Source organism: Vitis vinifera, chromosome 2, assembly GCF_030704535.1.
Source record: "Vitis vinifera cultivar Pinot Noir 40024 chromosome 2, ASM3070453v1".
NCBI classification, from domain to species: domain Eukaryota; kingdom Viridiplantae; phylum Streptophyta; class Magnoliopsida; order Vitales; family Vitaceae; genus Vitis; species Vitis vinifera.
This window is the reverse complement of record NC_081806.1, coordinates 16,729,754-16,873,932: the sequence shown is the minus strand read 5'-3', so window position 1 is coordinate 16,873,932 and position 144,179 is coordinate 16,729,754. Positions and strand designations below refer to the sequence as shown.

Sequence of the window (144,179 nt, the reverse complement as noted above, 5' to 3'; positions counted from 1 at the left end):
ATCAAAGGAATTATCATTAAACAAGGTAGAATATTGGTTCATAAAATAAATTTCAATAAGTATCAAGAAGTGTGTTATCTCATCAAAATAAAATTTAGGTAACACGTCCTTTAACAAATCCAGATTACTGTCCAAAATGCCAAATTAATTAATTATATTCCAACTAATATCAAATTTATTCACTAGTGGGTTGTTTCACATAAAAAATCAGCAAATGATTAGAATAGAGGACTTTACAAAATAATTCTAAAAAAAATATCTAGAAGTCAATTTTTATCACGAAATTTTTCAAAGAACATCTCTTATATGTCTAGTTTATCATTGAAGTGATCAAATTCATTAACTTAATCAAATTAATTAACTAACTTTCATTTAGTACCAGATTTCATAGTGATGATAATAGGTCCAGAACATGACATTTTTTAATTTATTCAACAATTTATTTTTTTAATTAACTTAGAGATGTCCTAAAATCATACAAAAATTCACACAACTATATTAATGTCTTATTCAAATGAAAAATAATCATAGGGAAATATCAGATTCATAACAAATTTAAAAATAAACAAAAATCTCTCTGCTTGAGAAAAGTGCTTGTGCAGTGAGTAGAAAAAATCATATCTCCTTTTTTAGAAATTATTTCTTAATATTTTATGTGTCATAAATTAAATTTGAGAAGTCTAAATTAAGGAAAAAAAAAATTAAAGAGGTCTTTTAGTAATTTATTTTTTACAAAACAAGATTGAGTGTAAAAAACATAGTGAAAACTGAACCTTTTAAGAGATTGATTTATATCTTCTAATTGAGAAATTATTTTTGACTAAATTAAAATTCTAAAATTAAGAGTCTAGAATATCATGGAATAATTAAAAAATTTTTAAAGAGTTTATATAAATGGTCGGATTCTAATTTACAATTTTAAATATACAGTGAGCTATCAATAGTGTTAATAGAAAACTATATCTTGGAAAACTTTGTATGTAGGGATCCATCAAATCCCAATTTAATTTCCATGAATTCATCCATAAAAACTCCATTGATTGGAGTTATGAATTTTAATTTGTGTGTATTCAAAACCAAAATTCATTTTTAAAACTTTTGAAAGTTGTATACTGAATAAAATAGGTAGCATTGTCTTTTTAAAAAATTGAAGTTTCATACTTAAAGGGATCTAAGATGAGTTAGAAACATGAACTTTGAGAATAAATTTTGTTTTAGGAATGATTGAAAATAATTTTAAAATCATTAAAGCACATGGGAATCGAGAACCACTAGAAATCACCTAAATATAAGTGTGTGTGTGTGTGTGTGCGCACGTGCTAGAATTAGGTGGTCAATGTATGGATTATGACTTATTATGTGAACTAAACTTGCAGTGGTTTATTGTGTCCTATTTTGATTTCAAATCCCAATATCAAAAGACTCTAAATAAAGGTTTAAATAAATATAATATAAGATAATCTATTTAAATGTTTGATGTGTATCAAATCATAAATTAGAAGTGTTCAAAACATAAGCTAATTGTAATTTAACACATGGAACAAATTTGTAGTTGTATAGATGATTAATTATGACTGAATTAAACATTAAAATAAATGCCTAAAGAGCCCTAAGTGAGCGCCCATTTAAATCATACAATTTCCTATTTATGTAACATGCATGTATGTGAATTATGAAATGTGGGTTCACAAGAATTAACTAAACAAAAATACCTAAAATCAAATCTTCATAAATCAAAATAAAAATGATGATTTCAAAGCCAATTATGATAGGATTATCAAACGGATTTATTAGGTAAAAACCTAGGTTAAATCAAATCTAAATTCAATTCTAATCCATGAAACAACAATCACACATTGACCTAAACAATGGATTCCATCAACACTCATGTGTGGCCTGGTTTGTCCATGTACACCCAATCCTAATCTACAATAATTAAATCCAAAGAGATTTAATAAAAGAAAAGGAGCAAAACCAGGATTAAAATTTAGCAAACTTACCTTAAACTTCCTCCAAATCTGATAAGGTATTTTCATTAAAATTTCAGCTCTCATCCTCCATTAAAGCCACAGAGTTTAGCCACATTTCCTTTGAATGTTAACCACTCATTCAGCTCTATATTATGCTCTATAAACTTGATTACTTTGATGCATTCCTCCACTCAAACATACACCAACATGCAGTTCACATTATGCTCGATAAATCTTCAGCTTGTTTCTTCATTTGAGTTTCAGAACAATTCAGCCATAATTCTGCCCATGAAAATCTCTCAATTTAGATGCATTTTCTCCATTAATTCTCGGCTACATGACCACCATATATATAGCCACATTTAGCTTGTTTCTTCACTTGAGTTTCAACACAATTCAGCCATGAAAATACCCACAAAACTTCACTTGAATTTCCACCATTCGATCACCATATATGCAGCCACCAAATCTACTAAAATTCAGCCTAATTTCTACTTACATTAAAGAAAATTTCAGCCATAAACAATCCCCGTATATGCAACCATTGATTTCCACCGAAATGCAGCCATGAAACTCAATTACGTGGCTACAATTCAAACATCCAATTCCATTAATTTTCAGCTAGGAACTAACACCTTTTCCACTTGAATTTTATCCACATGCTGCTACCACTAATGCGATTTCCACCAACTGCTGTCACTTATCAATTCTCCTGCCGAAATTCAACAACAAAAAAAAACAAAACAATTCATGACCAGTACCTCAATCTAGCCAAATGTGTTCCTATCTTCGATAGTACAATATTACAATATTCATATCTGCCACTCTCAGATTCTCCTCACATTCACCGAAATTCAAAGTTGTAATCTCAATTAGAAAATCCCAAAACATCTTCCAATCATCCACTGAAATTCATAGTTGTGATCCTCAAAATCTCCCACTGAGATTCATGGCTACAATCTTCTAATCCTCTTGTCGAAATTCATGGTTGCATCCATTTGAAGCGTACCCGTCTTGCAATATGATGACTTCCAAAATCCGGTGATGATCGAGTATGGTGATGGTAAGTTAACCTGCTGCAACTCCTCCATGGAGACACGAACTAGTGGTAATCGGGAGGATAATGAAGATGTTGCTCCTTGTTTTCAATTACAATCGATAGTGGAGAAGATGATGCCCATAACAGTGATTCTTCTTTAGAAGTGATGTAAGTGTCTAATTTAACTTTGTCAATGGAGGTGTATAATGGTCTCCAGTTACAGACAAGGCGAGATGAAGAATGGTGAACACCAATCTGGAACTGTAGAAAAATCCCTTGTGATGTGCATAGAAAACCCGAAAAAGAATAGTGATGCCGACAGAAATCTTGCTTCTACTGGAGACTATGTCGTTGTGTGAATCTCTTCCACTTGGAACTGACCATGATGGTCGATAGCAATGATCTCCTCCAGCTGAATCCGAGATGCAGTTCCCTCAATCCCAGACAAAAACTTCTCTCTCAAGATCAATCCTCCCTTTTGTGTTTCTTTCTTTTCTCGCCAAAGCTTCCCAGAAAAATTGAACTCTAAAACTCCAAAAAGTTCTCTCTCCCATTCTCTAACAGAATTCCATTTTCTGAAAAACCTCTACCCTCCAAAGTCAGTGATAGTTATATATATATCCCTTCTGGAGTCTTCCAGAGGGCTCCACTTTCATCCAAATTGCATTTGATGATCATACTGCCCACATACACCTATGACAGTCATGTGACGGAGCACTTCTCCGTCAAAGTCAGTGATAGCTCCCTAAAGGGGACAATGCCCATGTTCTTGTGATAACGGGCATTGCATTGTGTGTTCATTCTCCCTTGAAGAATGTTCATGAGCTTAATTCATATCACTCAAGAGTACAAATGGATAGGAAACAGTAACGTAAGGGTGTAATTCATACTTATGTGAAAACCAACTTTAACTCATGGTCATATGAGCACAAACTACATTTCGTGTTCATGAGAACACAAGTTAAAATTAGTTCTCACTATGATACAGATATGGGTTCATTATCAAGAGAATTGCTGACCTTTTACATTTGTTAGCTTTTTTACAAATGGGGTATGAGACCCTTGACCTTCAGTCCCCCGGACATGTCCTCACGGGGTTCAATGGTTCCAAAACTGTTTTACATGGTGAAATCGTACTACCAATCTCCGTAGGTCCAACAACTATGTTCGTGTTATTCAGCGTGGTGGACGATCCATCGCCATACAACATTATCGTGGGAAGGGCTTGGCTGCACATGATGAAATCGGTCTGTACATCTATCATCAGAAGGTCAGTTTCTTTACAAATTGTGGGCAGATCGACATGTTTGGCGACCAAAGATCCTCTCAATAATGCTACAACGTGATAGTGTCGAAAGAGGCCGGAGTTGAAGACCAAAGCAAGGATGTAGCCAAATAGCAATTATATAAAGGAACCTATTCTAAGCAACATAATGAGTCTCATGTTACCAAACCACTGAAAGTTCATCTGATATCAGAAACAAATGGGATGAAACAGGTATTTCTCGAAACCAACCTTTCTATATAAGAAGTCGAGTCATTCAAGACTTTTTTGATAGCCAACCTTGATATTTTTTCATGGGAGCACTCCGACATGACTAGTGTTAACCCTTTTATCATGAAAGATCGGTTGAATATAAGGCCTAGTACTAAACCAGTAAAACAGAGAATGAGGCGGCTCCATCTACAACGACAGGAAGCCCTAAAACAAGAAGTAAGAAATTTGCTCAAAGTCGGATTCATCAGTGAGATTCATACCTAGAGTGGTTATCCAATGTGCTCATAGTTCCAAAGAAAAATGGAAATGAAGAGTTTGTATTGACTTCACCGACCTTAACAAAGCTCGCCCTAAGAATTGCTTCCTGTTACTGAAAGTCGACCATATCGTAGATGCTACAATGGGACATAAGTTGCTGACTTTTATGGACGCTTATTCGGGGTATAACCAAATTCCTATGTACCCTTCTGATTATGAGAAAACAATTTTCATTATACATGACAAAATCTTCTGTTATAACGTAATGTCATTCGATTTGAAAAATGTTGGAGCCACATACCAAAGAATGGTGGCAAGAATTTTTGAGCCACTCATTAGTTCAACGATGGAGGTGTAAATTAAAAAAAAGCAAGTTGGTCACCTGCAGTACCTAGATGAAGCCTTCAATATAATAAGACGTCATCAGATCAAACTCAACCCCCTCAAATGTGCCTTTGGTGTTGCCTTAGGGAAATTTCTAGGGTTCCTAGTATCAAAACGGGGAATTGAAGCTTGCCCGTCATAGTTAAAAGTCGTGTTGTGTATGGAATCTCCCGCTAACAAGAAGCAGATACAAGTCTTAATGAGAAGACTCGCAACCCTCAATAGATTCATCTCAAAATATTAAGATTGCTTGCATCTATTCTTCATAGCCCTTAGAAGTGCATCGAAAAATGAGTGGAATGAGGATTGCCAAAAGATGTTTGATGGTATTAAGCAATACTTGACTGAATCCCCTATTCTTAGCCAGTCGTTGTCGGGTGAAGAATTGTTTATGTACCTAATAGCGTCTCATCATGCAGTTAGTACAGTGTTACTCAAAGTTTAAAACAGAACTCAATGGCTTATCTTCTTTGTTAGTAAAGCTTTGGTAACTAGTGAAACAAAGTATGCCCAAATAGAAAAAGTGGCTTTGGCACTCTGTGTTCCAACCAAAAAGTTATGCCCGTACTTTCAAGCACATATGGTCACGGTTTTAACAAACCAGCCTATTCGAGCAAATTCTTCATAGGCCTAATATCTCATGAAGGATGATGAAGTGGGCGATTGAATTGGGCAAGTTTGGAATTGTATACAAGAGCAAGACGTTACTTAAAGGACAGATGTTCGCAGACTTTGTTAATGAATTAAGTAGGGTGTCATAGAATGAAAAATGATCATTCGGGTATTTAGGAACTTCATGTCGATGGATTGTCACGAAAGTCTCATGACGGGGCAAGTATCATGCTCTGATCACTAGACAATACTGAAATTTTGCAAGCGATCCAGTTTTCATCCTTAACCTCAAACAATGAAGCAGAGTACAAAGCTTTACTCGTAGGATTACACTTGACCCTAGATCTCTTCGTGACACATTTTAAAGTATACAGTGATTCATAGTTGGTAGTTTCTTAAATGATCGGTGCATACGAGGTGAAAGATGACAAAATGGCCAAGTACCTTGTGTTAGTTCAAGATATGATGACTCGTTTTGAATTCATAATGTTTGAGCTGGTCCCAAGATCAGAAGACGAGCAAGCAGATGCGCTCGCTAATCTGACCTTCACACTAGCTTGCCTTGCGTGTAGTATCTCTCTAAAGTCACTTGATAGACCATCCATAGATGCAACACCCATCTTCTAGATCAATGCCAAACCAGAACTAACATCTTGGATGACTCTTATCTTAAGGTACCTAAGAACTAAAGAGTTACCTAAGAATGGAAAAAAAATTTCAAACTTTGATCTCAAGCAGAACAATATTGTTTAATTGGGAATGAACTTTACAGAAGGTCCTTCACAGGGCCATATTCGAAATGCTTGTTTGAAAAAGAAGTACAGGAATTCATCTCAGATTTGCATGAAGGCGCTTGTGAAAATCATGTTGGTGGAAGATCTTTGTGTCAATGCCTTGTTACGTAAAGCTTTTACTAGACCACTATGAAAAAAGACTTGAAGCAAATGGTGATGAAGTGTGGAAGATGTCAGAAATTCGGGCATGCGATACATGGCCCTTTAGATGGTCTTAATTCGATAAGCAGTTTGTGGTTGTTCACCCAGTGGGGCATTGATATAGTCGATCCCCTGTCACCAACGCCTCTGTAGAAAAAATTCTTGCTAGTTATGATTGATTACTTCACAAAATGGATAGAAGCCAAGCCTTATGCTCATATTAAGGATATTAATTTAGTCAAGTTTGTGTGGAAAAATATAGTATGCCATTTTGGGACACAACGAACGGTTGTATCAGACAGTGGACCACAATTTGATAGTACGAAGTTCAGGTAGTTTTACTAGAAGCATAGGATTAGGAATGCCTTCTCCACACCCCGTTTTCCTCAAAGTAATGGGCATGCTGAAGCCTCTAACAAAACCTTATTGTCTTACCTGAAGAAAAAGTTGGATACAAGCAAAGAAAAGGATAAAGGAATTGCCAGTCATGCTACAGGGATATAGAACCATGCTCAGGAAACCTACCGAAGAACCCCATTCGCGATGGTGTACAACACCGAAGTAGTCATCCCAAAAGCAGTAGAATGACCCCTCTTAAGGTTAAGTTCATAATAAGGAACAATGAGGCCCTTTCAATCTGCTTGGACCTCCTAGAGGAGAAATGGGCATGTGATACAGAACGATTAGCAGCTTACCAACAATGACCCATTTAATAGAGCAAGAGAGTAAGGCGTTGTATATTCAGACCAGGAGATTTGGTACTTAGAAGAACATTCAACGAGGGGAAACTCTTGCCTAATTGGGAAAGACCCTTCAAAATTATCTCAAAAAGTATAAATGTAGCATATGAGTTACAAACACTAGACGGTCGCAAAATCCCCCAACCTTGGAACGTTTCACATTTGAAGGTATATTACTATTCATGAGTTCATTCAAATTCCACTTTTAAGCACTATTAATGAATATTTGCCCACTATATGGCATTATTTCACCATTGCACCTAATGGCATATTTCATCTAATGACACAATTGCGCTTAACGACATATTTCATCTAACGACATTATTGCGCCTAATGGCACATTTCGTCTAATGACACTATTGCACCTAACGACACATTTCGTCTAACAACACCATTGCGCTTAACAAAATATTTTATCTAACGACACTATTTTACCTAACGACATATTTCGTCTAACCACACCATTGCGCCTAATGACACATTTCGTCTAACGACACCATTGGGCCTAACGACATATTTCGTCTAACTACACCATTGCGTCTAACGATATATTTCGTCTAATGACACCATTGCGACTAATGACATATTTTGTCTAACGACACCATGACATATTTTTTCTAACGACACCATTGCGCCTAATGGCACATTTTGTCTAACGACACCAGTACGCCTTGAAATGGATAATTTCATATAACGACACCATGACATTTAACAACACAGTACGTCCAACGACATCAATACAACTATGTGGCATATTCCATGAAAATGAATACGGCATATTTCATTTAAAAACATAGAGTTGAACATAGCGCCGCACTTAGTAATAATCCAAGCTTCAACTCCCATAGTCTATGCAATTATTATCATACGAAAGCATAATTACTAAGGTGGTGTTTGTTTTTTGGCTGAATAGAAAAAACCAAAACATTTGGTTTTTTCTATTAAGCTAAAAGTAACCTATTGACACCATCTAACATAACTAAAGTGAACTTGTTATCAATAGGTTCACTTTAGTTATATTGGACGATGTCAATAGGTTACTTTTAACTGAATAGAAAAAGCTAAATATTTTGGCTTTTTCTATTCAGTCAAAAAACAAACACCACCTAAGTCTAATAAGCTGAAACACCCAAAACAAAGTAATCTTAGCACGAACAATCAAAACCACCAACATTTCAAGAAAGATAATTTTATCATTCAAATAGGGTCATTAAAATCCAAAGTTACCAAATGTTAAAAATATATGTCTTAGAGGTAGGAAAAAAAGAGAGTAAATATCTAGATTAGGCGAATGTTAAGAAACATTGTAAATTGGACTACTAGGTCAACATCACGACCCACTCCTCCCATGGTATCCCCGCTAACATCTTTAGCTCAAACCTCTTCATCACACTAACCAGGACCGTCATCCTTATGATCACTTAGGGTAATGTTATATTTCTCTAAAGCCTAATCTCAGCCAAGAACATAAGCTTCTTGAATCTGAGACTTCACCTCAAGCATAAACTTGGCTTGTAATTCATCTAGTGCAATATTTTTCACCCATTCAACCTGAGAGAGTTGACACTTGAGGTCTTCCACCACCTTGAGGAGATTTGACTTCTCTAATTTCAGTTTATCCTCATTCATTTTTAGAACATCCACTTGATGAAAAACCGAGTTCAAATTTTCTTCAGCTTACTCTCGAGGATAGGAAGACGAGTTAAGTAGTCTTTTATATTTGTCTTGAAGACCAAGGGAAAGAACATGAAGAGATTCGTGATCCTTTAGCTTATCTATCATCAAACATTAACGATGGTTCAAGTTAGTAGATGCAGCCCAAGTCTTTAAGTAAGAAAGCAAAATGAGAATAAAGATGGAACATAATTCTCCAATATAAAAAAACAAAAAAAACTAAGGTTGTAGATGACATACCAATAGAAGACGGTCATCGACAGAGAAATGGTTGACAGACTCCAGTAAAATAAGAATAAAGATGGAACATAATTCTCCAATAAAAAGAAACTAAGGTTGTATACAACATACCAATGGAAGAAGGTCATCGATAGATAAACAATTGGCATACTCCACTACCCTTTTAGTTTGCTTATTCAAGCCATCAGGAATAAGGACAAAATATGCATCCATAGTATGAGACAATGGGGATGTTGACGGGGACAGAATGGGTAAATTAGAGTAGCAATAAGGAGGAATGTCACCCTCAGAAAACAGGTGCATATGGGCTAGCAACTCTTCCAAAGACTTCTCATGCTTGTTCTAAGAAGTTGTCACCAAAACAGAAAAAGGACCTGGCGCATTTTTGGGCAGGAACTTGAAGATTACTGGACACCTTTTTCATTGGAGGCAAGAGACTTGGATAATGGTAGAAGAGCAAGTCATCTTGAAGAAGTTACCCTTGTTATCTAAGGCTACACGAGGCCACTTTGATGCTTTTTTTTTTCCTCTTGGAGACATCATTGACAAGATTACCCAAGGCATGATCGAAGGTACTCATGCTAACGTCACCACTCCCAACACATATACAAAGTACAAGAAAATTAGCCAAAGTTAGAGAGGAAGTAACATAATCAACCACAGATTGATTAGCTTACGCGATTGCTGCGGCTAGAACCTTTTGATTCTTCGTTTGTCTCAATGTTCCCTCTTGATGCTTACACTCTCTCTTAGCCTTTTCTCTTATATGAGCCTTTATGTCATATTTTTTTCAACTCTTTATAGCCAAGAATATCATTAATGACTCTATGAATACAGACGTTATATCTTTTCAAAGAGGATAATTGTTGGGGAATTTGTTGGACACTGAAAGGCAAGGGATTTCCCATAAGCAGTTTAAGATGGGAAGGGGTCACTAAAGTTTTATACTGTCTCTCATTCTCACTAATATTCAGTATGAAAACAACTTTTTCCAGCCTAGTCAGAGACAGCTACTCAACTCTTTGTTCTCGTTCTAATAACCCTGCATGACAGGATAAGTGTTTAACTCTAAAAAACACATCAAGATAAATAAGAAAATCGATATCATGAGCAACATAAAAATTACATACTAGGAACGCGAAATGAATCGTGGATGGGAAGCCCTTGGTCATAGCCCTAATTACCTAACACAATCACATTGCCACGAACAATGTTTTTGTTCATGTTGGGAAATCCCATCACTAATTGAAGAGAATGAGAGTCCATGCAAAACGAGAATTTCCTTATCACTGATAGCTTAAGGGAATAGATGAATTTCCCTATCACGATTCTTATACGAGCCTTTATGTCAGATTTTTTTCAACTCTTTATAGCCAAGAATATCATTAATGACTCTATGAATACGGACGTTATATCTTTTCAAAGAGGATAATTGTTGGGGAATTTGCTGGACACTAAAAGGCAAGGGATTTCCCATAAGCAGTTTAAGATGGGAAGGGGTCACTAAAGTTTTATACTGTCTCTCATTCTCACTAATATTCAGTATGAAAACAACTTTTTCCAGCCTAGTCAGAGACAACTACTCAACTCTTTGTCCTCGTTCTAATAACCCTGCATGACAGGATAAGTGTTTAACTCTAAAAAACACATCAAGATAAATAAGAAAATCGATATCATGAGCAACATAAAAATTACATACTAGGAACGCGAAATGAATCGTGGATGGGAAGCCCTTGGTCATAGCCCTAATTACCTAACACAATCACATTGCCACGAACAACGTTTTTGTTCATGTTGGGAAATCCCATCACTAATTGAAGAGAACAAGAGTCCATGCAAAACGAGAATTTCCCTATCATTGATAGCTTAAGGGAATAGATGAATAATACATTTTCAAGGCCCAAGTCCATGTCATGAATGAAGTTAAGAATAGAAACCCCCACTAGAACAAGAATAATATTTGGGTGAATACGAATAGGATGGATATGAGCATAATGAAGAAATTGATGCACTAGTGAAGGAAGAGGTAGACGAAGGCCATTATCAAAATGTTGTCGAGGAAAGTATAAGGATGAGCACGACCTCCCTAGGTAGGACGTTTCAACAACTTCCATAGGGTTTGCATGAAAACGAATTTCTACATCCTCTAGAATGGAATATTTATGGTGAAAATCATACTCTTACACTCTGAACATTTCCACCACCTCATCTGACCTATTGGTATCACTCTTGGTATCACTCAAATCATCACTCAATGTTGGAGAATCGACCTGGTTTCCTATTGGCTCCATTGTATTTCCCTCTAACCAAGTGGACTCGAATGAACAATCAGAACAAGACATCCCTAAAAATGTCACCATAAGGCAATCTAAGGGAAACCCTACTAGAGGAATAATGATTACTACTCAAAAAGTGTTATTTTGTAGCTTGTAATTAACTCTTTTAAACACTTTTGAGTAGTAGTTATTACCTTTTAACTCAATTAGCATATTAAGTACCTTTGCAATCATTTCTAATCAAATTATGTTAAGTTTTGGTGTTTTTGATAGTATTTTGATCACCAAAGCAATCCAAGATTGAGGAGAGTTCTATAGAATCCATGGCAAAGCAATTGGAAGCTCATTTTCATGAAGAACCCAAGCTTTGAAGCTTTAAAATCCTTTGCCAAAAGCAAATCATGAATGAAAGTAGGGAAAGCAAAGAGAGAAATCTAACATGAAGAATTCAAGAGGACAGAAATTGTTGGACATCTTTAGAGCACTTCTTGGAGTCCATTTCATGTATACTATATGTCGTTTCAAAGCTTGGGAAGTCAGAAATCTAACGCTTCAAACAGTGTATGAATCGGAGTTGAAATAAAGAAGTTATAGTCATTGGAAGCCAATCACACCAAGCTAAAGGCCAATTTCGCAGCTGCGAAATCAACCTTTGGCTGAGAAATCACAAGGTGTTTGCTGCGAAATCAGCATTTGGCTGCGAAATGGAGACCTTCAGCTTGCGAAATTTCACAACCCCTCTTGCATTCCTGCGAAATCCACCCGAGTGCTTCCAGATATTTGCGACCGACTCTTTTAGATTTTTTCTTCAGATATTTGTTGTTTAAATCCCCATTTTCTCCTTGTAATCCACCAATCATAGGATTCCTTAGTTAATAAGTAAGAACAAAGGGGTGAATAACCTCATATATATAATTTGTAATTTCTTTACATAGACATCTCAGGAGTTTGTTCTCAGAGACAACTTTTTGTATAGTTTTGAAGGAAGTAATATACAGAGCTTTGCTCTGCCTTACCTACTCACTTTGATTGTATTTTTCTTACTAGCCAAACGAGCTCTGAGGATGTTTCCTCAGAGAATGAGTGGCTAGGCTTTTTGTCTCTTGGAGCTAAGGTAGCTGGGTAAGGTGCCGAATGCAAGAAATGGGAGTTTTGTTGTTTCAGCTTTTAATGAAGAGATAGTGCGACCCGTTAATGGTTTCTATGTTTTTAGTTAACTTAAAACTCCTTTAAATCACCTAGGCCAACACTTGGTAAGGTAAGTGATCTCCGTCCATTGAGATGCACTAGTTTATCTCTTGCGAGCCTTTGAGAGGTGATTTGAAGGTAGGATTTTCTAGAATTGCCAACACTTGGTAAGCTTTTGGACTCTAAGGAGACATCCATTAGTTATCTCTTGCGAGCTTGAGAAGGGAAATCCAAGGTTAATGATCACCTTGAATGGTAAATGGTAGGTGAGAGGCACGAGCCATTGCAAGATGAATCAATGAGAGGGATTTAGTGTTTGAATCCATAAAAGGGGAAGCATCTGTACCACACCAGTTAGAGAAATAACTATATGTTAATTCTCTAATGCGAGGAAAAGATTCAAGTGACCGGAACTCTGTTTTTGTATTAGGAGCCTCACTCTAGTGATCCTAAAACTCCAAGAAACATTTTTCTTTATAAGTAATTCCCATTACTTTATTTTTTTTTTAGCTTAAAACTAATCCTTTTTAAACCAAAGTTTATGTTTTCTTTTGAAGCTAACCTTGAATGAAAAAACATCAATTCAACTTTGAATTATTATCAGTTGTAAGTTGAAAACCCTTTCGATCCTAGAACCATTATGCTATACTAGCTGAGGCTATCCTAGTACATGGTGATATAGGTTATAAATTTTGTTGATTATTCCTGTTTGAGGACCAAAAATCAAGTACACCAGCTTGGCACGGGAATCAAATAACTAGCAAAGGTAGAAGAAATGCCCTAAATGTAGACAACCCAAAGACGAAATAAAAGCAAAAAATGACAAAAAGAGACCCAAGAATTAGCAAGACGAAGCCACGATCAAACCAAACCCAAAATAGAATGTAAAAAGTGGTAGAGAAAAAAAAACTTACCAATGATGATGAATCTGAAAAATAAGAAGAAGGTTTGACACGATGATGATAGAAACACTAGAAAAATGGAATAAAAAGGGTATTATTTCACTTAAAAGAAAATGATGTGTGAGGAGACGTTCAAAAATAGGCTAGGGAAACAAAAAGATGCCATCATCACATACGTCGTCTGTTTCTGGAACCCTAAAGGGCGTTTGCCATGTGTCAACTATGTGGGCCCTATGTGTTGAAACAACATCAGACTCGTACAAGGACCTTAATTGCCTTAGTCCTTTTTTTATCTCAAATTTTAAATTTATTTATTTATCAATTCTTCCCATGCCCAAAAAATGGTTTTTGAGTAGAGAGAAAAATAGGGGCAAGTGAAAGAGACAATGCCCATGTTCTTGTGATAATGGGCATTGCACTGTGTGTTCATTCTCTCATGAAGAACGATCATGAGCTTAATTCATACCACTCAAGAGTACGAATGAATGGGAAACAATAATGTAATGGTGGAATTCGTATTTATGTGAAAACTAACTTTAACTCATGGTCATAAGAGCACGAACTACATTTCGTGCTCATGAGAACACAAGTTTAAATTAGTTCTCATTGTAATACAAATTTGGGTTCATTATTAAGAGAACACAAACCATAACTCATCAACATAAGTACAACTCTAGTTCATGTACACGAGAACATGAACCATAGCTCACTATCGCAAGTTGCAAACTTAGATTTGTGTTCTCAAGAACATGAACATAAATTATATCTCATATTCATAAGGACACAAAAAGTAAGTTATCTCCATGTGAATTCAATTACAAAGATACAGAGAATATCTTCTGTTAGAGACAAGTTGTGCTGAAACCACTAAAGAGATGACACATGTAATCTCAAAAAGTATAAAAACTAAGAAAAATTGGTAAAAAGGTAGACAAAAATTTAGTGTGACAACACTTCCTTCACCAAAAAAACATGTTTGGGTGACCTAGTTGCTAAGATGCAGAGCTCATTTTTGCCACTCTAGAGAGCTGTTATTCTCATCGAGATGAGGATGCACTATCATGTGATGATGGGATCGTAGGATGATGGTAATGTTGTCTTAGTGTTGAAGGAAGTGGTGATCCTTAGTGCTGATGTCAAGCTGGTGCACCTAAAGATAAATGCTTAGGTGGTGATCCTCAAGTGATCATATGTGATGATGAGATGGTCAACCACATGCAAAAAATGTAAAACCAAAATTAGTACTCATACCATACAAAAGTTACAAATTTATCTGATGTAGCCTAAAAAAAACTAAAATAAACAAAATCATATAATAAGAGAAAATAATGAAATATCTACGAAGAATAAAAATTCAAACTCATGAAATTAAAAAATCAAAATGCCATCCATATGCAATCAAATATCAAAAATGTCAATCTCATGCAATCAAGAAAAAAAAAAAAAAAAAAAACTAAAACCATGCAATGGGAAAACAAACCTAAACTCAAATGTATTAAAAAAAACAATTAAAATCAAACTAAAGATAAAAAGTCACTAACAAATCACAGTGAAGATCCTTAAAAAGTCCACCCTAAGATATTTCCAAAGAAAGTCTAAAAATAATGACCAAAATAGTAACAATGGACCACTGGTGAGGACTCATAAAGAGCTCACACATGGACCCTAAGATCACAAACAAGTAATAGAGGACGAATGATAGCTAACTTGAGCATCATGTGCCAAGAGGACAAAATAGAGGGTCTACATTTGTAAAGAACAATATTTTAATAAATATTTTTAAAATATGTTGTACTGTTGTAGAAACCCCTTCTTTCGTAGCCATTTTCTCCTTCATATTTATTTATTTATTTCCCATTTTTATTTTTTTTTCCCTCTTCCATAGCCCCACGAGCACATTTCTTTCACCTATCATAACCACCATGCCTCGCCATGGGCAACCTCTCATAAACCCCTTTCTCTCTCTCTTTCTTTATTTCTCTCTCTCTCTTTCTTTTCCCATTCTTCATTTATACCATGGCCACCTTCCCATAGCCGAACAAGCATTACACTTTCACACCTCCATCATCATCATTGTCCATAACCTCCCATCGTGATCCACTATTAGTGTTACTGTCTCACCTCATGCGATACCCACACCACCATCAACCACTTTCTTGTCCATGATAGCCACCCATTGTTCTTTTTCCATGTTCTATAAAATTGGTAAGAAATCCTTATGTTAATCTTTAGAACAATTTTTTGTTAGATTAAGTCTTGTTTGTGAGCTTTTAGTTTTTAATTCATTCTCATGGGTTAGGCTTTTGACTTGGGTTATTGATTAGAGCTTTGAATGTTGCAGTTTAATGGTGTGTTATTGGGTTTGGGTCCTAATTACTTTAGACTTTTCATTTGGGTCATGGGTAATTTGTTTTACTTTAATTGAGCTTAAGTTATGAGCTTGAATATTGTTACTTAGGCTTAACTTATTACTTTGAGATGTGGATCTTTGTTTTGTATGAGCTTCATTGTTGAGATGAGCACACATGGAGGGTTGATTAAATAAATAAATAAATAAAACCTTAGAGAAAGGAAGGGGAAAGACGATTCGTGAGGAGACTTTCTATATTTTCTTTATTTATTTATATATTTTTTATTTTTTGGTGAGAGATTTGGGATGATTGGAGCTTCATCTTGAAAAGTGAGTCATTAGTGTTGGGGATCCCACTATAAAGTTCCTCTGCCCTTTTTATTTTTTTGTTTTACATATTTGTAAATACATTCTTGTTATTATCCTTATTGGGTTATTTATTTATTATTTCTTTGTTTTGTTGGTTGATGAAACATGGAACGTTTCATTTGCTCGTATTAGGTGTATCATTCAGTTTTGTTATTATTTTATTTTATTTTATTTTTGAATATCCTTTTTAAGGAATAAAATTGAAAATATTTTTAAATGGATAATCATTCTTTTTAGAAAAAAATTATTAATAAATTGATTGTTTTTTTTGTTTAAATCAAAATCGAAACCATTGTTTGTTTAGTTTTTCAAAAATAAATTTGAATTTTTTATTTCAAAAATAAATTTGAAAACTTTTTTAAAATTAAAGTGTAAAGTTTTTTTTGATGAAGTTGTAAAATTGTTTTTTTAAATAAAAATATTAAGTTATTCTTTTTAAATAAAGTAATAAAAAAACTTATTTAATAAAAGTCAAAGCAAAAATTCCTTTTTTTAAAATAAACTTATAAACTCTTTTTAAAAGACATTTTTTTTAATAAGGTTGCAAAAATCGTTTTTAAATATATATATATATATATATATATATATATATATATATATATATATATATATATATATATATTAGTTTCAAAAATCATTTTCTTTAAGGTAAAATATAAAATCTTCTTTTTAATAAAATTTTAAAATATTTTTTAATAAATTTGAGAAATCATCTTTTTCTTTATAAAATTGAAAATGTTTTTTATTTTTATTTTTTGAAGTAAACAAAGATAAAATCTACCTTTTTTGTGCTCTTTAAATAAATTCTGAAATCATTTTTACAATATGGAAATAACTTTTTTCAATGTTGCAAATTTATTTCTAATAAAATAAAATAAAAAAGCTTCTTCATAAAAGATAAATTATTTTTAATAAATCTTCCCTAATAAAATCACTTTTCTAACAAAATAAAAATGGAGATGTTTTCTATAAATAAATTTGTGAAGATTTTTTTTTTCTTCTAAATAATTTTTATGGATCATTTGCTTAAATATAATTTGGATTGGAATAATTTTTATAAATAAAATGTAAAAACTATTATATGTTTTCTATAAATAAATTTGTGAAGTTTTTTTTTCTTCTAAATAAATTTTATGGATCATTTCCTTAAATATAATTTGGATTGGAATAATTTTTATAAATAAAATGTAAAATTATTTTTATAACAAAAGTTCAATAAGATCACTTTGTTTAGATAAACTTGTAAAAAAAATTCTTTTAAAAGGTAAAATTCTTTTTTCCAAAATAAAATTGTAAAAGTTTTTGTTTTTTTTTTCTAATAAAAGTTAAATACAATTTTTTTTAGATAAATTTGTAAAAATTATTCCATTTATAAGGCATTTTGAATAAAAATTAAGTAAAATTCCTTATAAAAAACATTTTCTTAAAAAAACAAAATTCTTTTGGTAAGCAAAATTGCAAAATTCTTTTTTTATATATAAAGTAAAAATGAAATCGGAATATTTTTTGTGAGTGAATATGATCTTTTTTTCTTTACAAAGTTGACAAAAATCTTTTGCAATGATTTTTTAAAAATAAATTTGAAATCTTCTTTTTAATAATAAATTTGAAATACATATTTTTTTTTTTTTATAGAATCCAATAATTTGCAAAGTTCTTTTAATAAAATTGAAAAACCACTCTTTATATCACAATTTCTTTTTTTAATAAATCTTTTTCTTAAATCAAATAAAAAATAAAAATAAATATGTGGTAAAATAAAAGAATAAAAAGAAGAAAAGAAGATAGAATAAGTAAAATATTCAAAGAAAAGTATAATAGAATGTAGGAAGAAAACGAGATCGATTTTCATTAAAGGTATCTCCATTTTATAGGGTGTTACAAAGAGATATACATCAATTGGAAAATCATCTACGAGTTCCCACAATCCAATAAATTCTTATATTTTATAACACTCCCCCTTGGATGATCATAAGAATATGTCTCATTAAAACCTTACTAGGAAAAACCCTATGGAAAAGATCCTAGTGAAGGAAAAAGAGTACAATATTTTTTTGGATTACTACAACTGCCTTGTTAAAAGCTTGGTACTTTTGGACCAAGTAGTTTTACATTATCTTTTTTAGGATAGAAAAAGTCATTTTTTCACTTCAAGTGAATGAACTATCATTGGAGAACTTAATGGATGTAATTTATCCATATAAAAGTACTTCAAGACTTTCTTTATATATATTGACTATTAAACTAATATTTTATTTGAAAAGTACTCAATCTACAAGTCAAGACAAAAATTTTGTTTTCCAAGATCTTTCATTTCAAATTTACTTTTCAAATAGTTAACTATTCTTGTAAGCTCTTCAGGAGTTCTAACAAAAATTCCCACATATACTATAACAATTACAAATATTCAACATAATGAATATGCATAGGCAAATAGGGTAATACACATATACTTTTTGTTTCAAATATTCCTTTAAGTGATTGTACCACGTGCCTTTGGACTGCTTAATTGATACAAAGATCTTTGTAGCTTATTTAAGTATATGCTACAATGTTTTGAATTAGTTGTTTCAGGCATTTGAAATCCTTCAGGGATTTTCATACATATGTCATTATCTAAAGATCTATGTAAATATGTAGTAATGACATTCATGAGACTCAAATCTAGCCATTTTAAGAGGCAAATCCATGTAAATATGTAGAACCTATCTTACCACTCTCACTACTAACTTTTCTTTAAATAACATTCTGTGGACCCGCATTTTTCATGTGTGCCCTCACTCGATTGGCGAGACTCACTTTTTATTTGTGAAAAATTAATTTTGGAAAAAGTTAGAGTCGCCACTTATTTTATTTTTATTTTAAAGGGAAAATAAAACAAGAAAGAAAAACCCTAAAATGTGACTCCATAATTTTTTGAAAAAGCATGTCTTTGAAAAACCTAAGTCTAGGTCCGGAGATCAGGTTACTTACTGGGAAGGTATCTCTAGGAGGTAGCACCCCTCTTAGCCCTAAAGAGGTCTCTACTGACTAAGTTGAGGGAAACGTGGCAATTAAATGGTTGATCATGGATACTTAGGTAGGCTAGGTGATTTAAAAAAATAGCATGTCAAATAAGAAAGTCTGATCATAAGAGAGAATCAAAGTGCGTACCTGAATGGCTTCTCAAGCGCTATCATGAAACATAAAAGTTAGTATAGAAATATATCACAACATGTGTTTTTGTCAAAGATAATCAAACAAGCATCAAATATATATCAAGACAATCAAATAGGATAGCAAGCATGGGCATAGTACGCAATGACAATCATGTTCATGGGGTTTAGAAAGTGGGTATTAGGGAACGTACCTGGATAGCATATATAACTCATAGCATGTTTTCGCAGGACAGGGAGAGGTTAGATAATAAATAATAGAGCAAAAAAAAATCCTACATGCACATCTAATTAATATAACAAAAAATGATCAAAGTACACTAAATTACCAATCATCACACATGTCTTGTATAGAATTTTTGTAAAAAAAAAATAAACACGATTTCCAATAAGTAGCAAAGGTGGTAGTAAAGAAAGAATTTTTAAAAAAGATTTTTTTTTTTTTTTTATGTAGGGGTTTCACCAATTCCCTAATTGATATACACAAATCTAACCTATAATTATCCCATTTTTGTGGGACCACAAGCTTGGATTCGTGTCTGATTTAAAACCAAAATTTTTATTAAAAACCAAGAAAGATGCAAACCGATAAAAAAAAATGGTTGCATATTATTTAAGAAAATGAGATCCTGATTCTAAGAACTCTAATGAATTTTATTTTTTTAAAAAAAATAGAATTTCTTAAAGGGGTCTTCGGAGAAAAAGGTTTTGATTTTAAACTAAAAGGAATTAATTTTTAAATTAATGAAACATAGAAAAAAAAATACCAATCAAAATAAAAGAAAGCGAAAATCTCAAAATAAAGATTTAGAAAATCATGTCAATTAAAGTGGTGAGGGTAAGACCAACCTTCATGAGTTTCTAGTGGCCTTCACAAAAAAAAAAAAAAAAAAAAAGAATTTAACTAACAATCACTAAGACATCAAATTTATGGCTTCCTAATCAAACAAACTAACAAAATATTACCCAAGATTAACATTTAGATTTCAAGAAACACATGAATTAAGAAAAATAACCAATCAAAGATTAAAGCCAACAAACTTAGCATATGGAGATAATAATATGGAATCAATTAAGGTAAATTAGCATTTTAACAAAATATGATAAATCAAAGATCAAAGTTCAACAATCTTGAAGGTATGAAAACAATGACATGCAATTAACTGGATTGATTATCTAAAATTCCTAAAGCTCATACTAAATGTCAATAGATCAAAGCCAAAATTACCATACTTAAAACATGAAAATAATTACATGTGATTGACTTGATTAATTAAACAAAATTATAATCAACTGAAAAATTGGATATAAACATATTAAATTCAAAGCTAATGAAATAAAAAACACACAAACACATTCAAGACTAAAAATAATTAATACTAGATTAAATTAAGAACACCATCATCATCTAATAAGATTGGCTAAACTATCAAATTGAAATCACAAATATATTTAAACTAAAGCAAATAAATAAATTAACAAAATAAAATTAAACTAAGATCGAAATTAAAAATATGGAATTTGTCTAAAAGGGTTAATCAAACAATTGAATTAAAATCATGAACGCATTTAGATTACAAAATAAATTAAAATCAAACTAAATTGAAATTAAATTCTACTTAATAAAGTTATTGGAATATTAAAAACTCAAACTTTACTTGATACAATAATTTAAACTAAAGAATTAAGATCCACGAATGCCTTTAAGTTAAAAACGAATTAAAATTAAAGTAATTGGAATTAAAAACACAAACTTTATTTAGCGTGATTATTTAAACTAAAAACGAATTAAAATCAAATTAATTAGGATCACTAACACATTCAAATTAAATTATAAACTAAAACTAAGTTAATCCGAAATTAAAAAAGTAAACTTTATCTCACAAATTATTTAAACTAAGGAATTAAAATCATTAACGCATTCAAATTAAATTATAAACTAAAACTAAATTAATCCGAAAAAAATAAACTTTATCTCTTAAATTATTTAAACTAGGGAATTAAAATCACAAACATATTTAAACTAATAACTAAATTAAAATTTAAACTAATTTGGGATTTTAAAAATATGAACTTTATCTATCAGGAATACTTAAACTAATGAATTAACATCTCAAACACATCTAAACATATAGGATAGATTAAAATCGAACTTAATTGAAATTAAAAATAAGAACTTTTCTAATAGGAATAATTAAACTAACGAATTAAAATCACAAAAACATATAGGATAGATTAAAATCGAACTTAATTGAAATTAAAAATAAGAACTTTTCTAATAGGAATAATTAAACTAATGAATTAAAATCACAAACATATAGGATAGATTAAAATTGAACTAAATTGAAATTAAAAATATGAACTTTTCTAATATGAACAATTAAACTAACGAATTAAAACAACAAACACTAAACATAAAAGGTAGATTAACAATGAACTAAATCAAAATTAAAAACAAAAACTTTTCTAATAAAAATAATTAAACTAATGAATTAATATCACAAACACATCTAAACATAAAAAATATATTAAATCAAAATTAAAAATAGGGACTTTTATAATAGAAACAATTAAATTAAAGAAAACATCAAACACATCTAAACATAAAAGATAAATTAAAACTAAATCGAATTGGAATAAAAAAAAAAAAAGAGAACTTTATCTAATGGGATAAATTAAACTAAAGAATTAAAACCACAAACACATCCAAACTAAAAAAGAAAAAATAAATTAAAACTCAATCGAAATTAAAACAAGAAATTTATTATATAGGATTAATTAAATCAAAGAACTAAAATCATTAAAATACTCAAGACTAAAAGGATGAATCAAAACGAAATCCAAATAAATTTGAAAGCGTACATTTACCTATAAACCGTTATTTTTGGAGATTTTGTGGGTTGCTCCTCTTTTTTTATGGTTATGTGTTGGCTCCTCAAAGTTCTTCACGTGTCCTCTCAAAAGAATTGCTCTTGTGTCCTCTCTGCCCTCCAAAAGAAAAGTCCTCGTGTGAAAATTCTTTCCGCCTGTTCCCCTCTAAAAAAAAAATTCCCTTATGCTTGGATTCTCTCCTTTATTTATAAGGCAACCCACTCCTTATGGAATATCTTATTTCCATTTTTCCTACGTGCACGTGGATATGGGAAGTCCATTATGTGTGGCTCACTTGGAGATTTCCCCAAGGATGCAGCCATATCTTGTTTGGTAAGTGATTAGATCCCCTTTAATCTTCTTTCCATATGATCCCGGATGTGCCTCAACCGTGATCTGCCCACTTTCTATATGTAGCCCAGATTCTTTCTTCAAGCAAATCATATGCAGCCCGGATTCCTTCTCAAAGCAAATCATATGCAACCCGGATTCCTTCTTAAAGCCGTGATTTGCCCACTTTCTATATGCAACCCGGATTCCTTCCAAGTTTCCCTATTTGGTCGTGATCTCCTCTCCTTGATGGCTCCAAGTCTCATGCAAAATAAAAAATAAAGTTGAAATAAGAAATCATGTAATTGGAAATAGAATAAAATAAAATAGAAAATCAAATCACATAGCCATAAAAATCCAAAATGTCAATTCATGGAATTAAAGAATAAATGAATAAGTGAGTAAATAAACAAATAAATTGATAAGGGTATAAAAATAAATATCATACGTATGCAATTAAAAAAAATCAATAAATTAAAGTAATGCAATGGATTATAATAATTTAAATGTCAAACTCAAACCTTCAAAAATAAAATTAAAATAAAAATAAAATAAAGATAGAATAAAAAATTCATTTCATGTAATAAAAAGTTAAGCTAACACTCATCTTATCCTGAAAAATAAGTAACCAAAATTAAGATCATGCCTAAGTGAACTATTCCAAAAGAAGTGTCCAAGTGACCTATTCTGAAAGATTGTCTAAGTAACCTAGGGTGAATGTGTGCAAGCTAGAAGGTGCCAAGTGCATCTAAATGGGCCTAAGGTGATGCCTAATGGGCCAAGTGTATCTAAATGGGTCTAGGGTGCCTAAGTGGGCCTAAGTCGAAATTAGGGCTGCCAAGAGTTACAACGGGGTTAGATAAATCCCTCAACCAAAGTCTCCGAGGTGGCTCAAAAAAGGTAAATAGTATGAGTAGCTATGGGCCACCAAGGAACTACTGTAAAGTATTGAACAAGTATTTAATAGGACATGTAATAGGAGGACAAAATTGAAGGTCTACACATTCTTTGCGCACTTATCATGAAAAAGAACTTGATTTTAATTTCTCAATTTTGCACATCAAATCATGTATTGATTGAATTCCTACCTTCTTATTTTCTTGTGAAGGAACTTAGTACAAGGACAATCCTTTTGAAGGATCGAACTAAGGATGGAGTGTACGAGTGGCTAGTCTCCCCTCCTAAGTCACCACCTTTACTTTTTTTCTCCAATGTCAAGACTATTTGATCCAAGTGGCATTATCGATTAGGTCACTTTGTTTTTCCAATTTTGAAGCACATTGTTTCTAGTTACAAATTAGATTTGTCATCAAGTCCATTATATCATGTTTGCAATTGCATTAAAAGACACAAATGATCTTTCAACACTTTTTACCACTCAAAATTTTTTCTTTGATGTGTGGACTTCTCTTGTTATCTCTTATAATGATTTTAAATATTATGTTATCTTTGTTGATCACTTCACAAAGTATATTTGGTTTTATCCACTTAAGCAAAAATCCTAAGTTGGTGATGTATTCATTCGATTTAAGGCTCTTGTAGAAAAAAATACTTTGATTACAAAATTATCACACATTACTCTAGTAATAGAGGTGAATACCAAGCTCTTGCTTTCTTGTCATCCAAGGTATCTCTCACCCCATTACTCTCCCCATACCCCTTAACACAATGGATATTCTAAAAGACGTCATTACCACATTGTTGAAATTGGCCTCTCCCTTCTTTCTTATGCATCTCTTCTCCTCACCTTTTGGTCTCATGCCTTTACCACTGTTGTCTATCTTATAAACCGCTTGCCCACTCCTACCAATCTCATTCATCTTCAATATTAATTGTCTTTATTCACTTTACTTGCTTTTTAGAAAAAATTTTAAGGCTTAAAAGGGTGCTACCTCATGGTACCTTCCTAATAAATAACCTAACCCTCAAATTTGGACTTGGTTTTTCATAAACACATATTTTCTTTCAAAAATGGGTCATTTTAGGGTTTTATTTCTTTTTTTTTTCCCTTTAAAAATAAACTAACATAAGTAGTGACTCTAACTTTTTTTCACAAATCAATTTTCATAATAAAAATGAGTGTTGGCATTGAGTAGAGATGCACATTAAAAATGTGAGTTCACAAAATAACAACTCCACTAAGGATGTTTAGAGGTTCAAACTTGAATTCGAGTTGAGGGAAATGTGACATTTGATTAATCAATCAATTGGTACCTTTTCATAGTGTCTTTGTTGTATATTTGCATGTTTGTAGGGCACATGAGAGTTTCACTTGGCGATCATTTTGTGTTTATATCTTGTATGTGTCTTGTTGTATATTGTTCCTTGTTATCATGTGTGCTTGTACATTTTCTCAAGTTTGTATATATCTGTTGTGTATGACTATATGCTACATGACTACCCTCTTTTTACATAGTGCATGTTTGCTTGTCTATGTGGGACACACATGCATCTTCATGCTTTGATTCACATAATTTGATTGACATTTTCCTTGTACTCATATTTTTAGATGTATTTGATACTCTTCGTTATATTTTTTTTAATTTCAGTTGTATTTTCCTCATTTGATTGTGTTGTATTACTTGGTAGGGAGCAACCATTTCTTTGTACTATGCTTACTTTTTGACCGAGCTAGTGACTAGGAGTAGGATCTAGATTTAGGCTATATAGGATTTGAAATTTGTTGTGCCACCATCAAACTAGTGTCACATCATCAACACTAGTACCATCTATTTGATACCAAAGCCACCTTATCAGTATTGTTGTGTTCGTCTGATATTTACTTACATCTCATCATCAACATCAATGCTATGTGACCCATAGTTGTGATCATGCCATGCCATCATTACACTTTGATAGTCATGCCATGTCATTAGTATCACATCATTGCCACATGGATCATAATCTTTGAAGACTTGTACAACCCAACACTAGATTAGTATGCATGTGTGACTAGTGTGTTTACTTTTCTACTTTGGTTTGATAGGTTAGACACATGCACCTATATCACCCACTATGTACTTTAGACCATCTTAACCTTTATGAAACCACCTTGGATGCTGAGGTATTGCATATGTGAAGGTGATGACCACCTTGCATGAAAGCACCTCGTCTTTTTGGAGGCATATAGGAGGTTGCATACCCTCAAATGGTATGATCGCTTCTACTATGGACCTTTTACAACCAACCATTTTTAGAATTGCCTTGATCCTGTTAGTTGAGCATTAGATCCTTGAACCTAGGATACCCACCCAATTTTAGTTGCAATTGTGTATAGGATTTTGATAGCAACAATTTTTCATCAACATTAGAGTACCATTAGCATGGATCAATTGTATTATCATCCTCTTCACTCTTTCTTAGTTGGATTCTAAGTCAAGCATTCTTTTAGGTTGTATATTTGTCAATCTTGTATAGTGTTCACCCTTTTAGAGTTTTGTCAGCCTTAGGATGTTGTATAAAGAAAGGATTTTTTTTTTAGATGTATTATGAGTCTTTTAGGTTGTTGTACATTAGGTGTAGCATTCTGGGATATGTTCATTTGACCTTTTTGGACCTAGGTTTAGGGTTTTTGTGGGTCATTGATAGGTTCCTTAGGAGAGTCATGTTAGTTAGAGACTTAGGGACCTAGTTGGCAATAGTAAGACATTTGTCAGAGTTAGTGAGATTGTTCATTTTTGTTGTGCCAAAGTTAGTCGTCTTGGTTGTCAAGTCCACGTTAGTCTTGTGGTGGAGTAAGAGTTTGTATCCCTTGTAGAGTGTTTTGACTTATCAATATATGTTTCTACTCGTGGAAGTACATTGATCATTAGACTTGAATTTTTTTCATTAAGTATATGCTTGTGTCTTGTAGTGCATGTGTTAAACTTTCGATATGAGGTATTTTTCACTTACATATCACAATCATTGGGCTTGACCCATCATGAAGGATATTGAGCTCATTAACTTAAGACTAGATGTTCGATCTAAGGAGTTCGGGACTATGGCCCATTTGTCTTGTGATCAAAGTTGTATCTTATCCACTTTCATTCACACCTTGACTTTTATATCCTATCTATTTTGAGACTTGTATAGCATTTACCCCATGACACTATCACATGACATTTACATCCCTTCTTATCATAACTTACTATTCATCTACCCTGACATCTTTCCAACCTATTTATTTGTTCCTTGTATAGTATTGCATTGTCTAGTGTCATATCTTTCCTTTTTATCCATTTACTTATCCGACCAGGTAAAGTTTGAGGAGATCAAACCTCAGGTTGATTTTATGAGACAAAAGGGGTGGTTTATGATGAGAGAGGGTTGTTACACGATGAGATGTTGACTGTGTTGTGGTTGAGAGGATTATCTTCGAGTTTATATAGAACATTCAAATTGTGGCTTTTCCACATGATTTTAGAGAGTTGGCATGATTTTATTGGATGGATACAAGTCTTTAGTACTATGTGAGATTTTGAGATCATGATGTTTGAGATTGTGGTCAAAAGATGGGTGACCATCATTTCATGAGCCTATTTACCTAATTACCCCTATGTATAAAGTTACCTCTTGCTAGTTAATTGACCCATGTACACTTAGCATTTTCATTCATCACCATGCTTACCTTTTTTCTCATGTCTTGAGTTGGGGCCTTTTACACACTTTGTTTATGGATAAGATCACCTTGATTCTGGACTTCACAGTTTATTCATCTTTTGTATTCATCATGTTCGTTTTGATTCATTTTATTCTCTTCTTGATATTTATTGTATCCATTTGAGTCATCATTCATTATTTCTATCTCCATGAGTTGATATTTGTACATATGGGTTGGCCTTTTTGTTTGTATAAATGAGGACTTGTCACTAGTCTATCTTGGGACCTATGCATATATTTCCCCTAGTTTAATGCTTTGATTATTGTTTCAAGAGAAAAAAAAAAGAAAAAAAAAAGAGAAAAAAAAATTCTTTTGTGATGTCAGTCTACATAGGTAGCTTATGTAACAAATTTGACTCTCATATTATATATATTTATCTCATCTATACATCAAGTTATGATTTAGTTGTAGGTTATATCCCCAACTATGACATTTTGCTTCTCATATACTTGATTGAACTTCTCATTCAGAGTTTATTCTCATTCATCTTGATCATGTTTGTGGTTTTTACTCGTATATTGAGTTATCATCCATCGACATTATTTGTTTTACCTTTTATCATCGTGTTGTTCGTATGATTCCTTTGAACCTATTCTAGAGTTTCATCCTTGTCATTTCCATTTCTTTGACTTGTTCATATGGATGGTTGTGTATACTTGTAGTCCTTATCCTAATTTTGTTTCTCTTTTCATTGATTTCATATCTTCATTCGTTCATCATATATATATATATATATATATATCATAATGTATTCTTCTTATTCATCTAGTCATCTATATCATAGAGCATCTGTGAGGTCCATGATCTTGGAATTTCTTTCTCTATTACATTGTGTATACTAGAGGCATGGGGATTGTATCATTGGGATTATTAAGCGTAGTTTCCCTTCATTTCTTTCACCCTTTTACCTTAGTCTATGTTACGTTTCAAGTCTTAAGACCACCATGAGGTTATGATATCATGCATTATGCTTGATAAATCACATGTGGGCGGTACTTGAGATTAATTAGAGATCATACAATTTATGACAAGATGAGAATTATGGGACGACCCTACACTAAGGCATAGACTTATCATCAGTGATTGGTTTTGAGATGACAACTTATACTGGGGTATAGCCACTTCATTCTCTCTCTTGGAGCATGATGGATCAAGACATTATTTAGATCACATTGGAATATATCCATTTTTGAGGTGTGGGAGTAGAGTTTGATTTTGATATGATGATATATACTAGGGCATACCATTTCTTTGGAGGAGATTAGATACTCCCTACACATTATAGTATAAGGACACTTTGGAGAGTAGAGATTTATTTGTATTAGATAGCTTACATTGGGGTATAACCCTGTCAATGATGATTGATTTAGAGCTAGTACCTTATAGGAGCATAGCCACTTGACAAAGCCTTATTATTAGAGTGTAGCCACTTTGCTCGATTCCTTACACTAGAGCATAGTCATCTTTCGGAGATGATCAGTTTCAATCCCTACACTAAGGCATAGCCATCTTTTGGAGGTGATAAGATTCATTCATTTTATTAGAGCATGGTAAGTGATATGAGGATTTTTGAGCTATTTCATATCGTCATTCTCTTATATTGAAGCATATCTGTTTTTTAGGACATATTCATATTAGGGCATAATCACCTTATTGATCTTCTCTAACATTGGATCTAGTTTCTTGGATTGAGGTTTTTCGAGGAATTATGGAGATGATGACACTTTGGTTCAGTCTCATCAGCATACCTTGTTTGATGAAGATACTCACCTACATTTGTTGTATACCTAGATGCCCTACCTTTGATGCCTTCACACATGCAGGTTTATTGTTTTGAACCCACCGATCTCATGTTCATGACATGTGACCTTATTTTGTGCTTTAGATTAGAAGAAGATGTAGACGAGTCACAAGTTTCCTAGTCAGGATTTCTTGTGCCTTTTAATATTGGGTTCAACATCTCCCATGATTGTAGGGTCATTTAGATTGTTGATAGATTTGTGATGATGCTTTCATTTTGATAGTCAACATGTCGTGACTCAACTTATTTATACTTAGACTTAGAGCTTTGGTTAACATTGTTTTTGTTCATCGTTTGGTTTTGTTCTATTAGCATATTCCCAAAACACATATTTTTGTTGTGTTTTTATTTTTATTTTTTATTATTGAGGTTAGACACTTCCACCTCATTGTCGATGAGCATATCTCGGAGGGAAATAGTTGTTTTATAACATTTTGTATCTTGTGTCTTTTCCCTTTTTAGTCTCATGTTAGTTGTCTTTTGGTTTTTGCAATTGCATCTTTACTATCATATGGGCCGCCACCATTTAGCCTTGAGTCATACCATTACGTATCTTTAGGTTTTATCTCATTTCACTATCTATCTTATCCATCGATTATGTCGAGCTTTATTGTTAGATCATCTTCTTAGCCATCCTTTGGCCCCAAGTCACACCTTAGCATCATCATTCGATTTGGAGTTGTATTTTTAGTATTATCCTAGTTGTCTTTTCTTTTGTAATGATCACGACTTACCATCATAGATCATACTCTTTTACATTTTCGCTTAGTGTTGCACTTTAATTGTTCAACTTTTATATATATATATTTCTTTGAGTGTCATGCTTTGACTTTTCAACCTTTTTATGTTTACTTTAGTGGTGCGCCCCAATTGTCCAACCTTTATATGTTCTTGTTAGTGGCATACCCTAACTATTTGACCATTTTATGTTCATTTTTGTGTTGTGCTCCAATTGTCTGACCTCTTTTTTTGTTTACTTTAGTATTGAACCCCGACTATTCAACTTTTTTATGTTCCTTTTAATGTTGCATCTCGATTGTCTGATCTTTTTACATTTTTTCTAGTGTCATGCCCTAATTGTCTGACCTTTTTTATGTTATTTTTTGTGTTGCGTTCTAATTATGTGACCTTTTTACATTCCTTTTAGTGTTGTACCTTGACTACTTGACCATTTTATGTTTCCCTTAGTATCGCATCCTAACTGTTCAGTTTTTATAAGTTTTTGTTAGTGTTGCACCCTAATTATCCAACATTTTTACATTTTTTAGTGTTGCACCTTGACTATTTAACATTTTTTTATATTTATTTTAAAGTTGCACATCGGCTATCCAACCTTTTTATGTTTCTTTTAGTGTTGTGCTCCCTATTGTCCAACCTTTTTACATTTCTTTTAGTGTTGCGCTCCCTATTGTCAAACCTTTTTACATTTCTTTTAGTGTTGCGCCTTGTTTGTTTGACCTCTTTTATATTCCTTTAAGTATCGCATCCCAATTGTTTGACCTTTTTACGTTTCTTCTAGTGTCGTCTCTTGACTATCCAACATTTTTATGTTTACTTTAGTGTCATGTCTTAAATGTCCAACCTTTTTATATTTCCTTTATGTTGTATCCTGACTATCTAAGCTTTTTATGTTTCATGTAGATATTTCATCTTTCTTCTTGGCAACCTTTGACCGCATTGTTTGATCTTAGAGAGCCTATGTTATACTACGACAAATTTGGTGGTTTTTCTTATTTTTCAATAGAGCCACTTTGTTTCACTTGTATATACACCCATTTTGCTCGTGACCTCTATTGAAGAAGGGTATATTTGTAGACTTTAAAATTTGTTTCATGCTTTTCTCACACTTCTATTTTATTTTTATTTTTATTTGTGTTGTTATTCTTATTATTTTATAATTTTATTATTTATTTATTTTATTTTTTAGCACTTATTTTGTTAGTAATTTTTAAGCTCATTCTATTTAAAATCCACCCTAATTTTTAAGCCCATATTCATCATTTTTAAAGAATTAATTTGTACCCTTTATTTATTTTGTTAAATCCCTACGATCCATTTGAAACCTTAAAAAAACCATTTTTCTTGCTACATCTACTACCCCTTTTCTCTCTTAGTTTTTTCCTTCTTCACATTTTTTTTTCTTTCTTTCGTCTTTTTTCTCATATTTCCCTCTCCTATAGCCCCACAAACATCCTCCTCTCACCGGTCACAACCACCACGTCTCACCATGGGTCCACGACTTCTCTTTGTCACTGTCTTTGTCTCTGTCTCTATCTCTCTCTCGCTCTCTCTCTCTCTTTCTTCCCTTTCTTCCCTTTCTTCCCTTATACCCATGGCCACCTTCCCACAATCGCACATACATTACACCTTCACACCTCCACCACTGTCATTGTTCATAACTTGTCATCGCAATCCATTGCTAGCACTATTGCCTCACCTTATGTGACACCCACACCACCATCAACCACCACTCTCTTGTTCATGGCAACCACCTATTGTTCTTCCTCTATGTTCTATAAAATTTGTAAGAAACCCTCATGTTAATCTTTAGAATAACTATTTGTGAGATCTTGTTTATGAGCTTTAAGTTGTTAATTCATGCTCATGGGTTGGGTTTTTGACTTGGGTTGTTGATTGGAGCTTTGGATATTGCAATTTAATGGTGTGTTATTAGGTTTGGTCCTAATTACTTTGCATTTTTCATTTAGGACATAGGTCATGTGTTTTAATTTAATTGGGCTTAAATTATGGGCTTGCATATTGTTACTTGGGCTTACCCTGTTCCTTTGGGTTGTGGACTGTTGTTTTGCATGAGTTTGATTGTTGAGATGAGCACACATGGAGGGTTGGATCTTAGTTACATGAAGAGCAAGTTAAAGGTGATTAAAAGATAAAAAAAGAAAAAAAAAAAAGGAAAAACCTTAGAGAAAGAGAGGGGGAGGATGATTCAGGAGGAGGGTTCTTTGTAATCTATTTATTTATTATTTTTTTATCTTTCGATGAGAGAGCATGGCGATCCGGGATGGTTGGAGCTTCATATTGAAAAGTTGAGTCATTAGTTTTGGGGATTACATTGTAAAGTTCATCAGTCCTTTTTATTTTATTTTTTGTTGTACATATTTGTAAATACATTTTTGTTATTATTCTTATAGGGTTTTTTTTTTAAATTTTTTTTATTTCTTTGTTTTGTTGGGTGATGAAAAATGCAATGTTATTGAATGAAAGTTTTCATTTGCTCATATTAGGGGTATCATTCAATTTTGTTATTGTTATTATTATTATTATTATTTTTTGAGTATTCCTTTTAAGGAATAAAATCGAAAATATCTTTAATAACAAAGGTATAATCAATCTATTAATAAATTGGTTTTTTTTTTTTTAAAAAAAAAAAAGTTCCAAAACAATTGTTTGTTTAGTTTTCTAAAAATAAATCTGATTTTTTTTTTCAAAAATAAATATGAAACCCTTTTTTAAAAATTAAATTGTAATTTTTTTTTATGAAGTTGCTAAATTGTGTTTTTTTTTAAATAAACATATTAAATCATTCTATCTCTTTTTTTTTCTTTTTCTTTTTTCTAAATAAAGTAATAAAAAACTTTTTAAATAAAAGTTAAAGTAAAAATTCCATTTTTTAGATAAAATTATGAACTTTTTTAAAAGACAATTTTTTTTTTTAATATAATAGGAAAAATTTTCCTAAAATAAAGATGCAAAAATCGTTTTTTTTTTTTTTTTAAGTAAAAATATAAAGATCTGTTTTTAGTTGCAAAAATGGTTTTCTTTAAGTAAAAATATAAACTCTTATTTATAATAAAATTGAAAAATCCTTTTTTTAATAAAATCATTTTCTTTTTTGTTCTTTAAATAAATTCTCAAATCATTTTTACAACATAGAAATAACTTTTTTTAATGCTATAAAAAATTTTTCTAATAAAATAATTTCTTCATAAAAGATAAAATATTTTCAATAAATCTTTCCTAATAAAATCAAATATAATCATTTTTTCATTGAAAGAAAAATTGATATGTTTTCTATAAATAAATTTGTAAAGATTGTTTTTTTCTAAATAATTTTTATAGAACATTTTCCTTAAATATAATTTGGATTGGAATAATTTTTTATAAATAAAATGTAAAAATTATTTTTTAATAGAAGTTAAGTAAAATCTCCTCGTTTAGATAAACTTGTAAAAATCTTGTTTTTAAAAGGTAAAATTCTTTTTCCAAAGTAAAATTGTAAAAAGATCTTCTTTTAATAAAAATTAAACAAAATTATTTGTAGATAAATTTGTAAAAAATCTTCCTTTAAAAGGTAAAAATCTTTTTTCCCATTAAAATCGTAAAAATATTCCTTTTTAAGATAAAAGTTAAGTAAAACCCCTTTATTTAGATTAGCCTATAAAAACATTTTTTAAAAAAGTAAAAATCAAATTAGAATATTTTTTGTAAGTGAATATAAAAATCTTTTTTCTTAACAAAGGTGAATAAAAATCTTTTGTAGTGATTTTTTAAAAATAAATTTGAAAATTTTTTAGTAATAAATTTGAAATAGAGAATCCAAATAATCTGCAAAGATCTTTTAATAAAATTTAAAAACCTCTCTTTAAACCAAACATAGATAATTTATTTTTTTAAATAAATCTTTTTCTTAAATCAAATAAAAAATAAAAATAAATTAACCTTTTTTTGTAAATAAAAAGGATCATACCTTTTCTAAAAAAACATTTTCCTATTAAAAATCATTTTTATTAATAAAATTGAATTGGTTTTTAATACTTTTAAAAAAAATTAAAGGGCTATTAATTGTTTTGTAGAGAATTTTTTAGAAGTAATTAAAACATGTAAATTAAGGTGATGTTTGTTTTTTTACTGAATAGAAAAAGTCAAAATAGATCTATTGATATCAACTGATATAATTAAAATGAACTAATTATTAATATATTCAATTTTGTTATATCGGTTGATATCAACATATCACTTTTTGTATCATACATAAGTTCACCATACATTTAGAGAAAAAAAAAAGGACTTATAAATAACTTTTTATTTTTGAATTCTCAAATAAAATTTTATTCCTAAAAATAATCTAGAATTATTTTTAACAATTATTCTTCAAATCTGATTTTTGAGAAACATTTTCAAAGACAATGACAGGCATGCCCCTAGTCTTCTTTATTTTCCTATGGCAACAAATATGAACACTTTGGGGAAAGACCCGATGCCCACTGTGGTAATTCTCAATTTCCTCAGGACCTAAAGCAAACCAATTACCTCTCTTGCTTTACTTAAGCCCAACATGGCCCAATTTCTTAAAAAGGGCATATTTTCATTTTAAGGCCCAAAGATTCAATCAACTTAGGCCAACCCAGTAAGCTAATTATTAGTCAAATACTTTGGAAGTGTAGAATTCCATTGAAGGCTGCTCAACTTGGATGCATTTAAGAAAATCTATCAAGATTTATTTTATTTTATTTTTAATTCAAGATTGGGAGGACACATTCAATCAATTTCACTTTCTTATAATTAGGCATCCAAGGGGCTATAAGCTATTAGTCAACATTAAAAGTTGATTTTTTTCACACACTAGCACATTTTAGCCCCGTTTCTCTTAAAACTCCTTTTTATTTTTATTTTATGAGAATATTTAGAAGAAAGATAGAATAATGTTCACTCATAAAGATAACATTAGTCCCATATAAAAATTTTTGTAATTTTTTTTAAAAGTGTTTTGACATGAAATGGATATAAATAAAATAGGATTGCAATTTGAACGAATTAATGAGGTTGATGACTAATCCAAACTTAACCCAAATTAAGAAATAATCAATTCAAATTTAATCCAATCCGACCTCTAACCCGAGGTACTCAATCCAAACCAAAATTGATCTCATTTTTCTAAATTTTAGTTGGTTAAGTTAAACTCGAGTTAATTGGGTTAAATTTAAGTTGATCGGGTTAAATTCGAATTGTTTGGATTCATTAGGTTGCAAAATTCAAAATTCATCCATGGGTTTTTTAAAAAAAAAATTAATACATGCATACCAAATTTTGAATAATAAAAAATACAAAATTTCAAGATAACAATAAAAAGGTAAAAATAAACTTATGTCTTTTTTAAAAAAAAAGAAAAAGTATATAATATAATTATAATTTAATATTTTTTTAAATCTAAAAAAAAATGAATATTATCATATAGGATGATAAATATTATAAATATTATAAAATATTAATTCGGGTTTAAGTTAGACTCAGGTTGTTTGAACCTTGGCTTGAAACCATCTCAAATTGAGCTTGAGTTAAAAAAATTTAACCAAAACTCAATCCAAGTAATTAATTCAAACCCGTCCAAATATCATGTTGGGTTTGGGTTAGATTGGGTTAATCAATACAAATTCCACCCCAAAAAAATTGGTGATGAGTTATTTTCACATTTTAAAGAAAATAAAAATTTGTTTTTAAATTTATGAATTATTTTATCACTTTGAATATATATATATATATATATATATATATATATTTTAATAAATCAAGTTCTAGCCTTTAATGTTACACAAATCAAAGCTCGAACTAGTCAAGAATCCTAAACAAAAGTTTGATCTTTGTTCAAACATCAATTAAAGGACAAAAAGGAAGGTAAAGCAAGCATCAAATCAAAGTAGAAAAAGCCAATAGACATCAAAGTTCAGAAGATTGTGCTTAGTTCACCCTTTTGATGGCACTAAAACCAAAGATGAATTTTTCTCCTTTCGAATTGTACATTGTGATTTTTTCTTGACTATTTGCTTGTTTAGTATCCTCCAAACCACTCTTTTAAGGAAAAGGGGACAAAAGAAAGATAAAGTAGGAAAATTAACTTCTTCTCCATAATTCTTGATTCATTCTATCATATGTTTCACTCATTTGATCAACAAGTTGCCCAAATTTTGTTGTTTAGACCAAACCTTAAAGACTAGAGATTGGATTGCCTTGATTTTGTTTGAAATTTTTAGATATTTTAGTATAATTTGGCTTAAGTAAGATATTTTAACTTTTTGTATTCATATTTCAAGAAACTCAAACCTATTCAGACTTCAGATTTCAACAAAAGAAAGAATTCGAGTATCCAGATGATTGCTGCTAATAGAAAATTAGAAATACAACACAAACTAAGTAGTAATTAAGGGGATTTTTGATGAGGTATGGGGATGGAAGTTGAAGTAACACAAGACACAAAAAGTTCCCTTCATGAACATCAATGGAAGCTGCACACCACCCATATGAATGATTCCAATTTCATTTGTCATACCAAAACCTTTGTGTTACAACAGAGAAGAAAAAAACAAACAAACATTTCATATATCAAGCTTTTCAAAATGGTGTCTATAATGACATCCATAAACAAAGAGAATCCGGGAAAATGAAATCATCGCATCAGGGTTAAGTAGCATCCGAATCATAATTCCATCCTCTGGAATATGGCTAGTCAGTACAAAAATGGTAACCTTAACTTTGAAATTGTATCAAAGGATGATTTGCAGGAGGAGAAGAACATTTGTTTAGTCTTCAACCATCATTGGCAATGATGAACTTGTTTGTGGAAATGACTCCAATCTAGTAAAATAGCTTCATGCGAAGAAACAAAATGGAATGGTTTCATTTCCATGGAGCTTTCAACCATAGCCTGTTCATTTTACTGCAGCCGCCAACAATGTCGTAGTTTTGTGAAAAATCTAAATTTAGAGGTATTGAGCTTGTATTCTCTCTCGATTCTCTTCCCACCACGTCTTTGCATGGACCTCACCAAATCTTTCACGGCTGTAAAGATCATAGAGAAGACATCAACAACCATAGATGAAGAATGAAATGATTTCAATCATGGACAGAATGCTATAAAAATCGAATCATTTAAAGCTTTTGTTTTAATGGTGTTTACAAGCATAGTAGACTAGCAATTTTTTTTTTTGCTTTCTTGGCAGCCAAACAGAATAAAAGGATAAGCAGAGTGGATTTTGGTTACCTGAATCTGACGCGCCGAAGCTCCCTTGTGCCATCAGCCAACTGTCTGATGGTAATGTAGACTCCTGGTTCATCTTGCTCAACCCACTCAGTCTCCATGTCACTGGCATTGCTAATGGAAACTGACGCCTCATCCCTAGATGAGGTTGTTGTCCGTGAAGCATCCATGGAAGATGTCTCGCCCCTTGGGCCGCCTGTGCCATAAGCACTTGAGCCCGCATTGTATTGATGACTCCCATACTGATCTGAAGGTTCAGATGGGAAGTACCCTTTACTTCCAGATGGTTTATAATAGTTCCTCGGAATCCATTCCTTGTTTAGTGATGGAGTCATAGGGCTTTCCCTTGCCGATCCCATCCTCGAGTAAGATGAATCTCTCTGCAGTCGTAAAAGTTCAATTTTCTGTTAGGAAACAAATTGGAAAGTATGTATTGGTGAAGGTGGACTAAGAAAGACATTAAGTCATTGATCTGTCAGCCCTGGCCCAGTCAGTATTGGGCTTACCAGAAAAAAGACAACATGAAGCTACAGTTGCTATCTAGCAAACCCGAAAATGGTAAACTAAGAGCATGAACAGTGAAGGAAGAAAATGCAGAAATAAAACCTGTTTACCTCGTCCTCAGACCTAGGAGGAGTGTGTAGAGCTTGGCGGTTGAATCTCTGGACATTGTACAGCTCCATGATCCGGTCATAATTCTCTCCCCACCATCGCTGAGCTTGCCATTTATTAAACATCTCCCGGCTTCAAATTTGGAATCCCAAAAGCTAATTAAGTTTCCACAACAAAAAATCTCAAGATATTTCAAGCAAATTGAGGCCCCAAAGTCCCAGTTTCTATGAAAATCTTTTGGGGTTCATGACAACCTTCGACTAGTCCCATCATTCAAGCTAGAGGATGATGAGATAGGCCTAATAAATGCAAAAGCTGGTTCCAGCACAAGTGACCTCAATTCATCAACAAACACCAAACAAAACAGCCATGATCAAGTGCAATGCAATAAGGTATGGGACCCCATGAATTGGATGTAAAAGGACTGGGCATATATTGGTTCTAAGGGTAGGCCAGTTCCATTATTGTAGTCTGGGACTTAGCCAAGGATGATATGTAGCATGGAACAGTGAGATATGTACCTGAAACGGATCCGTTTTAAGTCATTTCCCCCATGGGGGAGGGACACAAAAGTGATGTGAACTCCAGGCTCAACCTGAGCCATCCACTCTTTGGGCTCATCCTCATCCTCCAGCACAACATCACAAGACTGAGCCGAGATGGACACCCCTCCGGGCGTCTGATCACCTCTCAACACCCCAGTGAACCTTGAGTCAGACCCTGCACCAGGGTTATGGCTGCTGGTTGTGAAATCCCATGCAGGCGTTGAGCTTGAGCTCCCCGGCCTTAAGTAGGGGTACGGAACCCCTTCTGAAATGGTATCAAAGTCAGGATAAGGCCGGTGTCCCTTCTTGTAGCTGCTGGACCCAGTGCAGGGCTTGCATTGCCTGTAAGCACCCGAGAATTTCAAGGCCATATCCTTGATCTGCACATAATCGAATTACAAAATCAATACAAACCAAGCCAAGGACTACACCTACATTATTATCAAACAACACAAGCAGAAAGTCATAGGAGAATGAATCACTTTGTGAGACATATATTAAAATTTTAAGACAATTTCATTAGTCATTAGTCCTTATGCATTAAGAACATCACAACATTATGGGATTTCATTCAAGAACTCCCAAGAGAGAGAGTTAATTGAAAGTTTAGCTATGAAAATATGGTATGTTAGTGATGATTTCATGTTCAATTAGGCCCAAATAAACCCGAAGAAAACAAGAACTAAGGGAAGGTATTAAAAATGGTAAGACCTTCATTGTAAACCAAACGCAGATGATGCAGATGTTCATGTGGCATAAGAAGACAATGCTTGTTTTGGACATTAAAATTTTTTTAATTATGAAATAATTAGAGATATTACCATTTTTTTAAAACAGGCAATAAAATTAAAACTAAAAAATAGTATTGACTATTTATTAAGGTTTAAAAATAATAAAAATAAAATCCTAATATATCCAATGATGTCAAATAATTAAAAACAAATATTAATTTTTTTTTTTTATAAAAAAACATGTATAAAATTTGCATAATGAAATTAAATAAAAATACAAATAGATGTCAGGTGAAGTGAAAAAAGGGAAATAATTCAGGGGGTTCAGTAATGTTATATAATTTTTGAAATTTGAAAAGAACGGATGGGAGAGGAGAGGACAGACAAGAATTCAAAAGGTGGGTCTCACATAGAACACATCTGTCCTTTCTCAATATGCGTCTTGTCTATTCTTTAGGATCCCCACTATTTTTGCTACTTGGTTTTCATTGTTTTGTGTGGAATATGCTCTCACCCTCTTCTTCAACCTTTGACTCCCTAACTTCACTTCTTCATTTCACATTATCTTTTTTGTACCCTATGATTGAAAGATCAATAAATATCTTAAGATAAGAGGCATATCATTTTTATATCTAATAAATTACCAAAAATAAAATAAAAATTAAAAAAATTCAAATTAAATCACAATAAAATAAATATAATAAAACTTATTGATAATAGTAATGCAAAAACACATACATATGATGGGTCTTCTTTTAGAAAGAGTATTTGATTTGGAAAGATTTTAGGCCTATCCTATTGCATCATTCCATGCAAATAAAGAAATGATAAGATAGGGGATTTTCCCTAGGGGGAGTGATATATGCAAATCCCAGTACAACAGGCCTATTGTGTGGGATGCGAATGGAGAATCAAAGCTAAATTGTCTATCTATCCAAACACTTTTTGGAAAGCCTTTGTAATCCCTAGAAAAAGAAGAAAAAAGGAATCAATTCCATTCTTCTATAACATCCCTCACCTGCCCATACACTGTACCCGTCAATATCTACAATTTCTGGACCATCAGCTATTAACCCATCCCTTTACTTCTCTTCAAACTTTTTTTTTTTAAAAAAAAAATCTTTGTATAATGGTGACCAATCAAATCCAAGATTTTGCATGTATCTTGGTGTGGTCAACCAAGTCAAAGCAAATACTAGAGTTGTGGCCCTTTCCCTGGACACGTGACAAAAATGCACCCAAACAAACCGTGCGGTGCACCTCATGGAATCAGGCCCTATCCCCCAATTCTGAGGGAGCATAGGATGAATCATGAGGTTGTCAATATCATATCAGAGCTCCTCCTCCTCCTCTCATCCGAGCTATGATTTTTTTGACAAAGAAGAGAAAGCAGATGAACTGAAAAAGCAAAGTGTGCTATTGATGGGGGGTGTAGGATTAGAACCTGCGCCGTCAGGCTTTTGACGGCTTCTTTTGTACTTGGTGTCCCACGCGCCCCACCTCCACTGCCCTCCTCTCCTCTCCCATCCTCCTCCGTTTGCTTCGAGCACGATATACACGTCAGCATTTCTATGTGGAGTCACTGCAAACACAAATATAAAAAAAAATAAAAAAACAAAAAATCGTTATTTCAATAATTTATTAATTTTCATTGATAATCACAAAATTTCATTCATTCATCCATCATTCCTCTTTGGGACAAAGCTAGCTTTGCCTAAAGCATTGGTGACTGATAAAATGACCATTCTACCCCTCAAAGTGCAGTTTTGTCCAGGGGTAGTTTTGGTCAAAGGTTCAGGACATTAGAACATTCCCCATATCTCATGGGCCCTCTTAGCAGGCTTAGATCTTCCAAAAACAAATTACATTAAAAAAAAATAAAAAAAAAAATTGGGAAATGGTTATAATACTTGAGGCAATAATGGGACAAGGGAAAAAACAAATTTAAAAGAGGGAAAAATGGAGGGAGTTTGAAGTGTCGTGTGTGGGGAATAAAGAATGAGACTGTGGAATAGCCGAAGTTTCTGACGGATTCATTAAATAATGGTCTGCTTCTTTATCTTTCTTTTGATTTAAAGAAAAAAAAAAATACAAGAGTCATTCTTTAAGAAAATCCAAAAAGCAGTTGGAAGAGAGAAGAGAATCTCTTTGGTGTGGTGTGGAGTGGGAGAGAGAGAGAGAAAGGGAAGAGAGAAGAGAGGGAAGAGGGGGAAGACTGATGGACCAATGTGCTTTTAACAATGAAATTGGTGTATGTGTAAGCGTGTCGAGTGATGAAAGCGTTCTATGAATCGACATAGAGACAGAATAAGGATCCTCGCATTGATATGTGTTCCTCCCAAAGGAAACTATTATTATGCGAAAACGACTCACCAAAGCTGCTGCTACTGCTGCAATTCCTCTTCTCCTTCTTCTCTTTCCCCTCCTTTTTCTAAGCTTCCTCGCTGCTCTGCATCCTACCCTGTCCAAATACCAAACTCTAAATATTTTTTCTTTTGTATAAAAATAAATATATAAAAAAATAAAACATGTACCAAATCAATCCTCTAGATGGAATCATCTTACCTTCACTCCCGAAATGGACCCCTGAATCAGAAAAGAGCGCAATCCCTATGATTCAGGGGAGCCAGACTGCGAAATCAATTTGGTTCAAAGCAGAAGGGCGGAGAATCCGGCTCTGAAGATGTGAAATCGATTATATGGAAAGTTTAGAGAAATCAAGACAGAAGAGAAAATAGAAAAAAGAATGATGAAATGTCCGCCGGCGGCGAGATTCCGGCGGAGGTACGAAAATGGAATGGTTTTGGATACTTGGGTGCGAGGTTTACGTTAGGAAAAGCCCAAAAATCGGAAAAATATAGACAAGAGGAGAAGGGGAGAACAGCCCAGTTAGCTGTATTTATATTGAGAGGGACTTGACGCCGTCTATCACCCGCCGTTAACGGAGAAATCTACACTCTGGGTTATCTGGCTTGGGTGAAACCGTTAAAAAGTACACGCCGTTAAGGAGCGTACGGACATTAACAGTTATTCTCATTAAACAAATGTGAAGACACATGGGTCCACTATGTCTGGCTTACACACAAGGGATCTTTCTCTTACCTTGCATGGTACGTAGGCCACGTGTAGTGATCTGATTGGGTGATGAGGATTGTAAGCATCAATGGCCCTGATTTGATCTCCGGATCTGGACGGATCAGAGAAGATCATAGCGGATTTTTTTGGGGGAATGGAATCTGGGTCTGATGAGATTTTTGCCTTAAATTCTAAACTCTAAAATTCTTTGATTAATGGTTTGATTTTGAATGACAGTACAAATTCTTAACACTGTTGTGAGTCAAATTTGTTACAAGTCTTTTTGTAAAAGTATGTTGTTTGATTATATTAACTATTATTGATCCTTAAAAGAACAAAAATGTGAGATGTTGACCCTCAAGAACTCTTTATCCCCTTTTAATGGCCAATGGGTTGGATTGGTTTTTTCTTTTTCCCTTTCCCTTAACGGCATATTTAAATTATTTGGGGTTTATTGAATTTATTGGATCGACCTCTTATTATTGTTTTAAGCTATGGTTTTTTCTATGTAACATATGATTTGAACATCTACTCATGACATTCTTTAGCGGTTATACACTATTCATTAAATAAGGCTATGTTTGATTTTCAAAAAATTTGAAGGAAAATGCAAGAAAAGAAAATATAAAGAAAAAATAAAAGAAAAAAAATAAATAAAAATTGATAATTTTTTTTATTACTTCATACTTATTTTATTTATTTTAACTCATCAATATAAAACTTAAATAATTTAAGAATACATAAATTTTTAATTAGTTTTAATTATATTTGTTTATTTTTTATATTTTTCATAAGACAATAAATATGAAAAAATTATTTATTTATTTATTTATTTTTAGCATTTTTGGGTAATCAAACATAATGTAAGTTTATAAGAGTTTCGTTGCCTTTGATGTGATATTTTCAAACTTATCCCAAGACTTCAACTCATTAATTACGTCCCACTAGCTTTAGTTTTAAAGTCATAGCAGTCTATAATTGCAAAAGCCTATGGGGCTTTGATTTACTGTGTTCTATCGGTATGGAACTTTTTGACATATCGGTCAATATTCATAATAGTGTCATTTCATTTGGTCTACGGATATTTTTAACATGCTTAGGTTTCTGACATTTACGTAAATGTCCCTTTTCAACCACATTATTAACCCATTAAGTCTAGGTTGAATGGATTCAATATCATTTTATTTGGTCAAAATTATTTAGTTATGACACTTCAAAATCACTTCTTTTTCTTTTCATGTGGTACAACATTCCTTATTGCTTTATTTATTAATTTACTTAAAATTATCTTTCTTTTTGTTGATTACTCGACAAGGTTTTTCCTAAAATCTTTTCTTTGATTATTCCTTACTTGTGCATTTTTATTTTTTATTTAAAAAAAAGGTAATCAGACCGTTGGATTTAGGCAAGGTTGTTGACAAATTTCAAGCATAAATGATGAGCATATTTTGAATTTATAATATCTTACATTTTATATCTATCAATGTCATCAAATAAGAACCATTCCATCTTACAATCCAACTTTTTGTTCAATTTTGAGAATATAAAGCATTATAGTAGAAAAGGGATTCATTACTTAGATACAAAGCCTACTTAAATGTTCTTGTTAAGAATCCATTTAATTTGCCATCAACTTGAGTTAAATTAGTTCTATGAAAGAGTTTTTTTAAGCCAATCTAGTGATATAATATTGGATAGGAGTTTTAAATCAATGGTAATAATTGGAACAAGACATTTGCGTTAATGAACAAACAATTTATGAAAAAGTAAAGTTATAGAATATATGATCATATCATTGAACCTATGCCTATTTAATGTACATTGACTTTTCCTATCTTCTACTTGTAGGAATGCTTTGATTAATTACTCCATCCCTAATCTTGAATATGTTGGTGCATACAAAATTACTCTAAAAGCTCTCTAGATCTACATGATGGAAGTATAATACATATTAAAACAATAGATCTTGACAATAGGTGCTATACCGATGATCTAGATGTTCAAAGATTGATTCCAATTGGTGAAGAGTCGAAGTGGATCTTGAAGAATAATAAATCTTTCACCTAATGCCTCTGTTTTTTGGATCTTGGCATGCAATGAGGTAGAATCCTCTTTAATGTGTAGAAAATCTTGAATTACTTCGTTTCTTGGCCTTGGATTTGATTAGGTATATACAATTTTCGTAGGGCTACTAGATTCTAGCATGCAAAAGCAAATATAGCAATACAAACTATTTATGATCTAGTTCTAAGGATTTAGATGTGTTTACCGAGATCTAGATATTCTCACATAAATTCTTGTTGGTGCAGAGAGCTATAAAGTTATAGAAAATCTCGAAAACGCAATAATCTTTACTAGATGACTCTTCCTTGAAGTTTAGCACTAAGATGATGGAGATCTCAAGACAGTGGTGGCTAGGGTTCTCTTTCTCTCTCCTTAATGGGCATGAAGCAAGATTGACAAGAGTGAAGCCCTAAAAGGAGTATTTATAGGCTTCTCATAGGCTTAAGTGACTTGAGCCCACTCAAAAAGGGTCCTAATTAATTAATTAGCCCAATTAGGCTCCAATTAATTAATTAACATAGTCTAAAGAGATTGTTCACTAATATGCAACCTTACATGATTACCAAAATACCCTTATGAATGTAAGTGAACTAAGAACCAATTCAACCCTTATAATCCATGCCATCAAAGAATATGAGTTCGAGCAGTGATTATTGGGATAATAGGACAATACTTGAACTCTTAAAATCCAATTTTGAAGTTGATTCAACATCCCACTACAAAGAATCAACTACACTCTAGTACCATATGTATATTACAATGAGACTCAAGTGCTCGGGTTTGTGTGTTAAGATAGAACCCTTAAAAGCATGACATGATGTAACAAATTTCAAAATTTGTTATTTATTTAATGATTCTAATTTTACTTTTATTTATCCTTATTTCATGCATTATACTTTATGAGCATTTTGGCCTAACATCTCTTACATCATATGTTTCTTAGGTGCTTTAGGAGTTGCACGGAAGATCCAAGTCATAGGTTCCTTACAAACTGATAGTTTGTTCACAACTAGTATGTGGAGTTAGACAATCCATTTGAGGATGTAGTGCACTACTTGATAATTGGAGGGATGATTGGTCTTTACCATCGAGATAGGTACCTATGGTAAGTACACTAGTGTGTATGGTTATTAGCATTTTGTTCTAACATCTCTTACATCATATATGACTTGGGTGCTTTATGAGTTGCATGGAAGATCCAAGTCATAGGTTCCTTGCAAACAGATATTTTATTCACAACCAGTTTGTGGACTTAGGCAATCCATTTGAGGTTGTAGTACATTACCTCATAATTAGAGGGATGACTGGTCTTGACCATTGAGATAGGTTCCTATGGTAAGTGCACTAGTGTGTATGATTTACATTAAACAATACCTATAGTGAGCCATGATGTTAGACTCTCGGGTATTCATGACTTCACCAAATTGCTATATTGTATTGTCTCTCAACCTTGAGAGAATAAGGAACTTATGCCTTAGTTTGTAGTGGCTTTAACATATGAATGAGATCCTAAGATAATCATTATTGGGAACCTCAAATTACTCTGTTCCCATGACTTGGATCTCATATGATGTATGCATCTATCCTTAGGCATTTCTAAATCTATCGAAACAAAATGAGTAATAAAAACCATTATTAACTATAGATCTAAAGGTATAATACTCATACTTGGATTTGGATGTTCCTAGATCATTTCCTCATGGTGAACAACATGTCTGACTAGTCTAAAGGTCTCAAACACCCAAGATCATCCACTCGATGACTCAAACCATGATCTTGACACTCCAAAGTGAAGGGTGGAAACCTTGGCTCTCTCTTTCTTTAGAGGTAGAAGATGACTAACTCAAGTCATAAGGAAACCCTAACCCCATAAAGGAGTATTTATAAGGTTCCCATAGTAGGCTTAAGTGACTTGATTCCAACAAAGCTTAGGTCACTTAATCTAGCCTAAAATGAGTCTTAATTGATTAATTAATCACATGGGGCCATCTAATCAATCAATTAGCCTAATCTAGAGGCTTTGTTCACTATCCCCTATGTAACCTTGTGTAATCACTAAAACTCTTTTATGCACAAGAGTGAACCTAGAACCAATCTAACCCTCATAAATTGTGTCATCATGGTATATGAGCTTAGAGCTAGGACCATTGAGACCCATAGGAATACTGACTTCCTCAGAATTCAATTTTGAAGTTGATTTAACATTCTACTAATGAGAATCAACTATACTCCAATATCCTATGTAAATAACAATGAGACAAAACTCAGGTTTGTGACCTACTATCCACTGCATGTAGAATTCCCATGAACTTATGTCCATAATCTAACAATGTAGTGCTATCACCTATCAAGATTACCTTTCAAATCCTTTAGTTATAGATCCCACTTATTATGTGATCAACTAATAAACTCTAACTCTAAGGTGCATATTCTAAATTCCACTAAATGAATTATTGCGAACATAAATTTCATGATCACATGTCCTTTGGATCACCTAAGGGGATACACTGTCTCAATCCATGAGATATCATGTTTTCTTTATCGAGAATATGTGTTACCACCATCCTCCATCATTAGTGACCTAATACATAGGTATATATGACACTTTAGGATCTCACTCATAGGTCAAAACCTCTTATTGATTTTGTCATAAACTTAATATCTTCTTAATGTTGAGAGTCCATACGGTATAGTAGCTTAGTGAATCATGAAAATTGATAGCCTTATATCATGATTCACTGTAGGTCCTGTCTAGTGTGCATCACACACACTAGTACACTCACCATGGGAAACCCATATAGATTGCCAAGATGAGTCACCCCTCTAATTAGGAGGTGGTGCACTAGAGTCTCTACTAGATTGCCCAAATCCATGAACTGACAGTGGACAACTTATCTACTTATAAGGAACTTATGACTTGTATTCTCTTCCAACTCCTAATATATCCAAATCATGTACAATATAAAAAATATGAGCTGAATGCTCAAATCAATATCAATGCATAGAAGAGATAACAAGTGGATAGTCAAGTTTAACTTTGTTACATCATGTCTTGCTTTTAGTGGCTTAATCCCAACAAACTCCCACTAGTCCCAAAAGTAGACTGGGCATTGCAGAAAGAATCTACTCCACAATCATATCACAATTTTGTACTATTACACTAAGTTAGGTAGTACTTCTTCTTTATGTGTTTTCTTTTCTAGTGGTACTTTAGAACTTGTTACCGTCCCATTGTTATCACTTAATAGGATCTTAGACAATATAGTCAAGAGAACTACCCATAAGCCAAAAGGCTTCCTTTGTTGCTATAGAAGTAACAAAAACCATTTAAAGTGTACACATACCCAGAGATAGACTTGTGAGAGTCCTTATCAAACTGAAAGTCTAATTCTTGGTATGAAAGGAGTACCAACTCATCACAAAGACTTACAAACATATAATCCCTCATTCTCCAAGGATATTTGAGTATACGTTTAACATCCGCCCAAAGCTCTAATAAGGAAATGAACTAATATCCACTCATTATTCCTAAAAGCAAATATTTGGTCTAGCACATAACATCACATATTTAAGGCTACCTATTATAAAAGCATAAGATATCACCTTAATGCAATCTCTTTCCTTAGATGTCCAAGGACATTGATCCTGAGAAAGACAACTCCAAACCCAAAGGGTAACAAACCCTTCTTGGAGTTCTACATCATGTACTTGACTAAATGGTTTTTAGTGTAGGAAACATAGCATAATTTTCTTATTCTTATAGTCTTGGAGGGCCTTAAGCCTAAGAATATATATTGCGTCTCCTTCTAGATTTTCATTTAGAACTGAGTAGACTATTAGATCTTGATTGATGACAATATCCTTGCATCATATCTAATGAGTAAATTGTCATCCACTTATAAGATCTTAGAGCATCACCACACTTTCCTGTACCCTCTTGTATACACAAGGCCCTTTGCTATGAAAACGTTTGGTTGTTATATCTCATAATGAGATATGACGCAATAGATAGGAGTACTCTGATGGATTTGAGTATGACTATTGTTGAAAAGATTTTCTATGGTTAAAACAAAGTTTCAAACTATAACCTTTAGCTACAAACTAGCCACATAAAACTTAAGTTTTCCATCTACTCCTTTGTTCCTTTTGTAGACCAACTTACATCTATGGGTTTTATCCCTTCAAGTGCTTCTACAGGAACCCAAACTATGTTAGAATACAAAGATTCTAACTATCCTTTGATAGCTCTTTCCCAAGGATTAGCACAAAAATCACTCACTATTTCATCATAATCTATTGGCCATAAACCTCCCATTATGATGAGGTACTGGTGTACTAGATATCATAGAAATGATATGTCTTAAACCTTCTAGATTCGTAGTATCCTTTGGAATGTGGGAATATCTTTTAATATATTCCAATCAATATTACTCTTTGTCTCATTCCTAATCATATATTTTTCATAAAAAATCTGGCATTTGTGTTAACAAACACATTTTGATGATCTTGACTATAAAATTAATGACCCCTGAAATCCTCTTGGATATCCCATAAACTGATATGCCTCTTAAGAAAAAAAAGGCATTACACAGTCTATAAGACATATCCCCAAAAGAATCTAGGAAAAGATGAGAAACCTACCTATGATCTCACTAAGTTTATCAAAGTTTAATATCTTATTTCCATCTCTCTATCTTGCTATGGAGACCTTGGTGCACATAACTAGGATATAATCTCATGCTCTTATGGAAAGAATCAAACTTACTAGACATAAAACTTTGATCAAATCAAAGTGACTACCCATAATTTCCATGCATGAACACAAAAAGGTCCATACATGTTAGTATGCACTAACTCTAAACAATCTTTGGTTCAAGTCCTTTTGGTCACTTTACCATCTATACAGGATTCGCAGATTGGAAAATCTTCTAGAATCAAAGAGTCTAGACTTGACTAGTCTTTGGATCCTATTTAGATTAATATGACTTAGGTCTAGATACCAAATGTTTAATTAGTGTTAGATTTAATCTAGAGATTTGACTATTCTCATTACTTGGTATAGTGATAATGGAATTCATATAAAAGAGGAAGATATTAACTCCCACTAACTTGCACAACTATCCTTGTAATTGAAATTAAGACAAGTATTATCCCATTATTTAACCTTCTCACTTGTTGAATACCTTGTAAAGACTTACAAATAGTGGGCTTGGAATCTAGCCACTATAAATGGTGAAATCCACCACTGCATATTCAACAATGAGAAAATGAAGTTTATTTTCCTTTTTCCTTTAGCAAACTAGGCATTCCTTTTCTAATTTTCGAAAAGGTCATAAAGGAATCACCTGCTCTTGAGCTTGCTATCTTAGTCATTTTCTGGAACTTTCCTTATTTGGTGTTGTTGTTGTTGTTGTTCTTGGCAGAAAAACTTGAAGATCCTTTGACTTTCATATGAACACCATATAATCTTTGAGAATCCCCTTGGCCATCCTGAAGGAAAGTGACAAGGTCTTTAAGATCAAATAAAAAACTCGTGTTCATGATAGTCCCAAGGGTAGCTTATCAAATCTGACCTGCCCTTATCACCAAATAACCCTTGCAAACTAGAAAGAGAATATCAAAGTATTTAGTAATAGACATATGTTGCTATTGCAACACATTATCCAAAGATCTAAGTATATGACACTTGGTCTTTTGATTCGTCTAATGCCACATTTGATATACCATTTTTTTTTTCTGCTAGGTTAGTTTGTAAGGAGCATATATCAAATTTCACTAAAGGAATTACTATGGCCATAAATTTTAAGATCACGTGTCCTTTGGATCACCCAATGGGACACATTGTTTCAATTTCTTGAGATATCATGGTGCATTTATTGAGAATATCTGTTGCCACCAGACTTTATCAACAAGGATCCAATCCATAAGATTATATGATCACTTTAGGGTTTCACCCATATGTTAAAGTCTTTTGTTGATTTTGACACAAACTCAATATTCTCTCAAGGTTGAGAGCCCATGCAATATAGTAGCTTAGTAAATCATGACAATTGATAACCTTACGTCATGATTCACCATAGGTCTTGTCTAATGTCCATCATAGACACTAGTATATTCACCATGGGAAACCCATCCCGACAACCAAGACAAGTCGTCATTCTAATTAGGAGGTAATGCACTACATTCTTTACTAGATTGCCCAAATCTATGAACTGATTGTGCACAACTTATCTACTTACAAGGAACCCATGACTTGTATCTTTTGTATAACTCATAATGCACCCAAGTCATATACATTGTAAGATAAATGTGTTGAATGCTTAAATCAATGTCAATACACTAAAAGTATAGCAAAGAGATAGTTAAGTCTAACTTTGTTACATCATGTCTTACTTTTAAGGGTTATCCCAACAAACTTCTACTAACCCCAAAAGTAGACTGGGCATTGTAGAAAGATTATGCTTCACAATCATATCACCTTGTTGTACTATCTCATAATAAGATAACACTTTCTCTTTATGTGTTTCATTTTCTAGTGGTATTTCTTTTCTTTAGACCATGCCATTGTCATACTGTTATCATATAATAGGATCTTAGATGATATAGCTAAGAAAACTACCTATAAGCCAAAAGGCTTTTTTTGTTGCTATAGAAACAACAAATGCCACTTAGACTATACACATACCCAGACATAGACCCTTCAGAGAGTCCTCATTAGACTAGAAGTCGAATTTCCTGGTACGAAAGGAGTACCAACTCATTATAAAGACTCACAAACATATAATCCCTTGTTCTTTAAAGATACTTGAGTATATGTTTGACATCTGCCCAAAGCTCTAATAAGGAAATAGACTAATATCTACTCATTATTCCTATTGTAAAGTAAATATCTAGTCTAACACATAGTATTGCATACTTAAGGCTATCCATTGTAAAGGCATAGGATACCGTTTTAATGCGATCTTTTTCACAAATGTCCAAGGACATTGATACTGAGAAAAATGACTTCAAACCTAAAAGGTAACAAACCCTTCTTGGAGTTTTGCATCATGTACTTGACCAAATGCTCATCAATATAGATGAGATGACACAATTTTCCTATTCTTGCAATCCTAAAGGACCTCAACCCTAAGAATATATTGCGGCTTCCTTACATTTTTATCTAGAACTGAGTAAACAGCTAGATCTTGATAGATGACAATATCCCTACATCATATCCAATGAGTAGATTGTCATCTACCTATAAGATCTTAAAACATCACCACACTTCTCTGTGCCTTTTTATACATAAGGCTCTTTGCTATGAAAATGTTTAGTTGTTGTATCTTATAAATGAGATACACTGCAATAGATATGAGTAATTTGATGGATTTGAGTATGACCACTATTGAAAAGGTTTTTCATGGTTGAAAGAAGGTTTCAAACTATAGCATCTAGTTATGGTCTTAGCCACATACAGATCAAACTTTCCATCTACTCTTGTATTTTTCTTGTGGACCAACTTACACCTATGGGTTTTATCCCTTTAGGTGTTTCTATAGCAACCTAAACTATGTTAGAATACAAAGATTGTAACTACTTCATAGCTCCTTACCTTAAATGAGCGCAAAAATTGCTCACCGTTTCATCCACTATGATAAGGCACTCTGTACTAGAAATCATAGGAATGGTATCTCCTTAACCCTTTGGGTCCATAGTATCTTATGCAATGTGAGACTTGTTGGGATTAAGCCCTAAAAGGCAAGACATAATGTAAAAAAGTTACACTTAACTATCCCTTTGCTATCCTTTTAGTATATTGACATTGATTTAAGCATTCAGGTCATGTCTCTTACATTGTATATGACTTGAGTGCATTAAAAGTTTCAAAAAAGATACAAGTCATAGGGTCTTTGTAAGTGGATAAGTTATCCATAGTTGGTTCATGGATTTAGGCAATCCAATATAGACTATAGTGCACCACATCTTAATTGGAGGGATGACTTGTCTTAGCTATCGAGTTAGGTTTCCCCATGGTGAGTGTACTAGTGTATATGATACACACTAGATATGACCTACAATGAATCATGACGCAAGGCTATCAATTTTCATGATCCACCAAGCTACTATACTGCATAAACTCTCAACTTTGAGAGGATATTGGGTTTGTGCCAAAATCAACAAGAGGCTTTGACCTGTGGGTGAGACTCTAAAGTTGTCATATATCCCTATGGATTAAGTCACTATTGATGGAGACTAGTGGCAACAGGTATTCTTAATAGAGACACCTTGATATCTCATGGGATTGAGAGAGTGTGTCCCCTTGGGTGATCCAAAGGACAAATGATCATGAAATCTATGGCCATAGTAATTCCTTTAGTGGGATTTGACATATGCTCATTAGAGTTAGAGTATGTCATTTGATCATATAATAAGTGAGATCTATAACTCAAGGATTTGAGAGGTAATCTTGATAGGTGATAACACTACCTAGTTTGATTATGAACACCAGTTCATGGGGAGTTTGCATGCAGTAGATAGTAGGTCACAGACCTGAGCACTTGGTGTCTCGTTGTAATATACATAGGGTACTAGAGTGCAGTTGAATCTTTGTAGTGAGATGTTGAGTCAATTTTAGAATTTGATTATGAAGGAGCCAATACTCCTATGGGTCTTAGTGGTCCCTGCTCTAAGCTCATATTCTTTGATGACATGGTTTATGAGGGTTGGATGGGTTATTAGTTGACTTTTGTGCATAAGAGCATTTTGGTAATCACGCAAGGTTGCACAAGGATAAGTGAGTGTTATGTTTGGACTGGGCTAATTGATTAATTAAGACTTTGTATGGTTAATTAATCAATTAACAACCTTTTTGGACTAGATTAAGTGGTCCAAGCCCATGGTGGGTTTAAGTCACTTAAGCCCAATAGGAAGCCTATAAATATCCCTTTAGGGGTTAGGGTTTTCAAGTCTTGTCATTCTCCTCTTCAGTTTAGAGAAAGAACCCCAACTTCCACACTTGAAATCTCCACCATCTCAATACCTAGACACAAGGAAGAGTTATCGGACGGAAGATCATGGTGTTTACAAGATTCACTATGACTTTGGAGTTATCTATATGGATTGGAATTGATCCGGGAACATCCAGATCAAAGGTATGCGACTTTATTATCTAGATCTATGTTTTCTATGGTATCCATATTGTTTTTTAATACCTGTTTATCCTCTATGATAGATTTAGAAAGCCTAAGATAGGTTTGCATGCACCCTACATGATCTAAGGCATGGGAATAGAGTAATCCAGGATTCCCAATAATTGGTATCAGAGCCCTAGGGCAGGTTCTAGCATGTTAGATCTGTTCTAAGGTGTGCTAACTCTGTTTTGCAGGGTTGTTTTATTCATCTCATGGCCCAAAGTGATGAATAAATGTCATTATAGTGGATATAATTTTCTTTCTAATTATTATAATTAATTTTGGGTTATTATTACGTTTGGATCTATTGATGATCTTTGATTATTGTCCTCTAGATTGGGTTTACACCCCATAAGGGGTATAGGATTTTTATTTGGTTGTAAAAATATTTACTTTTTAATAGATGGGATGTAATCTCCATTAAAGGAGCATAGAAACTCTTATTGTTGTAAAAATTTTAGTTTTTTGTATCTATCTATGGTGACCCAAGAGAAAAAAAGGAATCGTTAAAGTTCCTTGTGAGACTCTATGGTGTTTAAAGAAAAAAGAAGCATTCTTGGAAGTTCTTGGTTTGACATACTTGGCAGCATAGTGACATTGACTTGAACTCAAAATTGGGACTATCTCCAAGTAGTTTCTTAAGTCTAGGCACATATGTATTTGAATCTTAGGAAGTCATGAATCCAATGGTTTAAGCAGATTGTAATTTGAAGTTGAAATGAGAGAGATCTGACTAAATGAAGAAAGGTTGTGCAAAGTGCATGGCGGCACAGTGACGTCAATTTGGAGAAAAATTTGGGCCTATTTATAGTTATTTTCTCAGGAAAAATAATATATGGTTTTGAATCTTAGGAAGTCAAGAATCCAACGCTTCAAACGGATCACAATTTGGAGTTGAAACGAGGGAGATATGACCAATCGAAGCATTGTTGCGCAAAGAGCATGCTATTACGGGATTGCATACGAGTCCAATTCTTTTTTGTTATCCGGTTTGAATTTTGGGCTTCTCCTTTTGGGCTTATTTTGGTGGAAATTGGGCCTTTTGGGTTTTCATTTTTCACTAACCTTATTCAAATTGGAATGTGCATGATTAGAAAATTTTATTTTAAAGAAAAGATAAGTTGGAAAAAAGAATTAAGAGCTTCTTACCTTTTTTTAAAATTAATTCTTAGAGATTTTAATTTTATTTAAAATCTTCTCAAATATTTGAGATCTCTAAGAATGAAATGTTTTTTTTAAGGAAAAAAATCTTATTTTTTCAAATCTTTATAAAAAAGTATTTTTCTTACTTTGCACAGGATTTTGATTTAAAGGGAATAAGTTAATTTTGAAAATTCATGATAGATAATATATAATTAAGAATGGTTACTTAAATAAGTATTAAAATGAAAAGAAATTTTTTTGGTATTCTTAGTAAATTTTCATGAAAAGATATTTTCCAAGATTATCTTTTTAAATTGGTTGTTGCTAAGAAGATTGCTATTTCTTTATAACTATCTGTCTAATAAACTTTGGGAGGTTTTCTTGTTCTTTCTCGATGAGAGAAGGAAAACTATACCTATAGTTGGTCTTCCAGGTTCTCCTGTCCAAGAGAAGGAGGAAACTATCCTGTTTAATAAATTTATGAGATTGCTATTTCTTTATACCTATCTATTTAAATCTTTGAGATGTTTAAGAATAAAATCTTTCTTTTAAGGAAAAACTCTTCTCTTTCCAAATCTTTATAAAATATTATTTTTCCTATTTTGCAAAAGATTTCAATTTAAAGAAAATAAGTTAATTTTGGAAATTCATAATGGATAATTTATAATTAAGAATGGTTACCAAAATAAGTATTAGAACCTAAAGAAAAGTTTTTTTGGTATTCTTAGTAAATTTTCATGGGAAGATATTTTCCAAGATTATCTATTTAAACTGGTTGTTACTAAAATGATTGTTATTTCTTTAGAACTATCTGTTTACTAAAATTTAAGAGGTTTTCATGTTTTTTGTTGGTGATAGAAGGAAAACTATACCGGTAGTTGGTCTTCCAAGCTCTTTTCCTTAAAGAAAAAGAGGAAACCATTCTGTTTGGATAGTTCAATGATAAGGAATAAAAGAGAAATTCTTTTAGCATAGGAGTCCTAGTTTAAAAGTAATTTATAGATTTAGAAAATCTCATGATAGAGAATTTATAATAAGAGGGGTTACCAAAATAACTTTGGAAAGTTTTAGTAATTTAATAAAGATATAAAATATTTTGAAAATACTTTCCAAAATGGATTATTTAATTTCTTTTTAGAAATAAACATTTTTGGGAGTTTTTCATAGAGAATATTTTATTCATTAAGGAATTACTAAATGGTCCTATTTTTGGTAGTATTCAATGGAATAAACTATTATGAAATTTCCATGAATATATATTTATTAAGTTGGAAAAGTGTAGGGAATAAGGAAAGTAAATCTTATGAGGATTTTTGAATGAGAAGCAAAAGTTCCTTTCTTGGATAATGTGCTCTCAAGATTATTCAAAATCTCATAAATTGGTAATTTTCTTATTACACAAGAGTTTCCAATTTGGAAAATAAATATTTTGGAAATTTTCATTAGAGATAGTTTATCATTAAAACATTATTACAAAAATGCTTAGTAATTTGATGGAAATAAATTTCTTTGAAACATTTCCTAGACAAAATATTTATTAATTGGAATTGTGTATAGAATGAGAATTTTATGAAAATAGATTTTAAAAATTTGAGAGTGGATATTTCATCAAAATTCTTTTTGAAAATTATTCTCATGGAAATTTTAAATTTTTCATGTTGGTATTCTCATATTACATTAGGTTTCCAATTAGGAAATAAATCTTTTGGAAAATTTCAAAGTAGATAATTTATTCATAAGAGAAATTACTAATGGTTTTAAAATGCTCTTATTTATCTCAAAAGATTAAGTGGGAGATAGCCTTAGGTAAGCCCATGACCTCCATTGTTGAGCCCATCTTGATTTGGGTTCATCACCACCGCCACGGTGGGTTAGCCTTAAGAATTAGGAGATATAGACTCTCCACATGGACGATACTAGATATGTCTGTAGTTGGAGCAACCACCCCCACGATGGGGTTCTTTACTTGGTGACATTGATATTTCAAGGACAATTGGTTATACACTTGACATTGGCTATGAAGTGGTAGAATTGTCTCGCATGGTCCCACTTGCATAGTCTACGGGCCAAATGGAAGGTATTTTGATTTTGCCTTTAGATACCTTTATGATTAAGGCAAGGAGATCAATCTGAGATGGTCACTAACTAGTAATAAGGTCATGATCTACCCCACATAGGCTTGATTCTTATGATACTAGGATACCTTGTAAAAGGAAATGTAATTTGAGAGTGCTACAGTTTTGCTATATTAATTACCAATTGCCATGAATTCTCAATTATGTCATATGCTTGGTTATATTCATTGTTATAGATATCATGTTGGTTCTATTATCACTCTTCTTCTCACAATAGGGCAAAACTAATCAATTGGACTAATTTTATTTTGGATATAGTAACTAATTGCATAGAAGCTTGTTTAGGTAGGGCTAGCTATTCCTTATGAACTAACCTAGCAAAAGAAAAGAGTGGTATATCAAGGTGGTATTAGATGAATGAAAAGACCAAGTGTTTAATACTTGGATCTTTGGGTAATGTGTTGTAATAGAAACATATGTCCATTATTAGGGCCTTTGATATTCTCTTTCTAGTTTGCAATGGTTATTTGGTGATAAGGGTAGGTTAGCCTTGACAAACTACTCTTAGGACTATTATGAACACTAGGTATACATATGATCTTAAAAACCTTGACATTTTCCTTCGAGATGGCTAAGGGGATTCTCAAAGATTCTAGGGTGTTTATATGAAAGTCAAAGGTTCTTCAAGCTCTCTCAAGAAGAAGAATAACAATACCAAATAAGGAAAGTTCATGAGAAGGAATAAGAGAGCAAGCTCAAAGGAAAGTGTTTCCTTTGTGATCTTTTAGGACACTAGAAAAGGAATGCCCAATTTACCTAAAGGAAAAAGGAAAGTATACATCATTTTCTCATTGTTAAATATTTAATGGTGGATTTCACCATTTATGGTGGATAGATTTTCGGCCCACTGTCTATAAGTCCTTATAGGATGTTCAATAAGTGAGAAGGTTAAATGATGGGATTATACTTACCTTAGCTTCAAATGCAAGGTTAGTTATGCATGTTAGTGGGAGTTAATATCCTCTTCCTTTATATGTATTCCATTATTACTTTGCCAAGTGATGAGAACAGTTAGATCTCAGGATTAAACCTAGCACTAATTAAACATTTGGTTTCTAGACCTAGGTCATATTAATCTAAATAGGATCCAAAAACTGGTAAAGTTTGGACTTTTTGATTCCAAAAGATCTTTCAGTCTACGAATCTTGTATAGATGGTAAAATGACCAAGAAGACTAGACCCAAGGAATATTTGGAGTTAGTGCATACTAACATGTATGAAACTTTTAGTGTCCATGCATGGGGAGGGTATGGGTATTCCATCACTTTTAAAGATGATTACTCTAGGTTTGAATATGTGTGTAAGAGATCCAATGCCTTGAATACATTCATTGAATTTAAGGTGGGATTAGATAACTTATTGGGTATACATACCAAGTTACTTAGATTAGATCAGTTGATATGTTTAGTAAGTTTGATTCTTTCCATTGAAGCATGAGATTATTTCCTAGTCATGTGCACTAGGGTTTCCATTACAAAATGGATAGGTGGAAAGACGATATCATACTTGGTTAGATCATAGCCAAAGGTTATACTAAAATCCATCATATTACTCCTATCTATTGTAGTGTGTCTCATTTATGAGATTTAACAACCAAACATTTTCATAGCAAAGGGCCTTATGTGTATGTGTACAAGAAGGCAAAGAGAAGCATGGTGATGCTCTAAGATCTTGCTGGTAGATGACAATCTACTCATTAGATATGATGTACGGATACTGCCATCAGTCGAGATTTGGTAGTCTACTCAATTTTAAATGAAAATTTAGAGAAAGACATAACATATTATTAAGGTTAAGGTCCTTTAACACTGCAAGAATAGGAAAATTGTGCCCTGTCACCTACATAGATAAGCATTTGGTCAAACACATGATGCAAATGACCAAGAAGGGTTTGTTACTCTTTGGATTTGGAGTTGTCTTTCTTAGGAATGATGTCCTTGGACATCTAAGAAGAGATATCATGTTAAGGTAGTATCCAATGCCTTTGCAATGGATAGCCTTAAGTATGCGATGCTATGCACTAGACCATATATTTGCTTTATTGTAGAAATAATGAGTGGATATTAGTCCATTTCTAGATTAGAGCTTTAAGCGGACGTTAAACATATACTCTAGTATCTTTAGAGAACAAGGGATTATATGTTTGTGAGTCTTTGCGATGAGTTGGTGCTCTTTTTGTATAAAAAAATTGGACTTCAGTTTGATAAGAACTCTTGTAGGTCTACATCTAGGTATGTGTACACTCTAAGTGGTTTTTTGTTGTTTCCATAGCAACAAAGGAAACCTTTTGGCTTATGGGTAGTTCCTTGACTATGTCCTCTAAGATCCTATTATGTGATAACAGTGAGATGGTGGAATGGTATAAAAAACTGAAGTACCACTAGAAAGGAAACACATAAAGAGAAAGTGTTACCTTATTATGAGATGGTACTGGGAGGTGATATGACTATGGAGCAGAATCTTTCTGTAATGCCTAGTTTACTTTTGAGGCTAGTGGGAGTTTATTAGGATTGAGCCTCAAAAAGCAAGACATGATGTAACAAAGTTAGAATTAACTATCCCTTTGCTATCCCTTTAGTATATTGACATTGATTTGAGCATTCAACTCATGTCTCTTACATTGTACATGACTTGGGTGCATTAGGAGTTGCATAGAAGATACAAGTCATGGGCTTCTTGTAAATAGATAAGTTGTCCATAGTCGGTTAATATATTTGGGCAATCCAATAGAGAATGTAGTGTACCACCTCCTAATTGGAGGGATGGCTTGTCTAGGCCATTGGGATGGGTTTCCCATGGTGAGTGCACTAGTGTATGTGATGCACACTGAACAGGACCTACGGTGAATCATGACGTAAAGCTATCAATTATCATGATTCACCAAGCTACTATACTGCATTGATTCTCAACCTTGAGAGGATATTGAGTTTGTTAAAAAATCAACAGAGGTTTTAACTTACAAGTGAGACCCTAAAATGATCATATATCTCATATGGATTGGGTCACTATTGATGGAGGCTAGTGGCAATAGGTATTATCGATAGAAGCACCATGATATCTCATGGGATTGAGACAATGTGTCTCATTGGGTGATCCAAAAGACATGTGATCATGAAATCTGTGGCCAAAATAATTCCTTTAGTGGAATTTGACATATGCTCCTTAGAGCTAGATTATATCATTTGATCACATAATAAGTGAGATCTGTAACTCAAGGATTTGAGAGGTAATCTTGATAAGTGATAACACTACCTTGTTTGATTACCGACACCAGTTCATGGGGAGTCTACATGAAGTAGACAATAGGTCACGGACTTGAGCACTTGGTGTCTCGTTGTAATATACATAAGGTACTGAAGTGCAGTTGACTCCTTATAGTGGGATGTTGAGTCAATTTCATAATTTGATTATGAAGGAGTCAACACTTCTATGGGTCTTAGTGGTCCCCGCTCTAAACTCATATTATTTGATGGCATGGTTTATGAGGATAGGATGGATTATTAGTTCACTTTTGTGCATAAGGGCATTTTGGTAATTACGTAAGGTTGTCCAAGGATAAGTAAGTGATATATCTGGATTACGTTAATTGATTAATTAGAACCTTGTATGGTTAATAAATCAATTAACAACCTTTTTGGGCTAGATTAAGTGATCCAAGCCTATAGTGGGTTTGAGTCACTTAAGCCTAATAAGAAGCCTACAAATACCCCTTTAGGGGTTAGGGTTTCCAAGTCTTGTCATTCTCCCCTTTAGTTTAGAGAGAGAACCCTAGCCTCTATCCTTGAGATCTCCACCATCTCAGTGCTTAGACACAAGGAAGAGTCATTGGGTGGAAGATTATGGTGTTTATGAGATCCATTATGACTTTGGAGTTATCTACATGAATTAGAATTGATCTAGGAACATCCGAATCAAAGGTATGCGACTTTATTCTCTAGATCTATGTTTTCTATGGTATAAATTTTATTTTTGAATACCTGTTTATCTACTGTGATAGATTTAGGGACCTAAGATAGATTTGCATGCACCCTACTTGATCTAGGGCATGGGAACAAAGTAATCCAAGGTTCCCAACAATCATCTTCTAATATATCCTCCAATTTGTATCACTATTTTCCTTATTCCTTATCATATAGTCTTCATAAAAAAAAAATGACATTTGTGTTAACAAGTATCTTCTGATGATCCTTACTATAAAGGTGATAACCCAAAAATACTCTTAGATATTCTATAAATTGATATATCTCTTAAAAAGAAGAGGTATTACATAGTTTATAAGACATATCTCCAAAAGAATTTGGGAAAAGGTGAAAAACCTATCCATGATCTCACTATGTCCTGCTAAGTTTGGTGTCTTTTTTCCACTTCTCCATTTTGCAATAGAGACCCTAGTGCACATAATTGGGAAATAATCCTATGATCTAATAAAAAGAATCAAACTTACTAGACATGTCACCTTGATTTAATCGAAGTGACTTGGTATGTATACCTAATAGGTTATCTGATCTTGCCTTAAATTCAATGAATGTATCCAAGGCATTGGATTTCCTATGTACATATCCAAACTTAGAGTAATCATCACTAAAAGTGATGAAATACCCATGTCCTTCCCATGTATGGACATTAAGTACATGTCAGTATGCACTAACTTTAAACATCCCTTGGCTCTAGTCCTCTTGGTCATTTTACCATTTATATAGGATTCATAGATTGGAAGATCTTTTGGAATCAAATTGCCCAAACTTTCCTAATTTTTGGACCTTATTTAGATTAATATGACCTAGGTTTAGATACCAAATATTTAATTAGTGCTAGGTTAATTCCTGAGATTTAACTATTGTCATTACTTAGAAAAGTGATAATGGAATACATATAAAAGAAGAAGATAATATCTCCTACTAACCTACGCAACTAACCTTGCATTTGAAGGTAAGATAAGTATAATCCTATCATTTAACCTTCTTACTTGTTGAATATCCTATAAGGACTTATAGACAGTGGGCCTAGAATTTATTCATCATAAAGGGGTGAAATCCATCACTAAATATTCAACAATGAGAAAATGATTTATGCTTTCATTTTTCCTTTAGGTAAACTAGGGATTCCTTTTCTAGTGTCCTAAAAGGTCATAACAGAAGCACTTGCCCTTGAGTTTGCTCACTTATTCCTTCTCTTGAACTTTCCTTATTTGGTTTTATTCTTCTTCTTCTTAACAGAAGAACGTGAAGAACCTTTGACTTCCATATGAACACCCTATAATCTTTGAGAATTACCTTAGCCATCTTGAAGGAAAACAACAAGGTCTATAAGATTGTATGAATATTGGTGTTCATAATAGTCCCAAGAGTAGCTTGTCAAAGCTGACCTACCCTTATCACTAAATAACCATTGTAAACTAGAAAAAGAATATCAAAGTCTCTAGTAATAGACATGTGTTGCTATTGCAACATATTATCCAAAGTTCCAAGTATTAGACACCTATTCTTCTGATCTATCTAATACCACCTTGATACACCACTCTTTCCTTTTGCTAGGTTGGTTCATAAGGAATAGCTAGTGTTAGGACATTAAGTTTTATTTATATGTTGGTAAATTTATTCTAATTTATGTTTGTCTATAGAAGTCTTTTTAGATAGTGACTTGCTTTCCATTGAAGATGAAGGGTTGCTGTTCGCCCAACCGGGAAGTCACAGGTGCATTTAAAAAGGTTTTGCTTATGGCATATAAGGCTTATTTAAAGTATAAAATGTTTGGTATTATTTTTGGACTTAAAATATTTTAAAATTATTTTTCAAAAGAAGTAGGGGTCTCTTGAGCTGTTAATCTCGCTTAAGTGGTCTGCCCGCTCTAGCGGAGCACTTAAACGATCTAAGTCCACTCAAGAGGTCATGATAGTCCTACCGAGTTTAGAAACATATTTTGAATGAATTTCACTCAAACTCTAATTTGGAAACTTAAGATAGCTGAAATCCTTATGGATTGTGCCTATAGATACCTCACTTGTAACCCTTTGAGGGTTAGGGATCTTAAAGATTATAGAGTTTTTAGGGAGATTGAAAATATATCATTTGAGATACCTCTCATTCTTTAAAGAAAAACCCTTTGAGAGAAAGTTTTATTGTCACACCATTCACAATCTTTCATTTAAGGATTCGATTCTTCGAATTGTTGGTTGAAGACCTTAATCCCTTTGGATGGACCAAAGGATCTACTAGGGAGCAATAAGAAGTTATTGCGTTGTAGACGTAGATCAAGTTGTAGGTACTAGAGAGTAAGTCCTTAGGGTAAAACGACTAGGTAAATCTATGTAACTTGATTTTGAATAGTGGATTTAGATTGGTAGATCTTAGACCTTGTGGTTTTTATTTTATTTTATTTTATTTTTTTTTATCTTCATAAGTTTGTGAGGGGTTTCCACATTAAAAGCTTGTATCTCATTGTCTACATATTTTATATTTAATATTTTGTTTGAATTGCCTAGAATAGGTCAAATTGATTAATCTTAATATATTGTAAGGGTTTCTTAAAAAAGTGCATATATATTTATTCCTACTTATATTTTGGTTGATAACATTGATCATCTTGAATTGATTGGTTAAATGATTATTAAGATTGTTGGATTGGTTATCTTGGTGGTTGTGGTTACCTATAACCAAATTATTGATTTATTGGGGATTATTGTTGAGTTTGTTAGGTTGGTTATTTTGGTGGTTATTGTTATCCCTAACATATCTCAACACATATTTCAGATGTTAAGAATTATTTATCTTTATTCCTAACCAACTGCAAGGTATACTGAAAGTTTAAAAATCATATTTTTATATACCTAAAGATTCTAGGTATAATCATTTATTTATTTGGAACATCCTTGATATCTATTGGAGTAATAAAAGTTTGTTATAATTTATAAATATTTTTAAAATTTTTTTAAATCATCCATTCATCCCCCTCATTTGGGTGTTCCTTAAACTAGCTCTACCTAAACTTGCTTTTATGCAATTTGTTACTATATCCAAAATAAAATTAGTCCAATTGATAAGTTGGGCTTGGTCTATTGTGAGAAAGAGAGTGATAATAAAACCAACATGAAATCTATAACAAAGAATATAACCAAGCATATGACATAATTAAATATTTAGGGCAATTGGTAATTAATTTAGCAAAAATGTAGTGCTTTGAAACTACATGTTCTTTTGCAAGGCATCCTAGTATCATGAGAATCAAGCCTATGTGGGGTAGGTCATGACCTTCTTACTAGTTAGAGACCTTCTCAGATTGATCTCCCTGCCTTAACCATAAAAGTATTTAAAGGCAAGATCAACATACCTTTTATTTGGCCCATGATCTATGCAAGTGGGACCCCATGGGGTGATTTTACCATTTCATATCCCATATTAGGCGTATAACCATTATCCTTGAATTATCAATGTCACTATGTAAAAAACCCCATCGTGGGGGTGGTCGCTCCCACCACAGACATATCTAGTTTTGTCTGTGTGGAAAGTCCATATCTCCTAACTTAGGGTTAACCCATTGTGGGAGTGGTGATAAACCCAAATCAAGATGGGCTCAACAATGGAGGTTGTGGGCTTGCCTAAGGCCCTCTCCTACTTAATCTTTTGAGATAAATAAGAATATTTTAAAACCATTAGTAATCTCCCTGATGAATAAATTATCTACTTTTGGAATTTCAAAAAATATTTATTTCCTAATTGGAAACCTAGTGTAATAGGAGAATATAAATATGAAAAATTTTAAAATTTCTAGGAGAAAAATTTTAAAATTTCCAAGAGAGTAATTTTCAAAAAGAATTTTAATAAATATCCTCTCTCAAAATTTTAAAATCTATTTTCATAAAATTCTATTTCTATACACAATTCAATTAATAAATATTTTATCTAGAAAATGTTTCAAATAAGTTTATTTCCATCAAATTACTAAGACTTTTGTAATGTTCTTTTAATGATAAATAATCTCTAGTAAAAATTTTCAAAATATTTATTTTCCAAATTGGAAACCCTAGTGTAATAGGGAAATTACCAATTTATGAGATTTTGATAATCTTGAGAATACCTTACCCAAGAAACAAACTTTAGCTTCTCATATCAAAATTCCTTACAAATTTAATTTCTTTATCCTTGCACCTTTCCAATCTAATAAATATTTTCATGAAATCTTCATAATAATTTATTCCATTAAATACTACAAAAAATGTAGCTTTTTAGTAATTGCTTAATGGATGAAATGTTCTCTATGGAAAACTTCCAAAAATATTTATTTCCATAAAGGAATTAAACAAACCATTTTGGAAAGTATTTTAAAAATATTTTAAATCTACATTAAATTACTAAAAGTTTCCAAAAATATTTTGGCAACCTTTTTTATCTTGAATTCTCTATAATGAGATTTTCCAAATATGTTATTTATCTTTTAAATCGAGACTCCTGTGCTAAAAGAATTGTTTTCTTATTCCTTACCATTAAACTATTCATATCCAAATAGAACGATTTCCTCCTCTTAGGGGAGGATAGCTTGGAGAACCATATATCCTAAAACCAAGTGGATAGTTCCAAAAGGAATAATATTCTTATTATCAACAACCAATTTAAATAAATAATCTTAGAAAAATCTTCTCATAAAAATTTAATAAGGATAGAAAAATACTTTTCTTTAGGTTTTAACACTTATTTTGGTAACTTTCTTAATTATAAATTATCTATTATGAAATTCTAGAAATAAGTTATTTTCTTTAAATTAGAATCTTGTGCAAAATAGGAAAAATATTATTTTATAGAGATTTGGAAAAACAAGAGCTTTTCCTTAAAAAAAATGATTTCAGCTAAGATTCAAAAATACTATCCGTCTAAAGTATTAGATTCTTGTCTTCCTAAGATTCAAAATCATATGTGGCTTGCCCCAAGAAACTCATTGGAAATAGTCCCAATTTTGAGTTAAAGTTCACATCACTGTGTTGCCATGCATTTTGCGTAACTTGCTACAATTGTCTATATCTCCCTCGTTTGAATTCCGAATTGCGATCCATTTGAAGCGTTGGATTCTTGAATTCCTAAGCTTCAAAACAATATATGTATTAAATCAAGAAACTAAAAATGGCCCCGATTTTGACTCAAAATTGATATGTCTGTGTTGTCTTGGATCTTGGAATTTGAACTTCCAAGAATTCTTGTTTTTTTTCTTTAACCACCAAAGAATCTCAATATGAAACTTCAAGATTCTTTCTTTTCTCTTGAGTCATCATGGATGTATAAAAAAAAAAAATTTACAATAATAATAATAATAATAATAATAATAAAACCTATGCTTATATAATGGAGCTTACAATCTATCTATCAAAAATAATTTTTTTTTACAACTGAATAAAAATCTTATACCACTTATGGGGTCTACTATCCAATATAAAGAATCAAAAGGCATAGATCATATCCATTCATATTTATTTATTCAATTGAATCAATAACAATCAATTAAATTTATTCAGAAATTTAATTTTATCTATAGGGGCCATGGGATAAAAATAATACATTGCAAAACAGAGTTAGCACAACCTATAAGGGATCTAGCATACTAGAAGCTACCCTAGGATTCTGATACTAGTTGTTGGGAACTTCAGATTACTTTGTTTCATGTCCTTGGATCTCGTATGCATTTATATATAGGAATCTTTGAATCTATTATAGCGAAATAAAATGGCAATAAAAACTATTATTAACTATAAATCTAGAGATATGAACCCCATACCTAGATCTGGATGTTCCTAGATTAATTCTTTTTAGTGCAGAACATGTTGAATAGTATGAAGGTCATGTACACTCAAGATTTTCTGCTCGATGACTCAAAAAATGATCTTGACACTTGTAAGTGTAGGCTTTGGAAGGGTGAAAACTTTGGATTTCTCCATCTCTTTCTCTGGAGGTGGAAGATGACTAGCTAAAGTCATTAGGAAACCCTAACTAGATTTACATGGCTGCTTTACCCTAAAGACTTACTCTTTAGTATTTACAACTTGATCCACATCCACGACGCAACAACTACCTGTTGCTCTTTAGTAGATCCTTCTGTCATTCCAAAGAGATTACAGTGTTCAACCAACAATTCAAAGATCCAAATCCTTGAATGAGAGAACAAAAATGGTGTGGCAATAAGGCTTTCCTCCTCAAAGAGTACCTCTAGAGAATAAAAAGTCTCCAAAAAACTCTAAGATCTCTACGATCTTTCTAATCTTCGATTTTTAACCCACAAAAGGTTACAAGGGATGTATTTATAGGAAAAAACATAAGGATTTTGGTATCTTAAGTTTCCAAATTAGACTTTGATTGAAATTCATTCAAACTACGTTTTTGAACTTGGCAAGACTGTCATAACTGCTTGAGGAGACTTAGATCGCTTGAGTGGACTTAGACCGCCTGAGTGGACTTAAATCACTCGATCGATCTCTACTTTCTGAAACATTTTAAGCTAAAAAATGATACTAAATCTTTGATACCTCAAATAAGTCTTTATATGCCATGAGCCAAACCTTTTTAGATGTACCTGTGACTTCCCAATTGGATGAACAACAACCCTTGATCTTCAATGAATAAGAAATCACTATCGAAAAAGACTTTTATGGCCAAACATAAATTGGAACAAAATTGCCAACATATAAACGAGACTCAATGTCATAACAATCTTTTTATTTGGAAATTTTGTGATAAAACAAAATTACATAAACCTACTCGAACTCTTATAATGAAGTTTACATAACACACATTAACACTTAAAAATAAACTAAGGGAATACTTTGCAACACTTTGTAGTATTTATCTTCTAACCTTGTAACCTGCACACATACAAAAAACTATACCAAAAGTAAAGCAGTGTGAGAGATAAAATAATATTGTGAATGATTCATCCCCAATTGGTGTCTTATGATTCAGTCCTCAGACGAGAGTTATCAACAAAATTTATAAACCTAATTCACCATATACTAGGGTAGCATAGCTAGCATAGCATAGTGGTTCTAGGATCGTCCACAAGGATGGGTTTTCATTTCACACATGATATTAGTTTAAAGAATTGGATTGGTGTTTTTTCTTTTATTAGTTAGCTTTAAAAGAAAACATAATCTTTGGTTGAAAATGGTTGGTTTTAAGCTAACCAAAAATAGTAACTGATTTTAATTACAAAGAAAAGGTTTCTTGGATTTTCAGGTCACTAGGTTCAGGCTCTTTATACAAAAGGGAAGATTCTGGATCTTTTCCTCGCATTGGGGATTTAATGGTTCCCAACAGGTGTGTCATAGTTGCTTCCCATTAATGGTTTCAACGCTAAATCCCTCTCACTGATGCATCTTGTAATTGCTCATACCTCTCACCTAGTATTTGTCATTCAAGGTGATCCTTAACCTTGGATTACCCTTCAAAAGCTTGCAGGAGATAACTAATGGATGTCTTCAGGGAGTCTAAAAGCTTACCAAGTGTTGGCTATTCTAAGTAATCCTACCTTTAAACCACCTCCCAGAGGCTCACAAGAGATAACTAATGGATTTCTATGGATTGAGTCCGAAAAACTTGCCAAGTGTTGGCCCAAGTGATTATAAGGGATTTCAAGTTAACTAAAAAGATAAAAACCATTAATGAGTCACAACTTCCTCTTCATTAAAAACTGAAACAAGGAAAAATTCCACTTTTGTAGCCGGGTCCCTTACCTAGCTTCCTTCCGTCTAAGAAACAAAAAGTCTAGCCACCCATCCTCTAAGAAAACATCCTCAGAAGTTGTTTGGCTAGCAAGAAAAATACAATCAAAGTGAGTAGGTAAGGCAGATCAAGGCTCTGTATATTTCTTACTAAAAAATGAATAAATGATCCCCAAGAATGTTTTTCGAGATTTTGAGATAGATATTACAAAGAGATATCTTAAGATATATAAAGAGAGATATTTTCAGCCCCTCAAATAGATATCCTAAATATCTTAAAAGATCTTCAGCTGATTACAAGGAGAGAATAGATAATTACACAAAATATCTTAAGGTAAAAATCTAACGGAGTCGGTGCAAAATATCTGAAGATTACATGAAGATTTTGCAAGTCAGATATGGAGTTGCAAAAATTTTGCAAGAGGAAAAGGAGATGTGAAATTTTCGCAATGCTATAAAGGAGATGCGAAATTTTCGCAAGTGAAAAAGGTGGCTGCGAAAATTTTGCAAGTGGTGAAAGGTGATGCGAAATTTTCACAAATGAAAAAGGAGATGCGAAAATTTCGCAATTGGTGAAAAATGGCTGCGAAATTTTCTTCTGTCTTGCGAAAATTTTGCAAGTGGTTGCGAAATTCGTTAGTGTTATATTCCTCCTTTGATTCTCTTCCTTGCACACTTGATTGATTTGGAAAAGGCTTTGAAGCTTTCCAAAACTTGGATTATTCATGTAATTTAGCTTCAATCTTGCTTTGCCATGGATTATATCAGGTTCTCCCTCATTCTTGGCTTGTTTTAATGATAAAAAAGCTATCAAAAACATCAAAACTTGCCAAAAACTGATGTTCTCTTTAAGAAATTTGAGAACAACTCTGTGATCATTTCGCTTGCACAAGATTGCTTCAACTCATTTAGAAACATAATCCACTCCCACCAAGATGTAGGAATAGCCAAAGGACATAAGAAAAGGTCCCATGAAGTCAATGCCCCATACATAAAAAAGATCAACTATCAATATGGGATTTAAAGGCATCATGTTCTTATGTGTTAATTTGCCAAGCCTCTGGCATTTGTCACGGTTCCTACACATGGTGAGGGCATCCTTGAAAAGTGATGGCCAGCAAAAACCCGATTGCAACACCTTCACAGTTGTATTTTGAGAAGCAAAGTGCCTCCACATGCACTTTCGTGGCAATGACCGAGGATCCCCTGTTGCTCTTGCTTAGGGACGCACTTTTGTATGATTTGATCGACACAATATTTAAATAGTAATGACTCTTCCCAATAGTAAGGATGAATTTTTGCAAAGAAGTGCTTCTTATCTTGTGCCTTCCACTCATTTGGAACTTCTTCGGTAACTAGATAGTTAGCAATATGAGCATACCAAGGAGCGGCTTCTATCAACATGAGTGACTTCTCTGGAAAATCATCATTAATTGGGAAACTGTGGGAATTATGTGCAATGGCTAGCCTCGATAGATGGTCGACTACCACATTCTCCATTCATTTCTTGTCTTTGATCTGAAAATTGAATTCTTGAAGCAAGAGAATCCATCTAATCAGCCTCGCTTTTGCATCTTGTTTAGTTAACAAATATTTAAAGGCCGAGTGGTCAGTGAAAACCACAATGAAATACCCTACTAAGTAAACGCAGAATTTGTCTAAGGCAAAAACTATAGCCAACAATTATTTCTCTGTGGTTGTGTAGTTTCTTTGTGCTTCATTTAACGTTTTGCTTGCATAGTAGATCACATAGGGCTTTCCATCTTTTCTTTGCCCAAGAACAGCTCCTATAGCAAAGTCACTGGCATCGCACATCGCTTCAAACGACAATTGCTAGTTGGGAGCTCTTACTATTGGAGCGGTTGTCAGCAATAACTTCAATTCTTCAAAACTTTGTTGACATCGATCATCCCATACAAATTTAGCATCCTTTACCAATAGCTCACAAAGAGGTCTTGCAAGTTTAGAGAAATCTTTAATACACCTCCTATAGAACCCATTGTGGCCAAGGAATTGCCTTACTCCTTTGATAGTTGTTGGCAATGGCAACTTGACAATCAGTTCAACTTTTGCTTTGTCCACCTCAATGCCTTGGCTGGAGATAATATGCCCCAGGACGATCCCTTGGGGTACCATGAAATGACATTTTTCCCAATTAAGCACCAACTCTTTCTCAATGCATCGGTTCAGCACAGCTTCCAAGTTGACTAAGCATTCATCAAACGCACTTCCATATACGGTGATATCGTCTATAAAGACTTCCATAATACGCTCCACCATATCACTGAAAATGCTTAACATGCATCTTTAGAATGTTGCCGGTGCATTGCATAAGCCGAAAGACATTCTTCTGTATACATAAGTTCCGAATGGACAAATAAAAGTGGTCTTCTCTTAGTCTTCAACAACAATTTCAATTTGAAAATACCCGGAGTAGCCATCCAAGAAACAGTAGAATGGATGGCTTGAGACCCTCTCAAGCACTTGATCAATAATCGGCAACGAGAAGTGGTCCTTCCTTGTTACAACATTCAACTTTCTATAATCAATACACACCTTCCAACCTGAAGTGAAGCGTGTAGAAACTTCCTCTCCCTTATCATTTTGCACCATTGTGATCCCTGATTTCTTTGGCAAGACTTGCATAGGACTCACCCATGGGCTATCTGATATGGGGTAGATAATACCGACCTAAAGTAGCTTAAGCACTTCAGCTTGCACCACCTCTTCCATGTGAGGATTCAACCTTCTCTAGGGTTGACGAACTGGCTTATCTTCTTCTTCCATATATATATGATGAGTATAGACTAAAGGATTGATCCCTTTCAGATCAGAAATTTTCCACCCTATCACCTTCTTGCATTTCCTGAGGATTTCAAGTAGACAATCCTCCTGAGTAGTGGTAAGAGATGAAGAAATAACAACAGGGCTCTGCTTATTCTCCTCCAGGTATGCATCTTCAACTCCGTGGGCAATGACTTCAGAATAAGCTTTGGGGGCTCCTCTTTAACGGCTTCTTGTGTCTCCTCCTCATTGAATAAAGGGAGAATTTCTTCTCTCATCTTCAAAGGAGGCAGATGAGCAAGCAAATCTAAGGGTTTAGGTAATTCTTCATCAAGATCCCCAAAACTCTCATTCAAATCTTCTAGCATATTCTAATCACAATGCTTCTCCACTAAGTTATCAATCATGCACACCTCTTTTGGTCCTTCTTCTCCCGGATGGAAATGTTTATTGCACATATAGAAGATATTGAGCTCCAACGTCATGTTGCCAAATGTAAGCTGCATGACTCCATTCCTACAATTGATGATAACATTTGAAGTAGCTAGGAATGGTCTTTCAAGTATGATAGGAATATAGTTAGTTCCTTTGACAACCGAGTCCGTATCAAGAACAACAAAATCCACTGGATAGTAGAATTTATCAACTTGAACTAGGACATCTTCAATCATACCTCTTGGAATTTTCACAGATCTATCTATAAGAGATAGAGTGATTGATGTTGACTTCAACTCTCCTAGTCCTAATTGCTTATAGACAGAGTAGGGTAGCAAATTCACACTTGCTCCCAAGTCCAACAAAGCTTTCTTCACATATGTCTCTCCAATCATCACTGATATGGTAGGACAACCCAAATCTTTGTATTTCACTGGAGACTTGCACTAGATAATGGAACTTACTTGCTCAGTTAAGAAGACTTTCTTACTCACATTCAACCCTCTTTTTATAGTGCATAAGTCATTCAGGAATTTTGCATACATCGGAACTTGTTTAATCATGTCTAGCAAAGGGATATTAACTTTCACTTGCCTCAACACTTCAAGAATTTCTGATGCATTGTCGATTCCCTTTCTGCCATGCAAAGCTTAGGGGAATGGTGGAGGCATGTGCTTCTTTATCATTTCTTCTTGGTTGCTGGTCCTCTCCGGTTTTTCATTCACAGTAGCTTCAAGGTCCTCCTTCTTTGTACTGTTCCCTTTTCTCTTTCCTTTGATTTCCTCTCTCTTCTCTTTCTTTGCTTCAGTCTCTGGTTCGTGCTTTGGCTTGGATGTAGGTAGATCAACCTCTTTACCACTCCTTAGAGTGATCACTACTTTGACTTCCCTCATCTAAGAAGATTCTCTCTCTTGAGCCTCCACTTCATGGATACCCTTAGGGTTTTGATGAGGTTAAGAAGGAAATTTTCCTTTCTTTTGCACTGTGTTGAGATTGGTAAGCCTTGAGATATGGTACTGGAGATTATCTATCTTCTAAGATAGATCATTGTGCCTTCCATCCATCTTTTTATCTCGACTGCCAATTTCTTGCCTGATCTGAGCATTCTCTTACCTGATCTGAGCATTTTCTTGCCTGAATTGATCATTGATGAATTTTTGGTTTACAAAAAAATCACCCACAACCTTACTAAGATTCGCAATGGCTTGTTCAAGACTTGGGGCTTGCGGGGGTGCTTGGGTAGGTTGCGTGTACTGAGGTGCCCTTGGCTTCCAAGAAAAATTCGGATGGTTCCTCCAATTTGAATTGTAAGTGTTGCAATATGAAGCATTGTTATTGGGCTTAAATTGTCCAATAACATTTGCTTGATCCCCAAACATTTCTCTTACAATTGGCATCGTAGGACACTTCTCCACCAAGTGCTTAAAAGATTGACAAATTGAACACGACTTAGTTTGCACTGGTGTGTTTGAAATGGCCTGCACTTCGCGTATCTTTGTCACTTCAAGTTCCTCCAATCTTCTAGCCATAGCTGCAAATTTTGCTTTCGTATCTGTATCTTCATTCAAAGTATACATCCCAGCCTTAGTATTAGAAGCATTTGGTTGAGAGTTCATTCTTCCCACTTCTCTAGCATTGGGCTCATCCCATCCTCTTGAAACTCCAGCTACATAACTTAAGAAATCCATGGCTTCCTCCGGATTCTTACTCATGAAGTATCCTTTGCACATTGTTTCTAAGAGTTGCTTTATAGAGGAAGACATACCATCACAATAGCTCACCAATAGCCATGTATCAAAGCCATAGTGAGGACAAGCATTGATAGCCTCCATGTATCTCTCCCAACACTCATAGAATTTCTCATTCTCTTTAGTTGAGAAGTTTGAGATTTGCCTTTTCAAGTAGTTGGTCTTGTGAGTTGGGAAAAATTCCTTGAGAAATTCAGTTTGCAAATCAGTCCAAGATCGATACTCTTTGGCCTTAAAAAATTAAGCCAGACTTTGGCCTTGTCCTTTAAAGTGAAAGAAAATAACTTAAGCCTCATCAAGTCGATTGAAGCTCCTCCTTCTCGAAAAGTATTACAAATGTCTTCAAATTCCTTGATATGCTGGTAGGGATTCTCACGTTCCATCCCATGAAAAGTAGGTAGAAGTGGAACAATATGTGGTCAGATCACTAATTGCTATGTAGGTGGCACTATACATGACATTGCACTCATACAAGGTGGATGCATGCAGTCCCTCATGGATCGGTATGCGTTGAGATTTTCTTCTGGAGCATGTTGACTATGCTGATCTTTAGGTATAGCTTCCATGACTTCCATTTCCAATTCCAACTCTGTTTCATGAGGATTTTTTATTTTCACAAGTCTTCCCTCACTATCTCGTATCCAATATGTTATACACAACTAGCAATATTTGAAACAAAAAAATAACAAAAAAACAAAGAAAACAAAAGAAAAACAATTCTAGAAAGAAAAAAAATTAAGGTTAACTAAAAACTAATTAAAAAATAAATGAAAAATAGAAATAAATAAAAATAAATAAATAAAAAGTTAGTAAAAGAAAAGAAAAATCACCAAACTTGTCATGAAGATCACAAGTGTTTTGAAAAGATCATATCACTATAAAGTGGCACCATTCCCGGCAATGGCACCATTTGATTCGTCCCCAATTGGTGTCTTATGATTCAGTCCTCATACGGGAGTTATCAACAAAATTTATAAACCTAATTCACCATATACTAGGGTAGCATAGCTATCATAGCATAGTGGTTCTAGGATCGTCCATAGGGATGAGTTTTCATTTCACACATGATATTAGTTTAAAGAATTGGATTGGTGTTTTTTCTTTTATAAGTTAGCTTTAAAAGAAAACATAATCTTTGGTTGAAAAAGGTTGGTTTTAAGCTAACCAAAAATAGTAACTGATTTTAATTACAAAGAAAAAGTTTCTTGAATTTTTAGGTCACTAAGTTCAGGCTCTTTATACAAAAAGGGAATATTTCGGATATTTTCCTTGCATTGGGGATTTAACCTATAGTTATCCTCCCAACCGGTGTGTTACAGTTGCTTCCCATTAATGGTTTCAACATTAAATCCCTCTCACTGATGCATCTTGTAATGGCTCATACGTCTTACCTAGTATTTGCCATTCAAGGTGGTCCTTAACCTTGGATTACCCTTCAAAAGCTCACAGGAGATAACTAATGGATGTCTCTAGAGAGTCTAAAAGCTTACCAAGTGTTGGCTATTCTAAGTAATCCTACCTTCAAACCATCTCCTAGAGGCTCACAAGAGATAACTAATGGATCTCTATGGATTGAGTCCGAAAAACTTGCCAAGTGTTGGCCTAGGTGATTATAAGGGATTTTAAGTTAACTAAAAAGATAAAAACCATTAACGAGTCACAACTTCCTTTTCATTAAAAGCAAAAATAAGGAAAACTTCCACTTTTGTAGCCGAGTCCCTTACCTAGCTTCCTTCCGTCCAAGAAACAAATAGTCTAGCCACTTATCCTCCGAGAAAACATCCTCAGAAGTTGTTTGGCTAGCAAGAAAAATACAATCAAAGTGAGTAGGTAAGGCAAAGCAAAGCTCTGTATATTTCTTACTAAAAAATGTACAAGTGATCCTTAAGAATGTCTTTCGAGATTCTGAGATAGATATTACAAAGAGATATCTTAAGATATATAAAGAGAAATATTTTCAACCCCTCAAATAGATATCCTAAATATCTTAAAAGATCTTCAATTGATTACAAGGAGAGAATAGATAATTACACAAAATATCTTAAGGTAAAAATCTAATGGAGTCGGTGCAAAATATCTAAAGATTACATGAAGATTTCGCAAGTCAGATATGGAGTTGCTAAAATTTTGCAAGAGGAAAAGGAAATGTGAAATTTTCGCAATGCTGTAAAGGAGATGCGAAATTTTCGCAAGTGACAAAGATGGTTGCGAAAATTTCACAAGTGGTGAAAGGTGATGCGAAATTTTGGCAAGTGAAAAAGGAGATGAGAAAATTTTGCAATTGGTGAAAGGTGGCTGCGAAATTTTCTTTTGTCTTGCGAAACTTTCGCAAGTGGTTGCAAAATTCTTTAGTGTTAGATTCCTCCTTTGATTCTCTTCCTTGCACACTTGATTGATTTGGCAAAGGCTTTGAAGCTCTCCAAAACTTGGATTCTTCATGTAATTTAGCTTCAATCTTGCTTTGCCATGGATTATAACAAGTTCTCCCTCATTCTTGGCTTGTTTTAATGATAAAAAAGCTATCAAAAACATCAAAACTTGTCAAAAAATGATTAGTAACACTTGCAAGGGTCCTTAATGTGTTAATTGAGTTAAAAAGTAATAAATACTACCCAAAAGTGTTTAAAAGAGTTTATAAGAAGCTATGAAAGAGCACTTTTTGAGTAGTAATCAGTGAAAGAAAAACAGGATAGTTGGAAACTTTGCTTAATGCATTGTATAAGCATGAAAAATGAATAGATTCCTTTAATGACACCATGGTACAAAGTAAAGTTCAAGAGGAACTTGAATGTATGCTAATCAACCAAACTTAGTAGAAACTAAATAAGACATAATAGATCAACTATGATGCCTAAGGATTTATCTCCAACTAGAAAATAGGCAATGATAACCATGGGAAGAAGCTTCTACAACTAGGATTAGTTTTAGAGAGATAGACTATTCAAATAGTAATAATTTGTAGGAAACATCCGTGTTATCTATCTCTCTAAACTATCTAATTTATGCTTTCTAAGGTTGATTTGGTTTACTCCAATATCTCATGTTAAATTTTGTCTAATATTTCAATTAAATTCCTTTAATTAATGAATCAAAGAATTAAAAAAATAACTAACTCCCCCTAAATTAACAAGTTCTATTTAAACCCTTTTTAAACCCCATTTTTAGGCGAATTAAATATTCTATATTCTCCTATTTTTATCTTAATTTAAAAGAGTTAAATATGCAATTATCTCCCATTTTTTGTCATAAAAATGACAAAGCAATAGAAATATAAACATGTGAAAGCACACAGAAGATAAGGATATATATATATATATATATATATATGATTCTGGATATATAAGATAAGTAATGAATACAATCCAGATCAACTAATGCACATAAAGAGAAACAGAATAACTAAACATCATAAATAGGTGGAGAAGGAAAAAAACTCAAACTACTTTGAGCATGGATCCACAAAATGATGTAGATCAACCTCTGAAGCACTATAGACATGGGATCCATCTCCTGAGAAGTTAGGAGTGTAGAAGACGGTGCTCTATGAGAAACTTTAGATGATTTGGCATGTCCTTGATTGAAGCGAGTCCTTAGAGAAACCTCAGGAATGGGTGCATCTTGCTACATAGCTCGAATCTCGTCCTCCTCAACAAGTGCCTCCTAAGTAGCTTGTTGATCGGTTGTCGCATCATGTGGGCCATCGGGAACTGAATGAATCATGGGACTATACATGTGATTATACTATTTAGCCCAAGAGCTCTCATTCAAGAAAGCATGAGTAGCCTTGACCCTTTGTGCAGTAGTAATCTCAAAGCTAATATGCTCTAATAGTTTAGAGACGAGGAGTCTAAAAGGGAGTGCACCACGATGAAAAGAGAAGTCTCAATAAAAGGTGAAAGTATCAATGATCACCTGATCAATATTGAATTGTTGTCTAAATAGGATGACATGGATGAAACGAGCAGTTGATTGACACATCTCGGTATGATGGAAAGAAGGGTAGAAAGAATATTTTAGGAAAGTAGTAAGAATCCAAGTTGGCTTAGAGAAGTTGGCTTAGAGAAGTCGACTAGAGGAATTTAAGTAGGAAACTCTTGAGGAACACTATACAACAAAACAATAATAAAAATAAGCTCTCTAGGAGTGAGAGACTAGACCTTTGCAAGGAAAGAAAGAAGACATGCATCAAGTCTAAGTATGCCAAGTACATGCCTGATTGAAAGAGAGGTGATCTGAAACGACCGACCAAACATGGTCACGTAAAAGAAGTGACTAAGAGAAATGGTATACATGTTTGCATAGAATGTGCAACCAGAAGAGGATAATATGAACCATGTAAGGTAAACAAGGACTCCCACCCTTTCTATTTGAGAATGGAGTGAAGAAGAGTGTCCTATCATTAGCTTCACTATCTTCATAATCGGTTTTTTCCTATTCATGTTTAGATTTAAGTTCTCTTGTTGATTTTCCTTGAGCATCAAGGATCAATGGTGGTCCCCAACCATATTCAACTGAATTCCATACCCTTTCACCTTGCATTATAAGGAAAAACATCATTTGTGCTTTCCAATGGGAAGAATTGTTCCCATCACAATAGGGTGGACTATTCAAAGGAACACTACTTTTTTTATTGTTCCATATCAGACTTAAATGATCAATAAAAATTTGATTTTTATTCTATATGATTAATAAAAATTTGCTTTTTAAATAATGTAAGCAATAAAAATTGGATTTTTTTAATTAATAGGATGAATTATCGTTTTTTATCCCACTTTGATACCGATTGAAAAAATTAGGGATTGCATTGAATACCACTAATAAGAACCGAAAGTCCAATAAAGAACACCTAGAGAGAGGGTGAATGGGTGATTTAAAATTTTTAAATCAATATTTATATATTATAATCAATTTTCTTATCCTAAGATATTATAGGGATAATCTAGATATTGAAATAGGATTTCACTCCAATTAAAAATCTTATTTTATGTTTTATTGATATCCAAAGATTAACAATATGTTGGGGATAATAATAATCACTACCAGAATGACTAACCTAACAAACTCAACAATAATCCCAACAAATCAATAATTGATTATAGGTATAACCACTAGAAGATAACCAAATAAAAAAACTTAATAACCAATTAACTAATCAATCCAATATATTTAATATCTTCAACCATAATATAAAGTTTTTAGAATAGCCCTCCAAGATATTAGGTTAAAAAAAATTGACCTATTTTAGGTAATTCAAATATAATATCAAATAGATATGTAATGAAACATAAGATTTTTACATGGAAAACCCCCACAAACTATGAAGATAAAAAATCAGGATGTTTAAGACCTATAAATCAAAATCCGCTATTTGAAATCAAGTCACATAGATTTACTTGGCCATTTTACCCAAAATGCTTACTCTCCAAAAACGATAACTTGATCTGCATTCGCAATGCAACAACTACCTATTGCTCCCTAGTAGAATCTTCGGTCCCTCCAAAAAGATTATGATATTCAACCAATAATTCAAAGACCCAAATCCTTGAATGATAGAATGGGAATGGTGTGGTAGTAAGGCTTTCCCCTTAAAGAGTACCTCTAAAGAATAAGAGGTCTTCAACATACTCTAAGATCTCTATGATCTTTCTAATCTCCGATCTCTAACCCACAAAAGGTTACACAAAAGGCATTTATAGGCAAAAGGCATAAAGAATTTGGTATCTTAAGTTTCCAAATTAGAGTTTAATTGAAATTCATTCAAAATACGTTTCTAAACTCGATAGGACTATCATGACCGATTGAACAAACTTAGATTACTTGAGCACTCTAACCGTTTGAGTGGTTTATGCTTTTTAAAAAAATATTTTAAGCTAAAAAATAATACTGAATCTTTTATACCTCAAATAAGCCTTTATATGTCACAAGCCAAACCTTTTTAGACATACTTGTGACTTTTTGGTTGGATGAACAATAACCCTTAATCTTCAATTGAGAGCAAGTCACTATCTAAAAAGACTTCTATGACTAAACATAAATTGGAACAAAATTACCAACATATAAACAATACTCATTGTTCTAACATATGCTATTTAGGTATGTCCCTCACATATTCTATTCCTTTAGTTCTGTAACTAGACATGCTTTGTGTGTGAACATTTTCATACATGATATTACTTCATTATGTTTTGATTAGTGCTTGATCACTTGAATTGGATGAAATTTATGTTGTATACTATATTTGTCAAACTAACCTTGATGTTTTCATGAAAGTGCTTTTGCAGCTCAAGTATGCTTACCTTCCTTTCTCACATTCTTGATCTCTTTGATATGATTGTTTTGATATAAATAGCATGTTGTTTGGCCTTAGACAAAATCATCTTTGCTTTCTTTGCTTTCTCTCTTTGATGCTACTTTTATGGTACTTTTCCAATAGGTAACTTGACATCCAGTTAGGTTTTTCAAAGATACACTTTTCCAAAAATATGGAGTCATTTTTTGAGTGTTTTATTGCTTATTTTATTTTTCTTTTTACAAATAATTAAAAATAAGTGGCAACTCTAATTTTATAAAATCAGTTTTTCATTAAGAAAATGAGTCTCAAGGTCGACTAGGAATGCACGTGAAAAAATGTGGGCCCATAAAAGGGTGACTTTGGTAGGGATTTAGAGGATCAAACTTGGAAACTAGTTGAGGAAAATATGGCATTTGATTAGTTGATTAGTTGATACCCTCTCTTTTAGGCAAGGTGATTTGATTTGATTGATTTTTTTTTCTAGCATGTTGTTTATACTTATTGTTTATTCTACCTATCTTGTGCTTATGATTATTACCTATTTGGCATGTCTGACATGATTTATTGACTGTATCTACTTTTCTTAGCTAGGGTGTGACTTGTAAGATTCTTTTGCTTTGCATGATTGCTTGTTACTTGATTACCCTTCTCTTGATTGATGCATGATTATTTGTCTTTTTTTCTTTTTGCTTTAGTTGATAGGCTTGTTGGATGCACTCATACCTTTCACCATGTTAACCAGTATAGGAGCCTTTACCATTAGGAAAACCCCTTGAGATGTGAGGCAGCACATCTATGGAGGTGATGACCACCTTGCATGGAAGTGCCCTATCTCTTCAGAGACATGTAGAAGGTTGAATACCACTGGCGAGGTATTATCGTTTCTACCAGGGATCCTTTTTAGCCTACCACTTGTTATTTTTTGTGTCACCTTAACCTTATAAGTTGAGCTTAGACTCCATTTGTTAGAATTTCCTTCCTACACATGGGTGCATCTATGGGCTTTTAGAGCCACCTTGGTCACAAATCTAAATCTATTATTTCCTATTTATAGTTTTTTGTTGGTATGCCTAGAGATCAATACAAGTTTGAGTTTTAGTTGGGCCATATTTTCAAGTTGTGTTTAGTGAGTTTTTGCTTTTTCGGAACTCTCTCATGTCGTATCTTACCTCATCCCTTTGTACCTTGTAAGAGTGTCATTCATCTTAGTTTGGATTCAGTTTCTTAGATCAAAGTTGGGAGTAGTTTTACCAGAGACATAGTAGTCAAATATGAACCCTCAACATGTTATAGTCGATCAATTTACAACTATTATGACATCTATTCAAGAGGCATTAATAGGTTTGAGTCACAAGATTGAGAGTTAGCTTGGTAGACAACCTTCAATTCAGGATGAGATGTCATATGATTTATTTCCATAGGAGCCCAAGCTATTCCCTCAACCACTTCTATCTCAGTTTAGGATGGCTTTGTATCGCTCTTACCATTAGAGATAAGGACATGATGTAGACCAGTTTGATCTTCATTCTACTGATATTGTTAAGGGTGACAACATACATATGATGAGTTTAGTGGATAATGAGTCAAAGTCTATGATATCGGATGAGAGATCATGTGGAGGTTGTTACTATTTTTTTTAAGATAAAAAATTTGATAGACAAGGTTTTTCTTTATGATGACTTGAGATGGATGTATTAGATGTTAGTTATATAGTTAACACAAATTTTCCAGGGAGTTCACCTTCTTGATATGATTGGAGTCTTCATCATTGAGAGTTGAAATGAGATTTAATTTGCCTATGCTTCAGAGTTGTTAAGGCTTCTTGCTTATGTTGATGATGTATTTGAGGGTGTTGTTGGCCTAGTTATGGTCATAGAGATTCATCTACTCTAGAGACCTTAGATACTTATTTGGAGTACACTACTTATCATTAGAGAATTAATCCTAAAGGGGACAACACGATTGATGTATCTAGATGTAAATCAATTCTTAGACCCAATTAATGTAGATCAACTGAAAAAGTATTACATTTGAGACCATGGTCGCAGGATGGGTGGCCACTATCTCTGTTAGCCTTATACTTTATTACCCTTATTGATATATAGAAATTTTCTAGCCTATTGAGCCTCACAGATACATTATAACCTTCTCTTTCTTACAACCTTGCTTACCTTTTCTACACTTAGATTGGAGCCCTTCAATGTGTATGTATGCTTTGCTAGGAAAGTCTCATGAGCTTTGAACTTATATTCATATTGTCCTCACCCTTGTTATTATCACCTTATCACCTCGTGTTGTGAACCTCAGATTACTCTATTCACATGCCTTACATCACGTAAAGTGTATGCAAATCTATCCTAGGCTCTCTAAATCTATTGTAGCAGATAAACATGTATTCAAAAAACAATATGGATACCATTGAAAACATAGATTTAGAGAATAATGTCACATACCTTTGATCTAAATGTTTTCAGATTGATTCCAATCGATGTAGATAATTCTAAAGTCGTAATATATCTCATAAAAACCATTATCTTCAGTTCGATGACTTTTCCTTGTGTCTAGGCACTAAGATGGTGGAGATCTCAAGGATGGAGGCTAGGGTTCTCTCTATGGACTATAGGGAGAAAATGGCAAGACATGGAAACCCAAACCCTTAACCCCTAAAGGGATATTTATAGGTTTCCTACTAGGCTTAAGTGACTTAAGCCCACCATGGGCTTAGGTCACTTAATCTAGCCTAAAAAGGTTTTTAATTGATTAATTAACCATACAAGGCCCTAATTAATCAATTAGCTCAATCCAAAGATACCACTCACTTATCCTTGTGCAACCTTGCATTACCAAAACACCCTTATGCACAAAAGTGAACTAAAAACCCATCCAACTTTCATAAATCATGTCATCAAGAAATATAAGCTCAGAGCGGGGACCATTAAGACCCATAAGAGTATTGGCTTCCTCAAAATCAAATTCTAAAATTGACTCAACATCGTACTATAGAGAGTCAACTGCACTCTAGGACCCTATATATATTACAACGAGACATTAAGTGCTCAGGTCTGTGACCTACTATTCGCTACATACAAACTCCTCATGAACTGGTGTCCATAATCTAACAAGGTAGTGCTATCACCTATCAAGATTACATCTCAAATCCTTGAGTTACAAGTCCCACTTATTATGTGATCAAATGACATACTCTAACTCCAAGGAGCATATGTCAAATTCCACTATATGAATTACTATGGTCATAGATTTTATGATCACATGTCCTTTGGATTACCCAATAGGACACACTATCTCAATCCCATGAGATATCATGGTATTTCTATTGAGAATACCTATTGTCACTAGCTTCCATCAATAGTGACCTAATCCATAAGGATATATGACCACTTTAGGGTCTCACCCATATGTCAAAGCCTCATGTTGATTTTAACATAAACTCAATATCTTCTCAAGGTTAAGAGTCCATGCAGTATAATAGCTTGGTGAATCATGACAATTGATAGCCTTGTGTCAGTATTCACCGTAGGTCCTATCCAATGTGCATCACATACCCTAGTGTACTCACCATGGGAAACCCATCTCGATGGTCAAGATAAGTTATCCCTCCAATTAGGAGGTGATGCACTATAGTCTCTACTGGATTGTCTAAATCCATGAACTGACTGTGGACAACTTACCTACTTATAAGGAACCCATGATTTGTATCTTATGTGCAACTCCTAATGCACATAAGTCATGTACAATGTAAGAGATAGGGGTTGAATGTTCAAATGAATGCCAATACACCAAAAGGATAACAAATGAATAGTTAATTCTAACTTTGTTACATCATGTCTTGTTTTTAGGGGCTCAATCCCAAGACTTTGTTCGTTATATCTTACTATTATCATTTTTTTCATTTTTTTTTCTTTGATTTTAACATTGCTTACTTCACTTTATTCTTTTTTCTCATTTGGAGTGGTGATTTTTCAAATTTTGGTGCATAGAGGGAAAACATATAACTTCTTTCACTCCATCTTTTGGCATTGATTCAGAGATTTTAACTTGAGAGGTTGTCTCATAGGTAGGGATCCATTTTTTCATCAATGATTAGGAAAGTTTTTCATTTCTTATATTTTCTCACTAGAGTTTGATTTATTAGTGATCAAGGTATGCACATCCATTCAAAAATTGCATTACTTTAGTATTTTGATTCTTGATTACATGTGTTTGATACTTTTGTTTTTTAAAAAATATTGCATGAGATTGACGTTTTGATTTTTAATTGCATGAATTGATATTTTGATTTTTTTTTATATATGCATGTGATTGATGTTTTATTATTATTATTATTATTATTATTATTATTTTAATAGCAAGATTTTTTATTTTTTATTTTTTATTTTTATTTGTGCATGAGATTTTGGTAGCTATGCATATATGTAATACTTTGGCAAGAATGGAATTTTTTTAATAAGAGAAGGTGAGGTCATGGTATTTACACTATTAGAAAGTTCAAGTGTGATTCTCTTGAAGACAACTACCACTTTTTTTTTTTTTTTTAGGAAAGAGGAGATTCTTTTAGGGAAGTCCATATCAAGAAAAAATGGAAGATCATAATTGGAGATTATTTTTTGTGAGAGGATCCATTCACACATGAGGGGGTTTTAAGGAAAGAAGACTCTCTTTAGGAGTCCATGGTCTGCCACTTACCATAGGGGATTAAGAAGATGTCTTTCAGAGTTTAAAAGAGGATAGGATTCTTAAGGAAAGGGGATTACACATGGTTGGAGGAGAGATTAGGATACTCATCATGTAATTAGAGAGATTGAGGAGGTTCGAGAGAGCTTTCATGTCATAAGTTGAGTAAGCTTTGGTATTTCATGTGTAACTTTTGTTATAGGTATTGAAATGAGGCGATTCTTGAAGCTATGGAAATTTGAGAGAGAGGGCTACAATTCATATGTCACAATTTTTATAGAATCGATCTTATAAAGGAGTAAATCTTGTGATAAAGTTTGGGTGAACTTTCTTGTCATACTTTGAGCAAGCTTTAATATTTTGAGGATAACATTTGCTATAGCTATCAAAACGAGGTGATTCTTAAAGTTGTGGAAATCTAAGAGAAAGGGCTACAATCAATTAGTTGACAACTTCTCCTAAACAATCGTTATCAATGAGAAAAATTGCTGACAAGATTCTGGTATAGGAATAACCTAATTGGAAGATTCTCTTGGTGTGGACGTTTTGGAGATTAAAAAGAAAAGAAGGTGGTGGTTGCACATAAAAAGGAGGCCATAATAGAGGAAACTCTCCACCCATGCGCCTTGTGGTTTAGGGAAGTCATAAATTTTGTTTAGTTTTATTTTTTTTTCATAGTTTGAAAAGATTGAATTTTTGTTTAGTTTAAATTTTAATTCATATTAGATTAAAAGGATTGAATTTTTGTTTTATTTTAATTTTTTATTCATACTAGATTGGATAGATTGAATTTTTGTTTAGTTTTAATTTTTGATTCATGTTAGATTGAAAATATTGAATTTTTTGTTTAGTTTTAATTTCAATTCATGTTAGATTGAAAAGATTGAATTTTTTATTTTAAATTTTTTATTCATGTTTGATAGAAAATATTGAATTTTTGTTTAATTTTAATTTCAATTCATGTTACATTGAAAAGGTTTGAATTTGGTTTAGTTTTAATTTTGATTCATATAGATTGAGAAAGTTTATTTATTTTTATTTAGTTTTAATTTTGATTCATTTTAGATTGAGAAAGTTTGAATTTGTGTTTACTTTTAATTTTGATTCATGTTAGATTGAGAAAGTTTGAATTAATACTAGATAGAAAAAGTTGGAAATTTTGTTTACTTTAGATTTGATCCTTGTTATTAGATTGAAAGTTAGGATTTTTTTATGTTAAATTTGAATCTTAATGTTAGATTGATGTGAGATTAATAGTAGATTTTTCAAGTTAGATTGATTCTTGACTTTAGTTTGAGAGATCGAGCCTTCAATACTTATTTTCGTACTTTTTTTGGATGAAAGATTTAAAGTTATAATTTCTTATGTTAGTTCTTGATTGTTATTTTCAATTTATGTGTTTGTTAATCTTTGATAATTCTTGATCAATATGATATTATTTTATTTGATCTAAAAATCGTTAATTCATTACTTTGGTTATCTATTGCTTATTATTATTATTATTATTTTTAGGCCTTTGAAAAATAAGGAAGATTGGCCTTTACTCTCACCATATTAGTTCGGATGGTCGTCAAAATTTTACTTTGTTATTTTGTTTCCTCTTGTTTTGCTTGGTTTTTTACTCTTGTGTTTTGTAGCTTGAATTTTTTTTTTATTTTTAAAAAGTAAGCTTTTTCTCTAAATATCTCTATAAAAAATTTGAAAAAAAACTAAAGTTGTTGATACCACTTGAAAAACCATTGAAAGTCCAATAGAGAACATCCAAAGATGGGGGAGGAGGGAGGTTGTGTGTGAATGGGTGATTTGAAAATTTAAATAAATATTTATATGTTATACTCAATTTTTCTTATCCTAAGATATTACAGAGATATTCAGGATAGTAAAAAAGGAGTTCACCTTAAATCTTTATTGATAACGACTTGATTTTTATTTTTAATTGATATATTGTGAATAGTTATGGATGAGGTAATATAATTATTAATATTTGATATATATATATATATATATATATATATATATATATATATATATATATATATATATATATATATATTCAAATATGTTGAGGATAATAATAACCACCAAAATCACCAACCTAACAAACTCAATAACAATCCTAACAAATCAATAAGATGATATCCTGAGAGTAGTTAGGAAAACAATAATTGGTTATAGGTATAACCAACCCAACAACCTCAATAAGAGACTCACCAATCAATAAAAAGGTTACCAATATCATCATCCAAAATATAAGCAATAATAAAAAGATATATAATGAGGCACAATATGTTTACATGAAAAACCCCTACACACTGTGGAGATAAAAAGCCACGAGGTGTCAGACCTACCAATCTAAATCCATTATTCGAAATCAAGTTATAAAGATTTACTTGACCGTTTTACCTTAAAGACTTACTCTTTAACTCCTAAAATTTGATTCACATCCACGAACCAACAACTCCCTGTTGCTCCCTAGTAGAGCCTTCAACCACTCCAAAGGGATTAAGGTGTTCAACCCACGATTCAAAGATTCAAATCCTTGAATAAGAGATTAGGAATGGTGTGCTAACTAGGCTTTCTCTCAAGGAGTTCTTCTCTTAAGAATGAGAAGTCTCTCAAACGATATATTTTCAATCTCCCCAAAAACTCCACAATCCCTAAACCTCAAGGGTTTATAATGAGGTATTTACAGGCAAAAACCCAAAAAGTCTCAAAATCTTAAGTTTCCAAAATAGAGTTTGAGTGAAATTCATCCAAAATACTTATACCACTTGAGTGCTCAATTGATTGGTCCTTACTGCTTGAGTGGGATTAACCACTTGAGCGACCCTTGTTTTTTTTGAAAAATCATTTTAAAATATTTTAAATATAAAAATGATACTGAACATTTTTATGCCTCAAAGAAGCCTAATATGGCACAAGCCCCCACCCTATCTAGGAGGAAGCTTCGGGTTCAAGCCCCTTCAATCCAGACGAATCCAATAAAAAAAATGAAATAAATTTATTCTTTAAACCTTTTTAGATGTACTTGTGACTTCCTAGTTAAACAAACAACAACCCTTGATTTTAAATGGAGAGTAAATCATTATCTAAAAAGACTTCCATAGCCAAACATATAATAGGAACAAAATTGTCAACATATAAACAAGACTCAATGTCCTAAGAAAATCTATTTCAAAAATTCATTTAGGACCCTTAGGGTAATTTTTTTTTTTTAATATGCAAACATATTTTAATCGGTTTGCTCATTTCTTTAGTTTTTTTTTTACTAAAATCCAGTTTTAAGTAAAACATGAATCCAAACTTGTGGTCTTAAGTAAATGGGATAATTCTAGGCTTTGATGAGTTTATCGATACTCATGTGAGGTTGGGAATGCATAGACTATATTTGTGTATATCAATAAAAGACTTGGTGAAACCCCTATATAAACTACTTTCCTTAAAACTTTGGTTGCCAGTTTATTGCATCTCCGAATTACAATTTTGATTTGACTCACTTAGGTTGTTTCTAAAATTTTTCTAGTGGTCGTATGATGTTGTAAACTCTTTTTACTTCATTTTATAATTTTGTTTGAGGAGAAAAGCACTTTTCAAATAGGTGATATGAATTGATCTTTTGGTAGGTTCAAATTGCACCCAATTTGAGACACCCGAAATGTTTTTGTAAAAATAAATAAATTAATAAGTGACTTCATAAATTTGTTTTGATATTTTTTTCTTGTTCCAGACTTCTTAAAGTTAATTTTAGGTACTTCTTTCATTAAAAATTAACTCCTTGATGAAGAATTTTCCATTGTTGCACCCATTACATTGTCCTAATTTTAAATAGAAAAGATATTTTCTTGATTTTATAATTGATAAGTGTGCCTTCTGACCTTGCGATTATTTTTCTTATAAATTAAAAATTCTAAATATGTTTCATGAGTTTTTTTTTTCTTTTTGTTATTTTATAACACATCTAGGTTGGTTAAAAAAAAACTAGTTTATGCATTGTATTGAATTTTGTTATATCCTGGATTATTTGAGATATTTTTGTAAAATGGGATTAATTGGGGCCTCAATGAATTGTTTTGCCATTTTTATGATGATCTAGAAATGTATGAGATGTTCCTTGAAAATATTTGTAATTAAATTCATATTATAGATTTTTTTAGGATTTGTTTTATGAAACTTCCTATTCTGGCTGCATGCTTAAATTTCAATATAGTGATTTACTTATCTTTTAATCTAGCAATAATTGACATATCATGACTTGGTTTTGGCTCTTATTATGTAATATAGACAAAATGAGGATGTTGTATGATTTTTTACATAATGAAATAGTGCCTTTGAATATTTATTTAGGTTTTTCTAGTGAATGTTATTGTTCTACCCCTTTGTTGTGTATTGTCTTAGTCTTCAATTTTGGCATTTCTAGCCATATTTTACATTGGTTTAACCATAACAAATAGGTTGTATGCATGTCCTAGGTGATAATTGATATTTCTTAAATTCTCACCATTTATTTATAGTTGAACATATGCCATATATGTTAGGGTTTCATATCATCGTTATTTATCATTATAGTTGTTCTAGCCCTTTTCTAACTATATGCAAGCGCATCGTGAATTGTTTATGTTATTTAGGTATGTCTTTCACACTTTCTATTCTTTTAGTATTGTAACTAGACATGTTTTGTTTGTGAACATCTTCATACATGATATTGCTTCATTATGTTTTTATTAGTGCTTGATCACTTGAATTGGATGATATGTATGTTGTATACTATATTTTTCAAACTAACTTTGATGTTTTCATGAAAGCGCTTTAGGTTGTAGCTCAAGTATGCTTACTTTCCTTTCTCATGTGCTTGATTTTTTTTATATGATTTTTTATTTTATATAAATAGCATGTTGTTTAGCATTAAGGAAAATCATCTTTGATTTCTTTAATACCATTGATTTATCGATTAATTGTCATGCTTCTCTCAACCTAATTAGTAGAGACCTGTTTTCAGGGCTTAGAGGGATGTTAACTTCATGGTACCTTCTCGATAGGTAACTTGACCTTCGAAATTAGACTCGGGTTTTTCAAAGACACATTTTTTCAAAAATAAGGAGTCATTTTTAAGGGTTTTATTTCTTATTTTATTTTCCACTTTAAAAAATAAATAAAAATAAGTGGCGACTCTAATTTTATAAAAATAAGTTTTTCACTAAGAAAACGAGTCTCGTTATTGAGTGGGACACATGTGAAAAAATATGGGTCCATATTATTATTTTTATTTTTATGGATTATAGAGATGATGATGCCTTAGGTTTAGACTTCTCATCATAATTGGTTTAGTTTGGGTGCCCACTTACCTATATTGCATACCCAAACATACCATTTTTTGAGACCATTGCACCTACATCTATCGTGTCAAATCCTGACCAAGATTGAGCTTACCTATTTGATCATTGTACGTGACCTTGTCCTACTCTCTTGATCAAATGAGGATATAAACCAATGTTAAGTTACCTGGTTGACTTTTTACATGTCTTTTAGACATTAAGTTCAACATCTTTCATGATGGTAGGGCCTGTTTAATTGTCTATGTATTTGTAATGATGTTCATCTTGATAGTTGACATATTATGTCTTATCTTGCTTACATTTTAGACTTTGAGTCCTAGTCAATGTTTGCTTTGTCCACTATTTTTGTTTTTCTTTTTCAACATAGTTTCTAAGATACATGGTCTTATTTGGACATTTGTTGATTAAGGTTGGATATTTCCATTATATGATTGTTGAGTATTTTGTGTTTTAAAATTCTATGTCTCATGTTGGTTGCTATCCTATATTAAGGCATACCCCCTCTTTGAGTTTATCAAACCTTCTACTTACTTTGCGACTGCTTGATTCGTTTATTGATATTGTTGCGTGATCCGTTTATTGATACTTATGAGTCGTTATACTGAAGTATACCTCCTTTTCATTAAGTTCATTATCCTAGTCACTCCTCATTTTGGGTTTCTTTTAGATGTTTTTTTTTTTTTTTTGTAGACCATGTTCTTTGGTTCTTATTTTTTTCTTTAGGTGTTTTCGACTCCAAATTGCATACTCCATTTTCCTTGAGTTTGTTTAGGGTATCTCACTTCCTTGAGATTGATTGTTTAAGGTATTCCCCTTCCTTGAGGTCTTTTTTTTTTTTTTTTTTTTTCAGCGCATTCCCGGTTCTTTGAGTTTGATAGTGCATTCTTCTTTCTTGAGATTGTTTGTGGCATCCCTTTCCTTGAGATTATGACCACCATAGATTTTCATCAATGGGTTTTTGATAGTTTTCACTATCATAGATTTGCATCTATGGGCATTTGAGAGTTTCACCATCATAGATTGAACTCCATGGGCCTTTAAGATTATTACCACCATAGATTTTTTATCTATGGGCCTTTGAGATTATCACCACCATAGATTTTCATCCTTGAGCCTTTAAGATTGTCGTCACCATAGATTTTCATCTATCAGCCTTTAAGTGTATCACCACCATAGATTTGTTATCTATAGGCCTTTGAGATTATTGTCACCATAGATTTTCATCAATGACTCTTCATTATGTTTAGGCACTGAAATGGTGGAAATCTCAAGAGTGGAGGCTAGAGTTTTTTTTTTTTTGGACTTAAAAGGGACAATGACAAGACTTAGAAACCATAACCCCTAAAAGGGTATTTATAGTCTTCTTACTAGGTTTAAGTGACTTAATCCCACCATAGGCTTGAGTCACTTAATCTAGCCTAAAAAGGTTGTTAATTGATTAATTAACCATACAAAGCCTTAATTAATCAATTATCCTAGTCCAAACATACCACTCATTTATCATATACAACCTTGCGTAATTGTCAAAACACCTTTATGCATAAAAGTGAACTAAAAACTCATCCAACTCTTATAAATTGTGTCATCAAGGAATATGAGCTCAAAGCGGGGACCACTAAGACCCATAAGAGTATTAGCTCCCTCATAATCAAATTTTGAAACTGACTCAACATCCCACTACAAAAAGTTAATTACACTCCAATACCCTATGTATATTATAGTGAGACACCAAGTGCTCAGGTCCGTGACCTACTATCCACTGCATGCAGACTCCCTATGAACTGGTGTCTATAATCTAACAAGGTAGTGTTATCTCTTATTAATATTACCTTTCAAATCCTTAAGTTATAGATCTCACTTATTAAGTGATCAATTGACATACTCTAGCTCTAAGGAGCATAAGTCATATTCCACTAAAGAAATTACTGTGGCCATAGATTTCATGATCACATGTCCTTTAAATCACCCAAGGGGACACACTATCTCAATCCTATGAGATATCATGGTGCCTATATTGAGAATACCTATTGCCACCAACCTCCGTCAATAGTGACCCAAACCATAGGGATATATGACCACTTTAAAGTCTCACCCATAGGTTAAAGCCTCCTATTGATTTTGGCACAGGCTCAATATCCGCTCAAGGTTGAGAGTCCATGCAGTATAGTAGCTTGGTGAATTATGACAATTGATAGCCTTACATCATGATTCACCGTAAGTCCTGTTCAATGTGCGTGCACTCACCATGAGAAACCCATTTTGATGGCCAAGACAAGCCATTCCTCCAATTAGGAGGTAGTACACTACAATATCTACTGTATTGCCCAAATCTATGAACCAAATGTGGAACAATATCTACTTATAAGGACCTCATGACTTGTATCTTCTTTGTAACTCCTAATGCACCCAAATCATATACAATGTAAGAGACATGGATTGAATGCTCAAATCAATGGCAATACACCAAAGAGATAGCAAGGGAATAGTTAAGTCTAACTTTGTTACATCATGTCTTACTTTTAGGGGTTCAATCCCAATAAACTCCCACTAGCCTCAAAAGTAGACTGGGCACTGTAGAAATATTATGTTCCACAGTCATATCACCTCCTTGTACTATCTCATAATAAGGTAACACTTCTTCTTTATATGTTTCCTTTTCTAGTGGTACTTTAGTTCTTTAGACTATGCCACTGTCCCACTGTTATCACATAACAATATCTTAGATGATATAGCCAAAGGAACTACCCATAAGCCAAAAGGCTTCCTTTGTTACTATAAAAGCAACAAAAAACACTTGAGTGTATACATACCTAAGGTAGACCTACGAGAGTCCTCATCAAACTAAAGTCCAATTTCCCGATACAAAAAGAGTGCCAACTCATCACAAAGATTCATAAACATATAATCCCTCGTTCTCCAAAGATATGAGTATATCTTTGACATTCGCCCAAAGCTTTAATCAAGAAATGGACTAATATCCATTCATTATTCCTACAACAAAGAAAATATCTGGTCTAGCACATAGCATCTCATACTTAAGGTTATCCATTACAGAGGAATTGGATACCGTCTTAATGTGATCTATCTTCACAAATGTCCAAGGACATTGATCCCAAGAAAGACAACTCCAACTCCAAAAAGTAACAAACTCTTCTTAGAGTTTGCATCATGCACTTGAAAAATGCTTATCTATGTAGAAGATATGGCACAATTTCCCTATTCTTATAGTCTTAAAGGACCTTAACCCCTAGAATATATTGCGTCTTCCTCTAGATTTTCATCTAGAATTGAGTAGACTACTAGATCCTGACTGATGACAATACCCTAACATCATATCCATTGAGTAAATTGTCATCTACCTACAAGATCTTAGAGTATGACTACACTTCCTTGAGCCTTCTTGTACACACAAGGCCCTTTGCTATGAAAATGTTTGGTTGTTATATCCATGAATCGAAATATCGATAAACATGAATATATCGGTACTTGGATTTTACGGATATATTGAAAATATCGGAGAAATATCGGTGAATATTTTTCAACAAATATCGGTGAGACAAAAATTATCCAAAATTGATGGGAATGCTTAGAAAAATCCAAAGAATGATAAAATAAGCAAGAATATACATGTTAAAGTTATTTTATAAGTGTAATTGACAAAAGTATGTTCAAAGAAAAAAATATCGGTAAATAGTTTACGATACTTGGATGTTAAGAATAGAAAATATGAAATTTAGAATTGTACACTTAGAAAGTTAGAATTGAGTTAAGAAATATTTGATTTTATTAAATGAAAACAATTTACACATAAACATAATACATATGACATTGCAATGGTTTTTAATACCAAAATGAATATCGATGTGGTTCTATCATATTGTTAGATGAAGGGAGCCCATCTTGTTGAAGACAATATTCATACCAAGACATGGAGTTTCGATAGTATTGATTGTATGTACGAACATGCCATGCATAAATTTCTTGAGTCCTACCTACCGACAACCTATCCATGGATGGGAAATCCAGGGTTTTCCCATATGCTCATTTGAAATCCTTGTTAATGCATCTGATGTAGAAGGTAGTATGGCATTTGTGTGGAAGAAGGATAGTTATACCTTTCATACTCTTTATCAGTGGAACTTGAAAGATTTGGAGAAGGCTGACCATAACTCATTGCATAAGAGACATAAATGTTGGCTTTGTTTGATGAATCACTTAATTGAGTCTCTATACTCATTGACTCAAAACTAGCTGACAATGAGTCCTCGTTGTATGGCATCATCCTTCGTTGTCTTCCTTTATATGGCTTTCTAATGGCTCTAACACTTAGACCAGCTCTTCTAGAGTCATGGTCTTCATCTTGAGTACAATGTGTGAAATCATCTTCACAAGTAAATGCCAATGGTTATCCACTTTGTTGTTGTTGTTGTCTAACATCCCCTTCATCATTTCCAGGGTCGCTACCATCATTAGTCTCATCTCCTCTTGAACCATCATAACCGGAAGCAAAAGTACCAATAGCACTAGGTCTACTACTATGTTCAACACTTTTAGAGTAAAAAAAAGGTCGAGAAGTGACTGCCGGTTGAGAAATTCCTTGTTTAAATGAATTTCTTATGTCTTGGTTGAAACTATCAGTATGAACTTTTTCGAATAACACTCGATCAACATCAACACTTGCTTCTCGGACATGTGAGGTAATTTGTGGGTTGGGATTTCCATCTTCATCATCTAAATGAAAAGGTCTAACCCATTGAAAAAATTGGTTATCTTCTTCTTTTTCACCAACCTCAGCTGCAATGTTAAGTAAATCAAGGTAATCTTTCTTTTTCACTTTGTCATTTTCTGCTTCTATGTCACGAATCTTTAGTTTCATGTTATAATAACAAAAAACTAATTGTTGGTGCATCAGGTAAGCAAGCTGATTTCTTTGATTTGTATGAATTAAGGAAAACGTGCTCCAATTTCTCTCACAAGCTGAAGATGACGCAGTTTGCGATAAAACTTTTATGGCTAACCTTCTTAATGTAGGAGTGTGGTTTCCATACATGAACCACCATTCAGCTATAACCAAGTAAATGATATCAATACTTATATTGAAAAGCTACAATAACATGCCAATGAAATGTATTATTAATTCACAAATAATACTCATGGGAACCATTTCTAACCTAGAAGCAATCGTTGCTCCATCACCAAATCCTCTTTTTGCATCTCGGAATAGTATAATCTACATATTAAATAATTGAAAGTGAAAAAGTTGAGTAAATTAAATTCAATTATTTAATTTATATTATAACTCTAATAATTTACCTCATTTCCAAATTAACTAAGACCTTCTGATGTAGGATCTAATTTCATAAAGACTTCATGAACAGCTTGAAGTAGATCAGGATCAATACCAACTCCACATTTATATTGAAACCTTGGATTAAGAAAGAATGCTACAATAGTAAAGTAGAAATGTAAAATTAGAATGTTATGAAATAAACATATTAAATACCAATAACTTTCGAAGATGAATAATACTTACCTGTTGCATGAAGAGGTTGTTTAAGAGTTCTATCCCAACGACTTGCGATTATTTCTAACACCCATTCTTTAACATTAAGTCAAATAAGGTTCTCTTTCATAACTTGAATCAATTCGTACACAAATGGCATTGTAGGAACAACTCCTGAATTGACAATGCGAAGAATCGTGTATAACGCCTCATATATTGACACTAGTTTTTCCACTCTCTCCCAATACGCATGGTCAAACATAAGTTTTTCAACTTCTTTGCTGATTAATGTGCAACTTAAGTTGTGTTGTGCCCATTCATCATTGATAAACACTTTGTTCAAGTTCGCTTTCTTTTTCAAAAGACTATCGAGGGAAATATAATTGGTTGCAAATCTTGTTGCTCCAGGACGAACTATGCCTCCACCACACACCTTCCGCATTTGTGTAAGCAACCAACTATGGTTATAAATGAAGTTGGTTATCTTTTGAGCCTTTGTAATCATATCTGCAACACTCGTCCTTTTACCGATGTCTTCGAACATTAAGTCGATGCAATGTGCTGCACACGGAGTCCAATAAAGATTGTATTTCTTTATTAACAACTTCCCCACTTTCACGAATGCCAACCCATTATATGTAACTATTTGTACCACATTTTGTTTGCCAACTTCCTTGATCACATCCTTCAACAAACCATATATGTATTTGTTGTCCTTTATATTATTTGATAAATCAACAAATTTGAGGAAGATTGTGCTACCTTTTGAATATACCATGAAATTAATTATGCTTAATTTCGTGGGCCTAGTCCATCCATCACACATAATCGTGCATCCATAAATCTTCCACTTTTCTCTTTGAATATTGACATAAGCTTCCATGTCTTTGTACTCCATATTCAAATACTTGTGTTTGATTTCATAAGGAGATGGTGGTTCTATACCCATACCTACCATCCATATATAATTAAAGCATATAAGAACCTTTGTGGCAATCATACTATATAAATAATAATGATATTGTCAAAATGAATACAACTTTTAAAATTATAGTAATTACTTGCTTGTTGTGCACCAACAATCATGTTCTTGAAGTGGTGAGAGTCTGCTTTATTGGGCAGAACACTCTCATATATGAACTTACTAATCAAACATTCCATGGTTTCCTTGATGGCACCACCTTTGAAAAGATTTTTCATATTTTTTTGTCTTGCTGCTGAAGATTTGTACAATGAGGGTGCATCAGGCAGTGATGGATCTGAATATCGAACACTTTGCGATTTTCGCATTTGCCTTGTTGGATTGGTTGGATGTGAAGACTCACCTATTATAATTATTAAAGTTAAGCATATTATTGATAAAGTTGATAAGAAACAGTAATAATTCAAATTAATACTATACATGTTTTTCTTTTGCTTCTTACAAAATGTTCTTCTTGTTGTCGATTTCATTCAGCAGCTTTTGATGCTCGAACCACCTCTCTATAAGCATGTCGCTCATTAGGGTGCATATCGGCTGGATACATCATCACCACCAAGGTTCTCCTCATCGTCCTCATCAGTTACATGTCTATGTTTTCTTCCCATTGTGTCTCTTAGTTCAGATCAAAGCTCTTCTATATTTACAGCTTTCTTTGTTTTTGCCTTATTTTTTTGCTATAGAAGTCGTCTTATTTCTTGTTTCACTTTTGGAGGCCCGTTAGGACACTTTTGTATTTGAATTAGGTTCTGTATGTGATAGGTGAAATTTAAAACGAGTAATTCCACCATTTTTTATTGTCAACCCATAGTAATTGCATACTGTTCCATTTTTGTTCCCTTCCATAGGTGTACAATATTTCCAACAAGGATCTTGACCCATGATACCGCTTCCACTAGCCATTTTCTAAAATTGAATCATGAAACTAATATCAAATTTAAAATTATTAAAGATAAAACATGTAAGAAATTTAATATTTATGAAATTGATAATAACTAATAAAAATTGAAATTAAAATTGAATTATGCATATATGAAATAGATAAACATTACAATAAAATTTCAATATGAATTAAATTTAAATTAAATTAAATTTGCATATTCATGAAATTGATAAGAATCATTACTAATAAAAATTAAAATTAAAATTGAATTATGCATATATGAAATAGATAAACATTATAATTACATTTCAATATGAATTAAATTTTAATTGAATTAAATTAAATTTGCATATTCATGAATTTGATAAGAATCATTATTAAAATTGAATTATGCATGAATTAAATTTCCATATGAAACTAAATATACATATATGTCAAATCAATTTCCATTCCATATGAAATTTAATGTTAATATGACAAAATTTTCAAATTAGATAATATCAATTAAACTATATATAACAAATAAAATTGAATTATGTATAATAAAAATAAATTTTATGAAATGTAAGATATACCTTAATGAGCCTTGACTTGGAGTTAATCCCCTTCACCACCAAATTTTCAAAATTTAAAAATTTTGCTAGAGATTAAAAAAATAAAAATTTAGAGCAATAGAACAAGATCAAATTTTGATGTATGAAATGGAATGGAATGTGGGTATTTATAGGACTTTTTTTGGTCAAACTAGCTGTTGGATGGTCAAATAGTCGTTATAAATTAATTTTAACTGTTGGATCAAATTTTGGTTCAAATTTGGCCATTAGATCTTCATATAACCGTTGGAAACACTTCATAGTCGTTCGATCAAGTGAAGATTGATTTTCCACTATTGGATAACAAATCTGACCATTGGATGCCTTTACAAATACACGTGTGAAATCTGGGCCGTCAGATCATTAAAAAATCAAATATGGCTGTCATATCAAATTTCAAAATAAAAATAAAAAACAGAAAATCGCCGATTAATCGCAATTTTATTGGTGATATGTCACCGATTTTTTGAAAAAATCAGCGATAAATCGAAAAAATGGGCAATTTTTGAACTCCTTTTACTACTCCACGCGTCCACCACTCGTGATTTATCACCGATTTATTTGTGCTCCACCGATATTTTGCCGAAATATCAGCGATTTTGCCGATTCTTTGATGATATTCTTGGGAATTGATAATCGAGGGTGAATATCATATCGAGACCGATCGATATACGATATTTTGACGAAATATCGGCGCTAAATTTCGATTTTTCAATCCATGGTTATATCTCATAAATGAGACACACTACAATGGATAGGAGTAATTTGATGGATTTGAGTATGACCATTGTTGAAAAGGTTTTCCATAGTTGAAACAAAGTTTCAAACTATAACCTTTATCTAAAGTCTTAGCCACATAAAACTCAAGCTTTCCATCTACTCCTATGTTCCTTTTGTAGACCAACTTACACTTATGGGTTTTATCTTTTTAGGTGCTTTTAAAGGAACCAAAACTATGTTAGAATACAAAGATTCTAACTACCTCTTCATAGCTTCTTGTCTTAAGTGAGCACAAACACTGCTCACTGCTTCATCATAATTTGAGGGAAATAAGCCTCCCACTACAATGAGGCACTAGTGTACTAGAAATCATAGGAAGGATATGCCATTAACCGTCTGGATCCATAATATCCTATGCAACGTGGAACTATCTTCTTATATATCCTCCAATCTATATCACTTTTTACCTTATTCCATAAACTGATATATTTCTTAAGAAAGAGAGATATTACATAATCTATAAGACATATCCCTAAAAGAATCTAGGAAAGATGAGAAACCTATCCACAATTTCACTATATCCATCCAAGTTTGATATTTTCTTTCCACTTCCCCATTTTGCAATAAAGACCCTAGTGCACATAACTAGGAAATAATCTCATGCTTCAACGAAAAGAATCAAACTTACAAAATATATCATCTTGATCTAATCGAAGTGACTTGGTATGTATACCTAATAGGTTATCCAATCCCGCCTTAAATTCAATGAATGTATCCAAGGCATCAGATCTCCTATGTACATATCCAAACCTAGAGTAACCCTTACTAAAAGTGATGAAATACCCATACCCTCCCATGCATGGACACTAAAATTTTCATACATGTCAGTATGCACTAACTCCAAACATTCATTGGCTCTAGTCCTCTTGGTCATTTTACCATCTATATAGGATTCGTAGACTAAAAGATTTTCTGGAATCAAAGAGTCCAAACTTTACCAATCTTTGGATCCTTTAGATTAATATGACCTAGGTCTAAAAACCAAATGTTTAATTAGTGCTAGGTTTAATCCTAAGTCTAACTATTCTCATCACTTGGCAGAATGGTAATGGAATACATATAAAAGAAAAGGATATTACGTCCCACTAACTTGTATAACTAACCTTACATTGAAGCTAAGGTAAGTATAATACCATCATTTAACCTTCTCATTTTTTAAATATCCTATAAGGACTTACAAACAGTGGACCTAGAATTTATCCACCATAAATGGTGAAATCCACCACTAAATATTCAACAACGAGAAAATGATGTATACTTTCCTTTTTTTCTTTTGTTAAACTGGGCATTCCTTTTCTAGTGTCTTAAAAGTTCACAAAGGAATAATTTTCCCTTGAGCTTGCTTTCTTATTCCTTCTCTTAAACTTTCCTTATTTGGTATTGTTGTTCTTCTTTTTGAGAGAAGAACCTGAAGAACCTTTGACTTCCATATGAACACCTTATAATCTTTGAGAATCCCCTTAGCCATTCCAAAGGAAGATGGCAAGGTCTCTAAGATCATATGAATATTGGTGTTCATAACAGTCCTAAGAGTAGCTTATCAAAGCTAACCTACCTTTATCACCAAATAACCATTGCAAACTAGAAAGAGAATATCAAAGTCTCTAGTAATAGACATGTGTTTCTATTGCAACATGTTATCCAAAGATCTAAGTATTAGACACTTGGTCTTTTGATTCATCTAGTACCACCTTGATATACCACTCTTTCCTTTTGCTAGGTTATTTCATAAGGAATGGCTAGCTCTACCTAAACTAGCTTCTATGCAATTAGTTGCCATATCTAGAATAAAATTAGTTCAAATGACTAGTTGGGCTTAGCCTATTGTGAGAAAGAGAGTGATAATAGAACCAACATGATATCTATAACAAAGAATAAAAGCAAGCATACGACATAATAGAGCATTCATGGCAATTGGTAATTAATTTAGCAAAAATGTAGCGCTCTCAAACTACATATCCTTTTGCAAGGTATCCTACTAGCATTAGAATTAAGCCTACCTGGGGTAGGTCATGACCTTATTACTAGTTAGAGACCCTCTTAAATTGATTTCTCTACCTTGACCATAAAGGTATCTAAAAGCAAGATCAATATAACTTTTATTTGGGTCATGGACTATGCAAGTGAGACTGGGTGGGGCGATTCTACCACTTCATATCCAATGTTAAGTGTATAACCATTTTCCTTGAACTATCAATGTCACCAAGTAAAGAACTCCACTATGGGGATGGTCACTCCCACTACAGACATATTTAGTCTTGTCCATGTGGAGAGTCCTTATCTCCTAATTCTTAGGGCTAACCCACCATGGGGGTGGTGATGAACCCAAATCAAGATGAGCTCGACAATGGAGGTCGTGGGCTTGCCTAAGGCCCTCTCCCACTTAATCTTTTGAGATAAATAAGAACATTTTAAAACCATTAGTAATTTCCTTGATGAATAAATTATCTACTTTGAAATTTTCCAAAAATATTTAGTTCCTAATTGGATACCTAATGTAATAGGAGAATACCAACATGAAAAATTTTGAATTTCCATGAGAGTAATTTTCAAAAAGAATTTTCATAAATATCCACTCTCAAAATTTTAAAATCTATTTTCATAAAATTTTCCTTCTATACACAATTCCAATTAATAAATATTCTATCTAGGAAATGTTTCAAAGAAATTTATTTCCATCAAATTACTAAGCCTTTTGATAATAATCTTTTAATGATAAATTTTCTCTAATGAAAATTTCCAAAATATTCATTTTCCAAACTGGAAACTCTTGTGTAATAAGGAAATTACTAATTTATGAGATTCTGAATAATCTTGAGAGCACCTTATCCAAAAAAGGAACTTTTGCTTCTCATATTCAAAAATCCTCATAAGATTTACTTTTCTTATTTCTTACACTTTTCCAACTTAATAAATCTTTCCACAAAAATTTCATAATAATTTATTCCATTAAATACTACCAAAAATAGGACCATTTAGTAATTCCTTAATGAATAAAATATTTTTCATGAAAAACTCCCAAAAATGTTTATTTCTAAAAAGAAATTAAATAATCCATTTTGGAAAGTATTTTCAAAATGTTTTATATCTTTATTAAATTACTAAAACTTTTCAAAATTATTTTGGTAACCTCTCTTATTATAAATTCTTTATCATGAGATTTTCCAAATCTATAAATTACTTTTAAACTGGAATTCATGTTCTAAAAGAATTGCTCTCTTATTCCTTATCATTAAACTATCCAAACAGAATGGTTTCCTCTTTTTCTCTAGGGAAGAGAGCCTGGAGGACCAACTATAGGCAAGGAGGAAAATGTCGGGATATATCGGCGATATATCGTGTATTGGGAGGGGTTGACACGATATTTTGTGGAGAAAAATCGGAGGGGAGATATTTTCGTAAATATCGCCAAAATATCGGCAATATATCGGCTTGGGGAGATATATCGAAAATTTAAAAAAAAAATCGCCTCTGGTGACAAAATATCGGTGATATATCGGCAATATATCAGAGATATATCGTTGATTTTTTGGCAATATTTCCCCTCCTTCATGCAACGTAATCTGACGGCCTAAATCACGCATATGTTGATCCGACGGCCTAGATGTGATTCCAATGGTAATATGGCGATCCAACAGTCAGATTGCTCCCAATTTTTTATCCAATGACCAAAATTGATTTTCAACGATAAATTAATGTTCCAACGGCTATTTTGGCCCAAATTTCTTCTATAAATAGCCCAAATTTCATCTATTTCATTCATTTTTGCTTTCATTCTTCATTTGCTCTCTCATTACTCCAATTTTTATTAAGGTTGCTCAATTATTTAATCATTTTAAGGTATATTTTTTTTAAATTGTAATTAATTTTGTTTGCTATTATAATTAATTAGTATGTTTGCAATATGGATGATTTAATGCTATTTTTACATTCAATTGTAATTAAATTTTATATTTTTATTGAATTAACTTAGGTTAATTTGATTATTTAATTATAAATTGATATGTTTATTTTAGATGATTATTTGTGATTTATTTTCACATTTAGAATTAAATTAAACTAGTTAACTTAGCTAAATTATTTAATTAATTTAATTAATATGTTAAATTATTTAATTAATTTAATTAACATGAACTAGTATATTTTGAATATGAAATATGTTTATTTAATGAATTTAATGTGTACAAATTATTGATATTTAATGAAATGAAGTATTTTATGTGACTTTATAATGAGAACAATTACAAAATTAACATTTCTTATAGATCAACATGATATAATTACATCTAATATCGCAAATTATATCATATATATATCAAATTTTTCAATAAAACAACTTTAAAATGTCCATTATACTTCTAATTATATTATTATGAGGTTTTTCTTGCATTTCCATAAGTTTTTAACAATTTTAAGTCTACCAATATTTTTTTCCAGAATATCCGCCAATATATCTCTAATATATCTGTAAAATCGAAGTATCGATATATCCGTGATTACCAATATTTTCATCCTTGAATACAGGCATAGTTTTCCTTCTATCACCAAGAAAAAACTAGAAAACCTCTTAAAGTTTAGTAAACAGATAGTTCTAAAGAAATAACAATCATCTTAGCAACAACCAGTTTAAATAGATAATCTTGGAAATTATCTTCTCATGAAAACTTACTAAGAATACCAAAAAACTTTTCTTTAGGTTCTAATACTTATTTTGGTAACCATTCTTAATTATAAATTATCATTCATGAATTTCCAAATTTAGCTTATTTTCTTTACATTGAAATCTTGTGCAAAATAGGAAAAATGATATTTTACAAAGATTTGGAAAGAGAAGAGTTTTTTTTTTTTAAAAAAAAAAGCTTTTATTCTTAAACAGCTTAAAGATTTAAGAAGATTTTAAATAAAAATAAAATCTCCAAAAATTGATTTTAAAAAAAGCAAGAAATCTCTTAATCATTTTTCCAACTTTTCTTTAAAATAAAAATTCCTAATCATGCATATTCCGATTTGAATAAGTTTTCCAATTTTGAAAAAGTATGAAAATTTATTTCCAATTAAGAATACCAAAATATCTTGAGGCCACATATGCAATTAATCAAGAGCATATAATTAAAAAAACAAGGGAATAATTAAATAGAAACATTTCTCATGGCCTTTAGGGATCCTATTGCATATTTGTTAATTAAAATTTAGATAAACTCCAAATTACCGAAAATAGCCCACAACCAAAGATATGGTTAGTTAAAATAAAAAATCCAAAAGGTCCAATTGCCACCAAAATGAGCCTAAAAAGAGAGGCTCAAAATTCAACCCAAACAACCAAAAGGAATTGGACTCGTATGCAATCTCGTAACAACATGCTTCTTGCACAACATTGTTTTGATTGGCCATATCTTCCTCATTTCAACTCTGAATAGGGATCCATTTGAAGAATTGGATTCATGACTTCCTAAAGCTTCATATCCATGTGTGATTTGCCTCATGAAACTCAGTGTAAGTGGTCCCGATTTAGGCTCAAAGTTGACATCACTATGCTACCATGTACTTAGGCAGCCTTGCTTCATTCGGTCATATCTTCCCTATTTCAACTCTGAATTGCAATCTGCTTGAACCATTGGATTCATAACTCTTTAAGCTACAAATACATATGAAGCTTACCCTAAGAAACTACTAAGAGATGGTCCTAATTTTGAGTTCAATTCAATGTTACTATGCTATCATGGATCTTAAATCAAGAACTTCCAAGAATGTTTTTTTTTCTCTAACTACCATAGAATCTCAAAAAGAACTTTCAAGATTCCTTCTTTTCTCTTGGGTCACCATAGATGGTACAAAAACTGAAATTTTTACAACAATAAAAATTCCTATGCTCTTATAATGGAACAGATTTTTACAACCAAATAAAAAACCTATACCCCTCATGGAGTGTACAACCCAATCTAGAGAACAAAAGGCAATTGAATTAATAACAATCAATCACAATTATAATCCTTATATTGACATACATCCATCCCTTTAAGACATGGGATGAATAAAATAACCCTACAAAATAGAGTTAGCACACCTTAAAATAGATCTAACATGCTAGAACCTACCTTAAGGCTTTGATACCAGTTATTAGAAACCTTGGATTACTTCGTTCTCATGCCTTGGATCTCATAGGGAGCATGCATCTATCCTTAGAGTTCTTTAAATCTAATACAAGGGAAAATAATGGCTTCAAAAACCAGTATAGAATAAAGATCTAGAGAAAATAGTGCTCATACTTGGATCTGGATGTTCCCAAATCCTTTCCTTACGTGAAGAACATGCCTAAAAAAACTAGAGAATCTCTCCTCATGCTACTACCCATATGCACATGATTCCTTTGCACGTGGCCTGTGCATTTCGCGTGTGATTCTCATGCATGCGACCTATGTGATTCCAGTGCATTTCTTGTACACCTAAGATCTTCCACTCAATGATTCTTCCTTGTGTCTAGGCACTAAGATGGTAGAGATCTCAAGGGTGGAAGTTGGGGTTTTTTCTCTAGACTTAAAAGGAAGAATGACAAGTCCTAGAAACTCCAACCCCTAAAGGGGTATTTATAGGTTTCTTATTGGGCTTAAATGACTTAAGGCCCACATGGGCTTAGGTCACTTAATCTACCCCAAATAGGGTACTAATTGATTAATTAACCATACAAGACCCTAATTAATCAATTAGTCCAATCCAGACATATCACTCACTTATCCTTGTACAACCTTACATAATTACCAAAACGTCATTATGTATAAAAGTGAACTAAAAACCCATCCAACCCTCATAAATCGTACTATCAAAGAATATGAGCTCAGAGCAAGGACCACTATGACCCATAGGAGTATTGGCTCTCTCATAATCAAATTTTAAAATTGACTCAACATTCCACTATAAAGAGTCAATTGCACTCCAGTACCCTATCAAATTTTGAAATTGCCTCAACAGGAATTACTGTGGCCACTATTAATAGCCTTGCATCATGATTCACTATAGGTCCTATCCAGTGTGCATCACATACACTAGTACACTCACCATGGGATACCTTTCTTGACGGCCAAGACAAGTCATCTTTCCAATTAGGAGGTAGCGCACTAAAGTTTCTTCTGGACTGCCCAAATTCATGAACCAACTATGGACAACTTATCTACTTACAAGGAACCTATGACTTGTATCTTCTATACAACTCCTAATGCACCTAAGTCATGTATAATATAAGAGACATGAATTGAATGCTCAAATCAATGTCAATACACCAAAGAGATAACAAGGGGACAGTTAAGTCTAACTTTGTTGCATCATGTCTTGCTTTTAGAGGCTCAATCCCAAAATTCAACCCATAAGAGGTTTGATTTAGTGTTGTAGATCACATCTCCTTTTCTATAGTTTAGCATTTAGAGCTCATAGGCTTAAGCTATTCATTGTATCTATAACCCCGAGTTGTTCATTACATATACATTTTCCCATATTCTCATCACTTATTATGTACAGTTATTCCTTCCCCCAATATGTGATCCAAATTTTTTAGCTTGCCACATCATGTGCTAGGACAAAATCTTTGGTCCTTAGTTATTCGTTGTAGTTCACTTTATTCCACTCTTTACTCATGTTTCCACTCGTATTCCTTACACTCATGATCTTTACCGAAGAGGGCCATATTAGTAGACTCTCCAATTTTTTCCTAAGAGCATATGTTATCCTATGTTTATCTTTCCTCATCTGTGATCCCTCATTGCACACTTATGACCCATTTCTAAGCTTTTATTGTCTTCATTGGTGGTCCACTGTTACCTACCTTATCATTGTTTTTGGATCTTTTTTTAGAGATATATCTTGGAAGGATTATATGGATCTCTAGTGTGATTTTTTTTTTTTGTGGCTCTAGCTTTAAGATTGGATTGTCTCTAGGTTCACTCTTGTGCATAAGGGCATTTTAATAACTATGCAAGGTTGCATAGAGGATAATGAACAAGGTCTTTAGATTGGGCTAATTGATTACTTAGATGACCCTGTGTGGTTAATTAATCAATTAAGGCATGTTTTGATTAATTTTGCACTTAAAGTAAGGACCATTGAGACCCATAGAAGTACTAGCTTCCTCGATCCAATTTTGAAGTTAATTCAACATTCCACTAAAGACAATCAACTACACTCGAGTACCCTATCTAAATAAAAATGAAAAGAAGCTTGGGTTTATGACCGACTATCAACTGCATGTAGACTCCCCATAAATTGGTGTTCATAATCGAACAAAGTAGTGCTATCACCTATCAAAATTACCACTCCATTCCCTTGAGTTATAGATCCCACTTATTATGTAATCAATTAATATACTCTAGCTCTAAGGAGCATATGTCAAATTTTCACTAAAAGAAATGCTATGGCCATAGTCTTCTAGATCACATGCCCTTTAGATCACCAAATAGGACACACTATCTCATTCCATGAGATATCATGGTGCCTCTATTAAGAATACTTGTTACCACCAGCCTCCATCAATAATGACCTATTCAACAAGGATATGTGACCACCTTACTCATTGGTTAAAACCTCCTGTTGACTTTGGCATTGACTCAATATCCTCTCAAGGTTAAGAGTCTATGTAGTATCGTAACTTAGTGAATTATAATAATTGATAGCCTTATGTCATGATTCACTATAGGTTATGTTCAATATGCATCACATACACTAGTGCACTTATCATGGGAAAACCATTATGATGTCCAAGACAAGTCATCCCTCCAATTAGGAGGTAGTTTAGTATGGTCTCAGATGGATAACCCAAATCCATGAACCAACTATGGACTACTCATCACTTTATATTGAACCTATGACTTGGATCTTTTTATGCAACTTCTAATGCACCTAAGTCATGTACAATGCAAGTGATGTGGGGTGTGTATGCTCAAATAACTGATTAATGAAAACTGAGATAAAATAGGAAAACTAAGAAAAATAAATAAATTTATAAATAAATCACTATTTATTACATCATGTCATGCTTTCTTGGACTCAATCCCAACAACAAACATAGTATATGAGCTAAAAGCGAGGACTACTGGGACCTATAGGAGCACTAGCTCCCTTAAAATCCAATTCTGAAATTGATTCAACATCCCACTACAAGGAATCAACTAAACTCTAGTAAAATATGTAAATAACAACAAGTTGAAGCTCGGATCAATGATCTACTATCCACTATAAGTAAACTCCCCATGAACTAGTGTTAGTAATCTAACAAAGTAATGTTATCACCTATCAAGATTACCTTTCCAATCCTTGAGTTACAGATCCCACTTATTATGTGATCAATTGACATACTCTAACTCCAAGGAGCATATGTCAAATTTCCACTAGAGGAAATGCTATGGCCATAGTCTTTTAGATCAAATGTCCTTCAAATCACCTAAAGGGGCACATTATCTCAATCCCATGAGATACCTTGGTGCCTCTATTGAGAATACCTATTGTCATTAGACTATATCAATAGTGACCTAATCCAATAAAGATATTTGACCACCTTAGGGTTTCACCTATAGGTTAAAGCCTCCTATTGATTTTGACACAAGCTCAATATCCTTTCAAGGTTGAAAGTCCATGCAATATAGTAGTTTAGTGAATCATGACAACTGATAGTCTTACATCAAGATTCACCATATGTCCTATCCAATGTGCGTCACATACACTAGTGCACTCACCATGGGAAAACCATCCTAAGACCAAGACAAGTCATGCCTTCAATTAGGAGGTAATGCACTATAGTCTCAAATGGATTGCCCAAATCCATGAACCAACTATGGACTACTCATCACTTTGCAAAAAACCCATGACTTGGATCTTTAGTACAACTCCTAATGCTCACAAGTCATGTACAATACAAGTGATGTGGGCATGTATGTTTAAATAACCAATTAATGCAAATGGGATAATATAGGGAAACCAAGAAAAATAGATAAATAAATTTATAAATGAATCTTTATCTATTGCAACCTTTCATGTTTTCTAGGGCTTAATCCCAATAATAATGTCACGTGGGACTCTGTCACAAACAATAATAAGCTTAATCAAACTTTACCTAGTGCTCAAACTAGTTGATAACATGGCATTTGAAATGCTCTGCTAAGGAAAATAGGGATGTTGCTTAAATGCTTTGCTGAAAGTGGCACCACACTAAACAATCTAGTGAGAAATTTATTTACAGCTCAAGTCACTCTACTAAGAGTGAAAAATTGAATTGGTGTTTCTTTGAATACCACTTGTATAACTACCGAAAGTCTAATAGAGAACACCTAGAGAGTGGGAAGCATGGGTGATATAAAAATTAAAATCAATATTTGTAAATTATACCCAATATTTATTATCCCAAGATATTATAGGGATATTCAGGATATCCAAAAAAAAGTTCACCCCAAATCTTAATTGATAAAAACTTGAATTTGATGGTCAATTGATATCCAAAGATGATTAAGGGATAAAATAAATTAATTATTAATATCCAAAAGGTATCCTAAGGAATGTTAGGGATAACAATAATTGGTTATAGGAATAACCACCAAAATCACAAAGATAACCACCCTAATAACCTCAATACCAATCCTAACAGACCAATCAACCTAATCAAATAAAATATGAGCAAGAATAAATAGATATGCACCTTTTAGGAAAACCGTGCCGGATATTAGGAGTAATCAATTTAACTTATTCTAACCAATTCAAACAAAATATCAAATATAAAATATATAGACAATAAATAAGCCACAAGATTTTTATGTGGAAAACCCCCACAAACTTGTGGATATAAAATAAAAAAAACCACGAGGTTTAAGACCTGCCGATCTAAATCCACCATTTGAAATCAAATTACATAGATTTACCTAGCTAATTTACCTTAAAAACTTACTTTCCAACAACTACAGCTTGATCCACGTCTATGATACAACAACTCCTTGTTGTTCCCTAATAAATCCTTTGGCCACTTCGAATGGATTAAGGTCTTCAATCAAATATTCATAGATCCAAATCCTTGAATGAAAGATCAGGAATGGTGTGACAATTAGGTTTTCTTCACAAAGAGTCCATCTCCCAAAAATGAGAGGTCTCTTAAGCAATATATCTCTAATATCCCAAAATCTCTACGATCTCTAACCCTCAAAGGGTTAAAAGAGAGGTATTTATAGGCAAAAACAAAAAAAGTCTCGGTATCTTAAGTTTCTAAATTAGAATTTGAGTGAAATTAATCCAAAATTTGTTTCTAAAATTGGCAAGACTGTCGTGACCGATTGAAAGGACTTGGACCGCCTGAGTAGGATTAACCACTTGAGCGGCCCCTACTTCTTGAAAAATCATTTTAAAAACATTTTAAGTCCAAAAATGATATTGAACCTTTTTATACCTCAAATAAACCTTATAAGCCACAAGCCAAATCTTTTTAGACGTACCTGTGATTTCTTGGTTGGACTAACAGCAACCTTTGATCTTCAAATAGCAAGCCACTATCTAAATAGACTTTTATGGCCAAACATTAATTGAAACAAAATTGCCAACATATAAACAAGACTCAATGTCCTAACAATCTCCCTTTTTGTCAATTTTATGGCAAAACATCGTTACATAAACCCACCCGAAAACTCATAAAGGAGTTTACATAACACACATTAATGCTTAATTAAAAGTAAACTAGGGGAATACTTTGTAACATTTTGTAGTACTTATCTTCCAACCCTGTAACCTTCACACATACCAAAGGTAAAGCATTGTGAGAGATAAAATATTATCATGAAAGTAAAATAGGATAGTTGGAGGTTTTGCTTGATGCCTTGTGAAAGCATGGAAAATGAACGGATTCATTTAGTGATACCAAGGTACAATGCAAAGCTCAAGAGGAATTTGAATGTATGCAAATCGACCAAACATAATAAAAGTTAGATAAGACCTAATAACTTAATAATAAAATGTTAGGACGTTGAGTCTTGTCTATATAGTACTTATCTTCCAACCTTATAACCTACACACATGCAGAAAACTATACCAAAGGTAAAGTAGTGTGAGAGATAAAATATTATCTTGAAAGAAAAGTGAGATAGTTGGAGGTTTTGCTTGATGCCTTGTGAAAGCATGCATAAAGAACAGATTCATTTAGTGACACCAAGGTACAATGCAAAGCTCAAGAGGAATTTGAATGTATGCAAATCAACCAAACATAATAAAAGCTAGATAAAACCCAATAATTTAATAGTAAAATGTTAGGACACTAAGTCTTATCTATATGTTGACAATTTTGTTCCAATTTATGTTTGGTCATAGAAGTCTTTTTAAATGGTGAATTGCTCTTCATTGAAGATCAAGGGTTACTGTTCATCCAACGGGGAAGTCACAAGTACATTTAAGAAGGTTTGGCTTGTGGCATACAAGGCTTATTTGAGGTATAAAAGGTTCGGTATCATTTTTTAGCTTAAAAGGTTTTTAAAATGTTTTTTCATAAAGCAAGGATCGCTCAAGCGATTAGAGCGCTCAAGCAGCCTAAGTTCACCCAAGCAGTCATGTCAATCCTATCAAGTTTAGAAACATGTTTTGAATGAATTTCAATTAAATACAAATTTGAAAACTTAAGATATGGAAATCCTTATGGATTTTGCCTATAAATACCTTCCTTGTAACCCTTTGAGGGTTAGAGTTTCGAGTTAAGATATATGAGAGATTGGAGATTAGAAAGATCATAGAGATCTTAGAGTTTGTTGGAGACCTCGTATTCTTTATAGGTACTCTTTGAGTGAAAAGCCTTATTTGCCACACCATTTTGGTTCTTTCTTTCAAGGATTGATTATTTGAATTGTTGGTTGAAGATCGTAATCCCTTCGAAGTGACCGAAAAATATACTAAGGAGCAACAAATAGTTGTTATGTCGCAAACATGGATCAAGTTGTAGGTAATGGAGTGTAAGCATTTTGGGTAAAGCAGCCAAGTAAATTTGTGTGACTTGATTTCGAATAGTGGATTTCGATTAATAGGTCTTAGACCTCGTGGTTTTTTATCTCCACAGTTTGTGGGGGTTTTCCACATAAAAATTGTGTGTCTCATTGTCTATCTCTTTATATTTGATATTACGTTTGAATTTCCTAGAACAAGTTATTTGTTTTTAGAGGCACCATGATATCTCATAGGATTAAGATATTTTGTCCCCTTGGGTGATCCTAAGGAGGTGTCTTCATGAAAACTATGGTCATAATAGTTCCTTAATTGGAACTTAACATAAGCTCTTTAAGGGTTAAGACATGTCAGTTGAACACACAATAGGATGATTTATAACTCAAGGTTAGTAAAGGTAGTCTTGAAAGACTGATAGCTTTCACCTTGTTAGACTATGGATACCAGTTCATGAAAATATTGAATGCAATAGATAGCAAGTCACAAACCCGAGCACACAATATCTCATTGTTATTTACATAGGATATTGGAGTTCAGTTGATTCTTTGTAGTGGGATGTTGAATTAACTTCAAAATTGGATTCTAAGAGAACCAATACTCCTATGGGTCTTAGTGGCCCCCACTTTGATCTCATACATCTTGTTGGCACGAGTTATAAAGGTCAGATTAGCTCTAGGTTCACTTTTATGCATAAAGGTGTTTTGGTAATTATGTAAGGTTGCACAGGAATAAGTGAATAAGGTCTCTAGATTTAACTAATTGATTAATTAGTAGGCCCTATTGGTTTAATTAATCAATTAAGACTCAATGTGGGCTAGATTAAGTGACCCAAGCCCATGTGGGCTCAAGTCACTTAAGCCTAGTTAGGAACCCTATAAATACCCCCTAGGGGTTAAGGTCTCCATAACTTTTTGTCTTCCACCATCCAAAATGAAAGAGTGTCATAGCCTCCACTTTCCTTTCCTCCTCACCAAAAGTGTGCCAAGAATAAGGTTGAGTCATCAAACATAAGATTGTAGGTTTACGAGACTTCCAACAACTTCAACGCCATCTTCAACACTTGGAATTTAAGGTTTAGGAACATCTAAACCTAAAGGTTAATACTTTAAACCTAAATATCAATTTTTTGAAAAATTAATATTGCTTATGTTGCTTAGATCTAAGATGCCAACACCAAATGCTTAACTCATGATTTCTTATAGTTTTATTTGATTTTAAATGTTTTTAAATTGTTTTCTTTCGCTAAAATCTTATTCCTAACCTTTGTGTCTCCTTCCCTGACCTTCTAGCTTTGTAAAATCCTATCTCAAATACCAAATGTTGTCATTTTCCTTCTACATGCACTCTTCATTGTTCCAAAATGAATGGAACACTCTCCAGCTTTTTGTGAGCTCCTCTTTATGTTCATCAAATAGTAGAAGAATGTGAATCAATTTATGAATATTAATTTAGGCATTGGTGAGGCCCTACATCTTTGTCTTTCTGAAGGCTTTCACTTATTGCCAATTTTGAGTATTGTACTTGTCAATGCTTTGCTTTGCGACTTGACTTATGCATGAGATTCTATATTCACTATTTTTGCTTCTGAGCTAACTTTGTTTCCTATGAAAGTGAATTATTTTCTATTAAGGTACATTTCCATTTTCTTCTCACTTATTTATTTTCATCAGTATATGTGTTATGTTTTGAATAATTTCTAGATATGTTTTCATCATTGTTGTTGTATATTCTTATAAATCACTTTGGTATGTATTGATTTACTAAACAATTGTCATACCTACATCAACTTGATTAGTAGAAACTTATCTTAGGGCTTAGAAATGTGCTACCTATAATACCTTTCCAATGAGTAACCTAACCCCCAAACCTAGACTGGGTTTTCCATAGGCATGTTTTTCCATTAAAGGGAGTCACTCTTAGGATTTTATTTCTTATTTTATTTTCCCTATAAAAATAAATAAAAATAAGTGGCAACTCTAAAGTTTTCTAAAATCAGTTTTTCACAAATAAAAGCAAGTCTCACCATTCGACTAGGAATGCATCAATGAAAAATGCAGGTCCACAATAATATTGTCACCAAAAGTATATTTAAATTAAGGATAATCTAAATGAAGCCTTAAGAAAGAATTTATATTGTATCTATCTTGTATTTATATTATATTTTATTATAGTTATTAAGCACTTTAAATGTAAGAAATTACTTTGAGTTTGACATGTGGGGAAACATTATAACTAAGTCAAATATTAATAAAAAGAAAAAAGGAAAAAAATTCTTTTAGCATATCAAAACCAAGTAAAGAAAATTTTTAAAAACTTGATATATTAAATCACTTTCTTTAATATATTAAGTGATTTTGCTAAAACTTTAAGTTGTTTCCTTTCAAAAGTTTAATTATGCTAGAAAGAATGTAGAAAATTACTTTTCTAATAAATTATTTTATAGAAAGATTTTGCTATAGTTTTATTTCTTTTCTTTTAAAAGTATTTTTTTTAATAGCGAAATTGTTTAATTTTTTTCATTTTTTTTTCATTTCCCTCGCATCTCCTACCTCACAATTGGAGCACCATATAGGTTTTCTTTGAAACATTACTTTGAAAGAATAATAAGGTATTTCAATTAATTTACTTTAATTTTTCTTATGAAGAAAAAAAATTTCTTTTAATATTTTTATTTTTTTTAAATAACACTATTTGTTTTTTTAAATTTGATTGTTCTGAGTTTTTTGTTTTTAACTTTTTTAAATAGATGAATTAATATAAAGTAATCTTAATAACATTTTTTCTTAAATTTTGATATTATTGTACATTAAAATTAATCTTTCACTTCAAACATATTAATTTTATATAATCATGAATAAATATTATAAGTGGTATTTTTTGGTAATACTAATTTAATTATTTTTATTTTTTTTCTTGTAGGTTAGAGATTTGTGATACTATGCAAGTGACAAGTTCCCCAATCATGACTTTGTATTTTATGTTATTTTTCATTTATAATCCCCATCAAACATCCAATATAGTGATGTTTATATATACTATTTAAGTAGATTACATGAGTTGACTGTGAAAATGTATATTTTTTAATTGTTGTTGGTGGCAAAAATTTGATATTCTCGTTCATCTATGACAAGATTCTTAAAGACCTATTTAAGAAGAAATATTATTTTATATTTTCTTAATAATAATAATTACAAGTAGAATGAATTAAGGTTGTGGGAGGGTACAAATATTTTAGTAATAATATATATTATTTTTTTTTAGATTTTTTATAGTAATCAACTCTAACATTTGGTGTTTTTTTTTTTTTTTTTTGGAACAATATACTTAGATGAATTATATGAGTTGAATATGAAAACTTCTACATCAATTCGTTGTTAGTAGTGAAAATTTTATATTACCATTTACAAATAAGCAAATTCTTGAAAAGCATAAGGCTAAAATGCAAAAGAAAATTCAACAAAATTAAAATTATTTATTTTATAATGTTAGGGTCAATGTTGAATTGTCACTAATATGCTCTTTCATAAGTATATGTAGTCAATAAAAGTGATGCACAAAAGTTTAATAATGACACATAGTTTTGGCTAGATTTAACTAGTAACATAGTATAAATGAAACTAAATATGAATTATTGATGATAACATATTTTAATAACAAAAGGACATATTTAATAATGATATATAATTGTGGCTAAAAATACATCACAACAATGAAAAATTGCAGCAAAAAGTATAAATATATGAAAATTTGCAGTAAAAAGTATATATATATATATATATATATATATATATATATATATATATATATATATATATATATATCGTGATAAATAATTGTCACCAAAACATTTCTTTTAGTCATAACATAAACTGTCAATATCACTTTAGTGACAATATATTATTGTGGCTAAAAACTCACATAAACAAAGGTAAATAATTGTCATTAAATTTTATCATTTAGTGGCAACTTCATACTTTTGGTGTAATAACTATGTATTTTAGGCCACGTGGAAATTGGGAGTTTGAAAATTTCCTAGTGAAGCGATGGTTGAAAAGTAAAAAAAAAAGGCAAAAATTAAGAATATGTGTAGAATTTGAATTGATAAAATTTAAAGAACTCTAATGGTCAAATAAGTGCATTAAATTTGTGTCATATTAGCTTTAATATAGAAAAATTCTTAAGAAGATAGAGAGTCTTACCCATTATTTGAATTACTAATTTTGGTTTTAAAAGAATTAATTGTAATGGTAAAAATATGAGTAGAATTTTGAATTCATAGAAATTAATTTTTATTAAAAAAAATGCTAAGGAAAAAAAATCACAATAGTTAGAAATACAAATATGTTTTTGATAAAAACAAAAATCAAATTTTGAAAAATGGAAATATTTTTTAGGCTTTGCAAAAAAAAATGAATTAAATAAATGAATAAAGAAAATGAAATAAAATAAAAGGAAAATAAAATAATTGAAGAAAGAAAAAAAATTAAAAATGGTTGGAACCTAAAAAGAAATAAAAATAAAATAAAGTAATAAAAACAAAAAACAAAACAAAAAAACAAAAGGGAGCTTCAAGTACCGTGAAAGCCACTAGAGGGTAGGGTTTAAAAAAAAAAGTAAAAAATGAGGAGAAACAAGAGTTACAGAAAATGGGCATTCTTTGAAAGTGCAAGACATCACCAGTCTTTAGGAGCTGATTTTGTAAGCCAAACATGCTTCATTTTACATGAGATGTTGGGAGAATATTCTATCCGTCCTTATGAACATCCTATGAAGTTCGATTTCAATTTTAGCAATTGGATTTCTCGATTTGTGGTAGGATGGTTTGACCTTAAAATTTTTATTTAATATTTTTTTGTGAAGAAAAAAAGATTATGGATCATGTTGTTGGGAGATAAATATATTTATCTTTGTGTTTTATTCATATCATTTGGATATATATGATTATTATTAGGGTTATTTTTAATGATTTATGGATTATTTATGAATTGTTGGTGATAAATTAGGGAAAAATTATTGTTGTATATTATTGGAATGATTGGGTTATGTTTGGAAAATGAAAGTATATCTTGGAAATTAATGACTGCTAATATATGGGTTAATTGTACTACATTTGAATCATGGTTGCATGAGAAAAAAAAAATAAAGATAAAAGGTTGTATGAAATAGGAAAAAAAAATGAAAAGTAAAGGCCTGAGAGAGGCAAATTAAGAAGAGATCAAATTCCCTATTGTGAAAGACACAAAAAAATTACCTTAGAAAGACTCCGAATGGGGAGTGTATTTGGATGTGGATGTGCATCCTTCCGTGAAAGCCCAAGAACAATAGTGCATTGTATGGTTGTATGTCATATTTCCATTTGCATTTTTATTTGATTATTAAGATGTGTGTAAGTTGTAAAGTTAGATAAAATAAAATGTTTGGTTTAAGGTTGAAAGTTTATTTAATATTTGAATGTTATTTTAATGTATATGTGTTTATTTTAATGTTCTTGAATCTTAGTGTTTACCTATATAACCTATTAAGGCACCCTACTAAGCAACATGAAAATGCTCACTTCTTTTTTAAAACTTTTTAGATATAGATGTCATGCTTAAGGACCCATAGGTGGACCAGGGAGAGTTTCAAAATGCCCCAGAAAGCTCAAGAGCTACCAAGAAATTCTAGTATTTGATTTGTTTAATATTTTTTTAACTTATAGTAGTTGGTTAGTTAATTTTAATTTATGTAATTTGATTTTACTTTGGATGGTTGTGAACTAATTGTAGGAACTTTTGTTCTAGACTTTGGGTAGAGACTTTGTTGATTTTTTTTCTCAAATTGGACTTTAATGACATTTGTAAGTCAGTGAAATGAATTCTTAGTTTAGAGAAATTTATTTAAATTTAAACTATGATTTATTTCAAAAATAAAATAAAAAATTAGTGTTCAAGTTTACTACCAGCTTGGATTAGAAGTAACATGTTATCAGAGCCAAGGTTGTGACAATACCTTAGGGATGGTGTTTTGTGTGTTGTTTTGTTTATGCTTTTATTGATGTATTTAATTATCTGATTAGTTGTGTATATGTTTGTTTATTTATCTAATTGTTCATAACTTGTGTTTTAATAACTTGGTTGTAATAGTGTTTGTTGGAAGTATTAAGATGCGATATCATAATTATTGTGATGGAATGTATGTCTTATGGTTATATGAAAATTTTCATAGATATTAAAATTGTTAGATTATTTTATGTGAATCTATTTTACTCACCTTGAAGTGTGATTGAATTAGGTTTTGTTTAGAATCTAAAATGTGGGAAGGTAAAAAAGAGAGAGAATTGAAAGGGATAAGGAAATTCACTTAGTTAGAGGAGACTTAAGGGAAGTAAGAAGGGAACTATAAGAAACTACACAACTACTAAGAAGTTAGGGTTCAAGGAGATCAAGGGGTACCAAGATCTGGAGGATTCTAATTATTCTCATAAGAGCTCACCTAATTAGAGCAGTTATGAGTCAAATGGAGGCTATGAAGAGATTTATGGTGATGCAACCCCCATCATTGTTGGGAACCAAATACGGAGGTGACAAAAAATTGGTTGAGGCACACAAAAAGAATATCGAAGGGATTGGATATTCCAAAAGAGAGAAAGGTCAACTTAGCAACATATATGTTAGTAAATAAAGCAATTTTTTGGTAGAAGACAATGAAAAGAGTTTATAACATAAATGTGATGACTTGGGAACAATTTGAGAGGATCTTTTTAGATAAATATTTTAGGGAAGTACCTAAGCATACCAAAAAGATGAAGTTTGAGCATCTCATCCAAAGGACTATGACAATGTTAGAGTATGAGTCTCATTTTTTTATTGTTCGAATTTTCTTTGGGCATGATCGATGAGGAAAAAGAGAAGGCAATAAGGTTCCAACAAGGATTAAGGTTTGCTATTAGAAGTAAGGTAGTTCCATTAGCTATAAAGGACAACTATGAACTAGTTAAAAAAGCCTTGCCAGTCGAACAAGATATAGATGATACAATAAAATTAAGGAGCAAATGGGAGATAGGAAGAGAAAGCAAAATGGAGGAGAAAGTTCCTAAATGAGGTCCTAGAATTAGCAGCAGAGGCAAGGAGGCCACTAGTATGATGGGTTTTCATCATTTCATGTTGGAAGTGAATAAAGTGTTCAGAGGAAAACTAGTAGAGCATGTTATGGTTGTAGAGTAGAAGACCATTTATGGAAAGATTGCCCATGGAGGGGTGCATCTCAAACCTAGTTTCAATCATAAGAAGGCCCTTAACAACGACTAGTTTTACCATTTTATGCCTCCCCATGTTTAGTTGCCTTACTATCACGTACCCTAATCACCCCCAACAATGCAAGGAACTAGGATAACTATGATGGGAAAATCCCGGATCTTTCCATTTCCCAAGGACGAATCAGGTTAAGAACATGCATAATCATCCTAAGCTTTTCTAAATCCTATGCATAGCGGAAAAATAGCATTTTTAAACTTTGAAAGGATTCATAAAGTGCTAATGAAAGTCATACCTCATATTTAGATCTTCTCAAATCAAATCTACATGGTAAAAATGAAGAACAAAATCGTAGAAGTCTCGTAAATCCAAAGTCTTATGCCCGATGACTCGAAACTTGATCTTGACACACTTCTGGTGGGGATGGAAAGGACAATGGAGGCTATGACTCTATCTCTTTAGAAATGGAAGATGGCTCTCTTGAAAAAGTTATGAAAACCCTAATCCCAATGGGGTATTTGTAGGATTCCCTATTAGGCTTAAGTGACTTGAACTCACTAAGGGTTTGGGTCACTTAATCTAATTCAAATTGGGTCTTAATTTATTAGTTAACCAAATAAGGCATGATAATTAATCAATTAGCCTAATCCAGAGACCTTGTTCACTTATCCCTGTGCAACCTTGCGTTATTACCAAAAGCCCTTATGTACAAAAGTGAACCTAGAGTCAATCCAACTCTCATAACTCGTGTCAACAAGGTATATGAGCTCAAATCGGAGACCAATGGGACCCATAGGAATATTGCTCCCTCATAATCCAATTTTGAAATTGATTCAACATCTCACTACAAAGAATCAACTAAACTCCAATATCCTATGTAAATAACAACGAGACACCAAGTGTTTGGGTCCGTGATCTGCTATCCATTGCATTTAGTCTCCCTATGAACTGGTATCCATAGTCTAATAAGGCGAAAGCTATCAATATTTTAAGACTACTTTTACTATCTTTGAGTTACAGATCCTCCTATCATGTGTTAAATTGACAAGTCTTAGCTCTCAAAGAGCCTATGTTATGGTCATAGTTTCCATGATCACACCTTTTTAGAATCACCCAATGAGATACATTGTCTCAATCCCAAGAGATATCATGATGCCTCTATTAAGAATACCTATTATTACCAGATTCCATTAATAGTGACCCAATCTATAAATAATATATGATCAGCTTATGATCTCACTCATAAGTCAAATTTATTGCTAACTTTAACACAAGTTCAATATTCTCTCTAGGTTGAGAGACAACACAATAAATCAATTTTGAAGTCATGACTACTTGGTATCCTTAAATCATGACTCGCTGTAAGTCGTATCCAATGTGTAACCATACACACTAGTGCACTCACCATAGGAAACTCATCCTAATAACTAAGAATAGACATCCCTTCAATTAGGAGATGGTGCACTACAGCCTCTAATGGGTTGACTAGATACATGAATCAACTGTGAACAAGTCATCTATTTGCAAGACACCTGTGATTTGGATTTTCCATGCAGCTCCTAATACACCCAAATCATGTACAATGCAAAAGATGCAAGCTAAAATGCTTACAAGGTATAATGCATGGAAATAAGATAGATAAAAATAAAAGTGTACTAGAACTTTATTAAATAAATAATAATATCCAAGAGTTTATTATATCATGTCATACTTTTAAGGGCTCTATCCTAACAAACTACTACTAGTAGCCAAATTAGATCATCTCTGGGGTCAAGTGTTAGAGGCAAAGTAAGACAGGCAACAACTAGAGTTTTTGTACTAACCCCAGTAGAACAAGAGGATAATCTCATTTTGGTGAAAGGTATCATTTTGATTTGTAGTACTTGGGTGTGTGTTTTGTTTGAAACTAGTGCAACACATTCTTTTATCTTTACATCTTATGCTTATGTATTGGGGTTGAAAATATAGAGTAGAAAACTTGTTGTATATTAAGTCCCTTATAGGTATGAATTCTAGAGTTGATAGAACATGCAAAGGGTGTGTTATTACCTTGGTGAATAAAGCACTTTAGGTCGATTTAAGGGCTTTGAATATGATTGGATATGATATTATTTTAGGTATGTATTGGTTGACAAGATATAAAGCATTTATTGATTGTCATCGCCATAGAATAATATTTTATTTGTCAGATGGATTTGAGATTTGTTTTGTTATGTTATCTTAGGTATGGATTGATTAACAAGATGTAGAACACTTATTAATTGTCATTATCATAGCATAATATTTTGTTTTTCAGATGGATTTGAGATTTGTTTTGCTAGGGGAAAGTGTGTTAGTTCGCTATTTATATTGTCTGATCGATGCTATCAGTATGTGTTGAGGAAGGGATCAATAAATTTTATATCTTGTCCATATAGTAAGGAAAAGGCTCTTAAGGACATTATAAAGATTCTAGTGGTGAGGAAATTTCAAGATGTATTTCCAGACAAAATATTGAGTTTACCACTGTAAAAAGAGTCGATTTTTTTATTAAGATATATTCAGGAACAAATCCTATTTCAATGGCACCCTATAAGATAGCCTCTTTTAAGTTGAAGGAATTTAAAACTCAATTGGAGAAATTTTTTAATAAAGGTTTCACTCGGTCAAGTACATCACCATGGGGAGCCCTAGTGTTGTTTATCCAAAAGAAAGATGACACCTTGAGGTTATATATTGACTATAGGAAGTTGAATAGAGTTACTGTGAAGAATAAGTGTTTTCTTCCAAAAATAGATGATTTGTTTGATTAGTTGAAGAGATCAAAGTACTTTAGTAAGATTGATTTGAGAACTGGGTATATCATCAATTGGGGGTTAGAGAGGAAAATGTCTCTAAAAAAAAATTAGAACAAGATATGAGCATTATGAATTCCTAGTCATGTCTTTCGGATTAACGAATGTGCTCGTTTCTTTTATGGATAATTAATAGAGTATTTTCTACTTACTTGGATCAATTTGTGATTGTCTTTGTGGATGACATCTTAATTTACTCGAGGAGTTTGGAGGAGCATAAGCAACATTTGGTGACCACTCTTAAAACCTTGAGAGGACACTAGTTGTATAGGAAGTTAGAAAAAAGCAAGTTTTGTCTTACTGAAGTGAATTTTCTAGGTTATGTAGTTTTTGAAGTGGGGATAGTGGTAGACTATTCCAAGCTGGAGGTTGTGCGGGATTGGAATAGGCCTACTAATCTATTTTAAGTTAGGAGTTTCTTAGGTCTGGTTGGATATTACAAGAGGTTTGTGGAGAACTTCCCTAGGATTGCAACACCAATGAATCAATTTTCTAGAAAAAGGATAAAATTCAAATGGAATAAGGAATGTGAAAATGATTTTCAAAATTTGAAGCAAAAATTGACCACTACTCCAATGTTAACTACCCCCATTAGTGGAGAGTTATTTATGATTTATTGTGATGCTTCTACGCTAGCTTAGGTTGTATGCTAATGCAACAAGGCAAATTAATAACTTATACCTCAAGGCAATTAAATTCCCATGAAAGAAACTATCGAGCACATGATTTAGAGCTTGCAGTAATGGTTTTTGCACTTAAGACTTGGAGACACTACTTGTATGGAGAGAAATTTAAGGTGTACCCTAATCAAAAGAGTTTGAGATAAATTTTCACTTAAAATGATTTGAATTCCAAGCAGTAGAGATGGGTGAAGGCATTGGAAGATTATGATTTTGAAGACATTGGAAGACTATGATTTTGAAGACATTGGAAGACTATGATTTTGCTCTTCATTACCATCTTGGAAAGACAAATGTCATAACAGATGCCTTGAGTAGAAAGAACTATGGACATTTATCTAACTTATGGTTAAAGGAGTTTGAGATGTTTGTAGTAATTAAGGATTTTGAGTTGTGTCTTGGTTGGGAAGGACAAGGTCCATGCTTGTCTAGTATGTTAGCTAGACCAAAGATTATCCAAAGAGTAGTGGAAGGTCACGTACATAATGAGATTTTAGAGAAGGTTAAAGCCCAGTTGGTAGAAGGTCAAATAGACAAAATTGGTTTGTGCATGCAAATGGGAGTGTAAGATTTAAAGGAAGATTGTGTGTTCCAAGGGATTTAGAAGTGAGAAATGAACTTCTAGTATATGCTCATAGAACAAAGTATACAATTTACCATAAGAGTACCAAAATGTACGGAGACCTAAAGAGACAAGTTTTGTGGAATGGAATGAAGAGAGACATTACTAAATATGTAGGCATTTGTCAAATTTGTCAACAAGTGAAAGTTGAGGGTCAGAAACCTATAGGGTTGTTGTAACCATTACCTATACCTAAGTGGAAGTGAGATCACATCACTATAGACTTTGTGATAGGATTGCCAAGAACTGAAAGTAAGAAAAATGGAGTGTGGGTTGTTGTAGACCACCTTACTAAGTCAAATCATTTTCTAGCCTTGAAGACTACTAACTCCATGAACTCTTTAGCTAAGTTGTATATATAAGAAATTGTGAGACTTCATCCTAAGTTTACTTCTTAACTTTGGCAAAGTTTACAAAGGGCCATGGGCACCTAGTTGAATTTTAGCATTGCATTTCATCCCCAAACAAATGTCCAATTAAAGAAAGTGATCCAAATTCCAAAAGACATGTTGAGGGCCTATGTCTTGGACTTTGGAAGGAATTGAGCAAACTATTTACCTTTGGCAGAGCTTGCATATAACAATAGCTACAAATCGAGCATCAGTATGGCGCCTTATAATATTCACTAAAATATTTGAAATGCCTTCAATAATAACAAGAGTTTTGTGACACTTGTCATCCCAATCAATATTTTAAAAATTGAATTAGATTGGTCAATTGAACTATCATAAGAAGTCAACATTTTCGATTCCATCAAATTTTGCCCCATTAAAGCTTAATCTAACTCTAAATTGATCAACTTGATGCTTAGACTGAAAAATAGATTAAAATAGTATTATTTAGAATTGGTCCACTTAATTATTTATTTATTTCTACCTTCAATTTCTTTTTCTTTTTTTTGTGTGAAAAATGGCTAATTAATTTAAGAAAATCACCCAAGAAGGGGATAAATTGGGTGATAAAAACTTTGCAAAAATATTATATTAAAGCAAAAGGACAAACAATAGTGAGAAGAAATGTGCGGACCCTTTTTATAGTGGTTTGACAATTCATCCCTCTACATCCACTGTCCTTAAGTTTCTAATTGAGTGAAAGTTCCACTATCACTAAGACTTTGATAGCCAAAATCTTCAACTTTCTTACACTTGGATTACTAGGTTCCAATAGACCTTCGCAATCTCTTCAAATGTACAAACAACTTGAAGTCTTTTCCCTCATAATGAGCAAATAAGAAATGAATTGAATGCTTCCAATCCTAAAACAAACGCAACTATCATTGACTTTCTTCCATGGTTGTTTGAGTTTTCTTTAAAGATTTTCATTTAACCCTGAAAATTTCACTTGAATTAAAATGTGGTAAATTTAACTTTTTTTTGTAATTATCAAACTTGATTAGGAGAACCTTATGTTAACAATTTTGGTCATAAATAATATCATTTTGTATCTATTTCATATATGAAAATTGGAAGTTTCAATAAAATTTTGGGGAAAAAATTAACAAATAAAGGAGATGTTACCAAAATTATGAAAAAAACTTATCTTTTATAGATATATTTAGTTATTTTTATTGATATTTTGAAAGTTAGAAAATAATTAGACAAGTGTTTTCACCTATAAAAATGATATTCAATTATTATGTAATCAATTTTGTTATTTTTTTATGTCTTGCATTATATTTTTAATTGAAAGTTATATATAAATTCAATATTAATGATGTAAAATGCTAACATCATGGTTTAGATAAGATTGAACCAATTATACATGATTCAGTATCTCGTAAACACCTAGTGGGAGGTGTGTGTGAATGGATTATGTGTTGGTTTCTTTTTGAAATTTCAATAAAGATTATACACAAATGCCCACAAATAATAATACAAATACAATAATTGTAAGTTATTAATAAATAAATAAATAAGGATAGAGAGATGCAAAAATGATGTATAGTCAAACCTTTGTCCGCTTTTCTTTCACTTCAATCTCAAGTTTGAGGTTTTACCGTCTTTCAAGAATTTCAATCAAAACCTTAAACTCGTTCATTTTGATTCTCAATTCCAAAAGATCTTCAATAATACACTCACGGAATGTTTCATTCTTGAATAATCCCTTAAGTAAAGTCACATGGTGGAGACAACCTGTCAAGTAATACCTCGCATTTGATACAAACTCTTTTAAGATTGCAATAACTGGATTTTTCAAAATAAGTTCTAGTTTATAAGATAAAGCTCAAGATTACAAGATAAACAAGGATTGATATGGTGTACTAGAAAAATATGCAAGTTTAAGATTAGTTTGCATTCAAAACAGTTTTATAAAGGCTTAATAAATGAATGAATAAAGATTTAGAATAACTTCCCTCTATAATAAATGAAGTATTGGAGCCATTGGAGATTTAAAAGGTGCAATAGGTAACCATTAGAGCCAAAAACTTTGATTAGTTGAAGCTAACCCTAAATCATTGCTGCTAGTCACTTAAGAAAAAATCCTCCTAGTAAGTTAGTGGAGCTATTGGTCAATCGGTCAATCCATTCAATCAACCACTGATCAAACATAAAAAGTGTTGCATAAATAACCTTTAATAACTTATACTAAGTCAAATTGAAAACTTAAGATTGAAAAAATATTTTTAATGATAAAATACATTATGGAACATGAGTTTCTTCCTAAAATAATCAATTTTCTTTTTCATAAAAATCATCAATAATTATTTTATTTGTTTTTATGAGAAGTAACCTTATATTTTATTTCGAATAAAGGGAAAATAATTTAAATTAAATTATTTTTTATTTAATTTTTCATATATAAACACAATGGGGAAATATTAAATCCACTCCAAAACAAAACCTATTTAAGAAAATTAAGAAAGGAAAAAAAATCCAAAATGGACTTTGGGAGAGGACCAAAGCTCAATATCATATAAATTTAAATATGATACAATATTATCAATATCATAAAATCGAGTCAACATAACAAGATATAAGTATTTTGATTTTTTTTTTCTTCGGAGTTTATCATGAATTAAGGAGTTGTTTGGGTATTTTAAATTCCATGGGATTTGGGTAAAACATCATAACCTAATAAAATATCTATGGTCCTAAATTATGGAAATATTCATTGTTTTCATCTACTTCCATTTTTCCTAAATAGAAATTAGTGTACATTTATTAAAAATCCGGAGCTCTTTGCTGCTCAGCTGTGTCGAAGACACTATACATGAAGAGAATCACACTGCAAAGTCATTATCTTTGATTTCTCCTCGACAACGCAACTCGTTCGATGCTTTCAAGCCCTTCTTTATTCAGTCACTCAATCCTTTTCCACAAAATCCTTCAAACCCATTGATCCGGAGCCTCAATCAAGCCCTATAATCTCCCCATTGCGCCAAACCCTCTCCTGCTACGCTAATGATTGGAAACGCGCACTCGAGTTCTTCAATTGGGTTCAAACCCAAAGCGGCTTCAATCACCCCACTGATACCTCATACAACCGCATGATTGACATTCTGAGCAAGTTTTTCGAATTCTATCTCGTATGGGTTTTGATCCAACGCATGAAAGCAAGACCCAGTTGCGTACCCCAACCATGCCACTTTTTGCATCGTGTTCAAGCACTATGCATCGGCGCATTTAGTTGAAGAAGCGATGAATGCTTATGATAGAACTGAGGAGTTTAATTTCAAGGATGAAACTCGGTATTCGAATTTGATTGACGCGCTTTGTGAGTATAAGCATGTGATAGAAGCTGAAGAATTGTTCATAAGAGAGAGCAAAGACTTGGTTTTTAACGATGATGTGAAAATTTATGACATGATTCTTCGTGGGTGGTTCAAAATGGGGTAGTGGAAGAAGTGTCGGGAGTTTTGGGAAGAGATGGATTGGAGAAGCGGGTGTAAAAGTCTATGTTCTTATTCGATATATATGGATATACAATGCAAGGGTGGGAGGCCATGGAGGGCTGTGAAGTTGTATAAGGAGATGAAGACGTAGGGAATTAGGTTGGATGTTGTGGCATATAACGCGGTCATTCGTGCCATTGGTCTTTCAGAGGGTGTCGATTTTTCAATTCGGGTGTATCGCGAGATGAAAGAGTTGGGTTGTGAGCCCAATGTTGTGACATACGATACAATTATCAAGCTTTTGTGCGAACATGGGAGAATTAGAGAAGCCTATGGGGTGCTCGATCAAATGCGTGAGAAGGATTGTGCCCCGAATGTGATGACTTATCATTGCTTCTTCGGGTGTCTTGAGAAGCCTAAACAGATTTTTCGGATGTTTGATAGGATGATCAATAGTGTGGGGGGCCTAGGTAGGATGGACACTTACGTGATGCTTATGAAGAAGTTTGGGAGGTGGGGCATTCTTCTACTTCGACCTGTTTTTATAGTTTAGAAGATGGAAGAACAAGGGTGCAGAAAGATATGCTGGATGTGGCTCGGAATATGAGGAGGAGATGTTAGCAAAAGGGCAAGGGTAGATCTGGGGACTAAGCCGCATACTGAATGATCTCTTGATGAGTGTTTGTAGTTCATAGGCCTACGGGAAGAGATTGATACTTGCATAATTAATGCTTATGTTGGAATTTAGGAGATTTAACCCCCTTGCCAGATTTATTGCTGGGTAAAAAAGTAGAAGTTTGTGGATAGCAAAATGAAGATGTACTCTGAAGGACTTTGGCCAAGCCAAGGGAAAGGGGTGGTTACTGGTTAGATCATCCAATGATTTTTTACAATGAATGGCGAGATTTTGCTGAACTGGCATCTATTCCCCACTTATAAGAATTGGAATTTTTCCAGCCTGTTTTCCTTGTCTGCAAGGAGGAATAAAGACTTCTGCATGATTGCTCCCGTAGTGCTTACAAATGGCTCAGAAAAGGTTAGGTTTCAGCAAAGATATTTCTATTTCTCTCTGTTCATTATTTGTTGATGGCTATTTTCAGGACTTGAGTTTCTGGTAACACATCAGGCATGCAATTCTGGTAACCTTGACGAGAATAAGGCAACAAATTCATAGATTTGTAGAATAATGAGAATGCTCAAGCTCTTGTACCAGAAACAGCTTGTGTTTGTTATTAATGTTCGCTTACATCTCATTTTGGGAAATTGATTCCTTTCTATTTGTTTCATTTCAGAACTTGAGTCCTGACTCCTGGTATTGGTATTGTTCATCAACTGGGAGAAGTTCACAACAGTAGCCTGCTGTGCAGCAAAAGTTATTTGACCACGAACTGTTTGCTGATATCCTTGTAAGTTGTGATCTTTGTAAGTAGTGGTCTATCTATTTCGTGAATGATTATGAACGTGGGAATTAGGTCTGACATACTCTAATTTCTTCGTTTATTCTATGTCTCACATTTTTCTATTGAAATCAGTTGCCCTTTGAAAATCTCTGCAATTTTTTAGGGTTATGACTGGGTGGGGAATTCGATCAAACAGGTGGTGGGCATGGTTCATGCCACGCGCAGAAGTTTGATGATCTTGATTAGTAAATGATGTCATCCTGGAAGGGGGAGTTTTACACTGAAGGCTTGAACTCACTTGAGCTGGAAAGGAGGTGCGATTGCAGAGATTATGAGTGCAAAAATAATGAAAATATTTTTTTTCCAAAATATTAGTATTTGAAATTTTTATTAAAAAATTCATGAAAAATATTACTAAAAGATAAAAAAATCCATATTAAGACTTATTTATTATTACATAATACTGGTAATTACCTTTGCCTTTAAGTTTCAGAATCTCAAATTGTTACACAGACAAACTTTTATAATATTAAGAAAAGAAAATAAAAAGACAAAATACGAAAATAATAATAATAATAATAAAGTTAATGTTAATAAATTATTTTTATATTTTAAAATTTATTTTACTTATTTTGAAGTCTTTCATATAAATGTAAAGATTAATTAATTTAAAAATAAGGAAAAGTCAGGCTTACTCACTCATTAATTTGAAAAAATATAAAAAAAAAGTCTTAACTTTTATAAATTAATTTTATATTCATCCTTGTAAAAATATTTTAAAATATGTGCACTTTTTCACAAACCAAATAATCATTTCATAAAATGACTTTTTACTTGTCAAGTCAATAATATCAATTAACAATTTCTTTTTTTTTCATAAAAATTGAATTTGAAATCAATAAAATTAAAAAATTAAAAAATTAAAAATACAATTAAAAATAAAAAATCTTTTTAAAGACAATTGTGTTTTGGGTCTAACTAGACTCAAAAGTTAAGCTTTAGTCCATATAACTTACATAATTGATGGAAATGATATAAAATATTAAAAAACCAATATACCCTTCAAATTTCCATATATTACCTTTAATTGATTTTAAGGATATAAAATAGTGATGGACCAAAATACTCATTGACCTTTCACATAAATTTTTTTGGTCTTTATTGCACCAATATTCATGCAACCATAATAATTCTATTTTAACCATTTGGATTCTTTATTGTTTTTTAAAACTTTTTTTTATATAAATAATTGAAAATCAACATTATTTTCTATTTTAAATTATAAATAAAGAAAAATTACGTTCAAAAACTATTTTAAAAAATACTTTCTAAAAAAAATGGTAATATGATTTATATTTTTTATATTTTCTTTTTGAAAAAAAAAACATTTAATTAAAAAATGAAAACTATTTTTAAAAATAAAAATTGAAAACCTTGTTTAGTACTATTTTTTATATGAAAATAATAAAAATAATTAAATTTCATTCATTGATTATCCATTTTTATTTTTTTCCATTAGTTATTTTAATAATAAAATAAAATAAAAATATAGTATGTTTACAATTAAACAAAGGAATTAGTCAATTATGTATTTTTTGTTTGACTATCTTTTACATGAAAAATAATTAAATAACTAAATTATATATATTTATTACTCTTTTTAATTTTTATTTTTTATTTATTTTTTGTCTAATAGAAAATTTTAATATATCCATAATCAACAAAGTAAAAGATCAATTGTGCACATTTTTTATCTATTAAAATAAATTACTTTATAATTTAAATAAATAAAATGAAATAAGTAAATAAATTTGGGGTTATTTCTATTTTTAACATATCTTATATTAATATTTTTTATTAAATAAATTTTTTATTATTTTTTTCTTTAATTTCAAAAATAAAATGAAATAAATAAATAATTTGGTATTTTCTAACTGATCTTATATTTATATTTCTTATGGTTAAATAAATTTTTTATTCTTTTTTCTTTATTTCCAAAAATAAAAGGAAATAAATAAATAAATTTGGCTTAAATAATAGTTTTTAATAAGTTTCTTTGTCTTATTTTTATTACATTTTGCATTGAAAATAAAATAAAATAAAATAACATTTTATTTGTTTTAATTATTTTAAATGTCAAACTATTGGGAACATAGTTTATACACTTATGTGGACATAATTTATGCATATATATGAAATTTATACCATTATATAAGACTATTACACTAATTGTACAAGGGGTGTATAAGACTATACATTTTAAACAAGTTTTTTTTCCTTGTCATCTAAGGATTATATGTTCTCCTACTACAAATTCTTGCATTTCATGTACTTTATTTAACTCACATATGACAATTCAAATAATTACCCTAATAATGATGTTTGGGGAAAAAAATTGTTTTTACATTTTATATCATTTTCTAAATCAAACCATTGAAAATATGGTTCACACATCATATGTGGGCATATAATGTATGTATATGGATGACATTTGTACCATTGTACAAGGGTGTTATACTAATATACAAGGTAAATGTTCAATTGGACAAGGCAAATGTTCTAACTGTACAAGACAAATGTTCTAACTATACAAATGGTATACAAGGCTATCATTTGTGAAAGATTTCAATAAATTTTGGACAACTCTTTTTTTTTTTTGTCTTGTCGTCTAAAGATTACACACTCTCAAGGTACACACTCTATCACACACTCATCTTATGTATTTTATTTAACTCGCACATGACAATTCAAATACTTATCCCACTAATGATGTTTGAGAGCAAATTTTGTTTTTCCATCTTCCACTATTTTTTGAACCAAACCAATGAAAACATGGTTAACCTACCTATAGTTACACATTGAGTAAGGGATTTATGGAATTTAGGTCACTCTATAAGGTATTTATACTAAGTGTACATAAAAAATATACTAACTATACAAAGGTGTACACAGGGATTGAAAAATCGGGATATATTGCCGATATTTTGGAGAAATATCGGATATCAGGTGGCACCGAAACGATAATCGTCACCGATTATCGATCGACGAAAAAATCGGCAAAATCGTCGATATATCGGCGAAATATCGGTGAAGCACCGATAAATTGGGCAAAAAATTGCGAGTGGAGGCACACGCAGAGAAGCCGGAGGAGGAGCCCAAAAAATCGGCGATTTTACCGATATATCGTTGATTTTTTCAAAAAATCGACGATTTTTTGCCAAGAAAATCGCGATTAATCGCCGATTTTTTTGCAGCTTCAAGGATTTTGATCTGACAGCCAAATTTGAATTTTTGAGGATCTGATGGCCCAGATTTCACCCGTGTATTTGTAAAGGCCTCCAATGGTCAAATTTGTGATCCAATGATGGAAAATCAATCTTCACTTTATCCAAGGGCTATGGAGTGTTTCCAACGGTTATATGAAGATCTAATGGTGAAATTTGAACCAAATTTTGATCCAACGATTAAAATTAATTTATAACGGCTATTTGACCATCCAACGGCTAGTTTGACCAAAAAAATTCCTATAAATACCCACATTCCATTCCATTTCATACATCAAAATTCTTATATGATCTAGCAAAATTTTTTTATTTTGAAAATTTGGTGGTGAAGGAGATTAACTCCAAGTCAAGGCTAATTAAGGTATGTCTTACCTTTCATAAAATTTATTTTATTATGCATAATTCAATTTTATTTGTTATATATAGTTTAATTGATATTATCTAATTCATATGGAAATGTAATTGTAATGTTTATCTATTTCATATATGCATAATTCAATTTTTATTTTTATTAGTAATGATTCTTATCAATTTCATGAATATGCAAATTTAATTTAATTTAATTTAATTTATTTTTATCAAAATTTTATTGTAATGTTTATCTATTTCATATATGCATAATTCAATTTTAATTTTAATTTTAATTAGTAATGATTCTTATCAATTTCATGAATATGCAAATTTAATTTAATTTAATTTAATTCTTATCAATTTCATGAATATGCAAATTTAATTTAATTTAATTCTTATCAATTTCATGAATATGCAAATTTAATTTAATTTAATTCTTATCAATTTCATGAATATGCAAATTTAATTTAATTTAATTTAATTCTTATCAATTTCATGAATATGCAAATTTAATTTAATTTAAATTTAATTCATATTGAAATTTTATTGTAATGTTTATCTATTTCATATATGCATAATTCAATTTTAATTTCAATTTTTATTAGTTCTTATCAATTTCATGAATATTAAATTTCTTACATGTTTTATCTTTAATAATTTTAAATTTGATATTAGTTTCATAATTCAATTTTAGAAAATGGCTAGTGAAAGTGGTATCATGGGTCGAGATCCTTGTTGGAAATATTGTACAGCTATGGAAGGAAACAAAAATGGAACAATATGCAATTACTGTGGGTTGGCAATAAAGAGTGGTGGGATGACTCGTTTTAAATTTCACTTATCACATACAGACCCTAATTCAAATACAAAAAAGTGTCCTGACGGCCTCCAGAAGTGAAACAAGAAATAAGACGACTTCTAGAGCAAAAAAAATAAGGCAAAAGTGAAGAAAGCTGCAGATATAGAAGAGATTCGATCATAACTGCGAGACACAATGGGAAGAAGACATAGACATGTAACTGATGAGGACGATGAGGAGAACCTTGGTGGTGATGATGTGTATATGTATCCGGTTGACATGCACCCTGATGAGCGACATGCTTATAGAGAGGCGGTTCGAGCATCAAAAGCTGCTGAATGGAATCGACAACAAGAAGAACATTTTATAAAAGGCAAAATAAAAACAGGTATAATATTAATTTGAATTATTACTGTTTCTTATCAACTTTATCAATAATATTAAATTAGCATATATGTTTAATTTTAATAATTATAATAGGCGAGTCTTCACATCCAACCAATCCAACAACAAGGCAAATGCAAAAATCTCAAAGTGTCCGATATTCAGATCCATCACTGCTTGATGCACCCTCATTGTAAAAATCTTCAGCAGCAAGACAGAAAACTATGAAAAATCTTTTCAAAGGTGGTGCCATCAAGGAAACCATGGGACGTTTGATCAGTAAGTTCTTCATATATGAGATTGTTCCGCCCAGTAAAGCAGACTCTCACCACTTCAAGAACATGATTGTTGGTGCACAACAAGCAGTTAATTACTATAATTTTAAAAGTAGTATTCATTTTAACAATATCATTACTATTTATATAGTATGATTGCCACAAATGTTCTTATATGCTTTAATTATATATGCATGGTAGGTATGGGTATAGAACCACCGTCTCCTTATGAAATCAAACACAATATTTGGATATGGAGTACAAAGACATGGAAGCTTATGTCAATATTCAAAGCGAAAAGTGGAAGACTTATGGATGCATGATTATGTCTGACGAATGGACTGGGCCCACGAAATTAAGCATAATTAATTTCATGGTATATTCAAAAGGTAGCACAATCTTCCTCAAATCTGTTGATGCATCAAATAATATAAAGGATAACAAATACATATATGGTTTGTTGAAGGATGTGATCAAGGAAGTTGGCAAACAAAATGTGGTCCAAATAGTTACAGATAATGGGTCGGCATTCGTGAAGGCAGGAAAGTTGTTAATGAAGAAATACAATCTTTATTGGACTTCATGTGCAGCACATTGCATCGACTTAATGTTCGAAGACATCGATAAAAGGACGAGTGTTGCAGATGTGATTACAAAGGCTCGAAAGATAACCAACTTCATTTATAACCATGGTTGGTTGCTTGCACAGATGCGGAAGGTGTGTGGTGGAGACATAGTTCGTCCTGGAGCAACAAGATTTGCAACCAATTATATAGCCCTCGACAGTCTTTTGAAAAAGAAAGCAAACTTGAAGAAAGTGTTTATCAGTGATGAATGGGCACAACACAACTTAAGTCGCACATTAATCGGCAAAGAAGTTGAATCACTTATGTTTGACCATGCGTACTGGGAAAGAGTGGGAAAGCTAGTGTCAATATATGAGGCGCTATACACGGTTCTTTGCATTGTCAATTCAGAAGTTGTTCCTATAATGCCATTTGTGTACAAATTGATTCGAGTTATGAAAGAGAACCTCATTCGACTTAATGCTAAAGAATGGGTGTTAGAAATAATTGTAGATCGTTGGGATAGAACTCTTAAACATCCTCTTCATGCAACAAGTAAGTATTATTTATCTTTGAAATTTATTGGTATTTAATATGTTTCTTTCATAACATTCTAATTTTACATTTCTACTTTACTATTGTAGCATTCTTTCTTAATCTAGGATTTCAATATAAATGTGGAGTTGGTACTGATCCTGATCTACTTCAAGTTGTTCATGAAGTCTTTGCGAAATTAGATCCTACATTAGAAGGTCTTAGTCAATTTGGAAATGAGGTAAATTATTAGAGTTATAATATAAATTAAATAATTGAATTTCATTTACTCAACTTTTTCACTTTCAATTATTTAATATGTAGATTATACTATTCCGAGATGCAAAAAGAGGATTCGGTGATCGAGCAGCGATTGCTTCGAGGTCAGAAATGGTTCCCGGTGAGTATTATTTATGAATTAATAATTCATTTCATTAGCATATTATTGTAAATTTCCAATATAAGTATTGATATCATTTATTTGGTTGTAGCTGAATGGTGGTTCATGTATGGAAATCACACTCCTACATTAAGAAGGTTGGCCATCAAGGTTTTATCACAAACTGCATCATCTTCAGCTTGTGAGAGAAATTGGAGCATGTTTGCCTTAATTCATACAAAACAAAGAAATCGGCTTGCTTACCCGATGCTCCAACAATTAGTTTTCTGTTATTATAACATGAAACCAAAGATACGTGACATGGAAGCAGAACATGACAAAGTTGCAAAGAAAGATTACCTCAATTTACTTGACATTGCAACTGAGGTTGGTGAAGAAGAAGATAACCAATTGTTTCAATGGGTTAGACCTCTTCATTTAGATGATAAAGATGGAAATCCCAACCCACGAATTGCCGCACATGTCCGAGAAGCAGGTGTTGATGTTGATCGAGTGTTATTCGAAGAAGTTCATACTGATAGTTTCAGCCAAGACACGAGAGATTCATTTCGACAAGGAATTTCTCAGCCGGCAGTCACTTCTCGACCTTCTTTTGACTCCACGAGTGTTGAACATAGTAGTAGACCTAGTGCTACTGGTACTTCCGCTTCCGGTTATGATGGTTCAAGAGGAGAGGGGACCAATGATGGTAGCGACCCTGGAAATGATGAAGGGGATGTTAGACAACAATAACAAAGTGGACAACCATTGGCATTTACTTGTGAAGATGATTTCACACATTGTACTCAAGATGAAGACCACGGCTCTAGAAGAGCCAGTCCAGGTGTTGGAGCCATTGGAAAGCCATATAGAGGAAGACAACGAAGGATGATGCCATACAACGAGGACTCATTGTCGGCCAATTTTGAGTCGATGAGTGTAGAGACTCAATTCAGTGATTCATCAAATGAAGCCAACATTTATGCCCCTTATGCAATGATTTATGGTCAGCCTCCTCAAAATCTTTCAAGTTCCACTGATGAAGAGTATGAAAGGTATAACTATCCTTCTTCCACACAAATGCCATACTACCTTCCACATCAACTGCAACAACAAGGATTTCAAACGAGCACATAGGAAAACCTTGAATTTCCTATCCATGGACAAGTTGTTGGTAGGGCTCAAGAAATTTATGCATGGCATGTTCGTACATACAATCAATACTATCGAAACTCCATGTCCTGGTATGAATATTGTCTTCAACAAGATGGGCCCTTCATCTAACAATAACAATATGATGGAACCACACTGATCTTCATTTTGGTATTAAGGACCATTGCAATGTCATATGTATTATGTTTATGTGTAAATTGTTTTCATTTAATAAAATCAAATATTTCTTAACTCAATTCCAACTTTCTAAGTGTACAATTCCAAATTTCATATTTTCTATTCTTAAAATCCAAGTATCGTAAACTATTTACCAATATTTTTTTCTTTGACCATATTTATGTCAATTACACTTATAAAATAACTTTAACATGTATATTCTTGCTTATTTTATCATTCTTTGGATTTTTCTAAGCATTCCCATCAATTTTGGATAATTTTTGTCACACCGATATTTGATGAAAAATATCCACCGATATTTCTCCGATATTTTCTATATATCCGTAAAATCCAAGTATTGATATATCCGTATTTACCGATATTTCAATCCTTGGGTGTACAAGACTATCATTTGTGAAGGATTTTAAGTTATTCTGGAAAACTTGTTTGTTTATTTCCCTTAACTAAGGATAGATGATATTCCTTACACACATTGGTTAAGCATACATTCATCTCATGCACTTTATCTAACTTGTATATGGTCATTTGAATAGGTACCTCACTTATAATGATAATAGAACAAAATTATACAACAATTTTTCTTCTTTTTTAAAACCAAACCAATGCAAACATGGTTAATCGACCTATTGTCAGATATTCATGAGACGATATATGGAATTTGAGTTATTGTATAAAGGTATTACACTAGCTATACAAGACAAATTTATTAATTGTACAAGGGTGTACAAAACTACTTTTTGTTAAGGATTTCAAGTGATTTTGAAAAACTTTCCCATTTTTTTCCACTCAAAGATTTTTCCCCACTCAAATTCTCTCACTCAAGAATTGTTTTGAATTTTATTTTTAAATTTCATCATCAAAATTTTGTAATTGCATTTGTAGTTTTAGCAATGTTATTTCTTTTCACTATTTTTTTTTTTGTGAAATTTATTCAAATAAATCTATATTTAAAATTATAATCATATTTATCAAATTTTTTACTAAGATTATCTTTAATTCTTTTAATATATTTATACTCATTTATTTAGAAAATGAAAAACTAATTTTTTTGCAAACATGTTCTATTACCTTTCAAGAAAAAAATTAAATACGTTTGAAAGTCAATAAAAAAAATTAAATACCATTTTCAATAATTTTTAGATAAAATTTTATATAACATATTTTATTTGAAATTTAATTTCGAATGTTTCACTAAAAAAATTGTATGGACAATTTTCTTGTTGTGAGTCAAAATACTTTTAGTTTATCTAGATAATAAAAATTATGAATATAATATTAGAACTTCATATTTTAGTTATTTTTCAATAAATTTATCTTTTTTAAAATTTTAAAATAAGAACATTAAAAATTTAAAATCTAAAAGGATATATATAATATGAGTGAATTTTTAAATTCTTTAAAATATGGTTAATATGGAAAATATAAAAAAAATAATTAAAAATAAGAGAAAAATATAAATGAAAGGGTAATATAAATTTAAAATGAAAAAAATGAAAATTAAACTAAAAGATAAATACAAAGAGATAAAAAACATTTGGATGAAAAATCCCAAAAATTTTATTTTTGCTTATAATAAGAGTAAAAAGATTCAATATCTTTAAAAATGAAAAAAAAAACATTATTGCTTTTTATTTGACATAAAATAGAAATATAGATTGGAAAAAAAAAGTTAGAAATGAGTAATACTTAATAGGGAATAGAAAAGAGAAAAAAAAAATTGAAATTCACACTCACTATATGCCTATGTAGAGGTTAAGGGTATTTTAGGGATTAATGAAAGATAACATCTTTCAACTTAATTTTTACACTTTATTTGGGTCTTGGGCTTAAATGTGCATGATATATGGATCTTTGGTCAATTTTGAGGCTCATCTCACCTCAAAACACAATTTTCCCAAAACTTTAAAGCTAAAAATATAAAATTAAAATATTAACTTTCACTTCGCTAAATCACACTAATTGAAAATATAAATTCGATAAAGAGTTGAAAATATAACGGGAGTCAATATTTTATTTTATTTTATTAATTTCTAGGTTTTTTTGGTTTTAATTATATTTAATTTTTAAGTATTTTGGGTTTAATTGTATTCTTAATTTTTAAAATTTATTATTTTATTGTTGATGTTAACAAATTTTTTATTCAATTTTATTTTTACAAAAATGAGAAAATGAGTGGATTTATATATTACAGGATATAAAATCATTATTAATCAATGTATTAAAAAGATTTTATCTATCACTCAAGGATCTTAAAGAATTTTTCTCAAATGATTTAAAATATGGGAAATGGGTTTGGAGTAGTATAAAATTTTTAAATTTATTATTATTTTTATTACTTTTTTTCTCTTTCTCTTTATTTTTTCCTCACATTTTTCTTCAAAAATTTTTAAACAAAACATAGCATAAAGAAAGGAAAAGAGAAATTATTAAAATATTTTTGTTCCCATTTTCCTAAAAATGAGCGATGAAAATTTAAGGAATATAAATTATTAAAGAATTTAATTTTTTTTTTCCTTAAATTTTTTGAGGACATACATATGAAAGCCAATTTCATATAATATTTATTTCTAATTTTCTAATTTTTCTTCTTAATTTTTCCCCTTGAACTTTAGAACGAACTATAACCTTAAATTTCTTACAACCAACTGGGATCAACTTTGAGAGAATATTGAACTTGCGCTAAAGTTAGCAGTAACTTTGACCTATAAGCGAGATTGTAAGTTAATCATATATATTCTTATGAATTGGGTCACTATTGATAGAAACTAGTAGTAATAGGTTTTCTCAATAGAATAATAATGGTATCTCATAAAATTGAGACAAAGTGTTCCCTTGAATGATCTAAGAAGGTGTGTTTATGTAAACTATGGTCATACTAGTTCCATGAGTAGAACTTGACATAAACATTTTGAAAGTTAAAACATGTTAAGGGGAGCCTCTCCAATTTTCTTAGTGATGCCTTGAGCAGTTGCGCACTAAAGACTTAAGAAAATTGTGCATTGAAGTTGCATGCTTCATTGACTTATTTGGTTAGGTGCGCTTCTTATTCAGTTCCTCTCAACTTGATTCGCATTGTTGGGTTTACGCACTTAAGCGATGTGCAAGATTAGGATTGCACACTAAACAAGTGTGCAATCTTAATGCCTTACAGAATCTCTATCTTTAAGTCATTTACACCCTACCTCACAATTTTGCATTCTTTTCCAAAAACACTTAAAAAAACATATTTTTTTTATTAAGTTATCTAAATTTCCATAAATTAACTTTTGAGAAGTTTCACATATTCAAAGTGTGGACCAATATCCAAAATTCATCACAAATATTGGGGTTATCCATTATGAATCTTGCTTCAAAAGTCTTCAAATTCTATAGAGACTTGAAAGAAAAAATTAATTTTCACCTTACCTTTTCTTGGCATTTACATTCAACATCCTTGATAGAAATTTTCAATAAATTTAAATTATGGATCTTTATTTATATAGATTATTCTACTTCTAATAATTATATAATTGAGGGATCAAGGTTTTGTATGATGGGGGAATGTATCTATAATTTTAGTTACCATATATAGGCACAGAGCCTCTTATCAAAGGTTGCTAAAACAACATTGTATTTTTATAATTTATCTAGTACATTGTTTAAGATAATTAAGCTACCTAACACATTTTAATATTTCGTTCATGTAAAGGTGAAAAAAACAAGTGATAGGTTCAAATAATGTAGACCCAGCTTGTCAACAACAAATTCTTATTCCCTTGATATGAAGCTACAAAGAAAAAGCCATGTTTTGAGAAATCTTCATTCCCCATCAGGTGATTTGACTAACCATCATGTGTTTACAAATTTTATCAAGGAAACTTGTGTTTTAGGGCCCCTATTTATAAAAAAATATGGCATTCAGACCCCAAGTTTATGAAATATGGAAAGTAATCATTAATGGACAAAATAATATTATATTTGTGCACTTTATGTTGAGTCAATTTTATCTGCCCAAATTGCCCCCGATGTCTTATGCATCAGTAGCCAAATAGCCTCCACGTCATACTTAAATTAATATATATATATATATATATATATATATATATATATATATATGTATGAAAATTGATAATTGTAGAAAAAACCACCCGACTTGACTTTGGTTGTCCCCTTTTCTCTCTCATTGTAGCAAAAAAAAACCTTAAGTCGATCGATATCTAACTTTCTTCTTAGAAACTTTTGTTAGCAACCAAATCTGAGATTTTCCCTAAGTCGCAATCTCAAAAACTTGCCATTTCAGAAGGGCATTTGAAATCTAAATTAGCCAAAACCTTCACGTCCAACAAACCGAACTGGTACCCATCTTCCCATATTCTTAGACTTATCTGTTTTTCTTTTAACATCCCGATTAGTCGAACCTATTTGTCTCTTAAAGTCCTGAGTAGCCGAAGCTGATGTCCATCCTCTCAATATCTTGAAGTAAACCAAATGGGAAGCATATCTTGTTTTTACATCATAAAAGTTGGAATTTTGTTAAGGTTTCTTGAAATGGAACCAAAGTTTTTCCTCTTGTGCGTGTTTTTCGATTAATCAATCACAGGTGAGTTTTTATTTTTGGGTGAGTTTTTATTTTTGGGTTTATTTGGATGGTGCGAACATCTTAGGGTTTCAAGTGTTTTATTTTGGGGTTTCTTATATTTAGCTTCATTTTCGATAGAATGAAATATAGGATAAATTTTTTTTGGTTAAAGATATGTTCATATTTAGAGAAAAAAGATTATTATTATTATTATTATTTTTTTATTATTTTGCTTTCCAGGAATTCTGTTGTCATCAAATTTTTTGGGAAATTGGTTCATCTATATTACTACTAGTCAATGGAAATTTTCTTTCAATTTTAACAGTATATATGAGAGTCACTACTAGCAACTAAACAGATTATTTGCTTGGTCGTTTGTAATTGTTATTGCTTTACTAATTTTGAATACCGATTTCATTGTGTGTATGTTGTTATTGTTTTGTCCTCTGTCTTTGCATGATAGAATTGAATGTATGTTGTTATTTTTATTGTTTTATGAATTTGATTTGAGACATGATAAAATGATAGCAGTAAAGATGTAAAAGATGAATGTTGACTACAAATTTGGGATGAAAAAGAAGTGACAGCTTTGTGAAGTGTTGGTCATGCCTTAGTAATACAGAAATTAAGGTGAACCAGATGATTGCCTCACAAATAATCTACAAATTAATAATAAAAGGAGAGCATGGTGAGGCATGGTTTGGCCTATGCAAGTTCCGCAAAGAGATACGCAAGAAATTAAGATGTTGCTCTTGAGTTTCAATGTCAAAAATTTGGAAATTAAAAAAAATCCAGTAAATATTATAAACCAACCTCCCTTGAGGCTTCTCAAATACTAGTTGCTTTCCCTATTTTTGCAAGATGAAACCCTTGTAGATTTTATTTTAACTAAAATTCACAAGTACAGCAGTTCAGTTCAAGTGCTAGCGGAGGTATATGCCTAAAATCAAGGCCTAAAGTAACATCCTATCTAAATGGTAGTGACATTGCTCCTTAATGAAGCCAACAATGTTAGAGAGAATATTATATGGGCATGTGGATTGTGAGTGGTTATCAGACCTCAAAATGTCAAAATCAGGTATTTCATAGAATGACATGTAGTTTTTCGTTTATAAGTAGTGAAGTTAGTTGTGTTATCCCTTTAATTTCCTCTTCTGATCCTTTTGATGAATTTGGGTCATTTCAAACTATTTATTCATGATTGTAAGTTAATATTGGTTAGTTCTGTTTTCGAACAAGAAGAGACAATTATTTGCATATTTACAAATTGGGCAAAATTGAAGGTACTGATTGACAACACTATTTAATTACAAAATTGTTGCGTCATGTATGTTATTATTTTACTAGTAAATAGGTCATATTATTACCTTATTGCTCCTTCATTGGAGGACCTACCAATTACACAACTCTGAACTTAGTTTTTTGTAGTACGAAGTTCCCTTTGAAAGAGTTGTGCCTTTATTTTCATTGAAAATGAAATAGTTAAATTATTTACTAAATGAGCTGGACTTTGACACTATTTCCAGGCATTTTTGCATGTAAGATAGTATTAATGTTTGTTATAGGTTAGGGCCCTTGTTAAGTGATAAATTCTGCAGTTGATCTGTGTACTTAAAATTCTGAGTTTTTTTGGTTGTTAGTTCAGTTTTTTTTAGCTCATTTTTCAACTTATATTTTCTTTTATTATGAATTGAACTGTGAAAAATGAATTGAAAAAGATTTGGTTACAATGGATTACACTTCAAAAGACAAACAAATTTGTATTCCACATTGAGTTTCATTTCAAGTGTAATTTTATAACCTTGGCAATTTATTGTGTGATTCAAAAATAAAAGTTTCAAATACATTCAATTTTAGACACAAAAAACTGAATTTCACAGGAAATTGTAATTTGGTTTCATATGAGAGTTGTGGATTTTAAGACCATGCTCGTAATTGCTATTGCTTTGTGGCCTATAGTTCAGTCCGCCTTTACTTGGTATCTACTTCAAAATTAGTTTAGCTTTTGGTCAGTGGTCCTTTTGTTGATTATGGGTTGGTTTCTGCTACCTTTTCTAGGTAGAGAACGAAGAAAATTTGGGAGATGGGACACAAAATGCTGGAGATGGAAAATTGAATTCAGAAACTAGAGAAACACAACCTCAAAGTGCTGAAAAAATGAGGCAAAGCAGGCAGTATTTGAGGAGAGGACAGATGAAAATAAATTACACTCAAATGACGATGAGAAAAATGTCAAAACAAATTCAATTAATATAGAATTGGAAAGTATGAATTTTGGCATGTGATCATGTATATGCCATATGTACTAAACGAATATGTTTCATCTTCATTTCCTTTATGTTTGATGAATGGTATGCAGGGCGTTGCCTATGCCATTTGTTTGAAGATATTAGGACATGTTTGATGAATTACTATTCATAGATACTAATAGTGTGTCTGATCAATAACTTTTATTTTCATAAGATTTACTGAAATTTAATTTATGCTCACTTGAGTAGGATATCGCTGCTTTTCACCCAGGTACTTTGATTTATATTGGAATGAGATGACTATGTTATGCACAACATAAAAGCATAATTTAAATTGAAAGGATGACAATTTTTTTTTGCTTGTGTTCAGCCTAACATAATTACAGGAAGCTCTTAGAAGAACAAGAAGGATAATAGGAGTCATGTCTCCATGGTAGCAATTTAAAGTGCTTCTGGAAATTTTCCAACTGTTTGTAATTTGAAGCCCATCGAAGGGCATAAACCTAATACAAGCTCTGTGAAACAATAGTAGAAAGGGCACACGCTTGTGCTTCCCTGCATTGTATTATCTTAACTTCTTTGAAAATTTATATATGCCTGTTTCATTCGGACGGTTGTAAACCATTATGAATGTCATAGGGATAACAAATTATGTGTAATGCAATTATGATGGATAGACATTTAATAATAGGGCAGGACATGTAGTTGTTGATGGTGATAAATATCTTAATATAGTTGTTCAATTGGTGCATTGGAAATATTCTTATGCATGAATATTTACCTATGCAAATTTTACATAAAACACAAATAGGTTCTTGAGGATGGACGATGTTCATAGACGACCAGAGTAACAAAACTAAGATAAATTGCTTTAATATTTTTTTTATTCACATATAACACATTTGAGTTATAAAAAGCTTCCATTACTTCCTATCTTGTTGTTATTATTTATCAAGTAATTGACGGCTTACTTACCAAAGCATTTTAGTTAGATTACAATTAACTGGGTTGAAAACCAAAAATTAGTTAAACATAGATGAACAATTGAAAAATGAAACTGAATGTGTGAACGTGGCATCAATTTGGTAATTCAGTAGAACAATGTTTACCACTTAGTATTAAAATTACACTTAGAGCCTGGTTGGGACTGATTATAATGGAAGGGTTTTTTTTTTTTTTTACAGTGTTTTCTTAGGCAGTGTTGATGTGAATAACACTTTTATGAGAATTAAGAAAATGATTCTAATAGTGTTTTATAAAATATGTTGTATAAATATACAAACACTTTTAATATTAATAAATTACAACAAAGGACATACAATTGTAATTATGAAAACGAAAATAGTATGATAAAAAAAAAAACTTTTTATTATAACACAATATAATATGCAAAACTGGTTTATCTAGTGATAGAGCTTTAACATTGGATTAATTAGGCATAAATGCAAGCAGATCAGGAGCAGAAGATGATAGAGCGGCAACAATA

At 32.2% G+C, this 144,179-nt stretch overlaps 2 protein-coding genes, 1 long non-coding RNA gene and 1 pseudogene across 4 annotated transcripts; 3 read left to right on the top strand and 1 right to left on the bottom strand.

Annotated features, from left to right (window-relative positions):
- Nucleotides 1-36,489: 36,489 nt before the first annotated feature.
- LOC100246485 (protein BREVIS RADIX) lies at nt 36,490-41,977 on the bottom strand. 2 transcript variants are annotated; one of them, XM_010666719.3, is made up of 7 exons: nt 41,681-41,977; nt 41,489-41,576; nt 40,560-40,697; nt 38,361-38,764; nt 37,842-37,971; nt 37,231-37,607; nt 36,490-37,028 (listed from the first exon to the last, which is right to left on the bottom strand). In XM_010666719.3, the coding sequence occupies exons 3-7, from the start codon at nt 40,680-40,682 to the stop codon at nt 36,950-36,952; spliced, it is 1,113 nt and encodes a 370-aa protein (XP_010665021.1). In that variant the 5' UTR covers nt 40,683-40,697; nt 41,489-41,576; nt 41,681-41,977; the 3' UTR covers nt 36,490-36,949. The 2 variants fall into 2 exon arrangements, with proteins under 2 accessions (XP_010665021.1, XP_010665023.1); XM_010666721.3 differs by having other exon boundaries at nt 41,489-41,571.
- Nucleotides 41,870-128,110, top strand: LOC100267117 (pentatricopeptide repeat-containing protein At1g80550, mitochondrial-like; annotated as a pseudogene).
- Nucleotides 128,111-132,593: 4,483 nt separating this feature from the next.
- On the top strand, nt 132,594-134,216 carry LOC132254761 (uncharacterized). The gene is made up of 2 exons (XM_059741208.1): nt 132,594-132,786; nt 133,447-134,216. Exons 1-2 carry the CDS (start codon nt 132,594-132,596, stop codon nt 134,214-134,216), a joined length of 963 nt encoding a protein of 320 aa, XP_059597191.1.
- A 94-nt stretch (nt 134,217-134,310) lies between these two features.
- LOC104882641 (uncharacterized) lies at nt 134,311-134,832 on the top strand. Its single transcript, XR_788354.3, has 3 exons — nt 134,311-134,398; nt 134,482-134,557; nt 134,649-134,832. It is a non-coding gene; the product is annotated as an uncharacterized LOC104882641 (long non-coding RNA).
- Nucleotides 134,833-144,179: the final 9,347 nt, after the last annotated feature.

Coding starts and splice junctions, on each gene's coding strand:
- LOC100246485 (XM_010666719.3), bottom strand. CDS start 40,682: ATGCTGACGTGTATATCGTGCTCGAAGCAAACGGAGGAGGATGGGAGA. Junction 37,972..38,360: donor TTAAAACGGATCCGTTTCAG/GTACATATCTCA, acceptor CCAAATTTGAAG/CCGGGAGATGTTTAATAAAT. Junction 37,029..37,230: donor CTTCGGCGCGTCAGATTCAG/GTAACCAAAATC, acceptor TGATCTTTACAG/CCGTGAAAGATTTGGTGAGG.
- LOC132254761 (XM_059741208.1), top strand. CDS start 132,594: ATGGGAAGAAGACATAGACATGTAACTGATGAGGACGATGAGGAGAAC. Junction 132,787..133,446: donor AAAAGGCAAAATAAAAACAG/GTATAATATTAA, acceptor TATATTCAAAAG/GTAGCACAATCTTCCTCAAA.